The sequence below is a fragment of the Alosa alosa genome, chromosome 20 (genome assembly GCF_017589495.1).
Source record: "Alosa alosa isolate M-15738 ecotype Scorff River chromosome 20, AALO_Geno_1.1, whole genome shotgun sequence".
In the NCBI taxonomy this organism is placed as follows: domain Eukaryota; kingdom Metazoa; phylum Chordata; class Actinopteri; order Clupeiformes; family Clupeidae; genus Alosa; species Alosa alosa.
In genome coordinates this window covers 28,580,723-28,691,311 of record NC_063208.1, presented here as the reverse complement: position 1 = coordinate 28,691,311, position 110,589 = coordinate 28,580,723, and the positions used below count along the sequence as shown (strand labels likewise).

General features: G+C 42.2%; 11 protein-coding genes across 16 annotated transcripts; 4 read left to right on the top strand and 7 right to left on the bottom strand.

The window, feature by feature from the left end:
* The first annotated feature begins 4,960 nt into the window (after positions 1-4,960).
* Positions 4,961-19,387, top strand: rnf19a (ring finger protein 19A, RBR E3 ubiquitin protein ligase). Its single transcript, XM_048229182.1, is given in 11 exon segments — positions 4,961-5,156; positions 6,219-6,850; positions 6,852-6,940; positions 10,402-10,610; positions 11,176-11,320; positions 11,679-11,841; positions 13,053-13,167; positions 13,356-13,517; positions 14,938-15,151; positions 16,465-16,608; positions 16,827-19,387. Coding segments are annotated over 11 exon segments (2,907 nt in total). The 3' UTR covers positions 17,665-19,387.
* Positions 19,388-19,870: 483 nt separating this feature from the next.
* Positions 19,871-26,701, bottom strand: spag1a (sperm associated antigen 1a). Its single transcript, XM_048228945.1, has 8 exons — positions 26,273-26,701; positions 25,194-25,293; positions 24,222-24,374; positions 23,633-23,790; positions 22,549-22,690; positions 22,060-22,186; positions 21,659-21,788; positions 19,871-21,455 (listed from the first exon to the last, which is right to left on the bottom strand). Exons 1-8 carry the CDS (start codon positions 26,631-26,633, stop codon positions 21,451-21,453), a joined length of 1,176 nt encoding a protein of 391 aa, XP_048084902.1. The 5' UTR covers positions 26,634-26,701; the 3' UTR covers positions 19,871-21,450.
* Positions 26,702-27,684: 983 nt separating this feature from the next.
* Positions 27,685-29,446, bottom strand: polr2k (RNA polymerase II, I and III subunit K). Of its 2 annotated transcripts, none has more exons than XM_048229562.1 (4): positions 29,333-29,446; positions 28,821-28,905; positions 28,633-28,725; positions 27,685-28,021 (listed from the first exon to the last, which is right to left on the bottom strand). In XM_048229562.1, the coding sequence occupies exons 2-4, from the start codon at positions 28,879-28,881 to the stop codon at positions 27,999-28,001; spliced, it is 177 nt and encodes a 58-aa protein (XP_048085519.1). In that variant the 5' UTR covers positions 28,882-28,905; positions 29,333-29,446; the 3' UTR covers positions 27,685-27,998. The 2 variants fall into 2 exon arrangements, with proteins under 2 accessions (XP_048085519.1, XP_048085520.1); XM_048229563.1 differs by lacking the exon at positions 29,333-29,446 and adding an exon at positions 29,150-29,300.
* Positions 29,447-29,544: 98 nt separating this feature from the next.
* Positions 29,545-35,528, top strand: stk3 (serine/threonine kinase 3 (STE20 homolog, yeast)). The gene is made up of 11 exons (XM_048229561.1): positions 29,545-29,734; positions 30,143-30,223; positions 30,365-30,493; positions 30,580-30,694; positions 30,825-30,989; positions 31,658-31,825; positions 32,205-32,342; positions 32,561-32,686; positions 32,842-33,043; positions 33,220-33,392; positions 33,629-35,528. The coding sequence occupies exons 1-11, from the start codon at positions 29,712-29,714 to the stop codon at positions 33,785-33,787; spliced, it is 1,479 nt and encodes a 492-aa protein (XP_048085518.1). The 5' UTR covers positions 29,545-29,711; the 3' UTR covers positions 33,788-35,528.
* A 383-nt stretch (positions 35,529-35,911) lies between these two features.
* Positions 35,912-39,734, top strand: LOC125285227 (2-iminobutanoate/2-iminopropanoate deaminase-like). Of its 2 annotated transcripts, none has more exons than XM_048229560.1 (6): positions 35,912-36,009; positions 37,123-37,228; positions 37,435-37,489; positions 37,572-37,640; positions 39,331-39,386; positions 39,508-39,734. In XM_048229560.1, exons 1-6 carry the CDS (start codon positions 35,948-35,950, stop codon positions 39,565-39,567), a joined length of 408 nt encoding a protein of 135 aa, XP_048085517.1. In that variant the 5' UTR covers positions 35,912-35,947; the 3' UTR covers positions 39,568-39,734. The 2 variants fall into 2 exon arrangements, with proteins under 2 accessions (XP_048085517.1, XP_048085516.1); XM_048229559.1 differs by lacking the exon at positions 35,912-36,009 and adding an exon at positions 36,278-36,437.
* A 2,376-nt stretch (positions 39,735-42,110) lies between these two features.
* Positions 42,111-46,634, bottom strand: LOC125285857 (skin secretory protein xP2-like). The gene is made up of 4 exons (XM_048230503.1): positions 46,398-46,634; positions 44,185-44,559; positions 42,901-42,963; positions 42,111-42,806 (listed from the first exon to the last, which is right to left on the bottom strand). The coding sequence occupies exons 1-4, from the start codon at positions 46,486-46,488 to the stop codon at positions 42,787-42,789; spliced, it is 549 nt and encodes a 182-aa protein (XP_048086460.1). The 5' UTR covers positions 46,489-46,634; the 3' UTR covers positions 42,111-42,786.
* A 1,357-nt stretch (positions 46,635-47,991) lies between these two features.
* LOC125285856 (60S ribosomal protein L30) lies at positions 47,992-51,009 on the top strand. The gene is made up of 5 exons (XM_048230502.1): positions 47,992-48,074; positions 48,191-48,239; positions 48,782-48,927; positions 49,354-49,484; positions 50,906-51,009. Exons 2-5 carry the CDS (start codon positions 48,219-48,221, stop codon positions 50,959-50,961), a joined length of 354 nt encoding a protein of 117 aa, XP_048086459.1. The 5' UTR covers positions 47,992-48,074; positions 48,191-48,218; the 3' UTR covers positions 50,962-51,009.
* Positions 51,010-60,547: 9,538 nt separating this feature from the next.
* LOC125285233 (lysosomal-associated transmembrane protein 4B) lies at positions 60,548-67,807 on the bottom strand. Its single transcript, XM_048229569.1, has 7 exons — positions 67,522-67,807; positions 66,416-66,533; positions 64,901-64,974; positions 64,634-64,756; positions 64,445-64,543; positions 63,504-63,599; positions 60,548-62,206 (listed from the first exon to the last, which is right to left on the bottom strand). The coding sequence occupies exons 1-7, from the start codon at positions 67,612-67,614 to the stop codon at positions 62,132-62,134; spliced, it is 678 nt and encodes a 225-aa protein (XP_048085526.1). The 5' UTR covers positions 67,615-67,807; the 3' UTR covers positions 60,548-62,131.
* A 2,363-nt stretch (positions 67,808-70,170) lies between these two features.
* Positions 70,171-80,798, bottom strand: mtdha (metadherin a). 3 transcript variants are annotated; one of them, XM_048229567.1, is made up of 12 exons: positions 80,445-80,798; positions 79,680-79,778; positions 79,117-79,204; positions 78,743-78,904; positions 77,876-77,923; positions 77,557-77,727; positions 77,294-77,371; positions 77,122-77,199; positions 76,560-76,684; positions 76,250-76,357; positions 75,839-75,926; positions 70,171-71,817 (listed from the first exon to the last, which is right to left on the bottom strand). In XM_048229567.1, the coding sequence occupies exons 1-12, from the start codon at positions 80,784-80,786 to the stop codon at positions 71,786-71,788; spliced, it is 1,419 nt and encodes a 472-aa protein (XP_048085524.1). In that variant the 5' UTR covers positions 80,787-80,798; the 3' UTR covers positions 70,171-71,785. The 3 variants fall into 3 exon arrangements, with proteins under 3 accessions (XP_048085524.1, XP_048085522.1, XP_048085523.1); XM_048229565.1 differs by having other exon boundaries at positions 70,171-71,820; positions 75,843-75,926; XM_048229566.1 differs by having other exon boundaries at positions 70,171-71,820; positions 75,843-75,926; positions 76,560-76,678.
* A 1,136-nt stretch (positions 80,799-81,934) lies between these two features.
* On the bottom strand, positions 81,935-85,709 carry rrm2b (ribonucleotide reductase M2 b). The gene is made up of 9 exons (XM_048229608.1): positions 85,507-85,709; positions 84,881-85,048; positions 84,680-84,796; positions 84,128-84,261; positions 83,673-83,767; positions 83,050-83,183; positions 82,851-82,955; positions 82,598-82,711; positions 81,935-82,253 (listed from the first exon to the last, which is right to left on the bottom strand). Exons 1-9 carry the CDS (start codon positions 85,555-85,557, stop codon positions 82,098-82,100), a joined length of 1,074 nt encoding a protein of 357 aa, XP_048085565.1. The 5' UTR covers positions 85,558-85,709; the 3' UTR covers positions 81,935-82,097.
* Positions 85,710-86,018: 309 nt separating this feature from the next.
* azin1b (antizyme inhibitor 1b) lies at positions 86,019-94,825 on the bottom strand. 2 transcript variants are annotated; one of them, XM_048230053.1, is made up of 12 exons: positions 94,512-94,825; positions 93,300-93,443; positions 92,386-92,564; positions 91,925-92,098; positions 91,561-91,733; positions 91,178-91,306; positions 90,735-90,816; positions 90,461-90,535; positions 90,172-90,337; positions 89,862-89,983; positions 87,379-87,596; positions 86,019-87,262 (listed from the first exon to the last, which is right to left on the bottom strand). In XM_048230053.1, exons 3-12 carry the CDS (start codon positions 92,485-92,487, stop codon positions 87,199-87,201), a joined length of 1,305 nt encoding a protein of 434 aa, XP_048086010.1. In that variant the 5' UTR covers positions 92,488-92,564; positions 93,300-93,443; positions 94,512-94,825; the 3' UTR covers positions 86,019-87,198. The 2 variants fall into 2 exon arrangements, with proteins under 2 accessions (XP_048086010.1, XP_048086009.1); XM_048230052.1 differs by having other exon boundaries at positions 94,629-94,825.
* Positions 94,826-110,589: the final 15,764 nt, after the last annotated feature.

The following is a 110,589-nucleotide window of genomic DNA, read 5'->3' as shown; positions in this document are numbered from 1 at the left end:
GAATCATGGGCATTGGTGACTCCTGTACTGGCCTACTTAGGCTGAATAGCAACATGGTGATCTCGAACAGTCCAGTCGTTGTAACATGAGGGCAGGTGATCTTGAACGTCCAACCAGGCCTTAGATCTCCAGAAGCACGGGTCCGCTGTTCTCCATTTCTCCATTGTTCTCCATCTCCGTGGTTTTCTTGTATCGGTTGCCGTCGGTGGGGGGGTGTGGGTGTTGGCGTCTTGTAAGTTAGTAACAACACCAAACAAACTATACAACAGTATTTGGGCTGGGATAAACGATTATTTTTTAAACGATTAATCTAGAGATTATTTTTTCAATGCATCGATTAATCTAACGATTCATTTTTTCAGTCCGATTCGATTTCGATTATCTCCCCATTAATTGACTAATAGCAACTTATACATGTTGATTTGCATATCTGAATGAAAAAACATGAATTCCTTAACATTGGAATATATGTTTTTGCTCTTAAGATTCCAAATATACAAGTGCAAAGTAATGCATTCTTAGTCAAAGGTAGCGTTCAGTTCAGTTCAGTTCAGTTCAGTTCAGTAGTGTATAGGTCTAATTGAGTGCCTGTCACTTTAAGACGACGTTCGTGAGGGAATCCTTGCAATTAACATTAACACAGTTAAAACGCTGCTGATGTGTGGATGCAATTCATAACGTAGTTAGTTCAAATAACGGTTCGTACTTCTCTTTGGGACAAGCACTTTTGAGTTTTGACAAACACTTTTCCATTTACATCGGGATTTTGCAAACATTCAGTGTCGGAGTCAATAAAATGAGCCCTGCATGAATAACGAAATTGACGATACAGCTGTAAGAAAGCTGTGAGATACTGCTTGATTGCATAACTTTGCTAAGGTCTCATCACAACATAATACATTGAGGAGACCAAACTAAGTAGAGTTAACTTTAATGCAGCAGTTTTGAACAAATTTGCACAGCATGGTCACGATGCTAAGCTGATTTAATAGCAATTTAGCCCGCCGTGTTCTATGCAATGCTTCTATGTGGCAACAACAATCCTTCAACAATCGTGAATATTTTGTTAAATGCACATGCAGAGGAGGGGCAGCGGGCTTTTACAAGAGAGAGTGGCCGGGGCAAGGAAAGGCTGCGTGCGTGAAAAGCACAGCTCAATGATTTCGTGGCCCCCAGCCACAGATTAGTCAACTTATGGGAAACACTGAAGGTGTAAAATGAAAAAATATTTAGTGGCACACATTATGCTTAACAAATCGACGCACATTTTTTGCGTCGCCGTATTTTTTGCGTCGACGTCATCGATTACGTGTCAGGTCAATTTAGCTCCCCGGTCCCAAAGAACTAAGTGCAACGGCAATATATTTCACATTTATTTTAAAAGACTGCAACACTGATCGTGCAACAACAAACAAACTTGGCAACTTTAACTAAAGGGATCAGTCGGGATTAATTGCCAAAAGAACGAAAATGACAAATCACGAGTCGGCTAAATATTTTAAACTTGGCGCCAAACGGATGAACCCAGCATCGGTGTCGTGATAAATTAAAACACAAATTGAAGCAACAACTTGATCATTGGACAACCCTACCACTAAACCTTTCCATAGGCCTGCAACGTTTATGACATGAAATGCGTTCATATTCCACATTTTATCACACCTGACAATTAAACGGAGCTGTGGCTGTTCGCGATTTGACTGATTCTTGAGAACGAGGAGCGAGATATTTGCACCGCTCAGCTCCGCTCACTAGCTCTGATTCGGAGGCATATCTCATATGTAAAGATTATAAAATCTGATTATTTTTCGATTCATGACACGTTTTTCTTATTTTATATGCGTTCTGCGGAGAAGGGAGATTGGCGTTGGTCACGTTTTGGAATGAAAGGGAGAAAACAGGACAAAGTAACACGTGTTTTTTTTTGTTGTTTTTTTTGACGACGTAGTTAAGGTGGCAGGCTTGTTTTGCCAAGGCGGCCCCTTGACTGCAAAGTGCTGCGGGAAACCCTGACATGACAATGACTCATGACCGCATTCAAAGCTCTTCACATTTCAGACCATGAAGTAGCCAGTTGTGTGATGCCTAGACATTGGTTGTGCTTTTTCATTGATTTCAAAGTGATGTAGCCTAAATATTTAGCTTTTTCTGGGCAGTCTTCACCCTGTGGCAGGAATTGGGTTGAGCGCTAACCACTGTCAGTTTGTTTGGTAAACACCAGTTAAATGGCAACCAACAGCCCACAGCTCGCCATCGTCTCACTCTTCCTTGCACAGCAACACAACAGTGGAAAAACCTCAGGGCTTATTTTGGTGCTCAGCTGACTGGGCTCTGGCAGAACACTCCAACCAGAGTGGTGCCGATTTGTTTCTTCTGCCCTTGGATGGGCTCCCTCTGTCAGCATCCACCCAGCGCTGCTATGAAGTGAGTCTGGAAGGCCACAGGAAGCAGGAGGGAGTTGGATGCCGTCCGGGGTACTTTCTCCAATGTTTGGAGTCTCGTGGGCAGTCACTGAAATCTGCATGGTCATGGTGAGGAAGAGAGCTCTGAGAGAGTGAGGAATGCTGCAGGAAATGCCATTCTTAAGCACATTACTGAAAACCCCACCACAGCTCGCAGAAGTACATTTGTCTGGGCACTCTGCCTGTTATGATTTCTGTGTGCGTGCATAGACGTTGGCTTGTATTTTACCTGTTATGCGGTGTGGCCAGGTGGCTGCAGCCTTGAGATGTCGAGGTGTGTGTGTGTGAGGGAGAGTCTGTCTGTCTTGGAGTTCCGTTTGTAGCGCTTCTGACAAAGCTTGCACACACTGGAGGTTGGGAGGAGTTTCCCCTACAGCACAATGAGGCATTTATACATTCAACTCCATAACAGCACTGCCCCCACAGGCCTGATTTGAACTCCAGCAACCCCATACAGCACTTTGGTCATGTGCAGAATTGCAGATGCAGTATGCATGCTTTCACACACATCACTTAGTCCTCTAAGAATTCAGACGCTTGAATGGAAACCTGCTCCAACGTGGGAGGAAGTCTTAGATTCTGATATCATTTCCTTCCATCTCCCAGTCAAGAGAGGGAGAGATCAAGGAATCAGGGGATGGATAAAGGAGAAGTAGAGAGGGGTAGAATGCGAAGGGTGAAGGAGGAGGAGAGATGGGGAGAGACAGAAAGACTCATATCTCCACATATGCAGGCCTTAACTGCACAGCCTCCCAGTTCATTGTGTGTTATGGGGTTATGTTTTGGCTCTGCTCAGTGTTCGTTGGAGTGGTTTCCCCTCGTTCCAGTCTCCACAGCCTCTGTGCAGGAGCAGCTTCATGCCTAAGTGTTTCCTGCAGTCTCAGTGGTGCAGAGTCAGGGTCTTTTGACCTGTGTGTGTGTGGGGATGGTACGCTTGGGAGGGAACACTGTGTCTGTCCCCCACACACACACACACACACACACACATACACATACACGTGTGACGCACACATACACACTTACAGCACTTTCACTCAGTGGTTTGGCAGCACCAAACATACACATTCACATACACAAACACGCACTCCTGTGTCTGTGCCAGACCTCGTTGGGCTCCTCAGATGACTGCAGAGCTCTTTCCCCCCTCTCTCCTCTCCTCTCCTCTCCTCTCCTCTTTGTAATTACTCAAGAATTCTGGACTCGGGTCACGTGGCTCTGTGGATTCCGAAAAGGGCTGCACGAACACTGTAAAAGTGTCCCATTGCTCACATCAACTGTTTGTACTCATACACAGGTTTTTACGGCTGGGCTGTAGGCTATCTGCTAAGTGAATTTCCAGGCAAAAGCATTAACTTGTGTGAGGTATTGTGGAGACTGCTTGTTAATTTGACTCTACAAGAAGTCTCTTTGTGGTATATCTGTTCTATGTAGAGACCGTGTTGACTTGGCTTCTATGCTTAGTCACAGGCAGCTGTTTTTCCAAGGGGAAAACCCTTCACACGAGGTCACTCGCTCTCTGGAAAACCTCTCCAGTTTGTTTGAGTGTGCATTTAAAGCACCACTGCAGATTTCTGTAGAATTCTGTAAAATTTTATGGAGTTCAAGTCAGGACAAATTTGTTGTGTAGGCTAGTTCTTATGCAGCACAATTTTGAAATGGACCCAAATGAAGGTCTTGATTTGAAGGCCCTACAGAGAAGTGTAAATAGCTGCAGTGTGTTAATTAGTCTTTGTAATTAGAGTAGCTGAGATCGCCACACACACACACAAACCATATGGTGTAGGATCACATGATTTTCCCTTCTATATGGTGTTCAGTGAGCATCCTGTTTTGATGACCACCCCTGGGATGTTTGTGTGTTTGTGTGCTCGATTTGAAAACGGCAGAGTTGTGCAGGGCATTTCCATGGTTGAGGTGTCACTACCTTAACCACAGGGGTAGTCCTCACACTAACCTCATAGCTCGGGTGGGGGAAAAAGCACATCCAGATGCTCGATCACATGGAGGCATTTGTTGTCTTGTAGGCCTAGTTGATTTGGAATGTCCTGAATACTGATGAACTTTTGACACTTGTCTTTCGCACCTCAACATTCTTGCGATAGATACTTTGCTCATCCAACGTTGTGGTGGAGAACTTGCTCATCTCGTTCTTCACTGATTCTGTATTTAGGTGCATTTGCATTGCTCATTCAGTGCGCTAACCTGACTCACTCAAGCTCCTTGTCTTGGGGGCGAGCAGTTGACAGTCCAGACACCCAGAGGACTGTGAAAGCAAAGACGCACACAACAACAACCCCCCACTCATCTTTCATGGCAATGCTTATACAGTAAGGAACAAAAGGAACTGCTGTGGCCTGATGCCATTTGATTGGGAGAACAGTGACCTCTTCACTGACTAATTCTTCTTATCTGGAGTCCTCAAATGAACCCCTTTATCTCTCTCGCATTGCTGTCTCTCTCTGTTTTTCTTCGAATTAGTGCCGTTGTCTTTCCCCGTCATGCTTGTGACATCTCCCTCAGTTTTCTCTGCTGACGGTCCTTTCTCTCTCCTCTGCTTGTGTGGTGCTGATGGGACGCTTAGGGGTCTGCGGATCTCTGATGAGCCCAGTGCACAGGCTCCAGTGTGCAGTGGAGCAGGTACCCGCCCGCACAGCCTGCAGTCGCCCTCCCAGCCCTCTCCTAGTGCTGCCACACGTGCGCACACACAAACAGCACTGTCCACAGAAACGTTGTCCACTAAAACAGCAGTCCTTTAGAGCAATGCAAGAAACGTTTAGTTATGTAGCATCATTTTTATGTAGCACTATTTTAGTCTACGTTCCCTCATTGATGGGGGTCAGTGTGAGTATAAGTGATTGATTTGTTTGTTTGTTTGTTTGTGTGTGTGTGTGTGCGCGCAAACATTGACACCCAGCATAGTTTGTCTTTGCTCATGTGCGTCAGGAGGAAACAGTGTTCATCTGTCCAGTTCAGGGTCCCTCTGCTCCCCGCTTGTGTACATTAATGCTGGCCTTGTGTCATCCTCCTCTCACACAAGAGATGAGCCAATCAGGGCTACAGGACTGAGCTTGCTGCCCAGCTGTGAGCTTGTTGACGATTGCCTGCATTTCTATCTCCTCTGGTCGCTTTATCAGATTGTTTGTCACTGTGACACAGAATTTGATTTGATTTCCCGAATTGTTGCAAAATCTGTGTTTTGATGGACTGGAGGTTCAAGGTCTGAGCACTGAGCACTTGCTTCACTGGCAGGGTGAATTGTGAAGACTGGGCTGTTGGTAGGGTAAGAGTTCATCTGATGTGTTTGTATTTATTTCTCTCTCCTCTGTGTCTCCCTCCCCCTCACTCTCTCTCTCTCTCTCCTCTGTGTCTCCCTCTCTGTCTCTCTCTCTCTCTCTCTCTCTCTCTCTGCTCTCTCCTCCCTCTCTCTCTCTCTCCTCTCTCTCTCTCCTCTCTCTCTCCTCTCTCTCTCCTCTCTCTCTCTCCTCTGTCTGCTGATTTGCCCTGCCCGTCTCCATCTGAGCCCTCGCTGACTCCGCTGGCTGCGCCCCAGCCGGTGGGTGCCGGTGGGCGTGTGAGCGTGGGGCGGCTGCCGTCATGTCTTAACGCGCTGCGCTCCCCCCTCCGGTCCCTGCCCCTGTTGCCCCTGTCCCACCTGTCCGTCCTGTCCCCTCCGTCGCCCTCCTCCTCCTCCTCCGCCTCCTCCTTGCCGCTCCGCCCCGTCGATGTGCCTGTGGGAGGCCCCTCTGGAGAGATGAGCGTGCCGCAGCACAAGGGCTCGGAGCAGGAGCTGCAGGAGCAGGGCCCGGAGCCGGACGTCGGGTTCAGAGCGCGACTTGCGGGTCCAGGCCCAGGCCCAACAGGCGGGCTCAGAGCAGGACCTGCAGAGCCAGACCAAGAAGCAGCACGCGGGCTCGGAGCGCGACCTGCAGTCCGCCTGCTCCTCCGTGAGCCTGCCCTCCATCAGGAAGACGCCCAAAAAGCGCCGCCTGTCCCTGCGCGCGCTCTTCCGCCGGCGCCAGCGAGACCCCAAGCGCAAGTCTCGCGCCAGCGCGCCTGGAGGCGCGGCCGATCCCCTGGCCGGCGGCGAGCTGGTGGCCGCGGAGAGCGGCCTTCAGGATGCCGCGCTGGCCGGCGAAGCGTCCGGCGCCTCCTCGTCCTTGTCCTCCTCCTCGGCCGGCGGGCAGGAGCTGCTGGAGTGCCCGCTGTGCCTGCTGCGGCACACGCGCGAGCGCTTCCCCGACATCATGACGTGCCCGCACCGCTCCTGTGCCGACTGCCTGCGCCAGTACCTGCGCATCGAGATCAGCGAGAGCCGCGTCAACATCACCTGCCCCGAGTGCTCGGAGCGCTTCAATCCCCATGACATCCGCACCATCCTGGCCGACCGCAGCCCTCATGGACAAGTATGAGGAGTTCATGCTGCGCCGCTGGCTAGCTGCTGACCCAGACTGCCGCTGGTGCCCAGCACCGGACTGTGGGTGAGTAAATATGAACTTGTCAAAGTATTAAACAATATTGCTACCTGTTGTAAAAATGATGTAATCGACACTTTTAACTAATATAAAAGTACACACAGTGCTTAACATTCAGGTTTTCACCCTTAATTCCGTATGCTTCCATCTTGGTTCGGTTCGGTTTGGTTCATGAATGCAGTATCTTCTAAAACATCATTAAACTCTGAGGAATAATGAGCTTGTCAGAGGGGCAAGGCTTTTGGAACCCTTGACTACCAGCTCTCTTAACTGCTAGGCTGCAAATGGACTAGAAGGCTGCGAGGAGGGCTTGTGCTCTTGGTGGCACTGATGTGGAGCCGTAACTAATCCGCTCAGTGAGCCAGGTTGAGATCCAACCACTGATGTGTCGTGGGAGCTGAGCTGTGATGGCTGTGTGAACAGTCAGACTGCACCTCTGACTTGTGTCTGGGCGTGAGGAGTGTACCATGAGCTGCTGATACTCTGTGGGTCTGCGTGACCTAGCTAAGTGAAAGTTCACTAAGGCACAGAGATGCTCTTGGGGGACTTCCACCCTATCATCACAATTGGCAGTGGCAGAGCGATGTTTGTTTTTTATTTGCAAAAATGGCTCAAGTGGTATTTAGAAACTTTGCTTTGAATTTCTCAGATCAAAAGGCAAAATGTAAAACCTCCCTCTCTCTCTGTTGTGTTTGTGTGGGTAAAACAAAAAAGTGTGTGTAGGCAGTTCAGTGGATATACATGTAAGTGCGTGTGTGTGTGACAGTGTGCTGTGTTAGGAGCTAGTAATGAGTGTGTGTAGCTGCTCTTGTTCTATACCAAGGTCTCCTGACGTACATCTGGCCAGAATAGAGAGTTCTATCACACAGTGACTCATTCTTATTAGATAGGCGCTTGCAACAATCAAAGGCACTCACATTCATGAATAGATTTGTGCACACATACCCATAGGCTACATTCACTTACACCGATCCATGGTAAAAACTGCTGTACTAACACAAGCATAAACCCTTTTGTGTGTATCTGTGGTGTGCATCTCAAATAAACACAAACACCTACAGCAGATTAAAACATTAAACTGGCTTGCTCATGGGAACATGTCATCAGATATTCATTGACACTTTGCTGACTCACAGAACCACATAAAGCATTGCTTACTTAGAGACCAGACCAGATCAGACACCTGCGATCAACAGGATGAATGGCTATGGTCTGTTGCTATATTCTATTGTGTGCTCATGTAAAGGTCCATTACTTACACACACACACACACTCAGACTCTGTTTCTATAGTCTGTTTTGGCAACCGGTGTGTCCAGCTTCTGTCATCAGGGCTGTGCTTGTTTTCTGGCTGGCACAGGTTGGGCCTGCTGTTCAGAGTTCCAGGTTCCATGGGGAGAGGGGCTGACATTGAGGCTGTCAACTCCTGTGTGTGTGTGTGTGTGCTGTCATCAGCATTTTGTCAGCTTGACACTGGTGATGCTGTCAGCCTGAATAAAGCCTCTTTTCATCAAACTGTGTGGCTTCAGCCTGGCTAGACACAGGCGGTCTCGCCTCTCTCCCCGCTGTCTCTCTCCTGCCATTGTACTGTCTGTCCTCTGTCTCTCTGCCTCACTCCATCTTCCTGTCGCTCGCTCACTCAAACACAAGGGCTCTGCACTCTGTCCTCCTCTCATTCCCTCTGCTCTGCCCTCACTGGCAATAATTTCTCTCTCCTTCTCTCTCCTTCTCTCTCCTTCTCTCTCCCTCTCTCTCTCTCTCTCTCTCTCTCTCTCTCTCTCTCTCTCTCTCTCTTTAGCAGCCATGCTGATCCACTGTTCAGGCCCCATGCAGCCTTGTACACTGTCCCACCTAATGGCCAAATGAAAGGGCCCCATGCAGGAGTCCCCCTAATGGCCAGAAATAAGCCTTAAGCCTTATGAGAGCCAGGCAGAGTTGGGAGAATGAGGATGTCAGTCTGTCCATCAGGGTGCTTTTCTCAGCTACCAAAGCAAGAGAACTGAAGGGAGGTAAATGTAGCCCTTTAGATCATTGTGTTCAGTGATTTGGATGTGATCAAGCCAGAGCTGGAGTTTGGATAGTTGTTTTGATGTTTATCTCAAAGCACACATTGTCTTTGCTACTGGCCCTGCCTCTCTCAGCTATATTTAGTGCAGTGGAGTGTTTGCAAGCACATAGTAATGAACGTCTTAACATGACTGGGCGAGGAGTGGCAAGCACAGCTCACATAGTTGCTCAAACTCGTCAGCTGTGTCAAAATGGCAGAGCTAGTTTGATCCAGGATAAATGGCGATGCTTAGCTAGGCATGACACACAGACAATTAACACACTGTGTGGTCCAGTTGTCAAGACGAGGTAGTATCTTCTGTTTGTTTCCGCATGCAAGACGACCAAGCCTGATAGCTTGCCTCTGAGGTGTGCTGACTAAAGTGGACGTTTATTTTAGCTTGACAGGAAAAACAAGCAAATTACTAACCTAATACGCCAGAAGTTTGTGTACATTATACAGTATGTTTGGAAGACTGAGCCAAGTTGCAATACATCCATGCTGTTCTGTGTTTTCTCTAAAGGATGCTGTTTGTAATTGCTGAAGCACCACAACATGCACACAACAACTTTTATTCAGCGGTAAACACACACACACACACACACACACACACACAGTCTCTCTCAAAATCCCTTGGTTACGTGCCCAGCCTCTAATCTGTGGGAGTTTTAATCACCACTCGGCTACCAACAGCTCATTTGGGTTTGTGTTGTGAGGGGAACAGTAATTGTACTGTGAAACAAATATTGCTTTCTTCTGCACGTTTCTTGTGCCAGCCATAATAGCCTTGTGCTGTTTAACAGAGCAGCGCTTTGCCTTTTGGGAAGCGTTCACATCAATAGCGTGTGACACTCCTGCTCTAGGTATTCATATTCCAGGCACTGTGGAAAGCCCTGGTCAGGCAGACAGGCCAATGGAGTTACTTGGTGGCAGTGCAGTGCCATCTCCTACATCAGCTGGGTGCCGGGTGGGTTAATATCTCAGTCAGGTAAGGTCAGGTGTGCCGATATGTGGAGCTGGGTCTGATTGGAGGTGGCAGCGGGCTGTGTAGAGAGAGACGTGCCAGTTATGTCACTGAGAGGTACCTGTGGGCTCAATACTTAATGCCTATACTCTATTTCTGTTGCTAAGAACTGGCTCATCTTTGGTTCTGTCAGGTTGTCATTCACTGTCATTAACAGATTACTGAATATCTTCACTTTATTTCAATTTAATTTAATTGTACTTATAGAGCGCCAAAACATTATACATGTAGCTCTGTAAAGAGCTTTACAGAGTGTTAGACAGTATGATTTCATTCATTTATGATTTTCATTTCACCCAGTGTTGGTCCTTTCGTGTGTGTGTGGTGTGTGTCTCTGTGGTTCTAACATGGTGCTATGCGCTGACCCTGCCCCCTCCTCCTCTTTTTCCACCTGCAGCTATGCGGTCATTGCCTTTGGGTGTGCCAGCTGCCCCAAGCTCACATGTGGCCGTGACGGCTGTGGGACAGAGTTCTGCTACCACTGCAAGCAGCTATGGCACCCCAACCAGACGTGTGACGCCGCCCGCCAGCAGAGAGCGCAGAGTCTGCGCCTCCGACCCTTCCGCTCCTCATCTCTCAGTTACAGCCAGGAGAGTGGAGCTGCTGGTAATGGCATGTGCGCGCACACACACACACACACACACGCATACACACACACACACGCATACTCACACACACGCGCATACTCACACACACGCGCATATACACACACACACACACACACACGCGCATACACACACACACGCGCATACACACACACGCGCGCATACACACACACGCTACACACACACACACACAAGATACATATACACACACACGCTGTACTTTCACATATATTCGCTCACAGACCACTGCTGGAGCTCATGGAACATTTAGGCTGTGTCAAACCTTTCAATGAACTATACTGTCCTCTGTGATAGTTTTGTCCACTCGCCTTTTGTTGAAAACATATCATAGGCTTTTGTCTTCATAACAAATTATACATTACTGTGCACAGACAGGGCTATTCCAAATGGCAAGTTCCTGCAGTGGGAATATGCAAGTCTCATAAAAAAAGTTCCTGGAGTTCCTGCAGTGGGAAGGATGCATAGATATTAGAACCTCTAAGCAGGGGAGTTGTGTCTGTCCTCTCTGTGGATTGTGACCTTTGCTGCCCTGTGCCTCCTCACAGCAGACGACATCAAACCATGTCCTCGCTGTGCTGCCTACATCATTAAGATGAACGATGGGAGCTGTAATCACATGACCTGCGCCGTGTGTGGCTGTGAGTTCTGCTGGCTCTGTATGAAGGAGATCTCAGACCTGCACTACCTGAGGTGAGTCAATAACACACACACACACACGCACTAATCTTCTATAGTTAAATGGAGACATTGATAATGATAAAACGTTTGTTTCCCAGTTTTTTGTCCATAGACTTATTGTATTAACCTCGGCTCTCAATACAAATTTGTATTAGTATCAAGCCCTTGAGTGCGCCTCTGTTTCTTTCTACTGTAATACTCAACTTTTGGAGTTCACGCACCAGGCAAAACATTACAACTTAAGGCGCAGACGCCGATTCGCCATTATTCCTATAGTTAAAGTAAAACATGTTGTCGCATACAAACTCCAATCTAATCTGTCAGCAAGCGTGTGTGTGGCTATGATGACTGTCTTTGTCTCTTGGATCAGTCCATCAGGGTGCACCTTCTGGGGTAAGAAGCCATGGAGTCGTAAGAAGAAGATCCTGTGGCAGCTGGGCACTCTGGTTGGCGCTCCAGTGGGCATTGCCTTGATCGCTGGCATCGCCATCCCTGCCATGATCATTGGAATACCGGTGTATGTGGGGAGAAAGGTGGGTCCATCATGGCACATTTACAAAAATAAGCCTCACAATCCTAAGTCTCATGCAATGTTGGTCTTTAGATTGTTCACCTCTAAAATCTGCTTTTTATAACTAATGTCCCCCATCATGATTAAGTAGATACGTTACTAGTGTATAGAATTGGTGCACCACATGTGTGGGGTCAATAAAAGCCATTGTATGACTGCCAGCAGTTTATTATTGTAAACAAGTACCATTTTGATTAGTCTGGATTGATAACTCCTAGAACTATTTACTATTCCTAAAACTTCACTATTTTTAGTCAAAATACTAAATTAAAAAACAATTAAAATAAAACCAGACTGATCCACCACCTCATTAGTTTCGGTTGATATGAAAATGTGGCTAGTTGACTTTCTCATTGACCTTCTGAATGCCATGCAAATCCAGAAAGAACGCAAACCAGTCTTTGATTTTGAAAACGTAAGCATGGTATAATAAATAGAATATAAATGATAATTGCTGCTTGGCAATAGTGCATGCGTCTGTGGAAGTGTATGGATGACTTCGGTCAGTTGGAAAGAAATGGACAGATTCGAACGAAGTAGGCTATGGGATGATGACTTCACGTCAAGTTAAAACGGAAGGTGCACAGTCTTGAAGCTCCAATATCCAAACGGGGTGATTGTAATGGGGTTTTCCCTATTTAACAATGTAGTAACGTTTTGTGTAACCTACATTTATTAGAACTAAGCCTCCTGCCAACGTCGAGCAATTTGCTGCTTCACCTTGTAGTGGCGCTCGACCTTAATACAGCCCTCAGAAGTGCTTAGCTGGAAAAGTGCTTAAGTCAGTGGCAGAATGTGTACAAGAGTTGTATACATAAGAAACATCCGATTTTGGAGTAGCTTCCCCCAAAGCGCCTAACTGGCTCCATCGCATGCTAGACAGACTTAAAGGAGAAATCTGCCGAGTTTTCACATAGATCTCCATTTCTTGAGTACTGAAGGTATGGGAAAAACCCGAAAACAACCGGTTTTACCGCTCGAGTTGCTGCAGCCAATGTAGCCAGGCAGCTACAGCGCTATACTCTGGGGGCATGTACATAGGAGCTCATGTGACATGAATCACATCAATGTCTCATCTGTTTTTCTGTGATCAGTATCATATCAAGGTAATTGTGAAATAGGCCTGCATAGCTAAGGTTAAAGCTATGTATGTTTAATGCGAAATGTTCACAGATTCATAATCGCTATGAGGGAAAGGACGTTTCCAAGCACAAGAGGAACCTTGTCATTGCTGGTGGTGTCACTTTGTCTGTCATTGTATCACCAGTTGTGGCGGCGGTCACTGTCGGTGAGTGTATCAGTAAAATTAGTCAAGTTGTCAGCAAGTGTACAAACACCTATATATAAGTGTACACACACACACACCTGACTTACTGTAAATTCTCAAGATTTTAAGGAAGCCACAAGGCATGTAGAAGATGAATAGAAGCTGTGATTAAATCTCTGCCCCACATATTTGTGTGTGTGAAACTGCAGGTATCGGCGTGCCCATCATGTTGGCATACGTGTATGGCGTGGTGCCCATATCTTTGTGCCGCAGCGGAGGGTGTGGAGTCTCAGCGGGCAATGGGAAAGGCGTGAGGATCGAGTTTGACGATGAGAACGACATGAATGTGGGCAGCGGGGCCGTGGCTACTGGTGAGGATCCCCTCTCTCTTTCTTTCTTTCTTTCTTTCTTTCTTTCTTTCTTTCTTTCTTTCCTTCCTTTCTCTCCCCGTCTCGGCTCCCGCCTGGGACGCTCCACCGCATGTTCTCTGTTCCAGACTAAACCAGGCAGGCACGGTGCTACGCCGGGGCTAGGGGAGGCTATAGCCCCAATAGCGATTGGCATGCCCCCACCCACCCACCCACCCTTAGCCCCCTTGTTGAGGTCGGTGGCAGAGACACATTAATGCATCATCATGAAAATGGGTTATGTTCTTATCACTCTCGGTAGAGAATAAATCCTGGTGCCGTGCCTGATATCAGGACTATAAAACAAAGACAGTTTCCTGGTTTTTGAGGATTCCTCTTTATGATTAACTACTTTTGGTATAATCGCATTTATTTTGGTGATTTATAGTCATGTGACGGACCGCTGCACACAACTTGCAGTGCAGACTTTGTAGTGTTGTTTGGGGACAGAATAACCTGCGGAAATGTGAGAAAAGCTCTTAAACTGGCCAACCATGTTGTCTACATTTTTAATCGGTGTCAACTGGGCTGTTGGTTGTGCAAGGGGTTTTCATGGCTTTTAAGTAGACTGCTCACTAGTCTCAGACTAAACAAGGGTAAGGCTGCTTTAGGGTCATGATCCTCCAACTGGACTAGAGGGCCTGGAGTGACCTTTAGCTCCCTCTGCTGGTGACTCTGAGCCTCTTGGAGTTCCTGACACTGCAGTCAGCTGACTGGTCACATGACTCGCTCAACGCCCTTCCTCTTTCACTTGCCCCATTTGCTTTTTCCCTCAGCCAGTTTCCTGCTTCTTCGGTCTCCTCCCCCCCTTCTCCTCCTACTCCTCGTCCACAGCAGTATTGGGGCAGCCGTGGCCTACTGGTTAGCACTTCGGACCTGTAACCGGAGGGTTGCCGGTTCGAACCGCGACCAGTAGGCACGGCTGAAGTGCCCTTGAGCAAGGCACCTAACCCCTCACTGCTCCCCGAGCGTCGCTGTTGATGCAGGCAGCTCACTGCGCCGGGATTAGTGTGTGCTTCACCTCGCTGTGTGCTGAGTGTGTTTCACTAATTCACGGATTGGGATAAATGCAGAGACCAAATTTCCCTCACGGGATCAAAAGAGTATATATACTAATACTTACTATACTTATTCTACCCGTAATAGCAACTTCCTTAGTCTATATTAAAACAGATGCGACTGCTCTGAGTGCGGCAGAAATGCTGTTCGCCCTATTAAGAATTTAAGTGCCTTCAAAATGATTTTGGAAATGTTATTTTGAGGTTAGAAAAAAAGTCTTTAGGGCTGCTTTAATGTTGTGCTGTTCTCTCTCTCTCTCTCTCACTCACTCTCACTCTCACTCTCACTCACTCTCACTCTCACTCTCACTCACTCACTCACTCAGACACCACCTCTGTGGCGGAGACGCGACACAACCCCAGTCTGGGGGAGGGCAGCGTGGGTGGCCTGACGGGCAGCCTGAGTGCCAGCGGCAGCCACATGGAGCGGATCGGTGCCATGCGGGACAACCTGAGCGAGAACGCCAGCACCATGGCACTCGCTGGGGCCAGCATCACGGGCAGCCTGTCGGGAAGCACTGTGGGCAACTGCTTCAACAGGTGAAGAGAAACATAATGTGATATCAGATATCAGTAGGGATGCAACCATCCCACTCTTTCAATCCCAATAACAACCAGTGCAGTGCCCATTCAAACATGCTATTCCTGTAGAAAGCCCGTAGCCCAATTACATGCCTGCAGGTAGGCCTGCTTTAAAAATAGGGTGGTGATGTATTCTAATACAGGGGTGGGCAAACTGCGGCCCGCCAAGCACTTTCATCTGGCCCGCTTTCATTTGGTTATCAGGCTGCTCGCTATTTTTTTTTCCTCGCGATAGAGGCGGCGTTGGTTAGCTTTACTGCAAACTGCTTTTCACTCCTTAGAGAACGTTTACAATGTCAATGTCAAAACATCATGTTAAATAGAGATAACATCATGTTAAATTAACTTAACTCTTAGTTATCTCTTTTGCAGCAGATCTAACGTGAACATTATGCGATCCATTTAATTGGGAACGCGTCTGCACTCACGAGAGGGAGAGAGAGCGGCAGGTTCCATCTGGCTTGGCATTGATAAATAATATCTCCTTCTTATAAGAAACTTTTAAAAGGAAATCATGAAGGCAACAGTAGTTCCCTCTACTGACCATTTAAAACTGTGAGGGGCCCAGCTGTAGGTACAGCACTAGCCATAGCGGAGCAGTCAGAAGATCATTGAGAAATAAACGTGAATTAAAGCGACTGTCTTAAAGTGACAGTGCACAATTTATGTTAAACAAATGTCGTGGGTGGGGGTATGTTCTAATACATTAGCCTATAATAAATGTGCAGTAAGCAGAATTTAGGCATGGCTGCATGTGACTTTTTGTACAGATGACTTGACATAAGCCGAACAGCTGTTTTGAGTTAAGGCTGTATGTTTATTGTTAAGCCTATTGAATAACTTCATCTTCAGTCTGGTCGCATAAGTCCTGCACTGTGCATTGTGAGAGGGGGGGTGGCTACTGTTCAACTTGAAGCAGCCATAGAACTCTGAGCAGTAGAGCTGCTTGCACTGCTATGTTATGCCTCCATGCTCTCAAAATCTCCGCTGAGGCAGGACCTAGTACATGCATATGTTAACAGAATAGCATACAATTTATTTGGAAGAGATTGGCCTCATCACCAATACCTTGAGGCTTAAGCCCCATTCTCACTGATATCCAATCCAGCTATTTCATATCGGCCCAATATCTGTATAGGATCTGTGCATCCCAGTAATAGGATATTAGAAGGAGAGAGGGTATGAGATGGACTCATAGTGGACAAATGGCGTTCCAAGTACACCCCTACTTCAGCATGGACTAAGCAGGGTGTTGGATGTGTGTGTGTTAGGTTGGAGGTGCAGGCCGATGTCCAGAAGGAGCGCTGTAGTCTGAGTGGAGAGTCGGGCACGGTCAGTCTGGGGACAATCAGTGACAACGCCAGCACCAAAGCCATGGCTGGCTCCATCCTCAACGCATACATGCCTTTGGACAGGTACGTGGGTGGAGTGGCCCCACTCTACTCATTAGCTGTGTCTCCATGTTCATATGCAGCCCACTAGGTCCTTGTACCTTGTGCTTGTGCAACTGCTCAAGGAGTTGGATTTCACTTCAAGATCACAACCTCACTGTGTGTGTCTCTGTCTCTGTCTCTGTCTCTGTCTCTGTCTCTGTCTCTGTGTGTCTGTGTCTGTGTCCGGCCTTGTCCAGTAGGGATGGCAGCAGTCTGGAGGTGCAGGTGGACGTGGAGTCCAAGCTGTGCAAGCTCCGGCACCACAGCGGCAGCAGCAGCCTGGACGACAGCAGCGGTGGCGGGAGCCGTGGGGGTGCCACGGGCGGAGGGGGCTGCTGCTCAGCGGGCTGCCCGCACGCGTCGTCCTCTTCGTCCTCGCGCCTGGCCAAAGAGTCCTCCTCCTCCTCGGGGGGGAAGAAGAGCAAGGGCAAGCTGCGCAAGCGGAGCAGCAGCGGGGGGGTGCGGCGGAGCGCCACGGGGTCCGGGGTGGCGGCCGTGGCCGCGGCGGCATCGCGGGCCGGCGACGACCTGGACGCCCATCTGCTGGAGCAGCGCAGCGTCCACTCCAGCGAGCCGGACTCGCCCTCGCCGCCCTCCCTGAGCGGCAGCCTGCCCTCCGTGGCCGACTCGCACTCCAGCCACTTGTCCGAGTTCAGCGGCGGCTCGGACCTGGACGCCTGCCGGCCCGTCTGCTGCACGTACCACCAGCACGAGCACGCCGGCTGCCCCAGGCTCCCCCACAGCGCCTCCGCGGTCAGCCCTCCGCCCGAGCTAGAGCACGGCACGCCGGAGACCAGCCTGCTGTCCGGCGGCGCGGCCACAGCGGTGCCCCCTTCGCCGCAGGGCGCTGTGTTAGCACTGCGCTACATCGCGGAAGAAAGCGTGGGCTTGATGCGGGCAGTGGAACTGGACTCGCGGATGGAGGAGGCGGAGGCCGACGGAGAGGGTGTGGATGCCTCGCTGAAAGGGCGCAACAACAACCTGCCGCCATCACCGGCCAGCTCGCCCAGACACCCCTGCATCCAGACGGACATCTAAGCCTCCCAGAGACAGGACATCACGGGTCAGTCGGACCCACCACCACAGAGCTTCTCCAGCTAATCTCACACCCACTTTATTTTACTGAGGATTGCACACTGACTACGAGGTTTCAAAATAAAAAATAAGAGCAGAAAAGAGGAAAAAAAGAAGAGTTGTTATTACTGAGGTATTGTGCTAAAGTATTTTCTTTCTTTTTTTATTTGTTTTAGTTTTTGCTCCAGCGTTGGCTGTTTGCTAAACGAATGTCGATAAAGGAATGTCCACTGTCTATGTGAGAGCAGGGCAGTGTATGCTGTATAGAGGGAGTGTGGGTGGAGGTGATGGGATGGGGGTTTGGTCAAACGAAATCTAAGCTGGTTTGTCAGGCATGTGGGGTTGAAAAACCAAGTTCCAGAATGGTCCATGTTGGCGATATGACTGCTGCCTGGCTCTGCCAGCCCTTCCTTCATGTAGCTGCTCTCAGGTAGACGCAAGCGCTGATGAGACCCAAGAAAGCTTCTAGGCATGAATGTAGGAGGGACTACTGATTGACAGGGTACAAGTTGATTGACAAATGTAGCTGCAAATAACAAGCCTCAGTATGTTTGTTGCTTTGTTCTTTTCAAGGGACCGTAGCATTTTTTTTTTTTTTAAGAGTGGGCCTTACAATTTTTTGGGTGAGGCTGTTCAAGTAACACCCCATGGGCGAATGCACACCCTCATGTGTGTGTGTGTGTGCACACATTCACAGTCTTTTAGACAAATCAAATGCTGTTCTGTGGGTTGGGTCTTCCACAGCCCAGCTGGAGGACTGTGCACCATCATGCATCATTCAGATGGAAACCTAAGAGGGACCAGGTAATGGTAGTGTTCCTTTTTGTCCTGTCAAGATTCTTGTAAATTATTTTTTACTTTTCTTGTGAAGTTGTGGTTCCTTGTTTCTCTTTGTGTTTTTTTTTGGTTTTTTTGTTTTGTTTTTTCCATTTTGGGAAAGGTTGTAATTGGCTGAAGCCCTGTGTTGGGGGCATCATAGGTGTGTAACATTGGGGAGGAGCACTGAGTGGAGCAGCATCAGGACCTCTCTCTGGTAGAACATCCAGCCCACTGTAGCCTTCTGCACCAGGTAGAGCTTCACATTCACAGCACAAACCGAGCAAGAGCATAGATGTGGCTTAGGAAGCTAACGTTGAAGTTCATGCGTAAGGAAAGCAGAAAATCTCACAGCTACAGGAAATGGCCGAGCATTCAGGGTCATTTACAGAGGACTCTCCTGCTTAAACAATGAAGATGCACCTCACTATAGTATTTTTTTATGTTAATGACTCATGGTGCCTTTTTGAAATCTGTGTTACCTTGTTTCAGTCTGTCTCAAATAAATAAGAAAAAAAATGAGTGTGTGTGTGGTGACAAGGCATCAGACATTCACACCACCCCTAGTATCTGTGGTAGACTTTAGACTCCAGACCCACCTACCAAAGACCGCTCTCAGGCTGGGATCCTCCCTGGGCCCTTTGGTGCAGCCTGATCTGCAGACTGAAGAGTGCTGTGCCTTTGTCCCCCCTTTCCCCCTCCTGAAGTGGGTTGTGTGTTGCATGGACTACCTACTGGGGGGGTATGCAGGCAGGCTGGGTTCCTCTCGCCTCCACACACACACACATTTCCCCACAGCCCCAGTGTCTGTAACCCGGGCTTTTGCACTGTTTCCGTCTCTTGACCCTCCTGTACTCCCAGAGTGCGTGTGTGTTTTGGGGAGTACATAGGAGCAGTCTCTGATGGGAAGTACCCCACTGTTTGATTTGTGTTCATGTTTTTGTGTTCATTTTGCTGCCATTCTGGTGCTGCTCCAATAATCCCTCTGATCTAAACATGCCACAATCTGCAGTGTTGTGTTCTTCTCTTCTCTTGTCTCTGTGGATCCGTCTGCTCCGAGACCTCTACCCACTGTTCTGTTGACCTCACACCCTGAGCTCGAGAGTCAGCTCTAATAAAACTGGCTCGCAACATCTTATGATATTTGTATATTTGTTTCCTAATTTGCTTTATAATATGCATGTAAATGCATATCTAAATAAAGAAAATGAAACAAAGCTCTCCTTTTTTTTTCTTTTGTGATGAATTTAGCCATAGTTTGAAAAGCTTTCTAATGTAATTTTCTGTATGCTTGGTTTTCACATAAAGCTGTTAATAGATTATCAGGAATGAACAGTGGAGTAATCAAGAGTAGTCTGTTTAATCTGATTTTAATACATTGCATGATAAAAACATGCACGATTGGTTTTGTCAAGCAAAGATTATGGAACAAATTCAAGACTGAGCATAGTTTGCGTTGATGTTGACCATGACCATAGTATCATGATTCATCAATTTCCCATGTTTACAATTCAGTACCTTTGGGAACTAGTCTTGACCTTGTATTAAACTATACAATAGTTACATGAGCTGTAGGTAGGGTTCTGTAATGCAGCTCAACATCTGCAAGCTGGAAATGTATGCATGTAGATGCATTTATTCATCTATTTATATCTAAAGCTGCAATACTAAAAGACTGGATAATTGTAAATAGCTCTAAAAGGGTTCCAACGGGTCATGGAATTTTGATAAAGTCTATTCAAGATATGGAAAGTCAGGGAATTGTATCATATTTCAGAGAAAGTCAGAGAATTTTGCTGTAGCAAATTTACTTGCCAAAATACATTAATACAAATATAATTCCATGTAGAATTGGTGTTTATCTGGTTATTAGCTTCACTGCTTGCTTGAGTGGTTGTGGTTAGCCCAACTTTGTTTATTCAATGCCCATTTTTTCCATCTTCCGCTCTAAAAAAAGGTTCTTGAATGCTACAGGGCTGCTCTGAAATCTTTGGTCAGTATATTTGTACCATTCATTATAGATTATAGAAATTTTCTTTTTTTTTTTTGTCAGGAAAAAAAAGTCATGGAATTTTACATTTGACTTGAAGTGGGAACCCTGCTCTAAATAATGAATTAGCACAATTAATTTAAAGATAAGTTGCCTTATGTAGGTGCACAGAAGTACAAGGCCATCATAAATAGTGAAAATAATAAAATCATGGATGTGTAGCGTTTGTTAAAAAAAAAAAACTCTTTTTTGTTCAGAACATTTATGCAAATGCTAGTTGTATAAAATGTCATTAAATCAAGCACATACTGTTGCAGTTCTACTGGCTCGAGGGTATCAAGTTCTCTTAGTGCATGCAAGAGCAACTAAATGGTTAGAAAGTGAAGCACTTGGTTGCTGATTATGAGCTGTGTGTAACTTTAACCATCTGGCACTCGGCTGAAGTGGGTGAAGAGTGTGTCCGGATATGTAGTAGGTCAAGTCCTGGACTGTGAGTAGCGAAGGCACGTCTTCCACACACAGACACGGTTTTGACACAACCAAAGACCCAGTGATCTATCAACAGTAACCTCAACTCCTCAATGTTCTCATCTGCACCAGACTGGACTTTTTATACTGCATAAAGCACGGACACTCTTGTTCCAGGTTGCCAGGAGATCGGATGTGAAATTGAAGACAAATGGTCATGCAGCTCTGACGGTCGGCCCTCGCTGTTCAGCATCACGGGGTCATTGATGTTGAGTCAGGAGCAGCTTTTGGTGGGATTTGTGAATGGGCATCCTTGACACTCAACTCTGACCCTGCTGTGACAGGAGACCAGTCTTGGTGGAGTAAAAGCAAATGTCTGGCCTCGTCCCTTAGCCGTGGGCGGCCGCAGTGTGCCACAGTCCTAATGGGTGGAGCAGCAGCTCTCTTGTCCCTGGAGCTCCAGCCATCGTGCTCCATCAACCTGGGAGTCCAGAGCAGACACAGATTACCCACAATTCAAATGGACATAGTATGGAATAATACCATAGTGCAACACAGTAGTACAATGCTCTTTCTTTACAATGTATTGCTCACATTGGGTACAGGTCAGTATACTGGGTGTATGTTTAAGGTGAAGCTGTTCTCCTCTTATTGAAGGTTCTCACACAGAGTGTGTTGTCTCACCCTGTGCGGCGCTGGACATCAAGCTCTCTCTGAACAGCAGGGTCACCTGCTCCAGCTCCTGCTCGGCCTCCTGGACATTCGGGTCCAGCTGCAGCACCTCCTGCAGGTCAGTGCTGGCAGAGAGGTAGTCCTGAGGGGAGAGAATGCAGTTTAATACATAACAATATGCAAATGTATAAAATCCTTACAATGTATAACTTCCTTCATATGACCACATCAGTATTGGAAGACAAAACGTTTTGTATAGTAGGGAACTAAGATCATACAAGACACTAAACTGAAAACACAGAGCCCATGAGTAGATACGACTAAATTAAATATGTATAGTATAGGTACGTACTGTATTATGAACTTTTGTATAAATAAATGTTCTGTTCAAAACACTGCAATGAAACAAGCACCTTTAATCCTTTGAAGGCAAGTGCTCGTCTGTAAAATGCCTTCTTGTTGGTTGGCTCGATCTCCAAGGCGGAGTCACAGTCTTGCCTGGCCTCTTGGAAGCGATCCACCCTCAGGTAGCAGAGGGCTCTGAGAGGCCGACAGGCCGGCCAGCAGAGAGGCAGCCCAGAGTGGGTGGAGCACAGATCGATACAACACATTAGAAGCACTCAGCACAATCACCTGCCTCAGACAAACTCAGTCATATAAGGAACTGATGACTCAAGTTTCCCAAGCTGAGCCTCCCCCATGCCAAAGCAGAATGCTGATGAGTGAGAAACGACGAAGGGAAAAGAGCGAGGTGGGGATTTTAGATGTGTGTGTGAGGAGAGGCGGAAGTCGAACAGAAATTAAACAAACAGGATATCTAGGTTTGTTTTCCTCAGATGAAGTGTTTTGGCAGCGACAAAAGCTTTGTAAAGAAGACGTGGTGTTGTGGGCACTGCTCGTACCTGTTTGTGAACACGGCGCATTCGTTTGGCTTTATTTGCAGACATTCGCTGTACTTCTCCAGTGCGTCCTGGAAGCGGCCCTGTCTCACCAGCTCATTCCCCTCTTTTTTCAGGGATGAGAAGCGGACCTCAGCCTTTCTGGCTACACCAGCAGAGAGAAAGAGAGATAGAGACACGTCACTTAGGAGACACAGAGAGAAATACACGAGACGAGCACGGAACAGAAGCAGATAGTGAATAGCAGAGAGTCTTTTCAATTACATCATGAGGATCCTGGATCCATTACCCCTTATTCTAAAGGGCTAATGCTGTCTGTGCACAAGCTATTGGCAATGGCAACAAGCCCAGCAGCAGTGCTCTGTATTACCATGAGCAAATGCAAGTGCTTCATCAGTTTCCCATTCTGTTGGGTCTGTCTGTGTTAACCTGTAGATTGATGTAGATGTTTTAGATCATGTCTCCACAGCTTCCCTTTCCAGCTGGCCTATGTGTGCTGTCATGAGACACATTGAAGCTTTGAATGTCTGAAACATGATCTACCTGGTTCCATGACATCAACAGGTTACTTGGTTACACCTGGCATCTTTTATTTACTTGTGGGCTGGCTTTACAATGGTGGGAGGTTATGTTGCAATCCATTTATATCACTTTGGACCCATTTGAGGGTAGAAAGTGCTTTGGATAAAAGTGTCTCTTTACTAAACTAAACATAAAAAACCTGCAGATCAGACAGGTTTTCAAAATGTAGTACTGTTTTTACATTAGGGGTGATAGTTTAATTTCTGATTCGTTTTAATAATTTCTGCCTGCCTTACTTCCTGTAGACGCTTTGTAGTGCATTTTGAATTATGCAGATATATGAGAGTGAATAAATCTATAAATCTAGGCAATTATCTAGATATTCCCAAAGGTCTTCTCATATGCACTGTATGCAAAATAAGATACTGTATCTTTTAGCCTCTAATAAAATTGGGCATTGTTCATGTCCCGATCATGAAACTTCTGGTGGACTTCTCACTAATGGATTAAGTGTGATACATTGTCCTCTATCTCCTTTAGCCTGACAGGAAGTGATGTGCCTGACCTTCCTCCTCTGCCTTCCGGGCTGCTCGGGCCTGCAGCACCTCTTCACTGGGCAGTTCCTCCCGCCGGTGCTGCTGGGCCGACAGCGGAACCAGAGGAATCTCCGGCAGCTTTTCCCTCCAGTCCGGACCGTTCTGATCAATCAAGAGTTTGGTGATCCTGAAGTGTGTAAATACAGAGCTCATCATCAGTGTAATATTCACACACACACACACACACACACACACACACACACACACAAAAAGCTAAACTCAATTTAACCAAGAAAAGATTAAAGGCAGAGTCTGTGATTCAAGCAAGGGGTTGTTGATACTTTAGTTCAACAGCCAATGAAATAATACTCCTCTCTTCCATGCATCTGAAGCAAATGTTGATTGGCTGGAATAGTTTGAGTCACTTTGTTTCCAACTTACAGCATCTGAACTGTGTACAAACACCAGACGTTTTTGAGCACATACACAGACTGGAAAATAGGGGACTGTGAGCAGTTTGCTGGATTTGACAAAAAGAAATGTCTTGGACGAGAATCACAGACTCCACCTTTACTTGAGTGTCCATTAAATTGTTCCAGACATCTCTGCCAACTCAACCTGTTTATGCTGTCGTGGGCTGCCTGCACACTAACATCGATCTGGAGAACAGTCTTGTAGTCCACATAGGCCTTGCTGTAGCGCTCCAAATACTCGTAGGCCATGGCCCGTCGGAGGAGCGGCTTCAGCGAGAACGGCTGCAGCTCCAGGGACCTGACGAGGGGTGAGGATGATGATGGGGACGAAGAGGAGACACATTCACCGAGCAAAGAGCAGTTCAACCAATCATACCCTGCAATGGTGTAGCCAGCAAAGCCCAATTCAACCAATCATCCCCTGCACTGGTGTAGCTAGCAGGCCTGGCGGAGAGGAGGGCTGAGGAGGATGAGGCTGTGTCCTGACCACGCCGTCTGAGCCGGCCAGGCCAGAGGATGACCTCACCTGCTGATCAGCACTCAAGAGGCTTTCACCCATTCACAAATAGCCGCTAGTACTTAACTGCAAGTCAACTGACTGAACCAGACAAAAGGATTCTGGTGATTATATGCTGAATACCGGTACTAGTTGTAGCACACTTTTGAAAGCAAGGAGCTACCATATTTGATTATCTAGGAAAACATATAGGCTGGTAGTGTAGATATTTATCTTCTCTATCGTAATATCATTTCAAGTATTTACAAGGCTGAATTCAGATACATTACTCAGATACATTACATTACATTATACTTGTTTGTATATTTGTTTGCTAATGGTTGCCATGATTTCCCATGGCTTCATGCATGTATCAGGGGGGGGCTCTACAAGACTGAGGTATACCACAACTTTCCAAAGGCGTCATCCCTAGAGACAGTTGGACTCTGTCAGTAAATCTCCTTAGCGCTAACTATAAAATCTCATGAGTGTTAATCTCCTGAAGAGACAATTGCATACACACAGACAGGAGTTACTGGCATGCTCTCAGTTCCCAGTAAGAAAGGTCATCAGACTGGTTTATTCAGTGATGATCCAAACTTCATCGTTGTGTTTACTGACCTAGTGCAATCTGCGATGCAGTCCGTGCTATTCCCATCCTTAAGGTAACATGCTGCTCTGTTCGAGTGGAGAATACACAAATCCTCTGGGCTATCAATACCTGTAGACAAGGAACAAATGCCCCAAAATAAGCCCCACCGAAACACAAGCAGTTCGTAATGTTTCTTGTTAGGTGTTAGTAGTTGAGACATTATCACTTAACTAATACAGACCCCAGTCTACTAAACAAGTTCTTTACCTCAGTTAAAATGTTAAATTGTTACAAGTATAGCTTATTATTTGGCCACTATACCACACTAACCGTTTAACTTTGTAAATTAAACTGGAAAACAGTTTTCAGGTTTATAATCTCATCCCATTTCTTATACAGTACATAACAATAAACATTAAAGTAACACATTTAAAGTTGTGACCAATACTGGCAGATGTCATTGGCTATGGACGGTAACCTGACCTACAACATCTTCACTGTGGTTAGCTGAAGAGCTGCTAAGGATGAAATGACAGATGTCACATGACTTGAAAGTGGTTTGTGAGTCAGCAATTGATTTCCCTTTTGAGTTTACACACTATGGCTGAGATATCGGGGCCTCGTAAGTGCATCTGGTAGTTGGCTCTTCTCCGTAAGGAGATGCACTTGGCCTGGGACCTGACAGAGACCACCTGACAGCCCTTTTCAGTGTGGTGCAAATAAACACACACTCAAAGTGAACCTGTATCTGATACCCCTTTTCTTCTGAGACTTAATACCAGGGAACCCGATATCCTGTTCTCCTCCTTTTCTCCAAGTTCTGCCATGTACTCACTCCTTCAAGTGAAAAGAACTATGTAAAACAATATTCATTTCCAGCCAATTATTAAAATACTTCGGGCTTATAAAACATTTGATAGAAGTGACACAACACAGTGGAGTGTGACATAGTAAGTATGGCAGGATCCTCGCCACTTAACTTAGACAATAGACAAGAAGCATAAACCCAACGGTAACAGTGTTCTACATAGACCCTTATTCCATAAGGTATATCCCTCATTATGTACATGTTTTCTATCTCTTAAGATAAAGCCAGGTGTTACTTTACCTGCCTCCTCACAGCCAGCGATGGCCTGGGAGTACTTCTCCACTGCGTCTCCAAACTGGCCATTCTTGAACAGCATATTGCCCTCATTCTTCAGCCTGGCAAGAGGAGGAGGCAGAGCCCCAGCTGGGGCGTCCAGGTAGCTCTGGTCCACCCCCGTCTGACCTGGGCCACTGGCGCTATTCTCATCAGCGGCATGGGTCCTGTTATCCCTCTGAGTGCCATTCATTATGGGAGCTTTCCCAGGGGCCGGCTGCTTCGTGCTCTCCCCACGGCCCCTGCCTGGTCCTGGGTTGCAGGGCTGGGCCCGCTGGCCTCCTCCTCCATCCCCCCTGCCAGGAGGCCTTTGCTGCGCATTGCCCATGGCTGCACGTTCTGCGGGAGCAGCGGCGTCAGCACTCTATTTCCCTCCTCTCCTCTCGATGCTCTCACTTCCTCCTCCAGCAGCACAGGATCAGATCAGCCGAGGACACGCCCCCTACGGCACAGGCGGTTGTGATGTCACAAAGAGGTGGGGGAGGGGGAGCGCTGATGCAGTGCTATGCTGCAGAGAGCCACAAAGGGGATTCCACTGTGATTCCCCTTCATCAAGAGCCTGTCTGAAGAGACTTCTCACACACACACCAGCTGAATCCATACAGTGTAGCAGCACCATATTATTTCTATTAGGGCCACTATCATCATCCTCATTGGCTTAAATTTTAAAAAATTTTCCATTATGTCAGATTTAATCATTCTATTTTATGGTAAAACAACAATATAAATATTATGTGTCTTTTTCAATTAGCATGGTTACAAATCACACCAATGCAAAAATTTAAATGACACTTATTATTTTTAGTCTATATCAACAAAAACAAGAATTCATTAAAGAAACAGTATGCAGGAATTTACCAATATTTAAGGGATGGTCAACTAGTCTTGGGATCATCTTCAGATTCACTTTGATGGTGTGGCTGTGTGAAGGACACATAAACCTTTCATTCCCACTCAGGCTATGCACTACATAGTTCTATTATTTATGAAAATACAACAATTCACAGAACAACTTTGCCAACTACTGACTCTACACACTAGCATGCTGGCAGGCTTTTATCCATCTGTGCTGCTTTGGTATGTGCAAGATATTTGCATACGGTACCTTTAAACAGTCAGTCTGCAGTTGTTTGACTCTGAGCTTGCTATGCTTGCTTCCCATCTCCAGAGCCAGGGCTGTGAACACACACGTGTGCTTTTCCTGATCTCACACACTGAATGGACAGCTAGAGGACTGAATTTGAAAAAAAGTGGACTGCACCTTTAAGGTAACTGGCACACTAGTTTTAGGCCAAATTTCAGATTATTGGATTTAGGGATAACACCAGATTACAGAACAAATACAATTTTAAGGTGAACAAACTCATTTGACTCATAACTGAGTGAAAAATAATATTTTATTGGTTTTGCAAGTTATAACATAGTTACAGCAACATATGAAAAAAGAAAAATCCAGATGATTTTTTATTTCAATTTATTGGCCAAAAAAGCAGTGTTTATATGCTGCTTAATTGAGGTGTAAAGTATGTGTTTTATATAATCCTATTCATCATTGTGTAATGTGTGTGTGTTGTGTGTTTATTTTGTCAACACAGTCTTTATAGACACTTGGTAAACTTCAGCTACAAAAGCTGTACATTTTAGAGAACTAAAATACAAAATCAGATACGTGGGGATGGGGTGGGGAGGCTGTTCATCGTGCATCAAACACCACCACTGAAGAGACAGAGTTAAGGATTACACTGGGCAACAGTAACATTTACAAACATTAAGTAATTTCGAATAATAAATAACACAATCTTGGCCCTCTATCAATTAAATGTTCCAGGTGAAGGCCAGCATACATGGTATGGGCTCAGCTCCATCTTTACCTTGTCAAGACATTCTGGAGGGACCAGGGGTTATATTGTTTATCCTAGGGGGGATTTTGCAGCGCAAATGCATGCATAAGCAGTGATACATGTGTCAGAAGACTCAACAGCATTGCATTGCATACCTTGGTCCTATAATTACACACATTTCCATGGCTGCATTAATTACCACAAATGTTAGGTCCATGGATCTAACCTTTATTGCTCCTTACATATACCTCCCCACAAGATGTGGACATGATAGATATAGACCTTATAAGTAGTGCCATGGCCTTCTATAAAGATTATTTTAAAGAGTAGGCTATTTAACTAGCACATTGGTTTTGCCGTTGTTTGTCTGACGAAACAAATGCTACTAAATTCAACAGTTCCTTGTGGATCCATGCAGAATTAGGCTTAATAAAGAATAATTACTTATCTGAACCCAAAGCCCACAATCAATTCCTGAAAGGATACATCTCTTTGTTCTCTTCTTGTACATTATTCTGTAGCCGCACTCTCTGCATCTGATAGGGTCTCTGGCCTTGATCTCGTTTTCAGTGTGACATTCTGATTTGAGAGAACACATTTCAGCAACCAAAAACAAGATACAGATGGAGCACACCAGAAGCGCCCTGATTGCACTTAATGACAAACATTATTACCTCCACAGATGTAGATCATGGGCTGTTGTTTCGGTGGCTGTACATCTTTCTGAGGATCCATTATTGACGTTTGTTCTACAAATATCTGAATGATATGGAAATAAAAAAATATATGTACCATATAAACATTATCCAACATTAATAAGAGTTCGAGAAGTTAACGTAAAGCAAGACGCAAAATAACGTTTGAAGAAATAACAAACAGCCTAAGACAACAATCGACTATGCTAACACTGTCAGTGTACTGTAGACTCAAGTATTCTTTAATTCCTGTAGCTTTACATAAAACTACGATCTACAAAAGAGAGTGAGTGAATCTATTATCATACCTTGCCCCTTGTTTGTGGTAGCGTAGGCTATTCAAAGTTGTCTTACTAAGGTTAGCAAACAAAATGTTGCTGTTGACTTCGAGCTAGCCTACTTAGTGATGTTATGTATGTGAGATGGAGGATTCATAATCATAAATCACTAAAACTAACTAAGTGTATGTCTCCATTAAAAGCATTACTTACCACTTATAACGATATAAAAGTTATTTTAATATGATCAGTCGGATCATTACAGCAAAAACGCATGCAACCCGTTGAACTACCTTCCAACAACGTGCTTACTGATTGGCTGCGGGCGTGGGCATGTTAGGTGGAGTCACGTAGACTCCCAGACAGAAGATGGGAGTATACGCACACCTCTCTGGAAAACACGGAAAATGCCTCCACGTAGCCTGGTGTTTTGAGAGAAGAAGACACTTCGTTAATGCGTTTAGAAGCAAAACTCGGTCATCAAAACAGCTATCTTTTCTGAACACTCGGACAACTTAAGATGAGTTTTAATTAAGTGATTTTTGCATTAGATTTACATATTTGAGTTGTCGAACTACTGTATATTTTAGCCATGGAGCAACCTGCGCCCAAAAGGTAAAGAAAGTGGATTAATGATTATTAGGGAGCTCGATAGCTAACGTTAGCTCTATCGTTTGTCAACTTGGTCAGGCCAGTTAACGTTGGCCAGTAGGTGTCTGTGTATGCTGCTGTGAACACGATTAGCTAGTTAGCTACACAAGTTATATTTAAAGATAGGTTAGACTGAAGAAAATAGTTAAATATCGCTCACAAGCAATGAGCACAATTTCCCCCACCCCCGTTTATGTTAATGGCATCACGAACGGGCTTATGTTACGTTCCTTGGGCCGTTCACAAAGTCTGAAAGTCATATTGTAGAATGGTTTAGCTAATGTCCACTTCACATTTCATGTGAACTATGTGTCATAGGGATGACAAAGTGTTGAAACGCCGAATTAACCAATTACAAATTTTCCTCGGTAGCAAATTGAAGAAGTTGAGCGAGGACAGTTTAACCAAGCAGCCAGAAGAAGTCTTTGATGTTCTGGAAAAGCTCGGCGAGGGGTAAGATGAAATTACGTTGACACTTCATCTATTTTTGTCTATTATCATCTATATTTTATCATCTATATTTCATCTATTATATTTATTTAAAAAGGAAGGAACTTGCTCAGACAACTTATTCGATTTGTATGTGCTGCTTAGGTCATATGGCAGTGTATTTAAAGCCATCCATAAGGAATCAGGCCAGGTTGTGGCCATTAAACAGGTGCCTGTAGAGTCGGATCTGCAGGAGATCATCAAAGAAATTTCTATTATGCAACAATGTGACAGGTAGGTGCTACATTGACTATTGCTTAGTGCCTTAAATGTAAACAAGCTCTTGTATGACTGACTTCCTGTTTACTTTTGTGTTGCAGCCCCTATGTAGTGAAATACTATGGCAGCTATTTTAAAAACACAGACTTGTGGATTGTCATGGAATACTGTGGAGCGGGGTCGGTTTCAGACATCATCAGATTGCGCAACAAAACGGTATATATATTGAAGATCTTTGTAAATAGTGAGTTAGTGCCTTTAAATCAGTGCTGGTGTTTAAACGGTGCATTTAAATGGTCAATGAAAGCTATGCTGATAATCCTACCTTACATGGTGTCTTCAACAGCTCACTGAAGATGAGATTGCCACCATCCTAAAATCCACCCTAAAGGGTCTTGAATACCTACATTTTATGAGGAAGATCCACAGAGACATAAAAGCTGGCAACATTCTTCTTAACACAGAAGGGCATGCCAAACTGGCAGATTTTGGAGTGGCCGGACAACTCACAGTGAGTGGCAGGGTTTTTTTTGGGGTGGGGTGGGGGGGCAGTCAGTTTTGGGGAATTAACCAGATACATTCTCACTGATATTACGGACATGACTTGATTTTTTTTGTGTAAACTGTTTCTGGAGGAAAAAAGCATGAATATCAACTGGCATATTCATATTCAACTTTACCTTTGTGGTCTGTCATGTTGCAAAGTGCATTGGGTAAAGGACCTTCTCTTTTTGTTTATTCAGATTGATCAGTTCACACAGTGTTGACAGCCTGGCAAGGAATATAGAAGTTAGAAACTTTGAGGTGGAATATGTAACACAGAATCCATATTCTCTGTGGTGTACCATACTTAAAGGTGCTCTAAGCGATGCCACACGTTTTTTAGGCTAAAACATCTTATGTCACTTACTGCAAACGTCACTTAACCAACTGCTAGCTGTCTGTGTCCTGAATACACTGTAAAAAAATGCGATCTCTGTGGACAGCCCAGGCTCTAAAAACGGCAACAAAAACAACCTGGGCAAACCTAGCACATAAAAACATAACAAACTCTTCCAGCAAAGGAAGAAGCGAGCTAGCTCTCTGTTTTGTTTGAAAGTCAACAGAAGTGACGTTACCCAGCATCACTTAGAGCACCTTTAATGTGGCTGACCTCTGTTTGTGCCCTTTGTGCTACAGGACACTATGGCCAAAAGGAACACCGTGATTGGCACCCCATTCTGGATGGCACCAGAGGTGATTCAAGAGATTGGCTACAACTGTGTGGCAGATATCTGGTCGCTGGGCATTACCTCCATAGAGATGGCTGAAGGGAAGCCACCATATGCAGATATCCACCCCATGAGAGTAAGTCTAGGCAGTACACTATGGACAGGCTGAATGGAAGTTGTTGCTTTTTACTTGTTAAAGATCTGCGGTTTCCATGCTGCAGAGAAAGGGATCAAAACTCTTTTGTTGTTCTGTGATCATAACTAGGCATAATAGTTTGCAGTCCAATAGAATCACTCATTTTGTAGAGAACTGGTTGCCGTTATCAGATACATTTTGGATTTAGTGGATACTAACTTGGACTGGACTTTCTGGGTAAAATTAGCAAACCAAAACCTAGTTATAACAATGTATAATCTAATGTGCTTTTTCCGTTCAAGTCATTGTTGTCTTTCATTTCATAAACAGAAAGGTGATTTTTTTTTTTTTTTTTTTTTTGTGTGTGTGCCAATTACAGGCTATTTTCATGATTCCTACAAATCCACCACCAACTTTCCGTAAGCCAGAGCTGTGGACGGATGATTTCACAGACTTTGTGAAGAAGTGCCTGGTGAAGAACCCGGAGCACAGAGCCACGGCCACACAGCTCCTGCAGGTGAGTCTGGCCATCCAGATGGCTCAAGGTGACCCTCAAAGCTGCACATCTGCATATCAGAGATGAAATAGAGAGGTTTTAGCTGAAAGCTCAAGCGTCTGTTCAGGCCAGACACAGGTCAGCGGCTTAATTCCACAACGCTCGTCATTTGTCGTCTGTGCCAGCTGTTTCATCCTTTTCTCTCTCTCTTTTTTTCCCCTCAACATTTTTGTGTCCAGCATCCATTCATCACCAACGCAAAGCCGGTGAGCATCCTGCGGGATCTCATCACCGAGGCGATGGACATGAAGGCCAAGAGGCAGCAAGAGCAGCAGAGAGAGCTGGAGGAGGAGGAGGACAACTCGGTACGAACGCGCCATCTGTTTGTGTCTCTCTGTGTCTCAGAGAGCTGCTGTCGAGGGCCTGCCTGTTCTTTTCTACTTGAGTGTGTCCTGTCTTTACCATGGTTGGTCATTGACTGTACAGTGTGCAACTTTGTGCCCCTTTGTGGCCACTGTAGGAAGAGGAGGTGGAGGTGGACTCCCACACCATGGTGAAGTCGGGCTCGGAGGGGGCAGGCACCATGAGAGCCACGGGGACCATGAGCGACGGAGCACAGACCATGATCGAACACGGCAGCACCATGCTGGAGTCTGACCTGGGCACCATGGTCATCAACAGCGATGACGAAGAGGAAGAAGAGGACGTTGGCTCCATGAGGAGTAAGTTTCTTCATCCTCTCTAAATACCATCCTGGAGTGGTAGGTAGTGAATGTCCTCCAACAGAACACATTCTGCCGTATAGAATATAAATAGTGAGCATGAAGGACAGTGGGTGACCGTGACGAGCTTTGCACTGAAGGCTGGAAGGTTCCATCTTGTTATTCCTCTCCTTTAGGAAATGCTACCAACCAGCAAGCACAGCGGCCGTCCTTCATGGACTACTTTGACAAGCAGGACTCCAACAAGGCTCAGGAGAACTACAACCATAACCAACAAGACCCGTACCTGATCCCCAAGACCTCCTTCCCTGAAAGCTGGAAAGTGCCTCAAGATGGGGACTTTGATTTTGTAAGTACATCTGCTGTCATGGTTTTGCTCCATTTGCATGTTGTTACCAAAAGCACTACGAAGCTCTTACATTCTTACTAGTCATTTCTCTTCTTTATCTCTGTGTTTGTGTGCTTTTGGTTGGTCTGTTACACCATATCTGCATATTGTTATCTGTGTGCCTGCAATGCCCACCTCTTTATTTCTCTGTGTGTGTGTGTGTGTGTGTGTGTGTGTGTGTGTGTGTGTGTGCGCAGTTGAAAAACCTGGACTATGAGGAGCTGCAGATGCGTTTGAGTGCGCTCGACCCGATGATGGAGCGGGAGATTGAGGAGCTGCGCCAGCGCTACACAGCCAAGCGGCAGCCCATCCTCGATGCCATGGACGCCAAGAAACGCCGCCAGCAAAACTTCTAAGGCCCAGGCTGAGGGAGAGGAGCAGATGCTTCAATAAGAGTAATCACCATCACCTCATCCGAGTGGTGACCTTGAGGCTTCTGCTAGGTGGAGCCTGCCTTCCCATTATTATCATTTTCTTTTTGGGGATGGGGAGTGGTGTGTTTCTGAGACTGACTACTTCAGGTCATATTTTGCAAAATGACTTTTGAAAAATAATTGTATTGTATGATAAATTGGTTTTGATATACTTTATCATGTTATTTCCCCTCCAAGAATCTATATCGGACATGACCTGCTATAGCAATACCCTTTGGGCCGTTCATAGATACCGTATGACAAAAGAAGGAAAGGCTTTTATGATTTGACATACCAACAATAAGTATATTACTGCACAGGGGAAAGGGAATATCTGAAAAGAAAGATAATGTGATAATATTGTAAATTTCCAGTATCTTTTTACCACTGATGAAATATTTTGAGAAATGACTTCTCAACCAAAGACAATCACATGAAGAGAATGCCTTAGACTGTTTTTTGACGCTGTTGCGCTGCTGCGTTTGCATAGTAGATGTATTCCTAATAATATAAACCACTTTAGTGGCATCATGTACTAATCTTAGACTCAAAGTGAACAGTTTAACTCATGATTTGGCTGCAAGGTCAAACTGAAAAAAAACTGACTAATGAAAATGTCCTTCAAGGCCTCATTTCCAAGTCTGACCATTTCTGTTTACATGGTCTACATCTTAGTGAATGTGAATAGATTGTTTTTATTGATTTCTTGGTTCCATGTTTTGCAGTGAGGATCATGTTGTTGAATGTTTTCAATCAGACCTTTCTGCTTTCATTTGCAGTGTGTAACTCCTGAAGTAGACTCTGTACCTTTTTCTTTTGCTCAGAGTCGTGTTCTCCTGTACCTCTGGATTCCATGAGCTCTCTCAGGGGCCCTTAGAAAACGAATGCCACGTCTGTTAAGTTGGTATGACCTAACCTGGCTCACACTCAGTACTGTAATTGGAGATGGAGTAAAGGGGTTGGAACAAGTCCCACTCTTTATTTTGCTGACTTAATTAAGTTAAAACAAAACAAAAGCCTCTACAGACTTCCATGTTCCGTTCATAGAAGGCACGGTTTTGTAGTAGTCACCAAATATTCAATTTCCTGATTAAATGTAGGCTTTGATGATTGTTAGGTCTAGGGACCAGAGTGCTTGTTTAGTCTTTTCAGCTTTATCGTAGGATAATGGCTCAAGAACAAGGACACACTCGTACAGAAATCTGTATGCTGAGCTTTGACCAGACCATGCAGTAAGAGTATTTTGAAGCATGCCTATCCTAGTTCCTTCCGTCTGTTCTCTGTGCTTTCTGGCTGTCACAGATAGCCACTATGAAGGATGATTGTTATTTTACTTTGTTGGACAGCATTAAATGTAAATGTCAGATTTCAGCATCGCCTGTCTGTCTCTAAACCACAGGCCCACTAAGAGCAGTTTCAGTCATACCACTTTCCTTTTACTTCCTGCTTTGGTGTTGCTAAAAGTTAGCATGCACAGCACACCTACATGAAAGTGCATAGATGCCTTATTTAGTAGTTTGCATTTGTGTTCGCAAGTGTAAATGTTTTGTCCTTTTCTCTGACATGTACAACTTTTTTTTCTTAAAGAAAACTAATTTATTGTTTATATGTAATATTATACCAAGTTTTGTAACACCTCCCTAGTATGGGTTTCATGAATAAAGGTCAATACTAAATAACTTAAGCAAGACAGCATTTTTGGGCTTTTGATCTTGATGGGCTTATGAAAGGAACCTAGAAAAAGTCCCTATCTGCAGAGTTCATTAAGAGACAGTCCATAAATCAATCCAAACACCTGTTGTTACCGTAATGAATAGATAAAAAGACATCCATAAAAACTAGGGTGTTCGATTTAGATTACTGATTTAAAATGAGTGGCGATGAGCATAGTTAAGTTGAATTATATAACTATTTTGCAAGTTTTAAAGTGTTTAGTATGGAATGTATGGGGTAGGCTATATTATTTTCATATGCGCCAATATATCAGTTATTGTGGTAGTTGAAAATTTAAGCAACAGCTGAATCTTAAGTAACTGTAGTCTACTCTGTGCCATTTCTGTCCCATTCCTGTCAAAAAAAATCATAGCCAGTAGTTGGAACAGCATGGCGACAGTTAGAAAGATCATCCATACAGATACCGCTCCAGCAGCAATTGGGCCGTACAGGTAGGTTGCATCTATAATGATTGAGTTGATTCATTTTGTCAGCACATTTTGCATAATTTGTCATGCTAGATCATTTTGTTGTTTAGAGCTTTAGCCTCAGTGGACCAAACACGTGATGGTCCTGAAAAATATTGCCAGTGTAGGCCTACTTTTAACACGTTCTTATTTATGCAGTCTGGTTCCTCGTGCGTGAAATAAGGAGTAGGCACAATGCCAAGAAATCAAACATTTACTAGCCTATTTCATGGGCGGGTCAAAGGGTATCCCAAGCTTATTGCAGTAGCCTAGTTTCTGAAGTCGACGTTGGTGTGAGTTGCTGAGGTGGAGACAGTTAATTTTCTAACCACAGTTACAATGACTACAATGGATGCTATTCGGAGGAAAATACCATATACACCTAAAGCACCCATACGACAGGGAATCTACAGGTAGGTTGCGGCCGTTTGAGTTTTTCTCAGTTACCTTTAATAACCCCTTTAATTCATGTGTGTGTTTAAAAAAAAAACAATGGGTATTATTTATAAGTGAATGTGGAAGTTGGGTAAGCTCAAGCAATTAGGCTACTTGGACAACATAATGGTGCCTAGCCATCGTGCACTTGATGCGAGGGGAGTTGCCAAGTCAGCCAATGGTTGTCGCTGCAATAGAGATCATTATCTATTTGATCAAAGTACAGAACTGTCAAAGTCTTTGTCAAAGTTCTCTTTTAGGGTGCTAGGGATTTGCATATCAAAATGTTTTACTACCTCAAGTATTTGGCAGGTGTTGAGATAAATCTGATTGCATTGCATGCAGTGCTGGGTGAAATTGCCTGCAATGTGACATATTGTGCAGCAGGGGGCAGGTTCCCTTACAACTTTGCCTGCCCTGCATTGTGTAGTGCAGAAATTATTTCTTCATTTGGCTTCTGATGTTCTACTGAAAGTTGGCAATACCACTACCTCTGTTGTTTTCTTTGACCAGACCGATACGATACACTTTTGGACCCCCATTTGCCAGAGTGGAATTGAGTTGATTTTGAAACGTATCACTGTGGCCCCTAGTGTGATGCAGCCTTGACTGAGGTGTTAAAATATCAATGAATTCATTGATTAATGTATGTTGTTTTTGCAGTCAGGCTGTGGTGGTTGACCGGACCATGTACATATCTGGACAGCTGGGTCTGGACACGGCATCTGGGCAGCTGGTCCCAGGAGGAGTACAAGCTCAGGCCAAACAGGTGAGACACGTCTGCAGAACAGAGTGGTGTGAAAAAGGGATCCTTTTCTTATGGATAGGACAACATGCTACCTAAAGCCTTTAAGTGTTCTCCACGATTATACTCTCTCCTAAAGTTTGCAAGGTATTAGCGGTAGCATCCTCTCTGATTTCTTAGAAATATTCAGTATTTATAACACTGTAAAGAGGTATCATTCTCTCTCTTAGGCACTCACCAACATGGGTGAGATTCTGAAGGCTGCTGGATGTGGCTATGAAAATGGTAAAATATTAAACGTATTTATACCTTTTGTTCCCTATTAAAATAAGAGTCCCTCTCACACCAGTTAATTCTTTTTTTGCAGTTGTCAAGACAACTGTCCTTTTGGCTGACATGAACGATTTCAACAATGTCAACGAAGTTTACAAGCAGTGTAAGTAAATGAGCCAACTGTAAACTGGAGAACACCAGTAGGCCTCCAAGTAGGCTAGACACTGATGCCAATGTCAGGCGGTTAACATTTAGACAGAGCTGCATGTGAACATTGTCCAGTAAATCTCATTGGAAGAAATATTTAAAACCTCTATATTATGTTCCAGAAAAAACATGAAAATAAGCATAGCTGTATACATTGCACATATAAATTTATATATATTTTTTTTATGCTAAGAATTTCCTGGTAATAAAATATGTAATGGGTCAATTTTGACGCTTGTACACAGATTATCCGTCAATGTTCCTGACACTTACAGTACATCTGTCAGTTCATTCCTCCAAATTGATTGATGAATCCTCTAACCCACCTTGTAGTGTAGTTTTTTGCACGTGGCACTATACATAATTCTGATGGATTAAAGACATACTACGAAGTACTACTATATGTACTAGAAGTAGTAGTAGTATTGCTTATATAGCTTTAGACAAAAGCGTCTGCCAAATCCCATAACCATAACCAAGTACAAACACCTGGTAGTGAGCAATTGCAATTTTAATGTTGCATTGATTTTCTTTGTTTTCTTGGGATTTAGGTACATCAAGGTAGCATTGAGCCATTTACAGTGGCATGCTGGGTATTCTTTATTGACACAGTTCACAAGTGTAACAGTAGCCATGGGTCTGTGTGTAAGCGGAGCCAGGGAAGTGCTATGAAATCTAAGCCTTATCCTCCAGAACCGAGGACTACCTGTCTATGTGTGCAGACTCCCACCTCAGGGAACTTTCCATGACCCAAGCCTTGACCCAAGACTGGGAATGAGGCAGAGTATAACCCCCCAGGCATATGTCATTTTTTTAATGGCTTTTCCGGTCTTTTGAGATATTAACAATTAAGAGCTTCCTCAAGGGTTCTAATGCTTTCGCTAACTGAGCACTTGGTTAAAGGAGAATTCCGGTGTGATATTGACCTAAAGTGTATTGAAACATGATACCGAGTGTGAACGTATGTCTCATAGCCCATCTCGGCTTGTCCCCTGCACTCCAAAATCTGGCGCTAGTTAGCCGATGCTACCAACAGCTTTTTCAATGGTGGTGCTTCGGCATCGGGCTAGCCATGCAAATAAATCACTGTTTTACACCATTTACGAGGCTCAGTGTATCTCCACACTGGTAGACTTCCGAGGGCCCTGACATTTAAAACATGCATGGCTAGCCCGATGCCGAAGCACCACCATTGAAAAAGCTGTTGGTAGCATCGGCTAACTAGCGCCAGATTTTGGAGTGCAGGGGACAAGCCGAATGGGCTATGAGACATACGTTCACACTCAGTATCATGTTTCAATACACTTTAGGTCAATATCACACCGGAATTCTCCTTTAAGCGAAAACTACTGCTGATGTTCATGATACTTCACATAGACAAGGTGGTGTTGTCCTATTCATTTCCTAAGAAAACAGAATTACGACATACATGCAATTGACAGTATGCCAATAGGTCTACATCAGTCAAACTGATATATCTGATGTGCTTGAAAAAGTATGTGTTAAAACTTCCCTTAAATAGAGCCATTTTACTTGGCTTATAGCTATACATTATAGCTATACAGATCACTCATATTCATCACAAGGCTTAGTGTTTAAAAGCCCCAAAATTCAGAACTAAAATTCACACCTTTTCTCTTTTACAGTTTTCAGCAGCAACTATCCAGCCAGGGCTGCTTATCAGGTTGCTGCATTACCGAGGGTGAGTATGTTTACTCTGTGGAGGGATATAGAACTCCACATACTCTGACCCCTTTTTGTATTCCTTTCATCAATATTTACCATATCAATCAGTGACCCCATCTCTGTCCCCATCTCTGCAGGGTGGTCTTGTAGAGATTGAAGCAGTGGCTGTTGTGGGGCCCATCACTAATGCTTCCTGACTAGCCGGCCCAAACAAGCATAAATTGTGAATAAACTGAAGATAGAACCAATATCATTAATTGAAGAACATCAGTTTCTACCTCAGTTTCTACCAAAATAGATTTTAGTCTGCCAGCACTGTTTTTCTTTTTTTTTTACATAAAGACAAAACATTGTGTGGACAGTGGTCTTGCATCATGTCATTGTTTTATCTAACAACAATTTTCATGTAAATTGTGTGTATTATCTGAAACTACTGGTACTTTTTAATTATTGCGCTAAAGTCTGTAAAGTTGTAGATACATGGGGCAACTTTTTTAGAAATGTTGCTGGGTAATCACATAACAATTTCAATTTATTCTGATTGGATGATCATGACTTTGCTTACTGATAATTTAAGTTCTCCAGAAAAGAAGATATTGCCTAATATCTATGGGAATGTGCCAGAAAGAACCCCAATATTTAGGACCACTTGCCAGCAACATGTATCATCAGCTTAACATTACAATATCTACTTTAAATGTGTAACTACTTGCAAGTAACTTGTATAGAAACACCACTGATAACCAACACAACAGGGTCTTCATTGAAATGTGCTTGATCCATTGCTTTACCACACCAGCAATTGTGCAGTGACTGAACAAACCGTCTGCTTGGGAAAAGCCACAGGCTTCAACGGTATCTTCCACAGTCCAGTTAGGCAGTCAAGCTGACATACGACACTAGTGCTGACAGATATGCATCAAACATTAAGCAGGCAACATGAAGATTCTTCTTGGAGATGGAAGAATAATACCGGATTTTAAATCCTAACGTTTACAATGGTTTCAGAGATGCAAATGAGTTGATACTGTCTTGCCCTCTATACCCATGCCAGTATGACTGGCAGCAACTTACTTTCAGGTTCAACAGGCACATTTTCAGTTGACCCTTTATTTCAGGTTCAGAAAAGGACAGTGGATAAAGGACATTTAAATCTTTGCAAATTATTTGGCTTTCAATTGTTTAAATTGTATTGGATCATTTGTAAGGAAGTAACAATGCAAAATAGCCTTAATATTTGTTAAATAAAATGAATTGTACAACCCCAAAACAGAAAAAGTTGGGACGTTGTGTAAAATGTAAATAAAAACAGAATGTGATAATATAAAAGTCTCGTAAACCCATATTTAGCAGCAAAAAGGACAACATATCAAATGTTGAAAATGAAAATTTGGACTATTTCATGGAAAATATATGTTAATTTTGAATTTGGTGCCAGAAACATGTTTCAAAAAAAGTTGGGACGGGAGCATGTTTACCACTGTGCTGCTTCACCTCTTCATTTAACAAAATTCTGTAAATGTTTATGAACTGAGGAGACCATTTGCTACAGTGTTGAGAATGAAATGTTGTCCCATTACTTCCCGATATAGGATTTCAGTTGCTCAACAGTATGAGGTATTCTTAGTCATGTTTTTCATTCCATTATGCACCTAATTTGACAAATCTGGACCGCAGACAGTCCATCTTAGCACCTGGACTCTTCCTCTATGGAGAAATACTATTTAAATATGTGCAGAGTTCATTTTGGCATTGTTTTCCTGAAATATTCAAGGTAGCCCCTGGAAAAGATATTGCCTGGATGGCAGTATATGTTGCTCAAAACCTGTATACAACATTCAGAATTGATTGTGCTTTGCCAAATGTGCAAGATGCCCATGCTGTAGGCACTAATGCTCCTCCACACCGTCATAGATGTTGGGTTTGAAACTGAGCACTAAAACAAGTTGGAAAGGTTGGATACTTGGATAGGCCCTCTCTTCTTTAGCCCAGATGAGTCCATGATTTCCAAAAAGAATGGCAAACTTTGATTGGTCTAACCACAGGACCTTTTTCCACGTTACCTCAGTCCATTTTAAACAAGCCCAGGCCCAGATAAGAGGGTGGTATTTTCTGTATCATGTCTCAATACAATTTTAGCTGTAACATTTTGGCTGCAGTTTTTGAATTGAGTATCAAACTGTGCACATAGAAAATGGTTATCCTGAGCCCATACAATGACAGGTCTGGTGTTGATGCAGTGCCATCTGAGGTCCAAAAGGCCACGACCATCCAATGTGTTTTTTAGCTCTATCCCTTGTTTGCAAAGATTTCTCTGGATTCTCTGAATGTTTTAATAATATATGTCCTGTAGATGATTAACTCCCCAAATACGTCACAATTTCACGTTAAGAAGCATTAAAATGACATTGTTTCATCATTTGTGCACACAGGTTTACACAGAGTGATGAATACCCCTACATCTTTACTTCTAAGAGACCCTGCCTCTCTGGGATGCTCTTTTTCATACCCAATCGTGTTACCCTAATTAGTTGTAAAACATTCTTCCTTTTGTTTTCTTTATCATTACACAACTTTTCCAGCATTTTGTTACCCCATCCCAACTTTTTTTGAAACATGTTGCTGGTATCAAAGTCAAAATTAACATATTTTCCATGAAATAGTCAAATTTGTCATTTTCAACATTTGATATGTTGTCTGTGTCCTTCTTGCAATTAAATATGAGTTTAAGAGATTTGCAGATTATTACATTCTGTTTTTATTCACATTTTACAGAATGTCCCAACTTTTTCTGTTTTGGGGTTGTAGAAAGATGAAGTCCGTCTTTTCTCATTCACAAAATATTGACTTTTGCATAGAAAAAGTCAAACTTTCACAGCAAAGCTTGTGTTTTAAAGAAGTTTAGAAGCTATATAACGATGTAATTGATACACTATCTGATGTTATTGTGCTGGTGAAATATGGTATGTACAAAAGTAGAAATCCTTTCCACACACCAACAGAAGAAAACAAAGGCACAGTCAATCTATTAGACTCCAGTCCAGGAGACTGGTTTGTCTAGCTTGGCAACAGGCAATTGTAATAGATGACCCTCACCTAAGGGACAATGCTGAAAACACAATTGGTTCCTGATAAGTTTAACCTCACTTGGTCAACTAAATCCACTATATAAATGGGGTCTAAATATCCATTCCTGTAATCAGGCTTCATTTATATCTTTTACATCTATATCATTTTTGACAAAATATAAATACATTTATCTGCTATCATTACATTGATAAAGCAAAACTATAGAGTTGAATAGCTGCTTGACTGCCTCTGCAGGTTCCCTGTGGATCAACAGTCTCACTTTTGCACGTTGAGAGATTTGGTGAGCATCATGGGATTGTGTGAGTACATCCATCTGTAGTGCTGTCTTATGATCCCTCTGTGGGAGCTGGAAAAAAAGACAGGAAATGAGGTGAATGTGCTGGAGTGTAGAGGAGCAGAGAGCCAGGATGCTCATTTCACACTCGAGGCTTTGCTCTCACCTGGGGCTTCTGCTGTGGACTCAGCTGGGGCTTCTGGTGACGCAGCGTTGTCTTTTGCCCCCTCTAATGAAGATGACAGCAGAGAATGATCATTATTACTAACATCCTCTCATTTATTGTGGAAGTTTGGCTTTTGGAAGTTTAGTATAGGCCCTAATCATTAAACTGAAACTGTAAACCAGATAACAGTAACAGAAACATAAACCTTAAATGTTGAAAGGAAAATCGGACAAAAAATGTACCAATTATAATATGGGTTGTCTAATCATAATTCCATCAGCATTTTAAGACAAAAAGAGATGAAACGGCTGTATGGTAGCCGTCTGGCACCATTTGCTGTCCTCTTAGGAAGTTTCACATTGCCAACTGCAGGTTTTGTTGTCACAGCCAGCTCAGGCTGATGTCAATGACAGCTCTACCTGCCAACATTTCACCTTCCTTTCCTCTGGTGTCAAGCACCGTGTCTCACCACACAAGCTCCTGTGACTCTTAGTTAACCTCAAATCACCCTTAAACTACTATTATAAAGTCATTCAAAATGTACTAAGCAAATAATTACAGCCTAGAAACTGCAAAGCTTTGTTACTTATCTACAGATGGTCAATGTAATATCTTGGCAATTTTGCATTATATAAACGGGAACAGTCTCTTATATTCAGCTAAATTTGCATGAGCAGCCATTAGCATTTACATATATATCTCCTGACCAGGGAGGCAGCTCTTGCCATCTATATAAGCTGTGTTCGAATACAAAGAGTGGGATGTACAAAAATGTCACTAGCATTCCATGTAACTGTTCCCCTTGGGTTTCTGTTAAAGACAGCTCCTAATAAGTCATTAGATATTAAGCTGTGACAGACGACACATATTTGAAATTGAGTGTATGTGTACACTCTGTCCTACTGCCACATTTGAAAGGTGTTTTCAGGTTAATAACTACCCTTGTGAGTTAATTAAAATACAAGGGCCGGCTTGTGTACTGGAAACCCATAGTAACACTGCCTGTAACATGGAAGAATAGTCCTGGGGGGAGGGGAGAAGTGAAGGTACAAGTAACTCTCAAAATGCTTTAGTCTCTAGAAACTCTAGAAATGCTTCTGTCTTTCTATATCAAAGCATTCATGTCGCTGAGTATTTTTACATTAATCAAGAAATGCTTCTTCTTTCTTGTCTCAGCCATACCTCTTCTTCTGAATATTAAACAAGTTACAAGTTGTAATGGCATGCACTATATCCCTGCACGTGTGCACGTTTTAAGCCTGGTAATGGATTTGAGATCCTCACCTGCTGGCTGGGCGGGAGACTCAGAGTTGTCTGAGGCCTTAGCAGCGGTGTCAGAAGCAGGTGCGGTCTCATTCGAGGTGTCCCCCGCTGGGGCATCTCCCTCTGATGCTGCTGGTTGGTCTGTGGAGTCACTGGAGGCCGGGGCAGAGGCAGGGGCAGAGGCCGGGGGAGAGGCAGGGGCAGAGGCCGGGGGAGAGGCAGGGGCAGAGGCTGGGGGAGCAGCCTCAGAGCCCTCTTTCTTTGGGCTCTCTGTGGGTTCTGCTGCAGCCGGGGCTGTGGAGCCTGCACTGGGTGGTTTTGCAGAGGTCTCTGATGCAGTTTGGTCTGGGATTGTCACTCTGTCTTCTGGAATGCCACCATTTTCATTTGTTGTGCCTGTTAGTGCAACAGAGCGGAATTTATTACAGGGATTTTTTACAATTCTGAAGGTCCTATCAGACAACCAGTTAAAGATACACTATGCAAGATTTTCACCTTTACAAAGCCAATTTGATGGTAAACAAACTTGTAATAGGCGAATCGTTCACCTAGCATAGCTATACAACATAAACGTAGCAAGTGCCTACTGAGAAAACCAGCCATGGAACTTCCAAGAGCGGCCCCAGCCAAATCTCGAGAGAATCGTGAAAAATTACCTTGTCAGCATATAGCACTTTGGAGATAGTTTTTGCCTGTTGTTAATCAATCACCTCCACAACAAAAGCATCTGCATTGCATATAGGGGGGATAAGTCACGAGAAGTTTGCTATTTACAATAGCAGAGTAACATATAAATACATCGCGAGTCTATAGGGAGCTCTACAGTTGCCAAAAACCTGCATAGTGTACCTTTAAACTACAATCAAAGCAAATTTTCTAAAAGGAGTATTGTAATTTACAGGTGACAAGTTGATGTTTCAACATTCCAACACTGTAATGCTTACACAGGTAACCAAATCTATCCTGACCCATGATTAAAGACAAGCACAAACAAATGAACAGATAATGGGTCAACAAGAGGTCAGACAGGATCAGGCATTGATGGCTTAGATTTATCACTTGTCCCTTTGTAGTTTTATAAGTCATTATACATTCCAAAACATCCCACTCTATGACAGGAACTTCTAACTATGTCTCCAAAGAACATAAAATATGACTGTGACTGTTAAGCAAGTTGTTTTGAACACGCCGAAATACAGTAATCTATACAGACTTTGTGAATTCAGATTAGGTCCACAAATGATATCCCTAAATAATGTGCGCAATTGTAGGCCCTACAAGGATAGTTCAATGGTCAATCTTATAATTATGACAAGAATATACTGAAACAAAAAGCTCAAAGAATCATCTATGACTGACATAAGATGTGTGTGGTGTGGTGTAGATTGAAGTGATGAAGGAAGGGCATGAGGTGTGTTATGTAAATTATCACTGAGATGACCTCAGGATTTACATTAGATCATTAAGTAACACAGCTGACTTCTGTTAAATAGAAGAAAGTTCATGGAAGTTATTCCTCTCACTTTCAGTGATATTCCACCTCAACACTTCTACAACCCCACTTGAAACCACATATAAAAGAAAAAATCAGCACAACTTAAGTGGCATCCTTGAAAACATATGTAACAACATTTACCACATTGTGTTGATTGTGACAGCCTCACTCAGCTGAATCAGTATCATACAGGTGATGCTCAACTGATCCAGGAAAGTAAGCAACTACCCAGGGTGTTGAATTTCTGGCTGAAACTAAAGATGTTACACTATCTCTGCCCATGTAACAGTTTCTAAGGGAGAGAGGCATTAAGCAGGTCGAGTCTATTATAAGTCCCCACTTTAATTAGAGGATTTGTTTGTCAATATTAGCAAACATACTAGGCAAGCAGGAAGTCCCACTCCTGAGTCCCCTCTCCCTTCATCATGCAGACAGCATAGCCTACTGTAGACTAACTTGGACACACAGTAAAGTCTTGCGACTTTGAGAACAGCTTAGGCACCCTTATTTCAAATGTAAGAAAACTTAATTTCGTGCTAAGCCCAAGCAGCTACGTTCTTTCCTTTCCTTAGACAATCAGTTAAATGTGTTCTAGTAACCTTAAAGAAATCAAGGTAGTTTCAAATGTGGCATAGCCTAACACAAACCATGCGCAACACTTCAGTGACTTGACACTAATGTAGGCTACTTAAAGTTTTCTTATGACATCTCTGGAATTCAAGGAAAATCGCATGCCCACCTGTTGTGCTTGTTCCATTACTTTCCTCTTGTTTTGGGCTTGGTTTGTTTGCCTCTTGTCCTGTGGTCTGCGTACTAGAACTACACCCCATTCTATAAAAACATATATTACGACAACGACAGAAAAGCCAGAGGTCCCTTAGTAATGTCCGAGTCCTTGATAACGTGCATAGATGTTGACTGTCACTCTGCGCTGATGCAAGTCTACGCTGTCCTCTGCCCCGTTCAAATAAAATTATTGGAATACTGCTCCACTCAACCGCGCAGTTCTTGCGCATGACAAGTTAAAACTAACCGGCAGAGGATTTGTTGTGTTCGGTTACCATAAGCGTCCAGCATAAAACCCACCTGGCAGGTCACTATGAGATTTCGTTTCCACTGTAGAAGGTCTATAGATATTATAAAAGTAGTAGGCTAGCCCTATTGAATCAGAAGTAATTATATTCAATCAATTCCACAATTCCATTATTGAACAAATGAAACAAATTATGACCTACTAGAATTATAGGGGTCCAAACCACAGTCTTTTTCTGGACTTATAGCTACCACACACCAGCCTCCTAACTTAATACACCAAATGTTTCTCCACACTATGGCTCTAGGCCTACACACTCTTCATCTAATTTGCTTTAAATGAAGTTGAGGTTTATTATTTTCTAAATTTATTTCTACAGATGACGACCCTTTTCACCAATGACACAAGCAAATGACCATGTCTATTTGCTCCCACCCACATTAACAACTTGAATCACTTCACTCAGGTCAAAGGGGGGCGACAAAGTAGGCTACTCTTAAAATATGATCTATTTGATGATCAAGCCAGACCACATTTGTTTATCCATTAATAGGCTACAATTCCTTGTTACTTGTGTGCCCTTTTCACATTACACATTTTTCTAAGCACCACATGCAAAGGTAGGACATCCCTATCAGAGGGTAAGCCTAGGCTATGTTGTACAGTCACTGACAAAAGTATTGGCACCCCTTTAGAAATTTTGTTTTTAAGCAAAATACACACACTTTTGAGCTTTTTTGAGAAAATAAACAAACCAGGACCATTTCAATAGCTCAACACAACTGAAACAACAATCGGTTTCCCCAAATTCAACACAAAATATCACCAAAATGCTGCGGGAAGTGAAGTGTGGCACCCTTCACAAAAAGAGTCTTTTGCACTGATAAAAGCACACTTTTCTTGTTATCCAGTGCTAATGGTATAGTCAGCTGTGGTAGCATTCCTGGGAAATATCAAGTTTATATCAAGTTTATATCAAGACTCAAGTTTACTCACTTTACATTTCTATTGGTTTCTATGGTATCCTTGTTTTCTCCAAGGATTTCCAAATATTTGAATGACTATCCCTTTATGCAGCTGATTATCAGTGCCAGGAGAGGGTAATAGGAGTATCACCTAGTTATTGTCATTTAGTCAGTTTAGACATACTGCTGTTCATGAACAAAACAGAAAACTGAACCAAAACCATATAACTAACTACAAAACCTATTGTCACTCATTTATATGGTTTTGGTTCAGTATATTCTGTTTGTTCATGTCTAATTCATAGACATTCTCTGTTACCTCAGCGCCTTCCTCTCGCGATGACAGCCACAGATCGTCCAACCGCAGTGCACACTGGGAAATTCTTTCTCTCCGAGGCCATATTGGGAGTATCAGGCTGTGGGTTTCTCTCTGTATTTATATTAAAAAATAACCCCTATTTAACTTATATACAGTCTTCTTAGTGGAGATATGAAGGAAATGAAAACATGTGCTTTTTCTCTGTGTGTGTGTAGGTTGGCCCGAGTGGACTAAACGGCAACGATGGTGGCCACAAAGAAAACAGTGAGTAGACCCGGGTGCTGTCCATGCTTTAGCACACTTAGCTGGCTGGCTATGCCACTTCACGTGGATTCGTAGCTGGCTAGATAGCTAGCTAATGGTAGATGTGTTAGTGTAGTTTTCAAACTTGATTAGCTGTCCAGTCCGCCTAATAAATTAAGTTGTCCTACGTTCACTACATAGACACCGCGTTGAAATGGATGTCACATGTCTGTGTTTGTATGTTCGACTATTTAAAACGGCTATGACTTGATCACGGTAACCTGTTTTTGACGGCATCGTTAGCGTTAGCTGGTTGATTAAGATGGTCATCGTGTAACGCTATCGTGTATACATCATAGACTTACGTTAGTTAAATAAGGCGTTATCACGCATCTGCTTTAGTGTTACTTTTTGCGTGTGTCGAAGTTGTCATTCAGAATGTCTTCAGGTGTACACTGTCTCTTGAAAGATCTGTATTGAACACAGGAGCAGTATCGATAACAGTAGTTGGTAACAGTGGGGTGCTGATGTTAACTACTAATGATTATTTTTTTGTTTGTTAGAAAAAGTCCCTGGAGTCCATCAACTCCCGACTCCAGTTGGTGATGAAGAGCGGTAAATATGTGCTGGGATACAGACAGTCCCAGAAAATGATCCGTCAGGGCAAAGCCAAGCTGGTTATCCTGGCCAATAACTGCCCAGCTCTGAGGTAGGTTGTGTGTGCATGCAGCACGTCCTTATCACCTTTGTGGGACTGAGACATATTGTAGCACTGTCTGCTTTATGAATAGAGCTAGTGAGATGCCTACAGAAACATGCAAATGCTGGAAATATATCTCCAGGTGGAGTGTGACTGTGTTGAAGGTAGTGGTGCTCAGCTGATAGAATACATTGTCATGCCCTATAAAAGTTTTACAGATGTGCACTGTAGCGCCTTATGGGCGATTGCATTCTGAAAGTGGTCGTTTTAGCATTGTGTTTGTGAACCGAATGTTTATGTGCAGATGCTAGTTTTCCCTCCGTGGTGGTCTTGTTCATCACTCTGTGTGTGATGGTCAGTGTTTGGAAGCCTGTTGCTGATAGTTTTGACCTACTGTATTAGCAGACCGCAAATTGACCTTTTGTTTCTCCTCAGAAAATCAGAGATTGAGTACTATGCCATGTTGGCCAAAACCGGTGTCCACCACTACAGCGGCAACAACATTGAGCTGGGAACAGCCTGTGGAAGATACTACAGAGTGTGCACACTGGCCATCATTGATCCCGGTAAGTTGCTGTACTGTACTCCACTTGCAATACATCCGTCCCAAGCTGGGAGTTGTATGAAAAGTAAATGGCAGCCACTACATGGCATTTATGTTGGTAGTGCCTCACTTTCTTGGTGAAATGTAAGCATATGTTTTGAAACCCAGCTTTTTGATATACTGGAATTTTACAAAACAGGAAAGCTTGGCCTTTCTCACTGTGCATTCCTTGGGTCTTGTTTTGTATTGTTTGTCTTGCACTGTTTGATCCAGCTGGGCTCATGATATGGTTAGCCTGGCTCGGCATGGTGATGATACTTTGACCAGGATTGTGATATCACAATACAGTGATTCTGTGATACTCAATTTAAAGGTAGACAACTAGCCTGGGTTTTCACATGCTGCCTTACGTGCGCTGATTTTTATCCACGCTGCTAGGCAGCCTGGATTCCATGGAGCAAATTTTCGCCTCAGTAATGGGACCAATCACAGAACGGAGGGAGGGCAGCAAGACAATGACACACGAGCTACGTACAGACACATTTGATAGACATTCGTAGCGCCCAATAAACGGCTCTGGGCATTCGTAAACCACGTTTCAAATACGAGACAACAGCAATTCATCACAATATCTTTGTAACTGAATAAGAAAAAATACCCTTAAATAGGCAGAAATCAGAACTTTTCCCCTTCACTATGAGGTTAACCTCATTCATGTCTTATGAATCACCACAAGAAGTCAATTTAATATACGAGATAACACTGGAAGTATTCATTTAGCAGTGGTAAACAGTACGTTTAAAACTAGATTAATAAATTGGCCAATTAGAGGGTCAGGTAATGCATGGCAGGTCCAACACCTACACTAAATTCATGTTCATGTTTATTTTTCTATGATTGTGGTGGGTCTCTATGTGGGTCAAGGTCTCACTTCTGGTGTTTGAAAATGAAAAGGATGTCCAGAGAGTATGTGCTGCACTTGAAATTGAGTTCCAGTTCAGAAAAGGCCACTGTTGTTGAATATTAAATTGTAAGGTTAGCAGTCTGCTCAATTTCACCTGTCAGTATTAGGTTTATTGTCCTTGACCTGCATCTTACCAGGTTCAGATCCAGTCAGGAACACAATATACCTATATATATATATATTTTTTTTTTTTTATAATGCTGCCAATCAAAATCACTAATAGCAGGTGGCCTCATTTAAGCTTAAGGTAATCTTTTCACAGAAAGGTGCATTTAGGGAGACTGCATATCTGTTTGTACAAGGCTAGACAGACGGGTAGTCTGTAAAAACTGTCACAGGTCTTTGCAGACTGCTCCAGATACTTTGTGTGTGGTCTTGCATAGGGTGCATGCTGTTTCAAGAACAAATGCAGATGAAATGGCTGCAGACACAAGTGGATGCTATGTCCTAATGGGTCTGTCTCTGCTCTGTCTCCACAGGTGACTCTGACATCATCAGAAGCATGCCAGAGCAGCAGCAACCAGGCGAGAAGTAGACGCTCTTCCTACACTGCTGTTTTAAATAAAGTTGGTTAAATTGTCAATGTCACTGCTGCTCTGCCTTTCATTATAAATGGATGCTGAGGTAGTCAGACTTGGCTTTGCATCATATTTCATGAGGCAAACATCACCTTTTGAATATCTATCTAGGCCACCTAGAGATTCATGCAGATCTGAGAAGAAATAATATTATTGTATGAAGACTACTTCACCCCAGTAAGACCCAACTCTACTCTGCCTCTGTTTGGGTCGGACCCTAGCATTACCATAACCATCTCACTCCTGACCAACTAACCATCAAAGGCAACAAGCCAATCAGATGTAGAGTTCTCCACCATTCTGAGGTGGTAGGTGGCTGAAGAAGCAGCTGAGACTAGCGGAATTTAAAAAATTATAATAAGGATGCTGTAAATGTACTTGTAATACATTTATCATGTGAAGATAATATATTTATCTTATCTAAAGTTGACCCCTACACAGCATGAATGTGACCCAGTTGACACCCCTATACCTCTTTGCATCCCTGATATTTATTTGCCACCCAGTGCTTGCAGATTGTGTAGTGTGTTTGTTGTTTGATTTCAGGCATTCTGAGCATGGTACTTTTGTTGTAGTTCAGAAAAGATTAAAGAAAAAAGACTAAAACTTGGGGTGAAAATAATTTCCTTCACTGAAAAAGGGCAGTTTATTAAAGTGAAAACTGACAACAACAACAAAAACTTTAAAATGAGCAATGCAATACTAAACACAAACTAAAAGAATGCTCTTTGGTTGCTTTCACACCGCCATGGTTTGTTTGGATTGATTAAGACACTGGCCTAATAAAATGGACCAAGGATGAATTAAATAAATAATTTAATGCAATGCTTTCATCTTACCTAAAACTACTGTCCCTGGCAACACGCATGAAATAACCCTCTTAGAAAATGTTCATTCAGCTGTTTTGCTTTATAGAATCACAGATGTGCCTCAAAACTATTTTTTATTCTGTAACTTAACAAAAATGTAGACATTTTAGGCACTTTATTTTTCAGATCATGTAGAGGGAAAAATGGTATCACTCAATCCTGAGGAAAACAATTATGGAATCTCAAACCTAAAACATCATAATTAGTACACCTCTGGCTTAGAGTTCACTAGTAGGGTCTGGGCACTCACCGTTCGCAGTACATAAAATAACGTTAAATTAAAAAATACATTTTATTTGTTTCTGCCTTTTAATTCATAAACACAATAGCCTCTTTATTATTGCATACAAGGGTATAAAAAGATGCACAAGTTTATCACCAATTTTAAGCATGTATGAGGATAAATATTTATAAATAAACATTATTTTAGTTATGGCTTACGAGATATACCACTCATTCAATGGGATTAAGATCCAGACTGTTTGTTGGCCATTGACTTTTTCCTGAAAAAAGTTTTAACGTTCTTTGCTCTATAGCAAGATGCATCATCATCCTGGAAAATGACTTCCGCAATTTTCAATGTACACTTGTGCATTTACTGTAGAGGTAATGACTGCCATCTCCCCTGGTCCTTTTCCTGACATGCAACCTCATATAATCAGTAACTGTGGAATCTTATTTTCTTCAGGCAGTCGTCTAGATTTTTTATTTACAGTTAAGAACACATTCTTTCATACCCCTGGTAAATGGTTAAATAATTTAATAGGGGATTATAGCAGTGACGACTTTTATTTTGAAACAGTTGTGGGGAGAGGAAACAGTTGACTGGAGTCAAAGTTGATGACAACTGACTGTTGCTAGAGTAGTTATGGTGGTTGCTAGGTTAATGATGTTGGTTGCTAGGTTTTAATGGATTGTGGTTGCTAGGCTGTTGCTAGGGTACTTGAAGTCGTTTATTGCTAGGGTGTCCATGGTGGCTACTATCAGAAATAAAGTTAGTACAGAGTTACTACAGTGGTTTGCTAGTATAATGGTTGCTAAATTGGTTGCTAGGTAGGTGGTGGTTTAATATAGTAGGCTAGAGGCATAGTTGATGATAACTGACAGTTGGAATAGTTGAACAGTTAAATAGTTGGATAGTTTAAATGGTTAAATTATTTAATAGGGAATTATTGTAGTGGAGACTTTTATTTTGAAACAGTTGTGGGCAGAGGAAACAGTTGAACAGGATGTGTAGTCTTAATAGAGCCAGTTTGTATGCTTAAAGCCTGAGACTGGCAGTTGATCCAGGTGGCCTGAACACCTGTCATAGGGTTCTAATTGCTTAACGGCTCTATTGTGATGTCACAGCCCAATGTTAAGTCTATGGGGAAATTTTGAGTAGTTTTTAATTAATAGTTTAAAAAGTATAAAAGTTACAAAGTTGAAAAATACAAAGCCCACATGTTCTAAGTAAGACCTACGTAACATAGTTTGAATGAAGTTTCTACGTTAAACGGTTGAATCTGCATTAACTGCGTTAGAAGAAGAAGCAGCCTTGGAAGAACAGTACATTGCATTTTCATGCACTCTAAAAAAACGTGACTGATCTGAGCTGCTTAATCAATTTGACTGATTTGATACATGATACAACAGTAAACAATGTTTTCTTAAAGAAAAACAAAATTAGATTGAGCATGCTGATGGAAAAGGAATTTAGTGAAACGAACTGTAATGGCAACTAGAAAATGTAATTTCGAGGAAATTACCAGTGCATGAAAATATAAACATACTGTATATTAACATAAAATGCCAAACAAACTTTTATTTGGTAGGAGTCATAGTTGATAACAACTGACAGTTGAAATGGCTGAACAGTTAAATATTGGCTGAAATAGTTAAATTATTTAGTTTATTGAGTGAGGACATTTATTTTGAAACAGTTGTAGAGGAAATAGTAGTCCCCAAATTATTTTTCAAACGATTCAGGTAGACCTATGGAACCATCGTTCTGCCACCAACATTTCGAACCGTTCGAACGCAAAATATCGTTCCCTTAAAGTTCCCGGCAGTGTTTGGCGGGCCTATCAAGTCTATTTTTGTGGACTTTACCTTAGAATAGACATACTCATTATTATGACCGCCACGCAGCGAAGCGGCGGTCATATAGGTTTAGTCAGATTTTATTTTTATTTATTTATTTATTTATTTATTTATTTATTTTCTTTTTCGCATGTCCAAATTTCCGTCAAGGATTCCCGGGACACTGAAAGACCGGGTAGACCTAAACTTGGTGGGCATGTAACCCCATATGGATAGCATGGAACCATTTTTGATCTGTAGCCTCCCCGCTGGACTACACCCCCCGAAAGGAGGGTAGGGCAGACACAGTTTTCTGTGAATATCTCGAGAACCGTAAGGTTTAAGAGGTCCACCTTTTTTTTGTATGTTGGTCTTAAGGGGGCATGTCAACCCATCCCATTACCACTTATTTCATGTATAGCGCCACCTAGTTAAAAATTAAAAAGTAAAAAATTAGGTGTTTTCACCACAATATCTCTGGCTGACATGGTCAAAACTGCACAAAATTGAAAGTGTAGGATCATTATGACGTCCTCCAAATGCATGACAAGTTTTGTGAACTTTCATTCATGGGGCCTTACAATAAAATAATTTATGTGTACATTTAGTGACCGTGACACCAACAAGGATTCCCGACACTGAAAGACCGGGTACTGATTTAAACTTGGTGGGCATGTAACCCCACATGGATAGCATGAACCATCGGTTTTCGTTTTGATCTGTAGCCCCCGCTTTTCTGGACCCCCGAAGGAGGGTAGGGCAGACACAGTTTTCTGTGAATATCTTGAGAACCGTGAGGGCCTAGGGATGACCAATTTTTTTCCGTATGTTTTTCTCCAGGGGTCATGTTAACCCATTCCATGTGCACACATGTGCATAAACAGATACACACGCACACACATACATTCACAGTAATCATATGTATGACACATACTCACACAGTAGACATATGTTCGCATGCATGCACATGCACAAACACACAAGCACGCACACACACACACACACACACACACATAAACGTGTACACGCACACATGCACACAATTCAAGAATTTCTCAGAATTATGAACAGGCAAGATGGGGGTGGGTTTGTATAAAATGAATTTTACATGTGAAATCTATGAACTAATCATGTTTTGGTACTTGTTGTCTAGCAGATACCAGTGAGAATTAAGTGTGGATAATGCAATTTAGTGAGACAGTTAGAATCATATAGGCCTTTCAGCGTGATTTATTTTTGTGGAAAAAATGTGCTGGACTGGGCGGTGGTCATATTTTGTACCGCTCTGCGGTACATCTAGTTTCCCCTTGATTTAGCCTATACCGTAGCTATGCCCAAAAATAATAAATCACAGGCGGCATCCAAAAACATTCAGATGGGCTATCCATCCCATAGCCTACAGACTTACTGTAGGCCTAACCTATGCCTATAAATAATTTCTTATCAAAAATATTTCTGGATACGCTAAACTCCTTACCTGGTTGTTGCCTAAGTTTTATCCATATGGAGATCTTCAAAGGCTTGCGCTTATAATTCCAACCCTGTTTATAAACGAACCTGTCTGTTGCTGACAAGGCCTATCTAAAATTTCCCGCTTAACTCTTCTACATAGAATAGGCTATAATTGGCGCAAAACATTTCAAATCCCGACTTTTAAAAACGACAAGGCGGGACAGGCAAAATAGGCTATTACGCATAGGCTACAAACAATATTCAAAATCAGTTTCAGTAGCCTTCGCCACGAGCTGGCCTAAGATCCGAAGTGGCAGACGGATAGGTTACATTACAACAGCAAGACAAAATATACACATTTGGACCAAAGGTCCATTTATTCGTTTTTTTTTTCAGACTGCAGAAATGAAACTAGAATTGCGGTTCCGAGGAACTGCAAGAGTGGGTTTGATCAGTGGCATGGAACTCGGCCTCATCCAAGGATTCCAACGGTACCTCATTTATGAAAATCAGGCACACAGATCAAAAGTTATCTGCATTAACGCAACATCCAATAAGCTAAAACGCATAAATATTGTGGTTGCTATGCTGGTTGCTAGGGCAATCATGCTGGTTGCTATGGTGGTCACTAGGTTAGAAGGCCAGCCCTCCTGAGAGGATTCGAAGGGTCGGTTCTGAGGTTGTTGGCTGCTGGAACCGAAAAATGGACTGCATTTTCTTAAAAGACAATGTGACTGAATGTGACTGAAGTGCGGGCAAAGTTTGCACAGAAATGTACGATTTTTCCCACCCTCATCGACCTTGTCATAAAACTTGTTTAAATGATCACACGACGCCTCCTTGCTGCTTTGTCGTCTACATTAGCCTTTCTCAAACTTCTTTGACCTGAGGCCCAGTCAAGGCATACTTTGGGGTCATAGGGCCCACCTACATGAACCCCCATCAAATTGTAATGATATCACAATTATTATTATTTTTTTACTATATTGCTATACATGCACTTCAAAACAGTCAATGTTTAAAGTGCTAAGATTGTTCACAAAAGTTTGTGAAAGCATGCACATCAGAGTACTACTTTACTAATGTAAAATATAATTAGGCCTATACTAGTTTCATTGTTTTTGCATTGTTGCATGATGCTTGCATGAGAAATACTTCTCAAAACAACAGCAATTATATGGGTGTCGTTGTTTTGGGATGTTTCCCTCATGCAAGCATCATACACTGATAGAGTATATATATGCTATTTAATTACATTTCATTTGAATGTCTGAATGTAAGAATTCAGGAAACACAATACCAGCTTTTAACATTTCTGTTGTTTACTAGTTTATGTAAATCGCATAACACATGAACTGTTTACATACTACTGATAGCCCATTACTGTACACAATAATACTGTGCCCATTCATTAACATATAACAAGCTTAAACAATTAGAGCTGTGATGTCACAATCGGAATTAGAATCCTTGAACATTCCGCCATTCATTTCAATGGGGCCCAAAAACGCCGAAAAACGGGAATACCGCGAAAACGACAAGGGCCAGCGACACGAAAGTAACAAGCAAGTTACACCGGTTCGGGCCTGAATTTTTGGAGTTCGAACTGCGTCGATAGCTCAAACGGTCTAGGAGCAGTAGTTCGGCCAAAAAGTGGGTGAAAAGGAATAATAAATAAAGTAAACTTAAGAAGAACAATAGTGGGCTTGCTGGATCAAACCCACTAATTATTAGGCTGTTATATAGAGAACAAAAAAAAAAACATTATTAACCGGTTTTGTGGATTTCAGAATAACATTTCTGTTCCGGAACAGTTGAAGACCATTTTGTTTTCGTTTCCGTTTCCGCTCCCGCTCCTCGTAAAATTCTGTAAAATTCCGTTCGTTTTTCGTTTTCGTTCCTTGAACCGGTTCGGAGCCCTTGTCTTAAGAGAGCCAGATTGTATGCTTAAAGCCTGAGACAGAGTATATAGTTTAAAAGTTGAATGTAGATAGTGTAATGGATGTTGATAGACAGAAAGTTGAATTGGATGTTGATAGGCAGATTGTTTAATGGATGTTGGTGGATAGTTTAATGGGTGGATGAGTGAATGGTTTGAAGAGGATGAATAGATAGAAAGTTGGATGGAATGTGCCTTATATCCTTGTAGAATGGAGAGACACAGAGAGAGTTGGCCTAGTTAAGCAGAAAGCAGTTGATACAGGTGCAGTCAGTTTAACTGGCCCTTTGATGGGTCCTAGTTGAGCAGCTGGAAGTTGATACAGGTGCAAATCAAGTTAGTTAGTCCATTGTGATATCATAGTGCTAATGCAAAGTCTATGGGGAAAAATAAGCTTATTTTTTGTTAATATCTCAAAAAGTATAAAGTTTACAAAAGTGAAAAATACATTCCTCAAGTGTCCTTTTCAAGACCTACGTTACAAAGTTTGAACGAAGTTTCTATGTTAAACGGTTGAAGCTGAATTAGACGCAGAAATTTGGTGGGAAGAAGAAGAAGAAGAAGAAGACTTCGGATAACAGAACCATTTTCATGCACTGTAATAATGGGGAAAAACGGCTTAAATCATTGGTTGTAGTGTCATGGGTCCTGTTCTGCTCCAAGTGACCAGCAGGTGGCAGAGTGTATGGTTTTGATAAAGGTTTTTGTTATAGATATTAAGTGTAAACTTTAAAAGTAAAGTAGGACTTTGTCGCAGTTTAGCTTTACTTGTGTACAATCGTTCATAAAAGAGTGATATTCACTTCAAGATGTTCAGCACATCACATCTACTTGTCCTACAGATTGCTGAATTCAACCACCATTGTGACACTCATTTCTTTGTAGTTGTATGATTTCAGGAAACACTAATTTCCCTGTGATGGCTTCTTGGAAGCTGATATACCTATTGGGGCAACTAATGATGAGCTGTTCCCTTGCATACATACACATCCCAGGTTCATATTCACGTTGGTCAGTCTCTTGTGCAGGAGTGCAGTCTGCTCAGCGCCTCCAGGGTCAATACTCACTTCTGATTCATTAAAATTACGTAACCCCAGAGTGGGAATATTCATTTCATAACCCGATTTTATTTTCTGTGTCTTGGCGCCTTTGGCTTGGGATGGGGCGAGTTCCCTTCTCTCGCCAACGTCAATGACTTTAGTGCTTGTGACTGAAATGCAGTAAGGACATACTCTGTGAATCTAACACGGGTATTAAGAGATTTACAGGTTTAAGGTTAGTCCTGTGCTTGCAGTTACATATTGACATCTGAAATGCACTTAGAGCATCATAGAGAGCAGTAATGGTCTCTAATGCCCACATATGCATGTGGTGTAATAAAATCAGGCTCTAGGCACATGTTGTACTTGAACCACACTTAAGTGTACATCGTTATAAGCTCTAGGTACATTTGGTAACTGGGGTTGGGTAACATAGCAACTGGGGCTGAGACAAAGTGTAGGCCTACCTCAGACCTTTCTGGGCTGTTTTGGCTCAGTACTGGGGATTTGGCCTCTGTTTCTGGAAATCATTTGTGTGATACTACTCTACACCAAACAAATATGAACTCAGGATAATGACAGGATAATGAAATTGAGACAGACTAATTGCAGGACAGGTTTCTGGGCCATGGGTGGATATTGTTTGTGCCAGTTCTATACTCTTAGTAGATTTTTGGTGGCCTGCATACTCTCGTCAGCAAATAAAAATTTCATAACGGCTTCCACGAGGGAAGGAGAGATGGTGACTTTAATCTCAGCTACAGTGTAATGAGAGCATGTGATGTGAACAAGACCTTATAATACATCCATCCATCTCTCTGCATCCCATCTGAGAGCAGCATAATGGCTATGAGCACAACAGGGAGCAAAGGCAGGTAAATGAAGGGTAATCCTCTAGTGCACTATTGCAGCACAGCATCAGCTCACGAGCCAGACACTGCAGCACAGCACTGCCCCCATGCATCAGCACGGACAAGTGGATCACACGATCATCCAGGGGCAAAAATCGAAGAGGTTAACGGGCCATGACTCTCATCGCATGGATTGGTTAACTGTCGTTGTTTTGAAGTGTGCTCTATAAATAAACTGACATTGATCGATCCAACTCCCCCAGTTATTGATGCAATGCCTAAACTGAGGAAACAGGATGATGTGACCGTGTTCATGTCCATGTTTCAAAAACTATTTCTCTGCAGTATGAGTTCTCTGAATGGATGTGTTCACTTTTAAAATCCTCATGGTCTGTGGTAAGGGCTTTGGATGAGGTTTAAGCTTCAATGACAAGGATGTTGTCCCACCAACTTGATTAGGATTTAATATACATTTTCTGCCAAAGGGATAATCACTCAAATCCTGACAGACAGACCTATATAAAACAACTTTAAAACTAAAAACAGCCCTCAGCTCTTAAGTGATTTGGCCTACTTTCTTCTGCATGTGTGCACGTTCACTGAGCCCTAATACTCCCATCACCACATAAATCAAATAATCTCAATCAAGCAGGCACGTGCCGAGGGCTCTCTGAGGAATGAGGACAATGGCCTGGCTGAATCCCACACTGTAGGCATGCATGCATGAAAATGATGACGTGGCCAGCGGGGCCTCTCTATTTTAATGAACTCAATAAAGCCTTCAAGGACATGGTCACATTCCAGTGCTTTACCAAATGTAACTCTCATGTTGAGGATCTGTCTGTAATTGGTGCTGCTGAATAGCAAGGGCTTAATGGCACGCTATGGCACTGAGACATTAATATTGAAAGATGTCTGACAGAAGAGCAGAAGCAAACTCTGGGGTTGACCCACTTGTGCATGGTCCGTCCATCCGGTGATACAGAAAGTAGGTGACCACGTCTCCTCCGATCAGACTACATCAGCCATGATGGCAGGCAGTTTTCCAACAACTTCATCAGTGCCGTAAATCCATTCTGATCCTCCTCGGATGGACCGCGCACAAGAGATTGTGACCGGAGCGGCTGCCAAACACGTGAAACGGCACAGTATGGTGCATGGGCTAGCCGTCTAACCCAGTCAGGGCTGACACGGCCACTGTGACTTTAATTCACCTGCACTGATGACCGTGACAACACGCACAGCCACAGTTCAGCAGCCTACAGCACGCGCCCAGGCATCGGAAAATCCCCAGATGAAACCATGCAAACACAGAGCAACAGCCATTCTGCTGAGGTGCTGAAGGAGGAATTTTATTATCAAGAAATGTGCAGAGCCAAAAGACAACATGTGTGACAGGACAGTACAGCCTTAAAACTGAATCTTAATCCACAGCTTCTAAACTGTGTCAGCTGCTGTATTTAGTAAAAGGTGACTCTTTGTAAACAGCCTTTATAAGATAGACCTACACACGCTGGATCCAAACACTGGAGGATATTAGACATCAGTGACAGTTATCACATATCATCTGTCTATTTGAAATGCTGACCGTCTTTGGACACCACATTTTCACATCTGTGATTAGATAAGACGAAAATTTAAGTTGCAAAAGCTGCAATAACAGTAAAGGACAAAAGAGAAGCTGAATGGTGTTCTAACTATTCTAATTGTTTACTAACTGTAGTGCTTACCATGGTATCAACATGATCAACATCAAACTGTGTATTTTCCAAAGATGACATTATAGAAATACAGGACAAGACATTTCAAAGCTTTATAAAAAATGGGAGAAAAGGATTACAAGCTAACTACAGTAAGCTACTGAAGACTGAGAGGAAAGCATGTGGTCTTTTCCCTGTCATGGTCAGGAACAAGAAATAAGTTTTGGACCAGAAACTGACCATATCATTACTTCCATGTCATGAATTACTCATTCACACCCATTTCAAACAGCATCTACAACAGACAAGATCAAATCAAGATTGATATTATATGTGCAAAACCTTATAGGTCAGCTGCCAGCATAGGAACACAGAAATTGTTTTTTTCTGTTAATTTTACCATTTCAATCTTCTCTATTATTATGCCATCCAATTTCTCCATCTATCTGCAAATATTGCATGTACAGTACATATTTCGTCAACATGTCCAGCCAACTCACCTCACAAAGTGAGTACCGAACCCAAAATTCAATTGAACATTATTCATAGCAAATGGGTTATATTATGACAACACACTGTCACTGTCAATGTGTTATCTCAGGAAGACATTTGTTTTTTTTAAGGGTAATATTAATAAGCGCTACTGAATGTTAACAAAGTTCTGTTAGACTTGGGAAACTTTGCCATCACAACATTTTCTTAAAGTTTGTACATAGAAACATAGTATGAAAAAAAATCCCCTAGTTCTTACATTCGGGGCAGGTCACCACAGAAATGGTCATTTGAAAAGTGCTTTTGCGTAACCCCCAAACATGTCACTCTCATTGCTTTACAAAAAATGAGCTATCTCAGCAGATGACAATTCTGGAGAAATTCACAGTATTAGAAAAGAGGGGTTCGGGATAGGCGAGGATGGAGGGAGTGGAGTTTTGGAGGCGCACTGAGGGGTACACGCAGAATCACAGAAAGTGCAAATGGAATTGGAGCTGACACATAGCTACTCGTTGCCTGGACAGCTGGGAAGCCCCGCGCGGGGAAGGACATGGCAAAGTCATGCTCACAGCTCCTGAGAGAGAGAGGGGGGGGGGCAGGGCTGCGGGTGAGGCCGGGGAAGGTCCTTTCTTTGGAGCGGGCAGGGAGAGGGCTGGGGGAGGGCTGATTGAGAAGAGTGTCTCTCGTGTGTGCTGCCTCTCAATGGCTCTCTCTTTTTCACGCTCACGCCGAAACATATTGAGGAGGTGGCTCCTTGGGTGGAATAGCGATGGCCTCTTCATATGGGGGCAGCAGCACCTGCGACGACACACAAACAGAAAAGCACCATTAGACATGAAGCTTTGCAACATTTTAAAACAATTTTTAAAAGGCATTATGTACATCATTACAGCAATGGCATTCATTACAGCCTGTACCCTAAGGCATTACAGCCTGTACCCTATGTGCTTCTCTCATCCAAATATTTATATATATATATATATATATATATATATATATATACAAATAGCATCAGCCATGGCTGCAGGGGGACCTGTCAAAAGCTCTCAGTAGCATGACAAGGCCAGAGTCTAGCTGTGTGTCCAATCCAGGCACGGCTAATTAAAAGGGGGAGAGTGAAGGAGTGTGAGTAGAATATGCTCCGAGGGGATAGCACTCCAACACTGTCAGGAGGTCCTGTGTGCATCACTGAGAGAGTCCAAATGAACTGGACACACACAGACACTTATGTAACTCTCTGTGAAAGCGAGCGCGTGCGCGCTATGTATTCTAATGGCCTTTCCTCTCAAAGCAGCCAGGCACTTGGCGATGCCCCGACACCAGAGAACCAGCTGACCAACACCAGCAACCCTATAATCTCACATAAAGACACTGAACCACTCCATTACTGGGATATTTAGGACATATGCCACTATCTAGCACTAACATGTGTGACACAACAGCAGCTGAATAATCAAAAGATGAACCAAAGAGCCAAGAAGAACACAGCGTATTTTAAGCGAGAGCACCTAGCACAAGCACAGAGCCCATCGCTGTGAGGCGTGAGGAGGGCTTGTCTGGACTGGATCAGCGAAGCACGGGGATGTTGCAGAAGGCATAAGGAAAGAGGCTGGAGATTAGTTATGGCTGTGGATTATCAGCATGGCAGACTAAGGAAAATGTCCTCCATAACACCCTCCCCTGTAATATGACTCAACAATAAGAAGGACATGAGGAGACAGAGCTGATCCATCAGTCTCATGCAAGCCCAGCTGAATAACAAGTTGTACAATGTATTCATTAGTCCTCTTGAAGACTAATGTCTACCCAGGCCACCAATTATCAAACATGTTTAAGGGTCTATTCCCACAATTTAAAACTGCAATAAGACCAAACCCCCAAAAGGCTCAGAAGACTTTACATATTCCTATTGCCTGACTGTGGCTATCTCATGACCAGTGCAGTGAGCACTGTTTTGACCACAACTCGTGCTCTTATCTTGCCACTGGCTGCCCAACAGGCAACATAGTCAGTCAGCTGGCTCAGTGATGTCGCTCGAAGGGCAACTGCGCATAAATAGGCAATGCAAGGACACCGTGTCATATCCTTCACTTACTGCGGTGTCGTTTGTGGTGACGTAGACCAGTACTTCTGTGGAGCTTCTTCCACTGACGTACCGGTAGCAGTTCCAAACGCAGGCAATCAGGTAAGCCTGTGGAAGGCAAGGAATGACAGTCTATGAGGCACTCATTCAACCATAAATGTGCGAGTCCTTAATGAGAAATTGACCCTGCCATTTTCCAGTTGACCCACAACCCCAATCGGTCACAGTGGCACCATAAAAGGTTATAGTCTACGTGTGAATAACCCTGGTGAAGCTGTACTGGAAAATGTGAACCACAAGGACAGAAATATTGTTTTGAGAAGGCAAACATGAGCTCATTTGTCCTTTAAGCATTTTGACGAGCAGCTAATTTTGGAGCAAATGCATGTTTCTGATGGTACAAGCCTCTTCTCTTCTCTGCCTACCGGCATTCACAAAGCATTTTATTCCACATCATAAGTCACATGGAATAATCTTGCCTCTGGATGATGGATATCTATATAAAGTCACAGGGGGTGGCGTCTCATTTCAGTTGCATAGCTATCTCATGCTCATAGCAAGCTTTAGAATCAAACTAAGCTATTAGTATCATAAATTCCATAGTTTCATATTTTATTATGTGTGTGAAAGGCTCTACTTCATCATAGGTTCTTCATCTGGATTTTAAATGCATCTGCAAATAAATTTCATACACAAATCTTCCTCAGAGGCCAACCCCAGTCTCAGGGAGAGAAAGTCAAAAGCCCTGACAAGAAATCTAAACACGTAGTCAGTGCAGTCTGCTGCACTTTTTCAAGAGGAGGAATACCTATCAGGTTTATTACAGCAATCCCAATTGCATGTCAAATGTCTGAACATGAACATATTGTTCACCATATCAATTCTACATTTATCACCATATTTTGCTTCTGCATACCTTTGTGAAATGTACCACACTATGCAGTGGTCCTTACCTTAAAGGACAGTATGCAGCCAACAAAGATGAGCACTGCAAACACTAGGCACATGTTGTTTGTGGACATGATGTCCTCTTTGTATGGAAAGGTTCCAGGCTGTAACGATTAACAAACCAAACATTAACATGTATCCATTTCATTACAGATAATCACTAAAGTCTGAATGAATTGTAAAGTTGTCCTCACCAGCTGCTGAAGGTAGTCTTGCACTGTGTTGGGATACACCACAACACTAATGGCTACCAGGGTGTTAAGGGCGAAGTCGAAGACTTGGTAGCAGAAGAATGGAATGATCCAAGCAGCATGTTGCTGTGAACAGAGCAAATAACAATAATTTAAACATTGAAAGACTTTAAACTTAAATAATTGGAAATGTATGACTTGTGATATTCTCCATACAGTTTCAAAATCAAAACAATACATTCCATCATGAGGAGACGTAAAGGGCCTTACCTTATAAGCCCCATATGTTGCCATGCCACAGATAAGAATCATGAGCAGGGAGATAGCAGCAGCAATACACATATCTGGGGAAAACAAATGCCATATTCTGTTTTAGTCATATGGACATGTTACTGTCTGATATGACTGACTTGACAACACACGACTGAATAAACGACATAACTAAAATACACAACTAAACTTTCTAAATAAATCTGCTCACAGAATTGATCAGTAAGAAACAGTTTGGTGCTTACTTGGTGTTACTGAGTTACTGTATGAAACATGTATGAGCAATTGTGTGTTTTCCAGATACACACCAGATTACATCCAGTACAAGATGTTTCGTCTTGGCCCAAAGTATTTTGTTATAGTGTTGGAATTTTATCAAATTAATCCAGGGATTCCAGACCATCCCATTATAATCAGCACTGATTGACTATTGGCACAGTAAAATGGCCTCACTTCAGTGGACCATATCAGCATTTGCTCTCCATATAAAATTGGAATGGTAGAAGGGTGCACCACCAGAGCTGGGAATGTGAGTTGGACATAGAAAGACAATTAATTTAGCATATAAAAGATGGAAAGTCTGAGCACTCCTTCAGTGATTGTAACATAGTAACTGGTAAGGTTTTTGTAAGTCATTATGAGCCACCTCTGTTATTTCCAAAGCACACTACTAACATGCAGTTAGCCTTTTTGTCTTAAACATAACCATGGTAAGATTTACAGACCAATTTGAATATATTATTCCTTTTATGTATGTCACTTTCCAATATAATTTCAATAGTGACAGCACATACTGTATGTAAAAGACTGAATCATATCCCCAGTATCTATAAATTTGCTTTCTCCATGTAATTAATATGGGTTTATTATTATTATTTTTTAAATCCTTAATCCATTCTGTCTGGATCACCACATGCTGTGTTTTCAAAGTAGAATTACAAAACAAAGACGACAGAGCGACAGCCCTGACGCAAGGAGACTAAACCAATGGCGGCCTTCAGAAGAAGACTTAATCCCAGTGAATTAGGAAGGTCGTCTTTCATAAGAGTCACTAGGCATTGGCAGCGAGGATGCCCAACTGATCTTTCACCAGCGGGAGGTGTCACCATGCCACATCTATGCACACATAAACTTTGAGGACACCCAACATACAAAACTCTCTATATCTCTTTCTCTCTCTCTCTCTCTCTCTCACACACACACACACACACACACACTTACAGCACCACCTGGCCCAGCCTGTAACGAAATGAGAGAGGGTGTGGCAGAGTTCTACTGGCAGGGGTTATATTTGAACACATGCACACCAGGATATCTATGGCTTAATAGTCCTTTCCTTTGGAGTAAGTGGGCAATCACAGGCTATATGAAACCTAGGACCAGGAAAAGAGTCACTCCTAATAGCAATGATGAGGCCTTAATTGTTGTATTATCTGGTATGATAGCCTACTACTACTAATACAAATTCCTTACAAGAACATCCAATTTTGTAAGTCTATGAAGATCCATACTCACTTGCATCATCCATGACATCAAAGTCTGTTCCCAACTCGGCACTGGTGAGATGGTAGTGATACTGGACCGGGTCATTTAGGGCAGATAATAGGATGAGTAGGACCACTGCATTGATGAGCTGTTGGGGAACATAATGTAATTGAACCTATGTTGGACATTTGTAATGTTGCCTTGAGTTGTTTTCTTCAACATGCATGAGTATTATATTCAGAGTTTAGACAATGTTAACAACATTGGCCAGCCAGTAAATCAGCTACATAGGTTATATAGAAACTATAAAAGTGTAGGTTTGCATCCATAATGAACATTTGCTGATTAATATCATCTTTATTAGCAAGCGTAAAATGACCCGCAATGAACCGCTGACGGCTACTGAGGAAACGTGCTGAAATGTTGGACAGCTCCATGGGAGTTTGTGGAGCCAGGCAGAATCCAGCTGGGTTGCCCTTGCGATTTAACGTCAATATGACCTGAAGCACATCATTTTGCTGATGGCCTTGATATGTTTTGTATTGGTTTGCTTGTTTATGATTAGTGCAAAGTCCTTGGTCATACATTCTAGGCTATTCGTTCTGGAATGTTCCCGTAGACTGACTCAACTCATGACTTAACCCATAGGCTACATTTACTTTTCACCATCTATAAATACCTTTGCTTAGAGATTTGGATCAAGGTAAGAGATTTGCTCCGGTCTATTTTTACAGGGCAAAAGGGCTCTAGTTTCTAAAAACAAATTTTAACTTTGAAGATTTACGTTACGCTATGTTGTGTGACATCACCAACAAAAGCTTTGTTTGCGTAAAGGTTGACAGCGTTCATTGAAATGCTCTGCAACACAGACTACCTATGATGGTGCATACCAAACAATCATGCAAGAAGAGAGATAGCCACAAACTGATTTAAGATAACCCATTTTCAAATGAGGAACAGCGTTACACAAAATGGCCAGTGGATAGCAATGAACAGAGATATTAACGCTGCCTCACAACCCTCAGGGGTTTCAAAAATGGGGGTTATGCTTTCAGAACACACAGCTGAGATAAGCTATACAAAACACAACAGGCTACACGAAACATTGTGCCTAATATCTAAAAGAAACGCCTTACCATATACCAAATGCCCAAAATAATGGTGCCCGTCCGAACATGACAGCAAAGGCAGCAGCTGGTGGTATACCATCTGTCCCACGGGGAAATCATCTTTCCGATCCTGAACAATGAGACTATTTCAGGAAGCCTTTCCTCTACTAACTTGAGGATTTTCTATTTTGTCATCTAATTATAGAATAATTCGCGATAACGCAGGCTCGTTAGAATCTCTGCATCCAGGTTGTGCTCAGTCCAGTGCTGTTTCCGCTGTCCAGAATCTCCGCTCTGCAACACCACATTAATCCAGCTCATCTTGGGAACACGTGACCGGAGGAGGATTTTGAGTCAGACCAGAAATCCAGTGATGCAATTCGTTGTTCGAGAAGAAACGAATGAAGGTGTCGAGTCTAGGTGTTGATGCTTTGGGGAAGTCTTTTCTGAAAGAAGCCTATTCATTCAGCACCATGAAAACGCCCATTGGGTCTGTTTGAGCCAGTTTCAACAGTTTGTCTTTACATATAGGCTACAGCATTTACAGAAATGCGAATTTAGATGTAGCGTAGTTTTTTCTTTCTTTCTTTCTTGTTGTGGCAGACAGGTGCTGTCTGACTGCTTTAAAAGTAAATAACCCTTCAGTAGCCAATATGCTTTAATTATTATAAGTTATAAGAATACAATGTGTCGCAATATTCAATTGTGCATCCTGTATTTAGCCTGTTTCTCTTCTTTCCCGTCCTGAGGAATATAAAGTAATACAAAACAAGACAAAAAGTAAGTTCATGGAAAGCATTGTGATATTTTGTGTTGGATAGTAAGGCCTATAGATCAGATTTCTATGCTTCTCCTAAACTCAGTTTTGTATACTTTGATGGGCAACATGTTGTTATAATAATAATAGTAATAATAATAATAATGATGATGAAAATAATAATAATAATAATAATAATAATGATAATAATATGTGTTTATTATATATCTGTGTGACTGTAATGATGATAAAAGTCAAAGGACAGCGGATGAGAGGACATGGCAGATGGTCACTGCTAAGCACAGGGTGCGGACCAGCATGCTGACGCCATCATTACACCTTTGGAATTTGGAGGCCTGGGAGGTCAGTGTTGGATGTAGACTGAAGCCTGTAACTACAAACTCAAACAATTGTCATGTTTGGGGATGATGTGGAGTTGCTCTTGATCCCGTCTCAAACCAGCTGTCACTTCCACTGTTGCCAAAGCTTATCAGAGGCTGAAATGAGTGCAGTGTGTAAGGATGTCAAAAATATCATGTGAATGTTGAGCATTGTGGTCCCATTGAAAATTTGTCAGATTGCCGACTGAAATTCAGGAACCAGCACGTTGCACATCACAGATTGATTTGTGGAGCTTGGAGGAAGGTTTTCTCCTTTTTAATGACACTAAAATGAATACATTTTGAACTTAATGAAGTGATGACCATACATACAGGCTAATAATAAAGTTTTATAGGGCTCAAATGAGCTCATATTACCTGAACTACAATCAAGTTACAAACAAGTTGCAAAATGTGTCATTCAAAGATTGTGAGGTAAATGCCTCTCTGAGTAAGACCTGAATAAACAACAAATAAACTGCAGATCATTGAGATCAACTATAGGTTCTCGACCTTAATGGGAAAAAAATCCTTTTGAGAATAAGACCTGTTATTCAGGAAGTCTCCATTCAAAATAATGGCATTTGCAGATGAGATAAGCCAGAGAATGAACCAAACAAAGCAATGTCATCCTGTAATGAGAGAGAGGGAGGATGTGATGTGAATGAACGGGCTAGACTTAATCCTAAATGAGATGAGAAAGGGCTTGGGAGGTCAACTTCATCCCACGTGCCACGAGACCCTGCAGCAATGCTGTCCCAGAAGAGAAGTGAGTGTGTTTGTGTGTGTAGAGGGGGATGCTTATCACCTGATTTCAGCTGGAAAACTCAGCCTATCCCATGTTTACAGCTGCTGACAGTGACACAGATTTCAGGTGCCGCTATTTAAATGTCATCATGTTAATCTGATGCTGGATGCAGAGCGGAGGCTCACGAGAGAAACTGGCAACAAGGGACAACACTAAGACATTACACAGCTTTAAACAAACATGGATCTTTATTCACTGAGCACATGATCTTAGGCAAAGCACTTTACAAATCATGTGGATACAACTTGCATTAAAAGGTGGGATAGTGGATCATAACAAATATATTTGCAAGCTAGAGAAAAATGACCATGATTAAGTACTTACTCTCTACATATAGGCCATTTTTGTTTTCAAATAAATTATTTTAAATCATTGATAGGCTTTAACTAAAAAGATATGCACAGCATGGAATGAGTTATATGACAAAGGACAGGCCGTTGGTTTTTGCCAGTCAATTAAATCAACTCAGCTGATTGTACAAAAATCTTCAGACAGCTCCAAACAATATTCTAATGCGAGACATCCTATCTAACAACACTGAAAGAGATGTTGTGATGAAGTAATAGATAAATAGTGAGGTGGTCTGATTTAAATACTGTATTTTGCAGTGCAAAGGTATCAGATACAGGTATACCTAGGTAATATATAGATATCAGGACATGTCACACTTGTAATAGATATTAGAAGTGCAACCCATTTAAAAATTATTGTTGACAGAAATAACACAGTGGTTTTGTAGATCAAATTTATTTTAACAAATCAACATAGAAATATTGCCGCAACTTCAGTAAACATAGTTGTCTCTAATCCATAAAACCAGCAGGCCTAGGTTAACAGACACATAAGGTGATATCTTGCCTCACCCCTCACAAGCAGGGGTCACCTCTAGCACAGGACCGGAACGCACCTCTGAGATCCACAACTGACCAAGGGGCAGAACATCATCAAGGGATTGCAATCATGACTGCTTAAAAACTTCAACTTCACAAAAGCGGACATGAAAAATCAATCCAATTTGGCTCAAGCTTGATGTCTTAAGCCTCTGTGGACCCTTGGTCATAAAAGAATATTTACAGTGAATGGTAAACAGGCAAATGATATGATGCTGACCATGGTATTTAATGATATATTAGACTGTATATCAAATTCATGCAAGAATAAGTGCTGTTCTGACATAAATCCCACTAAAGACTGGGCAGTGCAGCCATAGCCTGCAAAAGGGACTTCTACAATCTAAAATTTAACTATAAAACTATAGGTTAAGGCAACAGAATTAACCTGATAGAAATGTCAGAGACATGGACTTTAGAGCTGCTCAAGCAATCCTCTAATATTACATCAATACCCCAAATCCAATGCAAAACTTTCACATTTCACAATTAAAAAAATGAAGCCAAATAACTCCAAAGGTGCAGTAGAGCCAGTGACACAGTGCAATCACAGAGAAGAATAGGAGAAAGCCCTTTGGACAGAACATGGAGGTTGCCACATAAAGACAAAAAGAACACATCTAAAGGTAAAGCTAACATAGCACAGAACAGCTCTGAATCAAGGATGGCATTTCCTTACTAAATTTAAACATTTGATAAACTGAATATGCACACATATGTACAATGGAGGCCAGATCTCATATAAGTGCGTTTTCAGACTTTTAAAAACATGGAGGACATAATGTAGTGTGTGTGTGTGTGTGTGCAAAGGGAGCCCTATGACAGGACTCTGTCATAATTGGGATCGTCCCTCTGACATCTCAATGAAACCATACGACTTTGCTGCCCCTGCTGTTCACCCTGCAGTGCGTCTGGCTTCCTCGGTCTCAGTGCCTCTCTAGAGGGGATGTCCTATCGACCACTACACATCTGTAGTACCAACACTACTGCGTGCAAATCACCAGTACAAAAATACCACAGAAAGGTGAGAGAAGAAACATTCAAAGTAAACATGTTCCTTAAAATGTCTTTCGTGTTTCCAGGAAAGTTTCACATTACCTATAAGACACAGCTTTCAGAAGTACTATTCATAGAGATAAAAAATAATGATTTGTATTCTTGTCACCCACAGCAAAAAAGAGGACCATGTTAGCTAGAAACCTTTCCTTTCTGAAGGCTGGCTGGTAGTGCACATGGTTAGGATTCAGCACTCTGGACCGGCATGTTCTGCAGAACCTTGTCTACTGTGCTGATCCAGCTCAGCGTTTGTCATGTTTATTTAGTGTGCTTTTTGGATTTCTGAGCAGCACAGTCAGTGTTTTCTGGCATAAAAATCTGCACTGTGTGATTATTGCACGAGGACACCCATAATGCCCAGCCCTGCAATCATGTCTCTCTTCTGGCCTTCTTCTTCTGCTTAGGAACTTCTGTATTCTGTTCCATTTTTTTCTGTAGGAGAAATAATAAATAAAAACACTTATGGAATTTGAGGGACCACGTACTTTATAGGGCTGTGTATTGGCAAGAATCTGGAGATACAATACATGGGTTACAATTTGATATATTGCAATACTGTGCAAAAGGCGATATATATACAAGTATAACTTTAGAAAAACATGTATTATAAAAAAGACACCATTCAAAAAAGTTTGCTTTAGACAAACAATAGAGCATCACAGACCCGCCCACAGCCGATGCCGGAAGTAAGAATTCAATACAATTTCTCTATTGACAATTGGGGTATAAGCCATAAAAACGTAACTGCACATGGTAGACTTAAAACCAGCTACAGCTGTACTAAGCGATTGTATATGTTCATATACAGTAGACGCCAAAAGTTCATGGGGCACTAACCTTGTTTTAGCTAGGATGCAATTCATGAAAATTGGGCACTTCTGGATAAGTTTTTGATTTTTGGCAGGGTGTTAGGTATAGGCCTAAGGTTTTCAAAAATCCATGGATACAAGTTGGGTGGCCCCCCTAGTGGCAGTTATCCATAAAATCCAAAATGGCCCCCGCCGAAAAGAGAAAAGGTTATATCTCAGCTTCCTTTTGTCTTAAATTGTTGTATAATGTATTTTCTCTACTTTGTTTGATACAAGGAATCAAATTTTGATATGTTCTGCTTATTTTAAGTCCATTTCCATGTAGTATTATAGCCATATTTAGCTCATAAACTGTCAATATCTGAAAAAGTCACATTGAAATACTCAGGTCCCTAGACCCATATTTTTACCTCCAAGGTATGCTTTTCTTTGTTGATTGGACAGGTCACTATCACTATAGTGTCAAAAATCACATGTTGTGGGGGGCGCTGTGGCACAACAGGCTACAACGCTCATACCATATACGGGTCCAAGTGCCCACAGGGACCCAGGTTCAAATCCGACCTGCGGTCATGTCCCGGTCCCACCCCATCTCTCTCCTTCACTTACTTCCTGTCTCACTCTTCACTGTCCTATTCAAATAAAGGCAAAAAGCCCAAAAATATACTTAAAAAAAAAAATCACATGTGACCAAAAGGACCATTGTTGAGGCCTTAAATACTTCAGAACTATGCCACAGTGAAAAGTTATATTAGGCTTTTCACCATGTTAAGGATCAATATTACATTTTAGTCAAATAACACAAAAAAAATACACTGCACTCTTAAACATCATGTATTATTCAAAGATTTTTGGTTTCACTCTTCATCATTACAGCCTCCCTCACACTTGCACAATGTGGTACAGCAAAGTCCAGCTCAGTGGCACTTACAGTTGCCCATACAGGCAACCACACAGCCACAGTTGAGGAGGAGTGAGCATCCCTTGCTGGCATCTTCCAGATCTGTCCAATATGGCACCCAGACTTTGGTTCTGTCATTCCATTCCCAACCCCACTCACTGGGGTCTGGAATCTCTGGAGTTTTGGAGAGGGACTAACCTGACTCCGCCAGATGGATTGCCATTATTTGCTCCGATATCCATCTGGGAACTTTCCGTTGGAGAACGTTTGGAAAAGGGGCTTAAAATACTGGTTAGCTGATTGGATAAAGCATCTGTCTATCACCACCTATGTTGGTCGGTCCAAATCAACCAATCAGATAAACGAAGCGTTCTTCTAATACCATCTTTTAACATACAAGTTAGATAAGTAGCTAACGTTAAAGTTTTTAAACGTACTATTTGTATGTGACATGAACCTCATCAACGACAATTCATGGGTTTCATCAGGTCCCTTTCCACAGGTGTAAAAATCAAGCACCTTGATTATCAATGCAGACTGCATGGTGCTTGATTAATACACCTGTGAAAAGGGACCTGATGAAACCCATGAATCCCCCACCAAGTTTTCATGGTAGGCTACACGTCTGAAGAAAGCATATTCCTACTCGTTAAGTAACTAAGATTCAGTGCTACCAAACACTAACTTGAATTGGCCGTGGAGGATGTCTGTGTCCTTCATTCCTCCCAGCTACATTGCAGAGACTCCTAGCTTCCCCAGGAATACTAAAATATATTCGGATAAAACTTCAGTGATAGCTATGCTCATCCGTGGAAGTCGCCATGTTGTTTAGATTGAACGGTAGCTTCTCGTTGCGTCACACCTAAACCCGCCTCAAAACCAACACTGATTGGACGTTCGTTTGGCGAACTGCTCCAAATTTTCTTTATTGGAGAGATGCCAGACTGATCTGTGAGTGAAAATCTGAAACTTAGGATGACCATAGGATGACAGTCAGGTACGAAGCACTGCACCATGTTGCTAACGTTAACGTTAACCGCTTTCACACACACACACACACACACACGATATAAAATACACGATGATAAATATAAAATTCAATATCAAAACACTATTATTTACAGAATTACTCCTGAAATAACTGCTATTAACTGCACATTCACTATATAAAAATCACTGTTTGGAGGAAAGGGTTTGTGTGCTGTCGCCGGTTGGAAATTGTTCAAATGGCAAAATCGTGCCGTTTCGTCCTTGCTTATATTATTCAGTGAGGCGCGGTTTATGGGATGAGTAGTTCCTTCGCTCGGAAATTAAAATATGTACAGTCTTGTACCTTTGACTTTTTTTGGATTTTCTCTTAGCTGGTTAGCCTAAGACATGCTGTAAAACTCTTTAGATATGGATTTTTCCAAAACGTCAATGGGACAAATGAATGGGAATCTTACTTCCGGCACCAAACCGCATTTCGGCTGTGGGTGGGACTGTGATGCTCTATTGACCGTTCGCAAAACCCAGCCCATCGAACGCAGATGAGCCAATGGCAGTCCAGTAGCTCCGTGCAGGCAGACATACATGGCCCGTCAACTTCACCTTACAGCTCCATATAAATGTATTGGGAGCCTTGATATTTGTCCGGTTTTATGGGATTTTATAGTGATAGGAGTTGAAAAGGACAGTCAAATGACATATGTGGGATTAACACAACACCGATACACAGACAAATGCCTTACAATCTTGATTACGTTTTCTGTAATTATGTTAAATTAGATTAAATTAAATCTCGTCTCAGATCTCCACTATTTTAAAGCAAAGGGTTGATGCTACTCCTTAGCAAACCATAACGAAACAGTGCTCCACTACATCTGTGGATTAAAGCAACACCAAAGAACTTTCCCTCTGTCGCACGCACGCTATTTGTTTATCCAGCACCGGCTCTGCAAATAACGATGTCCACAGACAAGGTAGAATATTTTGCATGACTTATAAAAGTACGATGTATTGCGACATCAGATGCAAGTCAAATTTGTAGTTTCTTTTGTCTCATTGCATCGAACTACAGATCCGCTACCCGATCTGGCAAACTTACATAGTGCGGTTATAGCCGATAGAGGGTCCGCTGGCTTAATGCAGAATTGCCGTTCACCCTGTTACGAAAGTTGATGAACCACTGAAACGATTTTGGAAACATTATTTTAAGGTATAAAAAACTCTTTGGTGTTGCTTTAAGTCACACAGTCAACTCAATGTAAGTAAGATAAATAAGGATGTTAATTGTTTTCAGCATTGCCAGCATTGTATATAAAATGATTGTCACTTGGAGGAGACTTGTAGATAACTAACGTTAGCATAGTTAGCTAACCGCTGCTAATAACGTGCTAGCTTCGTCACGTCAGAGAAGCATGGGGCTGTGCCACTGATCTGGGCTGTGCACAGCAGTGTAACATTTATTCACCATATAATAATAAAGTTGAAGTGGCTCTGATGATTTGTATTCTCTTATCTAACTCTGGAGTAGACCTTTAAACTAATTTCCCCAATAGATGGCGTGTTGCTTTAAATTAAAACCATACCATACCAGTGTACCTCTGTCCAAGCTGATTTGTCGCATGCATATATGTGTCTGTGTGACACATTTACAAGACATACACATTGACAAACATATACACACACACTTGTACGCACTACAAATGTGCCTGTGACTGAATGTAACTGACTGAGGAGCATGTGCATCCTACACACTCACTCTGAACTGCTGGAGGAGGTGTGCTCTGTTTGCCAGGTCCTGGCTCTCCCATAGCTGCGTATGCCTGTGGTTTGGATGAGCCACTCTCCTGTACACAGACAAGACATGGTCATATGCATAACCATCGCAACAACACCACTTTCCTTTTTCTTTTTTAAGAACTACTGATGAAAGACAGCCAGTCTAACAGCCAGTCTAATTTCATGTGTGAATTTACTATGCTACAGGATAAGTGTCTAAATATCACATTCTTACAAACTTGTTTTTTAGTTTTAGTGTTTTGGCACTGTTAAAAAAAAAAAAAAAAGGCAAGACAAATAAACAACAGTTTATCAATATTAGCGTGCACTTCACACACTTGGTTTTAGCTCTGTTCTATCAGTCAAGTAAAGAGGAGCAGCTTCCTCGTACCATCTCTGATCCATCACCCTCATCTTGTTTCTTCTTCTTTTTCTTCTTCTTCTTGGATTTTGCGATTCCTCCATCACCCTTCTCTTTGTCATCATCTGAGTCTATTGACTGGAACAAAGATACAATATACAATATACACATTACTAAACATCTTCAGACCAATATATGAACACTTTACTTTGGCATTGTTTGTTAGAATATTCTGTTAGATCACAACAACATAGAATTACACTATGAAGAGTGCTATGCCACAGATATGTCTTCCAGTTTCAGATGAACAAACGGACAGTGGGATGCAGTTGGCTCTCACCTGCTGGCTGACCGGTGCTGCTGCTGGGGCAGGAATGTCCACTGCCGGCTCCTCATAATTTCCCCACAACTCTGTCGGGGCATTCCAATCAGAGGTGGGGTCCACTGCAGCCAAACCATCTGCCCCAACACACACAAACACAGTTTTAAAATCGCATCTACCCATCTATCCATATTCCCATCTATATAGATTGCTTGACATCTCAGTATTCCTAAAGCTTGGCCGCACCACACTTTGCTGCTGAATTATGGGCATACAATGCAGGAACCCAAGACACCATGGGCCATTCTAAGCATGTGAACTGATTTACAAAGGCTGACAAAAGGAAATTATGTTCATGATGAGCCCCCATGTTCATGTCCCCACTGTAGCACTGTAGGTGCAGCGACTTCAGCTAGGTAGAACTGATTGTTTTAGTTTGTTATTTATTTCAATGATTGAAATGAAACAAATGACGATGAAGTTAGTTAAAACTTTCACTTAATAGTCAACTGACAGGAGAGCAAAAACTTGAATGTGGAAATACTTGAATGTGGAATGTTAGAGAAGTTGTTAGACTCACTGAAGCTGGACCACTCGTCAACACTGGCTAAACTGTCCCACTGGAGGTCTGCTGCTGGCTGGGACATGGGCTCACCACCTACGGCAAATGTGTATTACTCTTCAGGTGTCCCCTTTCACAGCTGTCATCAGAGCAGCGTGATATTTAACTACACATCAAATCAGCGGCTCACCAGAGTTCAGGCCCAACACATAGTTCACAGGGTTGAGTTCACTCTTCATCCGTCCGTCCATGCTGCTCCAAGACCCTCCTGCATACAAGACCATTCCAGTTAGACAGTTTTCACTAGCCCAGCCCAGGCCAGCCCAGTTAGCCCAGCTCCCAGAGCCCAGCCCAGCCCAGGCCAGTCAACCCAGCCCAGCCCAGCCCAGCCCCCAGCCCAGAGACACATCTACCCACAACCAACACTGTCCGAGTGCACTGTAGCATCCGTACCATCCGTCTCCTGGGTCCAAACCAGTGGCTCAGGGTTCCTGTGTCCAGATGGCTTCATCATGGGTGACCACTTCTCACTGTCTGAAGGGCTCACTGCTGATCCCAGTTTCAAAGTGGGGTCAGTCCATCCTCTGCTATTCACCGACGGCACCTCAGTCCAAGTGCCAGGAGCTGTGACAAGTTAACAGAGTTGAGTGATATCTCAAATCACAGAGTTGAATTGGAAATACTAATCAATTGAATTTACCAGGAACCAAGCGGTCTAAGACCACCGTAATCTGTCAAACAAACTCTACATTCACACATGAGTCAACTGTACCTTGGCCCACAGCAGAGTCAGCCTTACCAGCCTTAGCATGTGCTGAATCTACAATGAGAAGAGGAGACTGTGATGAAGCTGTTGGACAGAGAGCCCCAGTATATCTTCTCCCTCATTCCATTGCTTGCCTAAATGCATTCAAGCACAAATAATGGACTTGTTTTGTTTAACAATAACAGTGTTAAGACAGCAAATGGCCCAACATTGCTGTTTTTTTTAATTCATTTGACAAGTCTGTTGGCTGTGAGCTAGCTATCTCAGTTTTACACAAAAACATTGTGTGGCCAGTTTTTACCTGAGAATTTTCAGTGAATTTAAATGTACCTAATTATTTTGGATATTTTTTGAGTGAAGTTTCCCACCCTCATGCCACATTACCACTTACATGCATTCTATGTACACATAATTAAGGTATGGGCACTGATTCCATGGAAGGAAGGAATTCTAGTTGATGATTCACAGGGAACCTTTTTGAGCAATGTTGCTGTAATCACCAGTAATAACCAGTTCAATGTGTTCAGATTGGATGATCATGATAATTTGCCTACTGATGATTAAAGTTCACCAGAAGTAACTTGTGGCCAAATATGGGAATGTGCTAGAACAACAATACTAGGGAACATTGCCCAGTAACATTGCTCAGAAAGTTGCCTTGTGTATCATCATCTTAACACTATAAGTAGACACAATAAACTTACAATGATAGAAAAGGCTTAACCAGAGGGAGCAAAAAAGCAATATTTCACAAATCATGGCTGGAAGGAAGAAAAAAAACCCCCACAAAATCAACACCTCCCGAAACATTAACTAATGCCTGCTGACAGGTAAGGGCACATCCTGCTGTCTGTATTGCCCCCAGTAGCGTACCTCTGTTCTTCCTGGATCCCGAGAAGGCTGTTGGTGCAGCTGTAGCTAGCTCCCCCTGGTGACCACTCCTGTCCCCTCCTCTAGGACTCTCATCGTTTGGGCCTTTGTCTTTCTTGCGCTGCTGTCGCCTCTCCTTGTTGCTGACCTTTGTTTCCCAGTTACCTAAGAGACAAAGCGGTGTTTTTTATTGGGACTTTCCTTTAGAGACCTGAGGTTAACTGATGAGGGGAGGCATCTATCAAGATCTAATCAGATGGGCCTCTCTCTTTATCCACAAGTGAGGACTGTTGCAGACACACTTCCGCTGTTAGATAGTTTATTTGCAGGAAAAGACAAAACGGTGGTTTTAATCCAAAAGTGTGCTGATCTCTTACCTTCATCTGGCTCTTTGCCTTCCGGTGATGGCAGAGGGGCCTGGGTTGGTTTAACCTCAAGTTTAGCCTTCTTTTTGTTTTTCTTCACCTAAATGCCATGGGGAGACATGACGCCATGAACACACACACACAGGCAGGCAGGCAGGCAGAGGCAGAGACAGACACACACACACACACACACATTTACCTTCACATTCATTTGCACAAGAACCAGTCAAGAGTGTAACTTGGAACTCTACTGGATGTTCAAATTCAGCTACATGATCTGACATAGCTAAAAGTAAAAGGACTTCCGATCTACTTTTGGAAGTTCTCCACTGAGATGCTTCATCAGCATATTCAGATGACAACCTGACACTGCCACCTGGCTCTCCCTTATCACTGTCCTTTCACTTAGCCAACCATCTCACTGTCCAGTCATATTCCACCCACATGCAGGGCTTACAGAAAATGCAGTGTAGATTCACAAAGTTGGAGTAAATTAGACCAAGTTTAGTCTCATAACATAGTCATCATTTTGTTAGAGCTTTAATTTTTTTTATCGCCTGTAGAAAGTGACTTACCTTGTCAAATTTACTCTCAGTTTGCGGCTTGGGGATGTCTTCAGCGGCTTTGACTTCCTCGGGTGGTTCTGATGCAGTCCGACCGTTTGGCTGAGGTTTCTTATATTGAAAAAAAAAAAAAGATTAAAGGCCAATGAAGTATAATCTATCTAAGGTGCACTCTGTGGTATCAGCTTATAGGAATTGCTCTGCATCAGGTTAAAAGACGAACTTGAATGTCAACATTTCAAATAGAATATATATTTATTTATTTCTCTATAAGAACTTCAACCTTCTGTCAGACAGCTGGGCTGACAAACCTGTGTCCTTTACGAACCTCGGCCAGTAAGACAGCAAATGTTATGGTCATGATTGCTGTCTCCAGAGAGGGTTACGATTTTTTTTAACAAATAGTTAACGTTGTGTAACGTAATGCCAACTTAGTTAGACAAGCTAGCTTAGTCATGTAATTGAAAAGACGTGAAGCATTTTCTATGCAGTTAGCTGAAGAAGTTTGAAAGTAACGTTACTCTGGACAACACAGCAATTGCTAACTTAGTTAGCTTGCTAAGTAAACACCAAACACGAACAAGCACCTCTATGCTAACCAGCTGTTAGCCATATGCTAACAATGACTAACTGTCAAACTAGCGGTTCATTCGAATAACGTTAGAAGCTACTGGCGAGCGATTTGGTCTTGACAGGCAGCTATGCTAACGTTACTGATGTTTATTACTAAAACATGAAAATCTGTCTAGCCATGAACGTCTATAATTAAATAGATACCTTGTCGATTGATTTCTTCTTGTTCTTCTTTTTGGGTTCCTCGGTTTTGATAATCTTGGTCACTGAGGCCTCCACAACATCACTAACGTTACTCTCACTCACGATAGGTCTCCGCTTTCTTCCAACGCTGCAGGCCGCTACCCACGTAAGCACAGCCACCACAAACAGACCGATAAATACAGTCGAGAGAATGATCCATGATGGGCAAAGCTCTGGCTTTACGTCTATTTCTACTCCAAGCTCGGTTTTTAGGAACTTCACTCCCAAGGACAGGACTTCACGTACACGGCTCGAAATTAGTTCAGCTTGCTGCACCGCCAGGCCTTGCCAGTCCGTTGCCATCTTTCCAACAGCCAGACACGGGAAAACAGCATTCAGCAGGACAACAACTGAGTGCGAGGGGGGCGGGGTTTCATCTGACAGTTACATCAAAACAATGGTAGCTGTCCAAAATTAATATTTTGAATGGGGAATTTTTTCAAGCATGTGCTTTAAATTGAATTTAATCTCAAACAAAAGAGCTGCATTCCTTAGGCCTAGATACTCTCCAAGTAATATGATGTTAGGCTATACTGGACTACAGTAGCCTAATACAGAACAATACAATGTGTGCATCCACCCATTAACAATTCACAATTTTCCCATGATGTTTGTTTTCCATGAATTAATATATTCTAGGCCAGGGTCATAATTGACACAATTTTGGAAATTTATGTTGAAGAGCAAAGTGCTTTAATTAAGACGTGTGTGTTGGCCTACCTATATGTTTCAGCTATTATCATATTTCACAATACATTTACAGGAATATCTTTAGTTTAAAGTTATTCATCCTATATTAATATAAAACTGCCATAGATTGTTAACTAATTCACAACTTCAGTGGTTCTGCCCGGATAACCTTTGATCACTCAAGCTTATACTATGACTTGGGTGACTAACTGCAGAGAATACAATATAATAGACTACCCCTCACAAGAGAAAGAGCACCTCTAAAATCTTTAGATTCATAAGCAACTTGGTGCAGAATAGTCAAGATACACTTTCCACATGCAGTGATGTGTCTCCGGTATGTGTCCTGAAGGTGGATGACAAGACAGATCTGTTGTTTGATAATGTACTCAACTAGATTTGGTCTAAAACTGTAGAGCTACGGTTTTATTTCAATATTTAGCAGAACAAAAAGGCAAGCTGACACCTTGTGTGCTAACTGAAATAGGTTGCATTCACACAGGACACCTAAACATTAGGCTAAATAAACACTCACTAATAAACAGTCTTTGAAGTCTGTCTGAATGAAGTATAACTGGCTGCGAGGATTACTGATTTTATGTATGCCTGCCATATATGCTTCACACTGTTAAACTACATTTGGGAAATGTGATGGTTTATAGATGTTAAAAGTGTTCACAGTTAGTGCCAACATGAAAAACCAGAGAAGTAAAACTTTTTTAAGACAAGTTTAATACAAAACACACACACACACACACACACACACACACACACACACACACACACACACACACGCACGCGCACACACTATTTATGGCAAACCATTCTTTGACCTCTTAGTATTTGATAGCTTTTTCCTTTTTTGATGTTCCATCATTTTAAATAAAAACAAAATAAATAGCTCTGTAGCAAATACTGGCAGCATTAAAAATCAGCATCCAGGGTGAACTCACAGTCCATCACACTATTTGACATCACACCAAATCTTTGGTATTCAGCGACCCGCTTCTCAAAGAAGTTAGTCTTCCCCTCCAATGAGATTGACTCCATGAAGTCAAAAGGGTTTTCTGACTGATATACCTTTAAAAATATTTTTTAGGAGAAAACACACATTAACCAAAGGCAAAATCAAAACGTTATGGTTTTTTCTCTCCCTTTATAGTGCTTCTAGATGTGCATGATTTGCAGTACATTACTTCTTAGCTCTATTTAAGACATTCCAACATGTTTTTTTTAATACTTCCAGTCATTCTTGTGCATCACTTGTTAGTTTGCAAAAACATACTAATTAATGACCAGAAGTGAGAGTGAGACCCATGACTAATGAGACCCATGAGGCAGAGGGAATACAAATGAAATGCAAAATGCTTAAGATTCATGAAATATAGCAAAAACCGTATGCTGTATGTATCCTGTATACTCACTTTATGCACTCCCAGGTCTACAAGCAGCCGGTCAGCCACAAACTCAATATATTGCTTCATCAGATTACAGTTCATCCCAATGAGATCCACAGGTAAAGCCTCTGTCAAGAACTCCTACAAAGATATGAAGTATACTTTGTTACATGCAAAATAACTCGTTATTCATTTCCATTTCTTCTAAGGCTTAGTTTTATTTAGTTCCACAACTCTTTTGAAAGGTACAAACATGCACATTTGTGCACACCTCACATACCTGCTCTATGGTGACAGCTTTGGTAATGATGTCTTTCACCCTGTCCTCCGAAGGTTTCTTCACCAGGTAGGTGTAGAGCAGGCAGGCAAAATTGCAGTGCAGACCCTAGGAAATAACAGTGTGTTACAAATCAGTGACAGCTTTCCTGTTATCAATAACAAGATTCTTAATGCAAATTTTCTCAGAGTGCCATCCTTACTTCATCTCTACTAATGAGTTCGTTGGAATAGGTGAGTCCAGGCAGCAGACCTCTCTTCTTCAGCCAGTAGATGGCGGCAAAGGACCCAGAGAAAAAGATGCCCTCCACTGCTGCAAATGCCACAAGTCTCTCCCCTGCCAACAACAAAAAACCTTTACGTGATGACCCCCATAAAAGGCTTTAGTTATCTGTCAGAAAGATGATGGAGAAATGGTGGTCACCTCATGAGGTCAGTATAATTCATTTTAATATGTTAAGGAAACTTTCAATTTATTACTTCAACCATACGTTCCAGAGCCTATACAATTAGCCTACTTTGCACACTCAGAGGGGAGGTAAAGTTTTAGATATTTAAAGAAAATACCAGAATTTTTAAAACAAAGTTTTACAGTTTTGTTGTAACCCTCCATGAAGTCAGCTTTAACCTATAGGGTTAAACCCAGACCTTAGATAATAAATCGGCACACTTGAGATTAATTTGTACCTATTGATAAATCCAGATGGTGAACACAGTGCTAAGGAACATGTGTTTTGTCAAGGGCTTCAATTTAAATCATGAGTAAACATATAACGATTACATTACATCAGACTTAAGAGCATTTATTGTGTACTTTGCTACACACCAAAGGTTGATCTTATATCTGAAATCCACTGCAAAGCCCAATCTGCTTTCCTTCTCACACAAGGCATAGTCTGGACAGCGTTGAATAAGTGGTCCCTGCAACAGGAGAGAAGTGGATAGAGAGAATGAACTTCGAGGCCTTTCTAGCAGATAATGTGATAGGCCTATCATTTCAAACGTCAGGCTTTCCTCTGTGGTTTTCAACGCTAACTGAAACACATTACACCTGACACCTGTCAGCAAGACAATAACTTTATAAGAATGCAATGTTGAGTTACCGTATTTAGTGAGATTCAGTTGACATGATTTAGACTTACTGTTTCCCAACAAACATTAAGGCTGGTGTTACTAGTCATGTCAGACTATTTGTTATACCAATTGCCTACCTTATCGCCCATTATATTCATGCCATTTTTAGGTTTAAGAACTCAGATTGAGAGCTTTGTGTTGTCTTACCTCTCTTTCAGGTCCCTGATGTATGTGTTGATGAGCAAGCTATACATCTCAGAGTGGACATTCTCAATAAAGATCTGGAACCCGTAGAAAGAGCAGACCTCAGGGATCTGCACTTCTTGACTGAACCTCTGTACCTGTCAGACAGATGGAAAAGACATGATTATCAGTCTTGTCTACTACATACAACTACATGTACTACTACTGTAGCAAAGTATTTATGAGTATTTAAAGACACCCTCCTGTTTGTAGGACAGTGGAGAGGGAGGAAGTGGTAGAATATTTGTTTCTACAGCATCATGTTACCCAGTAATGTTAGGATTGCAAAAGCGAGAGAAGGGACCTTTTAATGAGACGAGACCTGTCATGAACCTGGTCAAAATGTCAGATATAAAATGTTAAACCACCGGAAAGGTTTGTATGGAATGAGAGGTGTGTTTGTTTATTATGCCAACTGACAATTGCAGATATGCTGTGAATGAAACCTGACAGCAGCAAACACAACCTCCCATTGTACAGAAACTAGAGAAATCCAGAAAAAAGTAAGGGGCTCACAAGATTCTCATTGACTATGCCGTCGCTTGCAGCAAAGAAAGCCAACACATGAGATATGAAGTGTTTCTCATCTGGCTTCAGATTGTCCCAGTGTGCCAGATCTTTGGATAAATCTACCTGCAAAAACACATGACATCACATTAGCACAGGCTAGCTACACCACTTTTGAGTTGACCACTGGGTGTCAGGCTGAAATCTTACTTCCTCCACTGTCCAGAATGATGCCTGAGCCTGCTTGTACATCTTCCAGACGTCGGGATACTGGATAGGAAAAATGACAAATCGTCTTGGATTTTCTTTCAGTAATGGTTCATCTTCGGTGTCTGTGATTTGAGGTATTTTATTCATGTCCTTGACAGTGTTTCCGTTCTGTTTTTAAAAAGAGAACATTCATTACATCCAGCGGCGAGCCGAAATCATAAGCTCAATAATTGCATAAAGATCAATAATTGCAAAATACAAATGTTAACTGTATTAAGTAAGCTAGGTAGGCTACTAGCAAACTCGGAAGAATGCACAATTCGTATCTGGATGTTACATTATGCAAAGGTCGTCATTCGATCTGTCGTTATAGATAATAGTGACTTAATTCGGCGATGTTTTTTGGGTTAACACATTAGGCCTACTCTTGAAAAACACAATATTAATCATGGAGGTTAATTAGTGATCAACATTTTACTAGGCTACATTCGTTTCTTTGTTACCTTGCTGTTTTTGGATTACACAAACTCGAAGTCGGCTCACTCACTGACAACATAAGATACAGGGAAATGCCGCACGCAGCCTTCATTTAGGGCTAGGCCTACTATGAAAACACCAAACATTACCTTATATTGTTGAATATCCGTCTGGTTGTTCATAATATGTGTGTATTCCATACTGCTGCTTCCTTTCTGACACTTCGTTCAGTCGCGGTCAGCCATGATTACACAAAATTATGAAACGAAGAGCGCCCTCCATCGGTACAAGTACGCGATGCAAATCGGGAGGAACAGTCGGAGCTTCTGCGTACTGCGTTTGATGCAGTAGGCTAGCCTACTGAAAGTTCTAGGCTACTTCTCGTGATGGGCAAAATACAGTGAGCGAAGCTACAAGCGACACCGAGGTACTGTCCAAGTATACGAAAAACACAACAAAAACAATTGATAAAGCAGCCAGGCAGCTACAGCGCTACACTCTGGGGGCGCATGTCCAGAGTGTAGCACTGTAGCTGCCTGGAAACTCTAAAACTGTTCGAGCAAAATAAAAGAAACCGATTGTTTTGCCCCCCCCCCTAGCAAGCAAGTCATTGCATATAGCCTACCTCAGCAGATATTAAAAAACACATAACAGCAAATTGTTCACTCATGGAGATGTATTAAATTAATCACTTTCATTACATTAACAAGCACAATTTTACAGTTAAGAACAGGCAATGGTCCATTGGTGCCAAAAAATCATTTACATTATTACCTTTTCAACCAAAGGGTGGAATAAAATATAGAGTGGAGTGGACGGACAGTTATGTTGACTAGGCATTAAACTGCACAGGACTCTTAACAGAGATGCAAAACCTAACATTGAGAAATGCTTGTTGTTGCTGTTAAAAATGTTAATAGGTGGAAGTACCTTAAATCTGGTTAGACAAAGACGTAAGTATTTTATGACAATATTTCAACAGTTACAATCTTAAGCCTCCACCCAATGGACCAGCCAGATGTTTGCATTGTACCAGTAGAAACATCTACTGAGAGTAGTCATGTAGCGAGAGCCTTTCTGAGGTCACCATGGCAATCACAGCACACTAAACCAAGGAGCGCTACTGAACGCATCACTACCTTGGGAAATACTGGTGATGGAGACACTGTATGTGTTTAGAACGTATTTGAGAATCAATTTGGCAGTTTGAGCCTCGATCCACACCCTTCCCCTCTCCATTATTATACAAACCCAGGGAAATGTGATCGTCCATTGATGGATAAGGTAATAAAATTATGGTTCATGGTTATCTCTCTGACACACATGATCACAGCACATAGTTGTTAATTCATGATTCTAATTCTCTTGAAATCAAATGAGATTCTTAATACAGATAAAACTGCCTTGTGTTGAACAGACAACTGATTTACAAGACTGCCAACAGGTAATCAATATATATATTCATAATAATAATAATAATAATAATAAAATTAAATTACTCAAACATTTATGTAAACTGTATTCGATTAGGAAAAAACCCAGGAGTGGGCATTCCATCTCCACAGTCGTCCATTTTGTTGCATATGTAGTTATAGAATGTTGGGGTTTTCCAGGAGGCCTTCCTTTTTTGCAGATGCAAAAAGTCAGAACATCTTTTGAACATTGAGAATTGAGGTATGCACACCAAATCATTTCTGTTCCCAGCGACACCACTTTGTTTTAGCTTCACCCACAGCTGGAATGTTGAAAGACCAATCATTTGGTCGCTCATGGGTGGGAGGACCTTACAAATGTCACATTTAAATTAAGCTGGCTTTGCCTTGGCAGTGTTACATGCCGTGTTAGACAAATGAGAAATTCTTCATGGTGGAGTCCAGACAGATGCCGGCTTCCTGCATGTCGTACCTGTCAATGCAGAAAAAGTAATGTCCGATTAGCAATAGCGATACATACAACTACTATATACACTGTAAGCACTCATCAAGCAGTTTGTTGGCTACTACACCCAAACACACACGTACCAGTCTGCTGTAGCAATAGTGTAGTATACTGGTGGCTTGTCTGTGTCGCTGAGTGTAGTGGGCTCCCCGTAGCTGAGCGACCCCATGTTGCTGAATATGAGCCAGTCCCCAGCCTGCAGCTCAGGCAGCAGGCAGCGCTCCACCACCTGCTCCAGCTCGTCACATGACGGCCCCCACAGGCTGCTACAGAAGAGCAGCTCCTCCGGGGCCATGGATGTCTACACCGCAATACACACAGCAATGTCAGTCCACATAGGAACAAGTGTGCTAACTGAAATAATGTTCACTGACTACATGGATCATGAATAACATGCAATGTCAAAACAAAGTGATTCAGTGATACAGTAGCTTCTCTCCTAAGCCAGGGCATTTTTGAAGAAGGCCTTAAGGACACTTAACATAGCCTAGTAGCGGTGGCCTATTTGTTGGAACAAATCAGCTAACTAGATGTACCGCATAGCGGAACAAAATATGACCGCCGCTCAGTCCTGTACATCCTCTCTGCGAAAATAAATCACGCTTGCCATTTTGTCTCCATCTCCTATAGAACCTGACCAATATGGGATTTTGAAGGCCGATACTGATTTCGATACTTGAGCTTTTCAAAGACCGATAACCGATATATTAGCCGATAGTCATTTTTAACAGTTCCTTAACAAGGTTCTGATCAAGGTTGGGCATTATGTTTTTGAATAGGCCTAACTATCTAGTTTCCTAATGAAAGGCTCTTCATATACAGTAATTTATTGTCAGGTTTTTGTTCTGTGATAACCACATTACCACAATCTACAGCATGCATTAGGATGCATCGTAGAAAGGTATCTATGCCCTGCTATATATCTTCCATCAGCAAATCATCGCATTAGCGAACGTCAGCGTTGTGGCTAACTAACTTAGCTCTGGTCAGTTTGGTCAGAAAAGAATGGGATGACAGTCGAAAGAGACAATTACAGTGCTGTTATCAATTTGCTCGGTATAACTGCGTTTAAGTTTCAAAAACGTTGACAATCCCTATATTACAGCTATGCTAGCGGCGGTCATAATAAATACACTTGCTTGAGACAGACACTTTTTCAGGCCAACATCAAATAAAATAGGGTAGACTAGGTTTGCATTTTAAAGTTTATTTTAAATGTTTTAACCTGCAACCAGGCTACATGCAGACTGTGCTAGTTAGTTTGTTTAATCAACCAATTAATGTTGTGAGAACAGTGTTCATTTTACATGTTAAACTGTGCCCTGTTAAGTTTCTTAACAGTTTCTTAAAGACTAAGTCATTGCTTTTGTCTTGGAATGACATGTCAGTTTAGGAGCAATTCATCTTTTATTCACATTAGAACTGATTAAGTTCTCTGTAAAAGTTGTCTGAATACAACTTTTTTTGACATTACTGTAAATGTAAGACTTCTTTTTTTAAATACTTTTTTTTTTTAAAGGGGGCTATATTGGGCTAACTAGCCTATAATATTATTATAATATTTATACATTATTATTATTTTTTTTTCATATTCTAATATAAACTACTGATATAAAAAGAAAAAATAAATTCTGATATTTCTGATCATTCATGACAGGCTGACAGCGCACATTTTGCCGATATTGTAGCCTAGGTGCTGTTACTATTAAGCTACATTAGGCTCCAGCTCTTTCTACCGGTCTCTTGCTGCTTCAGCATTGGCTGAAGCCTGGAAATAGTGTAAACAAAGTAACACAATTGGCTACCTCATCATAGTCTACTGGTTGGACTGTTCAGTATCCACACAAGTTTTTCACAAGTTACAAAGTGATCCCTTTTCTCCTTGGGACAGGCCTTTTTGAGTCTGGGAAAATACTTTTTCCATTTACATTGGGATTAAGATGATAAGAATTTAGCAGTCAACTTGAATGCAACAGTTTTGAACAAATTTGCACAGCGTGCTGATAATGCTAACTGGATTTATTAGCAATTTAGTGACTACAATTCTTGCTTGCAGGATGAATGTGACAGTCCAAAACAGAGAGCACGTGCAAGTGTAACTAAGCTACATGAAACATAAGTCATGGGACTAAATCTACAGAAAGCAGAAGTAGATAGGAGAACCCGTTTTCACTGGTTTCAGATAAATATATAATAAAGACAGGGTTCCCACTCTAAGTCAAATGTAAAACGTCATGACTTTTTCCTAACAAAAAACCTGAATTTCCATGACTTACTATATAATGAATAGTACAATATACCGGCCAATGATTTCAAAGCACCTGCGTAGCGTTCAAGGATCTTTTACTTTTTTAGAGCGGGAGATAAATAAATAGGCATTGAATAGTTGGGCTACTCAAGCAAGCAGTAAAGCTAATAACCATAGAAATTCCCGTGGGAACCCTGTAAAGATGATCTAGAGATGTAATTCTTTGTGCATCACCTTCAGCTGTATTCACTGAGGCAACATACCATGACTGCTTTAAGTGAATTCTGAACGTCTTGGAATTTGACAAGCGGCTCTCACCTTATGCACTGATGGGTGTGGAACAGGGCCTCCCAGTAATTTTCCCACGAACGATCCATAAACGCCCTCGCTCATGTAATACAGGAATTCCGGCTCATCGTTGGGGGTCAATTTGTCTTTGTCTGCAAAAAAAGAATCATAACATTGTTTTTTTATGGGGAAAATGTGAAAGGGAATGGCAAAGGCAACAAAAGGGTTCTGGTTCTACACACATTAGGTATAATTGTCCACTTCCATTCCACTTTTAGTGTGAATCCCAACCTCAATCCCTAAAAATGACAGTTTTGATAAGACAGTGGGCAGTATTTACCCCCAAACTGGTTTTGCTGGTCTCTCGCCACCACTTGTTTGCCAATGACATTGACAGCCAGGGTGAAAGTGGAGGACACATAGAAGCTTCCAGGTTCTGCAATGACACACACTCCAGACATGGGTGGGAAATATGCCTCCAGCAGGGGTTTCATAGCAGCATGGACCTGGATTTGAGAATATAAAGAGTAAGATCTGTGAAAGAACTGTTAACACCTCTGGGTACTCTTCCATGGCAAAGCCTGGAAAAAGAATATTGTGCTAAAGCTCTTGAATAATGTATTAAGTACCTGTTTCAGCTGGGTTTCAGAAACACTGAAGCCACCACCTACATCCAGAATGTTCATGTCGAAGCCAAGCTCTTCCTGAAATAAAATAAAATAAAATAAAAGTTTAAGGTCCAACTTCCAGGAGAGAATCTCTGGAACATTCAGCATGGAAATTCTGTTACATTCTGTTACAGAGCATGGTGAATTTCAATTACAGTTCTACAGTTCTAAACACCCATTAGCACAAGATGCTTTAAGAAGATTCACTCCGGGTTCCTTGAGTATGTACACTCACCCCCATGTCAAACACGCAACGGGCATCTGACAGGGCATGGGTGTAGTCCTGTTGATCCTGGCAAGAAGCTGGTACCTGAAATCTGCAAGAACAGAAACAAAGACACTTGTTTATTCATCAGTTTTTACAGCTTGAAATAGAAGCAAAGATATAAGAGTCTTCATCTCAAAATGTTGTGGGAGTAAGCGAGTTTAAATGCCCTGATCGTCAATCCTCTATAACATAATCAGTCAGAGTAGTTTGGTTCACTCAAAAAAGGGAGGCAACACTCTAATGTGATTTTTTTTTATACCATGTTCCAAATGGTCTCAAATGCATACCATATTTATTTCTCAGTAAAGTTCAAATGCCATATACCCACTGTGTCTTTCTTATCAAACAACATAACAACATTTTGAAGTGCTCAAGCTGCTGAAGAGAGGGAGTCCATGGATGTGACTTACGTGACTCCGACCACCTGCACGCCTAGCTCTTTGGCCATTTCCAACAGGTGCCTACAGCTCTTCAAGGAGCAGCCAAAAGACATGCTGGCCTCTTCAGTGTGGGGCTTCGTGGAGACCTGCAGTAGCAGCCTGAAAACAAACGACAAACCCTGTTATAGAGCAATAACAACCAATTACAGCAAACTCCTCATTTAACTTCCATGTTCAATTTTGAAATTATGTCTGGCAAACATACTTTCTGCAAGAAATACTGGAAGGTGCTTCACAGAAATACTGAAGATATGATTTGCTTTCAATTAAGAGCTTAAAGTTCATGTCAAGAGACAAAACAAAGGACTGTTCAACATTTGTAAACATCCAGAAGGAACCAGTCAGATACATACTTGGCATTGGGGTGAGAGCGGGCAATCTTGCACAATTCAGTCTCGTTGTCACACACCAGGTAATTGATTCCATTCTTGGCGGCGTATTTGAGGTGAGCGAGTTGTTTGCATGCACCGGACAGGATGATGTTCTCAGGGGCGACCTCATGGTTCAACACTAGTGCGGCCTCAGCCTGAGGGGAGAGCAACAGCACAAAAAAAGTCTCAGTCTATTGCATGCACACCCTGTCTGATTCCCTACAGGGCCAACAAAAAGCTAAAGGCCGAGAGTAATACCAAAAGCACACACTCTACCAACACTGACAAAATTTTCAATGCATTCTGGTTTGGTCTTCTAAGAAAATGCTAGACTAGGCAGACTCACCTTATTTGTGCATATGAAGCCGACTCCAAGCGCAGCCAAGACCTCAATAACAGCGGGGCTGCTGTTGCATCGGACTGGGTAGAAGGGCCGAACCTGGGGCATGGTGTTCTGCCACAGGACGTGCCGTCGCATCAGGGCCCCAAGGTCGGCCACAACAAATGCATTCTTTTCAGCCTGCAGGTCACACAAAAAACATGCAAGGAAGAAGAATTAGTTTTGTCTGTGGTCTCTTACAAATTATTTTCACATGAAGCTGATACAATGCATTTCATGTATAGCACTGAAAACTGGACATCACTTTGGCACTGGATGTTCTGCCAACTCGGAGAGGAATTCCACAATTTAGTGGAATGTGGCTTGCACCCAGTAAGATAACATGATAAACAATGTCACAGCAGTCCAGAGAGGTCTGATGGATTAGTTCTACTAAATGCTTGTGCATGCATGTGACGTTCTCTCACCAAAGCTTGCTCATAAATGTGGTTGTCGATGACATCCTCAAGGGTCGTTCCTTCTGCCAATAGTTCAATGGTGTAGTTCGGTTCATCTGTAAATCCTTTCATCTCAACCGTATTCCGCAAATCCAACAATCATAAAGAGAGTTTACCGAGCCTGCTGGGTCCTACAAATATGCAACAAACTGTACCAAAGGAAGGAGGGGAAATACAACAACAAACAATATTAGAAATAAGATCTCACCAAACTCACTTTACATGGCTTAGTATTACATGATGATTGATTAACAGATAATCCATTACAAATTATTCTCTTGGGCAACTGAATCATATTTCACACTGTTACTCTTTCAAAAAGTTGCATTTAAGACTAAGACATGGCATCTCTCGGCAAAACTTACAAAGACAGAGTAGCAACTAAATTGCCTGAAGTTACAGACTTGGACTGACATCACATGACATGATCACTATGATGACAACCCTTGCCTCTCTAAGGCCCCTATGAAAACATGGGCTTTGGGGGCACCATTTATGGGTGGGCCTGTTTATTTTGCCCCATTAGAACTAATCCCACTGGCAGCAGCTCACAATGGAGTGTTTGATGGAATTAACTTGCATTATGCTCTTATATACCCCAGGCAGCGCGTCAGTTTATGCTACCATTATGCTCTTATATACCCCAGGCAGCGCGTCAGTTTATGCTACATACTTGCCTTACCAGTCCATTGCGAGAGTAAAAAAAGCTCCAAGCGTGGGGGGTGGGGGTGTCTTAATTAAAATTACATAATCTATTTTTTTCTGCAAATTCCCTCACTAGTTTCCAGTGGTCAAATAATGAATATATGTACACCACAGTGATCTATAGACACATGGAAAATTACTATCCTTGCCATATGACAAGAGTATAAAAAACTACATACATGGACAAGTTGGGAGATGGCCCTCTCCCGCTATCAGCTAGGATCCCAAGGTGGCTCGGCGTTGAAATCAAACTGCTCGCGGTAGAGGACTTCCCCTAGGCCTTCTGGGTAGCGCTTATACACTTGTACAGAGAGAATGGAGCCCTGTTGGAAGCCAAACATAAACAACTTCAGCACTTTAAGTCAAGCAATGTGCAAACCAAGAAGCAGCTTGTAGTCCCTTTATCTACACTGACGGCATGAACAACAATCTAGATTTGTATACAAACTTGTTCTTGTCAAGTCTGAAATACTGAGATGACCAGTAGATAAAATGAACACCAACTGGCACATTACTACAGTATATATATATATATATATATACACACTGTGTTCCCATTAAGAACCAGGACACAGTCTGATCTAAATGTACTGCGCCACAAATCAATAAGTTAAGTAACTTTGCGAGCTGTGGTTTAAAAATTAATGGTCTGGGATGGTGCTGGTCATTCAGTGTCAGAGACTGAGGCAAACATTTAGAAAAGTAAATCAAGGGAATGTAAGCTAATACAACACAAGGGCAGACAGGCTAACCAACAATCACACATTTAAAGAAGCCTACTAACGTTACAATAAATTAAGAACACGAAACGTTACTAAATAGAGGACCCACACGTTTTCAAAATGGATTTCTGTGCAAATGTTGATGTCATATCACAATTAGACAAATGCAAGTTCATGACAGCATTTCGGCGGTAGAAGAAATATCTTCATGGAACATTACAACTCCAGATAGCTAATGTCAGATAGCCACCATCCAGTAGTTAGAATGAATAGGCGACTGTTATGAACATAACGTCAACATACTGACTAAGTATTGTTTAATCCGAATACCAAAACAACTAGCTGCATTTCCATTTCCATGAACTCAAAGCAAGTAACCCGGATTTGCCACACCGAATCAATCAAACAGAAATGTGTTGGCAACGATTCGGAGAGGCCATTCATAGGCTAGCAGCTAGTCTAAGCTACTGTTGCTAACTAATGTTAGCGATCGCTAACAGCTTGATCACTATGAAATCATCACGACTGTATGAAACAAACGACTAAAGCTAAAAAAGTACTGATCATGGTGAAATAACAACACAACAGTCTAATCTCAATGCATAGCTGAAATGTAATATAACAGATGGTACACAAAACATAACCAGTCTTAGCACCCCTTAGGCTTACCATCACTACCTTACGCTAGTTCATGTAATTCTGTCCGCCATGTTGTAAGAACGTTCCCTCCAGCAACCTTCGCTTACATGGACGAAACGCAAGATGAGATCCTTAGACGATACTTACGTGAGATAACGGCCAAAATGTTTTGGAAAATCGTCTTCTCTTTTTCGGCGGAATTTTTAAAGAGTAGTGGGGCCACCGGTATAAGAAAGAAAATGAGCCGTTAGTGCCATAAGGCTTGGTGCCAAGAACGCAGGAGTCGTACGAACGTGCTGTCACTAGCTGAGTCGAGAGAAGAATGAGTTCACGTTGTGTAAAAGAGGCGTAACCTTCCAGTAAAGCCTCAATCCCTCCACCAGTGGCTGCAACAGGATGAATGCTTACCAAATATGTATTTCCGTTTTTTTTTTTTTTACCAAACTGCCCCGGCCGTGTGATTGTGGGTGAAACGTTTAACCCTTGTAAGGTGTTCGTGTCTGTGCATGGGACCCGTTATAATGTTTGCTAAAAGAAAAATGATGGTAGCCTATATGACTCAAACTCATTGGCTTTAGCTCATTTTCGGTGAAGAACATAAAAGATAACTTATTTTCAATGCGCACGGTAGACGGTAGGCTACACACACCCACATAACTATTACCTATAATTGAGTGTAGGCCTAATAATTGTAGGTGTACCTTAACTGTGCCATCCTCCATAACTGGACCTGCTGTGTGTGTGTGTGTGTGTGAGTGTGTGTGTTTGTGTCTGAGCGTCTCTGTCTGTGTCTGTGAGTCAATAGTCTGAGTGCTGAGTGTCAGAGTGTAGCCTAGGTGTCTGTGTGCGGGAATTGTCTTTCTGCACCTGCTATTCCCACACAAAATTACAAAATTGTTACATTTCAAGCACTTTCACATGTTCTGATTAAGTTCTAAGAAATAAGCACCAATATTGATAAAAAATCTTGTTTCTGTTTTTTAACCTTTTATAATAAAATGTCCTTGTTTTCTCACAAAAAACGAAAATGATCATATGATCATCATAAATGGCAAATTAACCAGATGTCTACTGAGCCTACAGTAACTGTGTGTGTACGCCACTCTGTCTGTTATCTGGCTATTTTTTGTTTTGTCTGTATTTTTAAACTACTTTTGTGAAGCGACCTTTGGGTGTCTTAAAATTCTCTTAAATAATAATAATAATAATAATAATAATAATAACTAGAAAAGCATTTCCTGAAGGAAATACAGTGCATGCAAAGTTGTTGCTGGGTTGGTTGCTAGGGTAATTATAGTGGTTGCTATGCTATAAAGTGGTTGCTAGGCTGTTGCTAGGGTAATTATAGTGGTTGCTATGCTATACAAGTGGTTGCTAGGTGGTTGCTAGGTTGTTGCTAGGGTAGTTAAGGTGGTTGCTAGGCTGTTGCTAAGGTAATTATAGTGGTTGCTATGCTATAAAAGTGGTTGCTAGGTTGTTGCTAGGGTACTTAAGGAGGTTGCTAGGTTGTTCCTAGGGTACTTAAGTGGTTGCTATGCTATAAAAGTGGTTGCTAGGTGGTTGCTAGGTTGTTGCTAGGGTACTTTAGGTGGTTGCTAGGCTGTTGCTAGGGTAATTTTAGTGGCTGCTATGCTATAAAAGTGGTTGCTAGGTTGTTGCTAGGGCATTTAAGGTGGTTGCTAGGCTGTTGCTAGGATAATGATAGTGGTTGCTATGCTATAAAAGTGGTTGCTAGGTTGTTGCTAGGGCATTTAAGGTGGTTGCTAGGCTGTTGCTAGGATAATGATAGTGGTTGCTATGCTATAAAAGTGGTTGCTAGGTTGTTGCTAGGGTATTTAAGGTGGTTGCTAAGCTGTTGCTAGGATCATTATAGTGGTTACCATGCTATAAAATGTGTAAATAGTAAAAAAGAATAGTTAAAAGTTATTGAAATTGGGAGAAATAGAGAGATAGACAGAGAAAGTGAGAGAAAGTAAAGAAAAGGAAGTGAAAGAAAGTTGGGATGAGAAGTGAGCTATTCAGTTGAATGGAGAGGGACACAGAGAAGAGGTTCCATTGAAGTTGCTGCAGGCAGTCAGTGAGAGAGCACAGGTGCAGTTGATTGCATTCTATTTCCTATAAGTCTCACAAAAGTTTGCTTCCGATATCTGAAAGCCTTGCCAATTATGATGTCATAAAGCCATGTTAAGTCTATGGAGAATTTTAAAGTTTAGTTTTTATTTAATATCTTAAAAAGTAAAAGTCATAGAAATATGAAAAGTCATAGAACGAAAATTTGGTTCAAGAGCTACATGTCAAAGTTTGAACCAAGTTTCTACGATAAGCGGTTCGAGTCAAATTAGGGCCTGGAAGAATAATAATAAGTCGGAAGAAGCCCGTGGAATAACAATACAGTGCATTTGCATGCACTGTAATAAATATAGCTGCCAAGCAGCAATGAGGGGGCCAAGCTCTTTGCAGATAGAGCCGTCGAGATGGCAGATAAATTTGACATTGCCGAGGTCTCAACTGCTTCGCCTGCCAATTGCCTAAAGGTCTCTACTGCACCACTTGCCCATTGCCCAGGGTCTCTGAACTGCACTGCACTGCAACTGACATGCATCAGCCCTTCCTGTTCCTCTAGCGCCGCCCTAGTGGTCAAACATTACTATATGTACTGTGCCTCCTCAGGATGTGGTCCCGAGTCTACGTGCTAAGTTTGGTGTTGATACGAGAAAGTGTGGCTAATTATAGTGCACCTTGTGGTCAACGGTGACTAAATTTATTGTGCCTCCTCAGGATGTGGTCCCGAGTCTACGTACTAAGTTTGGTGTCGATACGAGAAAGTGTGGCTACTTATAGCGCCCCTTGTGGTCACTGGTGACAAAATTTATTTTAAGGCCCTCAGGATGTGGTCCCGAAGCCCACGTACCAAGTTTGGTGTCGATAACGAGAAAGTGTGGCTAATTATAGCACCCCTTGTGGTCAATGGTGACTAAATTTATTGTGATGGGTCCCTTAGGATGTGGTCCGAGAGTCCATGAACCAAGTTTGCTCCATCCAAGTTTGCTTCCGATATCTGAAAGCCTTGCCAAGATATTAGCTCATTTCCTGTAACTTTAGTGCCCCCCTAGTGGTCGAAAGTCGAAAGGTTTTTCCGTGTCCTCAGGATGGTGTCCCAAGTCCATGTACCAAATTTTGACCTGTTGGTGGCGCTAGAGGCTTAGACCCAAAGGTGTAGAAATTGGTGTTCGTGATCATCGCCATGCCCTGACGCCTCCTACCAAATTTGGTTCGGATTTGTGAAAGGGTTGCTGACATGCAAGTTCATTTCCTGTTTCTCTAGCGCCGCCCTAGTGGTCAAAAATCTGACCAGTAACTTTTGTTGGGCTTTGTCTAAAGATCATATGTGCCAATTCTTGTCAAGATCGGTTAAAGTGTCTGGTCTCTGAAGGTTTTCTTGCTTTCAAAAATTTGAACTGTTGGTGGCGCTAGAGGGTAAGACTTAGTGGCATGTAATGCTTGGTGTAAGGTGGTCAGGGCCATGCCCTGATGGCATGTGCCAAGTTTGGAATTTATAAGTCAAGGCACTGAAGAGATATGAGCTGACTTCCTGTGTGGCGGCTTCGCCGCCATATTTGATTGGCTCTCACCTGCCGACACTTTTGACATTGAAAAATCTGACTTCTAACTTTTGTGAGGCTTGGTCTGAAGATCATGTGTGTCAAGTTTCGTGAGAAACGGACAAAATTTGAGACCCGTGAAACTTTTGGAAAGTTTGCACCTTGGCCTGTTGGTGGCGCTACAGCAAGCATGGCAAAGTGTTAGAAATTGGTGGGTGGGGCCGTACCTTTTGCCTTAATCAGCTCAAGTTTCAGCTTCATAGGTCCAAGTATTGCGGAGCTACTTGCATTAATGTTGTTAAAAATTGATGAGTTTTGACCTGTTGGTGGCGCTAGAGTTTTGGGGTCTGGGGTCTGTACATTGGTGAAAGTGATCAGTGCTATGAGTAGAATAAGTGTGCCAAATTTCACAACTTTTCACCAGACAGTTCTATGGGCTGCCATTGACTTCAATGGCAGAGGAAAGATGTTAAATAACTAGATGTACCGCATAGCGATACAAAATATGACCGCCGCTCAGTCCTGTACATCCGTTCCGCGAAAATAAATTACACTTCAATTTGTCTCCATATTTTACTCCATCCCCCACTCTTGAAACTTTTGTGTATGCTTGTTTGGCATGCCTGAGTGTGTGTGTGCGGCTGCACAGAAATTAGGAGAGGTACTGGAAATTAGCCTACTGGTGCTGAAAAGTAGCCTAGAAATCTAGACGCGCCCCTAGCGGCCGCAAATTACATTTGCTGCCAGGGCTAGTCTAGCAACTCTCCTTTGGCTTGTGAGCTCCAGAAATCGAAACTTAATCAGGCCAATGAAATCGTGTATAGAGTCGTTAGGTGGGCTTAACATAATGATTGATGGCAGAGTTGCAACGGTTTGGCTTGAATTCCCTGCTACTTGAAAACAAATAAGATGTTGCTGCTGGCGAACAGTGTGACACGAGTTAAGCTTTTATTAAGTAGGTCTGCTAGACAACAAGTACCAAAACATGATTAGTTCATAGATTTCACATGTAAAATTCATTTTATACAACCCCACCTCCATCTTGCCTGTTCATAATTCTGAGAAATTCTTGATTGTTTGTGTTATGTTTATGTTATGTGTGTGGGTGTGTGTGTGTGTGTGTGTGTGTGTGTGTGTGTGTGTGTGTGTGTGTGTGTGTGTGTGGGTGTGTGTGTGCCTGCGATGTGCCTGTGCATGTAAGCATACATATGTCTACTGTGTGAGTATGTGTCATAATGATGATTACTGTGAATGTATGTGTGTGTGTGTGTGTATCTGTTTGTGCACATGAAATGGGTTAACATGAAATAATATCAAACATACAAAAATGGTCATCCAGGCCCTCTCAAGATATTCACAGAGAACTGTGTCTGCCCCACCCTCCTTTCGGGGGTCCAGTCCAGCCGGGGCTACAGATCAAAACGAAAAATGACGATTCCATGCTATCCATGTGGGGTACATGCCCACCAAGTTTTGTGTACCCGGTCTTTCAGTGTCCCGAATCCTTGTTGGTGTACGCCACTAAATGTACACATAAATTATTTTATTGTAAGGCCCCCCATGAATGAAAGTACACAAAACTTGGCATGCATTCGGAGGGTGTCATAATGATCCTACACTTTTAATTTCGTGCAGTTTTGACCTTGTCAGCCAGAGATATTGTGATGAAAACACCTAATTTTTTGCTTTTGAATTTTTAACTAGGTGGCGCTATACATGAAATAAGTGGTAATGGGATGGGTTGACATGCCCCCTTAAGACCAACATACATAAAAAAGGTGGACCTCCTAGGCCCTACGGTTCTCGAGATATTCACAGAAAACTGTCTCCAGCCACCTACAGGCCAGTTGGTGTATAGTAACATAAATTAATTTATTGTGTGGCCCCCCATGAACGGAATTCCACAAAACTTGGCGTGCATACAGAGGGTGTCATAATGATCCTACACTTCCAATTTCGTGCAGTTTTGACTATGTTAGGTCACAGATACCTTCAATTACAACACCTCATTTTTACTTTTTTGTGTTTAACTAGGTGGCGCTATACATGAAATTAGTGGTTATGGAATGGGTTGACATGGCCCCTTGAGATCAACATACAAAAAATAATTGGTCCTCCTAAACCCTACGGTTTTCGAGATATTCACAGAAAACTGTGTCTGCCCTACCCTCCTTTCGCGGGGTCCAGTCCAGCGAGGGGGCTACAGATCAAAACGAAAAAACGATGGTTCCATGCTATCCATGTGGGGTTGCATGCACACCAAGTTTCGTGTACCCCGGTCTTTCAGTGTCCCGGGAATCATTGACGGAAATTTGGGCATACGAAAAAGAAAAAACAAAAAATCTGACTAAACCTATATGACTGTAACTAACAAACTAGATCCTAATAGAAAGCTGTTAGCTTCCCTAAGCTACAGGTAGGCTTATATGGTAGGCCTATTTACAACATAAATTGTCAATAGGCTATGCTGGCTTTACAAAATAAAATCTCCTTTGAAACCAATGGCTTACGCCTTACAGTATCAAGTTTAACTTAAACTGCCATATCGCGGGCGAAAAGTTGTAATAAAATTCACGCAGCTCCATGAGTCAAGGAAAGCGCGAATGAAGGAGCCACTTCTAAATGGGACCCACTACACAGTAGCTTAAGGTGTGTTGCTAAAGCAGCCATAATGAAATGAAGGTGTCATTGTTTGGATACTTCACGCACACATACTTTTAATTTCACAGACTACAACTACCAAGCTGGGATCAAAGCACATTGATTCCCCTCTCACACCCTGCACGCACTTAAAACAAAATAAACAGGCGTCTCAGTCTTACGCATGTATAGGCAAAACTGTATCAGACCGGTGTAACGTTGGTAAATCTTCCGTTGCACAGAATGATTTTTGTAGCACGTGCAGCAAATGAGTCGAAAGATACAATTACAGTGCTGCTATCAATTTGCTTGGTATCACCGCATTTATAGTTTTTTACAAATGCAATCAATCAAATTGGCCTCCATCACTCAACCAACGCTAACGGTAACATTACCTAGGTCCTATTGATACTATAAGATTAAGGTACCTGCAGCAAAAACCAAGCATGTCCGATAAACATCCTCAGATGGCCCCCAGGGACGAAACGAGATTTTTCCGTAAAAGTCTAGTGGGGCTATATACCCACCAAATCCAAATTTCATGTGCCCCGGTGGTTCGGTGTCCAAAAATTCAGGAAGTAGATGACGGGGGGAAAAAAAGGTCGGTGTCCCGGGTATCGTTGACCAAAAATTCAGGAAGTAGATGACGGGAAAAAAAAAAAAAAAAAAAAAACTTTGACAATCCCTATATGACCGCTTCGCTAGCTTCGCTAGCAGCGGTCATAAATAATAGGAAAAGCTAGAATCACTATGGGTTGCCACGCAGCTTCGCTGCTTGGCCCCCAATTAATTAGCCTAATAATGTGGTGGGTCCACCAGACCAGGGAACATGGCTGGCTGTGTAACAGAAATATAAACACCTTTCAAGGGTTAATAATGTTAATGACTGCCACTAGTATAGCGCATGTATGTTTTGTAAGAGGGTTTTTTTTGTCGGACCTCACAACACTTGAGCACATATAACTTGGTGGGGATGTTAGCCCTCTAGGCTGACAAGCGTTTGGTTCCTGCTGTAGAAACTCCCAATAATGTAGCCTAATAAAAAATCTCCTCCATCAAAAATGTAATCAAACCTGATATAACTTGCCATGTATTTATTCCATTAATGGAAGCTTATTAGCCTACATTATTGGGTTTAACTTTATAGGCTATTTTTTTCTACCAAATGTAACTATTTTTAAATATTGTCAACCTTGCCACTATAAGAACTGTGGGCTAATTAGAGACTAATCTGTGTTTTTAACCTTCTCTAGGGCCTATTTGGGGACCAAGCCGTAAAGCTGGTTCGGGACAATACTTATTATTGGGGGCCAAGGAGTGAAACTGCTAAGGAAAACAATTGTGTTACTTTCGTATTATGGAACAAGCAGTGATGCTGCTTACGCACCCAATTGTGACTGTACGTTTTCGTACATTGGGGTCCAAGCAGCCAAGCTGAGTAGGAACCCATTGTGTTTCTTCCATATTAATCTTACTTTTATACTATATTGCATTTTCTGTAAAAACCTATAAAACAACATGCAAAGTTCTGAAATTTAGCACCCCCATTAAGTGCCATGTCATGGATTTTAGATTTTAAACATCAGTGGCAGAAAGTGCCCAGATAGCAATTACTCATTGAATCTATGTTAAATCAACATTATTTTGTCAATGTTAAAATCATTGAGTCAACGTCGCACTTCAACATTGATCCTATAACATTTTGCACCCTCTATTAATAATGAAGCAATGTTGAAATTCCAACTACAGATCAACGGAATTTCAATGGTATTTCAATTAAAATGAATATTGAAACAACGTTGAAATTACAACCAAACTAAAGATCAATGCGATTTCAATGGTATTTCAATTGATATTAAACCTCAGTAAACCACTTTTAATCTGGAAAAATATTGGGAAATTCACATCCTGCTTTATATACAGCCAGGATAAATTTGACTAGGCCTAGTATGGCTGGTTTAGGCTACACAATCGTGCATAAATAACCAGACAACTTATCAGTTTGAAAATCAAGTGCATTTATTAACTCTTCTTCATTTAGAAATTCACGCGTGTGTTGTGCTTCCCTGCCATCCATTCAGTATAGCATTCATAGACCACCCGTTCGCAGTTAGCCCTCCACCATCCAGTAGCAGAGTGAAGTGGCACCTAACAGAAACAGAAGAAAAAGAGATAGACAGTGTTAGATAAATATGTTAAACTGAAGGCTACTTATAATTGAAACTTAGAATATATATTCTATATGTTTGTTGAGTTTGCTGTCAAAATGCCAGGCTGAAGATAGTGTTAGAATAATTCAGTTTCGCAAGCTGGGTGAGCTCATTGAACATGCCGCGGTTTGCTAGCAGCACCAGCCATTCGGGCAGCTCTGTTCGTCCAACACTTTTGCTGCCCAATGAACGGTTAATGATAGCAGTCTAGTCAGATATGACTTAAAGTTGACTTATATCAGTACTGCTAAAGTTAGCCTATTAAACTCACAAAAATATGATCACCAGGAGTTACATAAATGTTAGCTAAATCTCCACGTAAACCAGCAGCACATCTTCAGCCTATAATTTTGACAGCCTAGAAGCTAACGCTACCGTAGGCCTAGCACTACTTCATATTTTATTATCATGTGTATAATAAACTGTAACTTACTGACAACAAAGGTAGGACCTAATTATAAATCAGACTGCCGAGTAACGCTAACCTAACATTATGATGAACTGCCATAACATAAGTTAGCCTAAACATTAATTTGATAAGTAAATTTAGCTAGCCTAGCATTTGAATCAGTTTGTAAATCTGACAGTACGATGTACATAGACTGTAAACATGACCGAATTTAATGTAGTACACTTTTACAATAAAACATTATCGCTTGATAAATAAATGCTTGCTTACCATTAAGGAGGAGGAACTTGACAGAGAGCTGAACACCCCGCTGGTCTGACTGAACTGTTGCTGAAAATGAAATGGACAGTTCAAACGTCGTTGCGCGGGTCAACTATAAATCCACTACTTTTCAATCACCACGCTAAGATTTCCCAGTCAACCACAAATCCATGACTTTTCAATATCTTTTAGTGAACTATGTATCGATGCTCTATCGACATGGCAACATAAACTATAAACCAATGTTGTTTCGATATCTCTCTTATCGATATTCATGCACTGTCGGGTTTTTGTCAGGATTGTAATGCTGATTCAATGTCTATTTACCATTGAGATTTCAATCTCAACCAAAATGATGATTTGGATGGAAAATCAACATCATATCAATGTCACCTTGCTATCTGGGTGACATGATATTTCAAAAGCTGTTTGAATAAAATTCAACAGGGATTTTACGCAATTTCAAGACCATAACATTTTTGGTCACATTCAGCAATCATCTTCTCCTCATGCCGGCTAGCTACCCATTTCGTGAGTACACTAAAAATAAAAGGTCTCTGTGCAGCCCAGGGGGGTATTCCATCAACCTCGCTAATGAAGGCGGCGCTTAACAGAAATAGCCTGGCTTGAACTAGCGTAGACTTTCACTTGGGGCTGAAGCCGCTCCATTAACTCAAGCTAGCGCATCTTGGCCTGGTTTATTCAAGCGAGGTTTAGTTCAGCTTCATCTCTGCTCGTGCACGAGGTAGAAAAGTAGACCAAAACAGTAGATTGACGAAAAGACGATATATGTCGTAAAATTAAGACAATACTAGATGATTTCTGTTCGATAGGCAAGCGCCATCTACACGATTTTCATCGAAAGTCATCAAATTTAACATCGAGAGAAAAAAATTGATTGCCTACAGAAATTGGAGAATAATCAAAGCATACATTTAAAACAACAATGCTAATGGTTTGAAATCAATTGCGAGTTTGATTGGCTTCACTCTTGAACACATAGACTATATGCTTGTGAATGAATAAATAGTATAAACTTTGCCATATATTCAAAACTATCTATAGCCTACGTTCTTATATTAAAATAGTTCACTCCAAATTATTGTCTAGGTGTAGGTGGTCATAAAATAAATTAGTATCAACATAATAGCCTGTCTCCCATAAGTCCCAAAGTGTTTGAAATAAAATGATCGGAAATGCAATGGCTTTCAATTCAATTTATGCCTAGTTTTTGATCTGTGTGGCACACAGTTGATTTGACATTCATGAACAATCGTCGACACATGAAGCAGTTTTAATTATTCGCTGCCTAGGCTACAGAATAATTATCCTTTGGCTTGCATCAGATATAATATGTCACTGAACAGCCTACCAAATGTGCATGACCCTTTATCAGCAGTAGACATATGTCTTTCATCAAAGATTATAACTAAAAATGCCATCATCAAGGTGATAAACAACGTAGCCTTAATACATCGGATGGGAAGCGAACCTGCGAACACGCAAGAATGGCACTCCTTTCCTATACCGTCTCGCTGCACGTTACACCACCACCAAACGTAAGTGTCGCAGAGTAGCACGATTTCTAGAACCACACGCATGTTAAGTTAAAACATGTTTAATCGTATAATCTTCATACATTCTTTGGAGGTAGTGAATGTGTAAATCCATGCTTGGTGCACTGTCGGAAAAAAACATTTCTATAGGCCTACTTCTACTTTTGAAGTTGTAGGCTACAGGTGACGAGAGCACAGGTTGACGGAACCATCTTTTTGGACTCGTTTTCCGACTGATTGTTTTTTTTTTGCAACACAGCTTAATTTAGCTTGAACGTTAACCTGCTATGGAGCAGGTTAGTTCTGTGGCATAAATTCCCATGGTTACCAAGCTGTAATTCACGTTAACCTCATGGAACGGACTTCTCACTAAAATTAGCGAGACTTATCGAAATAAGCCAGGTTTGGCCTTTAGCGAGGTTGATGGAATACCCCCCTGGTGTAGCAGGTAGAACTTCTCTGTCTGCTATTTCCAATAGCACCTGCCAGTGCTAATGAAGGGGGTGGGGCATAGGCAATTAATCAATCTGGCACCAGTGGAGCGCTACTTAAGAGCGGCAGCTGCCAGTAGCAATGTAGGCTGCACTGGTAGCCGCTGTCTGTGCTACCCTCAGGTATGCTGTTTCTCTGTGGACATTTGTCGGTTGTCTGTTATGTATGTGGTGCTTTGTTTAATATTCTGTGTTCTGTTCTTTTAGGCAGCACAGTCGTGCTGGTGGGGTAACATGGGTCGTGCTGTTGTCTTGGTTTTGCTTTGGTTATTCGTTATGTTTGTATTTTTTTGTTTTGCTTGTCTTGTCCTTTTGTTTGTGTAACTTTTTTATGTTTATTTAGTAGGGAGGTGGCTCTGAGGGAGGTCTAGTCTAAGCGCACGTGTGGTATTTCTGGTGTGCTGCTTATAGCTTTGCTGTGTGCCTTTGCTGTGTAACAGGTGAACCTTTTATGATTCCTGCATGATATTTGTGTGGATTTCCATAGTTACCACCCTCAGATCGCCACTTCCAACCTTGTGTATTAATAAATCTTTTGCTTTGCTGGAATTCATGTCTCCTTGTGTAATATTCAAACCTGAACGAGCAGTCTCGGTTTAGAGGTACGATATCTTAAAGATTCCCTGATTCATTAGGCCTCAGGGTGGCGTAGTCAGGCTACTGTGATTGGCCCCTTCCTATGTACCACCCTGTTACACTGGCATCACATTTCCATAGAAACTAGGCCTATGCCCTAATGGGCTGCTTGCACCTAATCACTGCCTGCACTTGTCTTGCGGCCAAGATTCCAAAACGTGTTATGTTCGTCTTAAAGGAGAATTCCGGTGTGATATTGACCTAAAGTGTGTTGAAACGTGATGCCGAGAGTGAACGTATGTCTCATCGCCCATCTCGGCTTGTCCCCTGCACTCCAAAATCTGGTGCTAGTTAGCCGATGCTACCAACAGCTTTTTCAATGGTGGTGCTTCGGCATCGGGCTAGCCATGCAAATGAATCACTGTTTTACACCCATTTACGAGGCTCAATGTATCTCCACACTTCATTGGTAGACTTCCGAGGGCCCTGACATTTAAAACTAGACATTGAGAACTTTGAAAAAGCACTGGTAGTTTACTTACAAGACGATTTATGCAGACTATCTTCACCAAGTTTAGCGTTTGCAGCCATCTTGAATTTAGTCACCGATAAGTCGAAATGACAAGTAAGAATGAACAGGTATGATGGATCAGATTCCAAAAATAATTCAGTGGAAATGCATGGATTCCAGTTTCTTCCAGTAGTAGCACATTTTTCTCAGGTCTCGCAAGGTAACAAATTACTTTGCGGCACTACACACATACACCCAGGCATTAGCCAGGCACCGGCTATAACAAGGTAGTGATGGAGTTTCTCAGATATTCGTCATGGCAGAGCTGGTGAAAGAGGCAGCGAGAAAACCGTTGTCGGAGGAACAGAGAAAGTGGAAAAGGCAGACTGAGCGAGGGGTGTTGAACGTATCTACTCCAAAACTGTAGGGGGAGCTTTGTAGCAAAAACTGCGAGCAAAAAGCGAGAATAAGGCTCCTTTAAGTATTTTGTCAGTGATCAGGACATTCTGGTGTACAGAACGTCTGTTTTACTTCATATACTAAACATCAGCTCTCAACTCAAAGATTCCTGCACTGCCGCCGAGGCAAATTTATTGCCATATGTTTTAATCATAATTCTGCTACTGACAAAGACGCAGCCCACAGTTCTTATATCAGATAACACACAAATCCATGACGATCACAATTTTATTTATAGAGTGATTTTAGTGTTTTGTTGTGGAGGGGCTAGGCATTGTCATTATTGTGAGAATCATTAGTCATTTTTGTCAGTATTATGTCTATACTCTTGAGTGGAAGAATGAGAGTGATGGGTTACATGTTAGTGGGTCAACAGTCTGTGAGTCCTTCCATGTGAGTCCACAAAATTGAAAAAATAAATAGTCTTATTGAATCACATGTAGTCAGAGACCCAAACAGAGTAATACATATATACATAGATACATATAATAGGTGATGTATATACCTATTATAGGCCTTCTTGCTGCTGGTTTCTAGATGATGCTGTTTGTCATTATAAAATCTTGAGGGAATAAACCTAAAAATAAGGTTCATTCTTGACATGAAAAACAACTTAAAAGCAAATCTGGACTTTACCCTGTGGAATTTAGTGCCAGCCTTTTTGTTCATTCAAAGAATGTGAATATTTGAACAAAGCTAAGCTCATTAAAAAGGGGCTACCTGAACACACAGACACACACATAAAGAGAGAGAGAGAAAGTGCAAAGGCATTTCTGTTTTAATTAATCTGTTTTCTCAGTTAACAATGCTGACACAAATTTGTACTGCAACTATCATTGCTAAAGAGAATATATCTTATAAGGCTTGAATTCACACTATCTAGGTGTCCTATTTCTAAAAGCTTTTTATTCACCCTGGGCACTGGGGTATGCCAGATCCCCTCAGTTTACAGTCAAAACAGAAATGACAGGAAATATTTGGAAGTAGGACTCACAATCGACAACGAAGTGAGTCAATAACAATGTTGGAAAAACATTTTCCTCTCAGACCATGAAACTGGTGATATATCACAAATAATGTAATGCCAACTGTCCTGATATTGGACCATTGTTATTATTTCAAAGTGTGCATGCACTCTCAGAAAAAAGGGGTCAATTTCCCCCCTGAAGTACAAATTTTGTCAGTGTATGTTATGGGATCATGACTGACTAGGGTACTAATATTTTTTGACCAGGACTACCAGAATTTAATCAGTTATTGGTTAGATGGATCAGCTGTTTGGGAGGAGTTACCTGACCTGTCGCCACCCAAGACTATTTTATCAACCTTCTGGGGTGTGACAGAGGGGAAAGGAGGTGAGCACAGGAGGACAAACTTGCTATGCAGTTACACCTTTTTAAAAGGAAACTCAAAATCAGTCTGCAAATGTTGCAGCCATTGTGCAACCATTACTCCTTAAGTTGGCAAAAGTTTGATCTACCAGCTCCACTGGTGGGAAAACGCATGGGACTCATGGGTTGCTGTCCTATTATGTGCAGGGGCGTAGCACAAGATCCTGGGCCCCTACATAGGCAGTCCTGATGGGCCCCCATGTTCCTCAAACCCCCCCACCCCCACCCCAAACAAAACCCATAAATAAATATAGCTGCAAGCAGCAATGAGGGGGCCAAGCAGGTAGTTCAGCAGACCAGATTTGCCATGTAAGTCAATCCCGTTGCATCAGACATATAGCCTTAAGCAGTCACAGCAAGTTCCATGCCAAACAACTCAAGATTGGCTGAGTTACAAGGTCAAGTTTTACATCAAAACATAACTGATTTTGTGGAGCTGAACCAGGGCTGAGTGTCGCCGCCCCCTCCCCCAGCCAGCCCACCGCCACAACCGCCCCTGCCCATCCCACCCGCCCCCACTCTTGCACGCACGCATTAGAATGAACTGGATGGAACTTGCTGTCATCAGTTTCTCATCAAAAATAAAAGATTGACTGAGATATGATCACACTTGCTGTGATTTAAACATAGTGGTCAAAAATTAATGTCATTGGGTGTGTTGAACTCGGTTTGGCCCAAGGATTCCAATGATCTCATTCTGACATTCGGGTCAACGGGTCAAAAGTTACGTCTGTGAACACACGTCCAACTTTGGCCTGTTGGTGGCGCTACTGCGTTTGAGGTGCCGGCATGAAACTTGGGTGAAATTAATTATTGGGCTGTCCCCAATCAGTGTGCAAAATTGTACAACTTTTTACCAGACGGTTCTATGGGCTGCCATTGACTTCCATTGCAGAATAATGCACATTAGCAACTACTGGCCAAAATGCATTTTTGTCAATTACAGAGCCCCCTAGAGGTCAAAGGTCACCAGATTTCTTGAGTGTCCTCCAGATGGGCTCAAAGGTGCATGTACTACGATTGGTGTTGATACATGAAAGCGTTGCTGAGATATGAGCTCACTTCCTGTTTGGCGGCTTCACCGCAAATTTCGATTGCCCGTTACGGGCCAATGCTTCTGTCAATAATTCCAGAAAAATTAGGCAGTCATAAGGCATGGTCTGAGGATGGTCTGTGCCAATTTTGGTGAAAATCAGATGAAATTTGTGAACTGTGAAAACTTGTTCGTGTTTTTGATTAAATCCAATATGGCGGCCGAATCAATTACGATGACATCACAAGTTGGCCTGGGTCGGCCTAAGGACCATCAACAGTAGTACCAGACACCACTAGTGCGTTTTAATTCTAAGCACAACTGATGCTACAGGCCAAAAGGCATGTTTCTTAATTACAGCGCCCCTAGAGGTCAAAGGTCACCAGATTTCTTGAGCGTCCCCCTGATTGGGTCCTGAGTCCATGGACTAAGTTTGGTTATGATAGATGAATGGGTTGCTGAGATATGAGCTCACTTCCTGTTTGGCGGCTTCGCCGCATATTTCGTTTGGCTGTTACGGGCAAACAGTTTTAGTTCCGAAGATGAAAATCGATAACTTTTGTGCGGCTTGGTCTGAAGGTGTTATGTGCTAAGTTTCGTGAAAATCGGACAAACTATGTGAGGCGTGAAACTTTTAAAGGTTTTGACAAAATCCAAAATGGCAGAAAATCCATCATGGCGGAAATTGACGTCATAGGGTGCGTTGAACTCGGCTTGGTCCAAGGATTCCAAAGGTACCTCATTTTTTGGCAATTGGGCATACGAGTCAAAAGTTACGCGGCCGTGAGCATCGTCCAAATTTGGCCTGTTGGTGGCGCTAGAGCGCTGGAGGTGCCGGCATGAAACTTGGTGCCATTAATTATTGGCCTGTCCCCAATCAGTGTGCCAAATTTCACAACTTTTCACCAGTCGGTTCTATAGGCTGCCATAGACTTCAATGGCGGAAGCGTAATAATAATAGGGAAGAAA

Bases quoted from the DNA above. Each gene is read 5' to 3' on its own strand.
- spag1a (XM_048228945.1), bottom strand. From the start codon at position 26,633: ATGGGCAATGCGCAGCAAAGGCCTCCTGGCAGGGGGGATGGAGGAGGA. The intron at 25,294-26,272 runs GTAAAGTAACAC...CCTTGTCTACAG, and splicing joins CGCTGGCTGTGAGGAGGCAG to GTATTGATAGCCCAGAGGAT. The intron at 23,791-24,221 runs GTTGAGTTGGCA...TACACACTTCAG, and splicing joins GCCCACGACAGCATAAACAG to GATCACCAAACTCTTGATTG.
- polr2k (XM_048229562.1), bottom strand. From the start codon at position 28,881: ATGGATCCTCAGAAAGATGTACAGCCACCGAAACAACAGCCCATGATC. The intron at 28,726-28,820 runs GTAATAATGTTT...CTCTCAAATCAG, and splicing joins CATGATCTACATCTGTGGAG to AATGTCACACTGAAAACGAG. The intron at 28,022-28,632 runs GTATCCTTTCAG...CTGTCTCTTCAG, and splicing joins CAAGAAGAGAACAAAGAGAT to TGGTGGTGTTTGATGCACGA.
- stk3 (XM_048229561.1), top strand. From the start codon at position 29,712: ATGGAGCAACCTGCGCCCAAAAG. The intron at 30,990-31,657 runs GTGAGTGGCAGG...TTTGTGCTACAG, and splicing joins GAGTGGCCGGACAACTCACA to GACACTATGGCCAAAAGGAA. The intron at 32,343-32,560 runs GTGAGTCTGGCC...TTTTGTGTCCAG, and splicing joins CGGCCACACAGCTCCTGCAG to CATCCATTCATCACCAACGC.
- LOC125285227 (XM_048229559.1), top strand. From the start codon at position 36,364: ATGACTACAATGGATGCTATTCGGAGGAAAATACCATATACACCTAAA. The intron at 37,229-37,434 runs GTGAGACACGTC...TCTCTCTCTTAG, and splicing joins TACAAGCTCAGGCCAAACAG to GCACTCACCAACATGGGTGA. The intron at 39,387-39,507 runs GTGAGTATGTTT...CCATCTCTGCAG, and splicing joins AGGTTGCTGCATTACCGAGG to GGTGGTCTTGTAGAGATTGA.
- LOC125285857 (XM_048230503.1), bottom strand. From the start codon at position 46,488: ATGGGGTGTAGTTCTAGTACGCAGACCACAGGACAAGAGGCAAACAAA. The intron at 44,560-46,397 runs GTGGGCATGCGA...TTGCACTAACAG, and splicing joins TAATGGAACAAGCACAACAG to GCACAACAAATGAAAATGGT. The intron at 42,964-44,184 runs GTGAGGATCTCA...CATCTTCATTAG, and splicing joins GTCTCCCGCCCAGCCAGCAG to AGGGGGCAAAAGACAACGCT.
- LOC125285856 (XM_048230502.1), top strand. From the start codon at position 48,219: ATGGTGGCCACAAAGAAAACA. The intron at 48,240-48,781 runs GTGAGTAGACCC...TTTGTTTGTTAG, and splicing joins TGGTGGCCACAAAGAAAACA to AAAAAGTCCCTGGAGTCCAT. The intron at 49,485-50,905 runs GTAAGTTGCTGT...CTGTCTCCACAG, and splicing joins ACTGGCCATCATTGATCCCG to GTGACTCTGACATCATCAGA.
- LOC125285233 (XM_048229569.1), bottom strand. From the start codon at position 67,614: ATGATTTCCCCGTGGGACAGATGGTATACCACCAGCTGCTGCCTTTGC. The intron at 64,975-66,415 runs GTGAGTATGGAT...TGTTTTCCCCAG, and splicing joins TGATGTCATGGATGATGCAA to ATATGTGTATTGCTGCTGCT. The intron at 64,544-64,633 runs GTGAGGACAACT...TAATCGTTACAG, and splicing joins AAGACTACCTTCAGCAGCTG to CCTGGAACCTTTCCATACAA.
- mtdha (XM_048229565.1), bottom strand. From the start codon at position 80,786: ATGGCAACGGACTGGCAAGGCCTGGCGGTGCAGCAAGCTGAACTAATT. The intron at 77,372-77,556 runs GTACGGATGCTA...TCTTGTATGCAG, and splicing joins TTGGACCCAGGAGACGGATG to GAGGGTCTTGGAGCAGCATG. The intron at 75,927-76,249 runs GTACGAGGAAGC...GTCTGTGTACAG, and splicing joins AGGGTGATGGATCAGAGATG to GAGAGTGGCTCATCCAAACC.
- rrm2b (XM_048229608.1), bottom strand. From the start codon at position 85,557: ATGGAATACACACATATTATGAACAACCAGACGGATATTCAACAATAT. The intron at 82,712-82,850 runs GTATGTGAGGTG...ATATCTTTGTAG, and splicing joins AAGCTGTCACCATAGAGCAG to GAGTTCTTGACAGAGGCTTT. The intron at 82,254-82,597 runs GTGAGTATACAG...ATATTTTTAAAG, and splicing joins TAGACCTGGGAGTGCATAAA to GTATATCAGTCAGAAAACCC.
- azin1b (XM_048230053.1), bottom strand. From the start codon at position 92,487: ATGAAAGGATTTACAGATGAACCGAACTACACCATTGAACTATTGGCA. The intron at 90,338-90,460 runs GTACTTAATACA...TCTCAAATCCAG, and splicing joins CTGAAACCCAGCTGAAACAG to GTCCATGCTGCTATGAAACC. The intron at 87,597-89,861 runs GTGAGAGCCGCT...ATTGCGGTGTAG, and splicing joins CACACCCATCAGTGCATAAG to ACATCCATGGCCCCGGAGGA.